Below are 129,974 nucleotides of genomic sequence, written 5' to 3'. Positions count from 1 at the left end.
TCATCCTGTCACGGCTGCACTAAATATCAAATGTGAAACATTTTTACCGACTTTGTTTTGATCGCCCGCGTGTAGTAACCAATCACAACATCTGATTTTTTTGAAAAACCAGTCCGAGGTGTTTGCGGCCTCGACATGCCGACAAAGGAACGTGTAAAGCAGAACCACAGAGGACAATTTGATTTTGAAAGTGGTGTGTTCAGTGCTAGGTTTACAGGTTTCTGTTTGTCCTTTCTATCTTCTAAAAGCTTTTTGTAAGATAATTGTTCAGTATATTTGGCTGTCTCACGAAGAGCTATAGGTACAAGGGAATATAACTATTTTTAAAGTTCCAACGAGTGATAATACGTCCCATTTCCAGTAGAGGAAAAAATTCATAGCTATTGTCACCAAAGATCGTGTGGTTGATAAAGCACTTCGTGACAGAATAACAAATAAAAGAATCTTTATTTGTCAACGGCACTTTAATGAAAATCAATATTATCGTCATGAGACCAGAGTTACATTGAATCCTGGTGAATTGCCTTGCCTCAATTTGCCCATCAAAAGTATTTTTTTTCTTCGACCATAACAAGCTAAAGGAATCATCACAGTCAACTTTATTAAAGAGAGCTCAACATCCACCTCCAGAAATTAAAACCCCTAAATACTTTGAATGTTATCAATCATTTTCTGAATTTTCTTCCCGTATTTAAAATCTTAGACTTGGTAAGTGGCGATATAATTATTCAGAGAATATAATAGTGTTTAATTTTATTGCAATGATAATATTAATATGGTACCAAAGTACGAGATTTATGTTAATACAAGTCCTCATGTCCGTGTGTTACTATGGAGTCCTCCTAAACAACATTAAATTTATAATATCTATGACCACTCAGTTAAAAATATCACAATTTCTAATTTAATTAAATACATTTCAGGTTTCTTGGTTTGCCAAGCTAATTTTCTGGTAGTTGCATTGAACATACTGCACCTATAAAAATTTAACCCAGCAATAGACATATTACCAAATCCTCTTTCTTAGACAAATTGGCATCGACCACTTTTCAACTATTTGTTAATTAACACTAAAGACAAATGTGAATGTGTTTGAAAGCTGAATTCAGAAAAAAAGACAATTTTTCCACCCCGGCTCATGATAAAGCTCCTGTTTCCTTAACATCTCCTGATCGAATAAAACTGAAACTTTAAAGTTATAAAATTGAAGCAGTTCAGAGTTGAAAAATTAAAGATGAAGATAAAAGGGAGTACCTGTTGATGATAATTCGAGCAAATATATGATAAATATTTCTGCAATTCTTTTGGTGTGAGCAAAATATATTTCTTCATCAAAAACAGCTGTTAGATAACATCCTATGATTGTCCAATATCGTTTGGGTTTGGCCGCAAAATCGCCTTTGTTTTATGATGAAATTCGTTATGACGAGAAAACAAAGGCTGGTTTCCTTGTTTTGCCTAGTCGTCGCCGATGAAGGGACTATAAAAACTATATGCGACCACAGCAAGAATTTATTATAGATGTCATTTTAGAATGAAAAAAAAATAGTGGAGAATTTTTTAGACACAGAACGATATGGTATTGTATTAATGGATAAAACAAAAATATAAGAGATTGGGATAAGCACACCGGTGACTTGATTTGATATGTGGACTTAGGTAATATTAAACTTAATTTGGCATCCCTTCAAGAATCACATCACACATGCTAGTATTGTTAACCCCTTAAAATTCTTCCTTGCCAACTTTGCAAAATTCCCAGAAACTGCTTAGCTAATTCAATGGCTGGAAGGTGCACAAGAGGTATGTGAAACAATGGTAAATCTGACATGGAATCACAACTTTTTTTTATGATTTGGGCTGTGGTCTCCACCTTGTTTCCGAAATCATACCAAACTCGCACTCTCTTCTGTGATGAATGTCCACTAGCTGCGCAGGTGTTAAGTGATTCAGTTTTTTTATGAACTCCAAACATATGGACCACCAGAAGCAGTAGCTACTGCTACGTTTTGTATGATTATGAACAAGTTCTTTTATTGTTTAAACATCAGAGATACAAAAAAGGCACCACTAAAGCAAAACCATTTCTGAAACTATTCGAATCAACAGATAACGAGCGCTTTTCATGACTACTTGAAACATTTCTAAAATATTTTTTTCTAATTGGAAGGACTACATTGCCACAGGACCTGGAAATTTCACTGATAGTGCTAAATCTAACATGTTTATCCCATGGCAAACATATGAAGGTGTTAAAATCACAATAGATCAAGCTTATATGTTTTAACAGAGCGCTTTTGCCAAGATCCGCTGGAAAATTATTTCGGAAGACAACGATCAATGGTGCATAGAAAAGACAATACTACTGTAAGAGATTTTGGATACAATGATAACACGATATTCAGACCAATAGCTGGCAGTTGCATTGACAAGGAAGCATGTGCCAAAATTAATGTTGAGTCTATGTCATGTCGTATAAAAAAGAAATACAGTAGACTCTTAATATAACGAACCCTCAAGGGGAATGGAAAAAAGTTCGTTATATCGAGGGTTCGTTACATCGAGGGATCAGAAAAAATGGAAGTTTCCAAGTTCTTCTAATGGAAATTTTTGTCCATTAGAAGAACTTGGATGAAAATCACTTTTGATCTTTATTTCACTATAGAACACCGTCAAATATATGTAGAATTAAATAAGGTTGAGAATCACACGATATTGGAATAAAATATGTTCGTGTTTGTTTACAAAAAGCAATGCAAAGACTTCTATCATAAAATCATTTGGTTGGTTGTTGTGTAGACAGGCGTTATTTTTTCCAAAAATAACTCTAAATTTGATTTACCAAACTGTTTTGCAGGAAGAATTGCCTATTATTATGACAGTCGAAATGTCACTTAAGACAAATATAAAAGGACATCATGTTCATAATGACATATGGTCGCCAAAAGTGGGTGAAAACTTGAAAGTCCAATGCGAGCCTTAAAATCCAATTTTTGCGTTTTGTTTACACTCAGTGTTTAGATTTGAACGTCGATTATTATGGTTCGAATCACCCAATTTGGATGACATTATATTGCGTTTTCTTTATTCTGTACGTAAAGTGCTATCTACGTGGTGTAAAAATATTGAAAACATTGCCTGTGTTTTGGGTTTTTTTGTCGTATTTTGTAGCATGTAATACTTTGAGTATATATAGCGGTCGTTATATAGCGGTTTTATTGGTTCAGGGAACGGAAAATTTGGTTCATTAAATCGAGGGTTCGTTATATCGAGGTAACGATGAATATAGAGGGAATTTATAAGGGTTTCTTTAGGCAAAATCATCGAGGTGTTCTTTATATCGAGGGTTCGTTATATCGAGGGTCTACCGTAATGAAGAAAATGATTAAGGCGCCGAGGCATCAACATCAGCAAATGAAAGAAGAAGACACAAAAAACGCTTATCTTTATAGCCACACATCTTAGAAAACATTATTACTGGCTTCACCTTACTCTGTTTTTATGGTTCTGATGATGAGTATGATTAGAAAATTGTGTACCGTAATATTTTGTAGGCCAGTATTCGCAAACAAGTCCCACATAAATTTTTTGAGTCCCAATGCGCAAATATTTATCCAGCATTATTAATAAACATTAAGGTAGTAAGTACTTTGCAGCACACAATTAACTAAATGTGTATGAAATCATTTTCTGTAAGTTCCATACAAGAATACTTAATTTTCTTTCCATTATTTTCTAATTCGCTTTGCTCAACCGAAAATAACCTTATTTATTTTCTAAACTTCATGCGGGACAAGAATAACGCGGTATTAGTAGTGTAGTAGATGGTGTAGTCGTCTTAGTTATCAGAGTTGTACAAGTTCGTAAATAAAGTGTAAAAATACAACTGTAAAGCTTATCTGGCCTAATTGTCGTTAGCAATATACCCATTGGCTTCTCTACTAAGGTCAGTGTTAACGATATTGAATTTTTAACTCATCCTCCTGCTTAGCAATATGCCTCCGTGGCTTCTCTACTAAGCTACAACTTTGACTCAGCTAACAGTCAGCATTATTTTCATCGTTCATCAATCTTTATTACACAGTAATATCGGTTTTTCTAGACTTTTTCAGAATCGTTACAATTTTTTACGTCGTTAAAAAAAATATATGTACATAATATAAAATAAACAACAAGCAATCAGAAGGTATTCGCCTTTTTTCTACTGATTTAAGTGCAAGCTTTACTTAGAGATTTGCCTTTTCCAGGATAAAAACTCTCCGGTACCTCGCAGCCAAATGAGGTTGGTTTCATATACCTATTTTCCGAAAAGAAACCATATAGAAGCGGCATATTTCTAAGCTTAAAGTAAGGCAATTACCTTATCATTTTTTACAACTTTTTAGGGGGTGGGTGGGTGCTTGGGCTTTCTCCTTAACTTGTTTCAGCTGTGATGGTTAATCGATTTGTGAGAAGGGTGGAGGTTGTTGCACGTGTTATAACTATAAGACTGAAACTAGGGTGCCCGGAGGATGGAACATGGAGTTTAGAAAATAAATAAGGTTATTTTCGGTTGAGCAAAGTGATTTAGAAAATAATCGTATTTGTTTTCGTTCCGAAATATTCGTGTGCCGTTACGGCTTTTTTTTACTTCAGTTCCCAACGATGTGATTTTTTAATCTTTGATTTATCATTGTGCCGCTGACATTTGTCTTTTACAATTGAATACACACGAACACGAATATACAACATGATAAGATGTTCCAGTAAATTTAAAATTTCTTGACTAACTTCTTCAGTTGAAGCATTTTTTAATTTGTTGTAATTGCATAAAATTCTTGCATTATTCATGAGATACTAGTCGTTAGCCCGTCGCAGCTAAGCTACCATTTTGCGTGACACACAGATGGACGGACGGACGGACAGACGTATAAGGGCATAATAATATAGACAAGCTTCACACCCCCCCCCCCAAAAAAAAAAAAAGGTTTATCATGTCATGGACCCAAATGTTTACGTTTGGCGACGTTTCTCTCATCATCAGGCCCGAGGAGGATATCTTCAGCAAAAAATAACAAAACATATATATGCTATACCTTGATTATTCTTAGATGAACTTTCAGCAGAAGCTGTAGTTTCCTGAAACTGTGAAATAAGAAATGGTTTAGCTAATATGGAACTAACAAAGCATATTTACTATACCATCAGTTTACCGGGTTTGTAGTAAAGTCATTGATTTCATTTCATGATTCGATATATGCACTAAAAATTCTCACCGAACATGATGATTGTGACAAATCTTCAGCCCTGGCACATCGTCCAGGTGATTGAGGATACTCAGCCATATATACCTACCAAAACAAACAGGAAGAACAAAAACACAGCAAATTCCCACACCTTAGGATTACAGTAGGGTTCTATTACATGCGCATTAGATAGTTAGTAATACTCACAATGTCTTGGTGGGAATTCACAGAGCATTATCACTTATTTTTCACTACGTTTTGAAGGAGGTTTCAAGTAAAACACTTTTCACTTTGGAGCGAAAAGCAGACAGAAGTACGAAAAAAGAAAAATTTATTCGAACATCAAAGAACATGTCTCCCCAGGAATGAGGGGCACATTGGCGACCCATAATTAAATGGGAGAAACAGTGGAGGCTTGTTTTATTCAGATATTTTAATACAGAAGGGGAAACAACAAAAACAAAAACTAATACAACCTGAGAAACCACTCTATAAGCTGTCCGCCATTTCTTCTTCTTGCAGTAGTCTATCGTCTGTTCTCATGTATCATCTTTGTTTACCATTACATCATATTCTATATATAGTATATATGTTATGGTATGCGATTGGAGTCTCTACTGTATGATAGCGGTGTTTACATTGTTAGTTTATATATATATATAGTCGTTAGCCCGTGGAAAATCCACGGGTTCGCCCGTCGCAGCTAAGCTACCATTTTGCGTGACAGACAGACGGACGGACGGACAGACGTATACGGGCATTATAATATAGATGATACCATTTTTTAACTGTCAATAATTCTAGGGATGGTGCTAGACTCTTGGCGGAAATGGGATTCCACTTTGTGATGTTACTGTTCACAAGCAGCCTCAATCTTTAATGCCAAATATTGTGTTAATTTCAGTATCGCGTTCCTGGTCAGTTGATTTACCAGCAATAAGTAGATCTATGCTCTGTAGATTCAAGATACTACGACTTTGTTTCGATCTACGTATACGTCTGTAAAGAGTTTCAAAAACATTTCCTGCAAGATATTTAGTGATTTTACTGAAAAATTTGCACCTGAAGATACATTTGCGATACTAACAACTGAGCCTGTTATGTGTGCAAGTACATAGTTCGCAAACTCAAATCCGAGGATAACTGATGGTCTTTTGTTTTTGAAGAAAACATTTTCGGAATCACAGCTGTAAAAAAAATTTTTTTTGCTGTCGTGTTTAAAATTGGCTACAACATCTTTAATAATTTCAAAGGTGTATCTTATGGCAAGCCCTATTCACATTTATTCGATATACCTTGTATATCAACGGTACCTCCGAGAAACCCGGTTTATCGATCGAAAAATCGAGTTTCCAAGCTTCTCGTGAGAAACTTGGTATCTCGCTCAAAAAAACAGGTTTTTCGATCAAGATGCCCTGCAAATGTATATTCAGTTTATGGCTACTAGATATAATTCAAATAGAAATATTCAGAGATGTCAAGAAACAAGGTTTTTCACCCAAGAAACTTAGTTTAATACTAGAAATTAAAAAAAGGTTGGCAACCAAAATGTTTAATTTTTATCCAATACTTTGTCCCTAACGCTTCTGGTTTCCCGGGGCCAACATCTTCCGGAAATACTTCAAAACTGAATATCATATTAAAACTGAATATTATAAGCATAGAAAAACCTTGGGGACGAGGTAATGAAATGAACGCTCCGCAGAACAATTCGTTGCGAAAAGGCTGCGCGAGTATTTGATGTGCGTGGAATATTACTTTTCAAAATGTGCGAGAAAATTGGATTACGCGAAACTAACGGAAACAATCACGCGTATCAAAATTGTACCACCTATTTCACAGAATGATAAAACTAAAGAGCGCCAATACAAAATTATGCTTTTAGTAGTATTCTGAAAGATATGCAATACACTGAGTCGTACAACTCACAAAGAGTGTGCGAAAATGTCTTAAATTAAGGGGGTGCGCGTTGTAAGGTAGGTCTTAGCGCTAACGATTTCGGAGATGACCTTATAGCATTTGTTCCACGAAACAGAAGACCAACAAAGCAGTATTTTTACGTAAAAATACCGGCAATAGTAGCCACAGAATCTGCTGGAAAGAATTTCGAAAACTCACAGGAAACAATTAAAACGAAAACAAACAAAAGTCAAAACAAATTTTTAACTTTATTAAATTTACCAAAAAGCTTCAAATTTTTTGACAGCAAAAAAACAACGCTTCCGCTTTATTTTAACACGCGCATTGAAAGATTACATCACTTACTTATATTGTATAACACCCTACGCGGATAGGAAGAAATCGATGAAAAAATCTAGCATGTTGATAAACATACTAGAACTATTTCTTCATCCCTACTCCCTAGTGCTGGAAGTGGGAAATATAACGATAAATTTTGTTAATGATGTGAAAAATGGAGAAGTCGTGGGAATCGGGATTATATCGTATAAATGTGCATCCAAGGACTTGCTCAATATGTTTTTGTCTTTTTACTTCATGCCCTATATCTCTCTCAACATGTCCAAATTCATCATATTCGATAGCCAATTTGTACCTTGGGAAGTACAAGTCGATCCTATACCCATCAATATGATATTGGGTCACCATATCTTCATCTCAAAAGCGGTGCTGATAGCTTTAAGGGTGCCTTCCTCTTTTGACAAAAGCTTTACGTTTTGAATTTCTATGCCACAGCGCTCTGCAATTTTAATAGCATCCAAGCTCTTGCATCGCACCAAGATTCTCCTAAAATCCCCAGCGGAAATGAATATATCGTGCTCATTTCTTTTCCGTCTCCTCGCATACCTGATAAGAATAAGGATGATCGGCAAAGCTCATATCTGGCTAGGCATTCAATGTTTCTCGCTGATGATCTTATATCACAAATCCCAAAATATTTACCAACATGGCTTCTTTTAAACCATGAAGCCTCACAATCGTCATATATAATTTCTACATGTGGGGCAAGCACCTTAACAAGCTTTTGAATAAACATATTTTAAAAATATGATTGAAGTGGTCAAGCCACAAAAATTTACCATTCTTTCACATGATTGGGGGTATCTCAATATTCTCAGGTACTAGCATCAATTCCTCTGATACGAAACTACGTGAGGAGCCATTTGTCAAGTAATCGAGCCTGTACGTTTTCTTGCTCCACCAAGCATCCGTTGCACGTCTTTGGCATAACCATGTTCCTCACCAGGCAAAGGCTTTTCCTCGGGATATTCCTCGCTTTTCGCGAGTGGTACGTCATAAAGCTTGATCGCTTTTGAAAAGGAAAGGAGGGAAATCATGGTAGTTTTGGTGTTGCTCATGGGTTTTACAATGGTGTACAGGCGCTTGACCCAGGTGGTACTGGTTTTGTCAGAAGCAAGCTCCTGCGCATCTTGGGGCTTGAAGAGTCTCTCGGCGAGTACCTTGTTGTAGCTTTCAACAAAAGCCGTGAAAGTATGGTGATACTTAGTAGTAGCACGCTTGATCTCAACACCTTTGCTTTCCAACAACTTTGTCACGTCCAATTTAAACTCACTACCATTATCACATTGGAATATACTCGGATAACGCAAAGGTCCGGCTTTGTAAATATCCCTCAGCATGTCGGCAACTTCACTGGCCCTCTTGCTACGTAACGGCCAAGCCACCTTGAAGCGCGATGCAACATCGATGCCTGTGAGGATATACTTGTATGTATTACCATACAGCTTGTCATGGGGCATGTACAAGAGGTCGAATTGGTGAATTTGATTCGGTTTTGTAATAGCGAAATGCGGGTAATTGATCTTTTTCGGGCCTTTGATATACCTGAGCCATAGCAGCTGTCTGGATAACCAGTGAATAACTTTCTTTTTAGAAAGGCCAGAGTGTTCAGCGAGTAGTTTAATGGCTTTCCGTCCAGTCCAGAGATGTTCCGGAGTGTAGTATATGGCTTAGCTTTTCGGCTTCTTCGGCCGAAACAGCATGCTTTATTTTTGTCATATTTATTATACATGTCAAAAGCGACCTTCATATATCTGTACACCGCGAAACCCAGCAGAGCCAAGGACCCTACGATAAACGTCAGCTAATCGTCTTGTTGCTGTTTGCTGGGTATATAGTAGTCGGATAACATAGGGGCCTTCTCGATCGTCGCGATATAATAATCTCGCATGCCTTCGTCTAACTCTTTCAAACTCCGACCGCAGCACGCTCTTCATCCCGTCTCTTGTTGTACCAATCGATCTTCGCTTGACGATCCCGCACCCACTGCGCCTGAGCAGCTTGTAATTTCTCGACCGCTAAATCGTGTCTTTTCCGTTCCTCCTCTCCGTGGCCCGAGAGTTTGCTGAAGAGGAAATTACTTCCTTAGAATGCGAGCGCAATAATCAACGCTCCTCCTGCCATTACTGCTAAAGTGGCCATTGTTTATTTCTAATATTCTACAGAGTGAAATCTCCCATCCAGAATACTCAACTGAGCGTCCTGGAGTAAGTACACATGACAGCGTATATCCCCAGTTCCATACGCCTTCTTGGTCATATGCAAAGTGATGCCATCACTAAGCCTTTTCAAAGGTCTGCCAGAACCATGGAGGTCCCGATCAGGTGTTGCCCTGAAATCAATGAATAGCGCATAGCGCTCGGTGAAAAATTGATCAATCGTCACCTCGGAATCGTGGCACCCGAATAATTCAACGATCTGCTGCAAGTGATCTTTGGGTAGCATCGCGTGGCTATACAATTCATTGGGGCTACCTTCACATGTGATAGAGATTTTCTCGATTTCGGGGTTATAGAATTGTTCATTGTTACAAGCATAAGCTTTGGATATTCCAGGATCAACGAATAATAATAATATGCCTACCAAGGATTTGGCAGGCGTATCGACTTGGAGATTGTAGGATGTATCCTGTTTCTTTAGGGTAACCACTTTACTCCTCAATATTCGTTCATAAGGCAACGCGAGACGGCTGTATCGTGACATCATAGCGCTTGCCAGATCCTCATTGACAACCTTATCAAACTCGACGCATATATTTGAGATTTTGTAAGAAGAATCTGCAGCCTTTGCCGCCGCGCTTCCGGATGCTGGGGTACCTGCATCTTTGATAACGTCACTGTATGCCGCAAAATGAAGAATGAATATCAATCTGTCATGAAGTCCATGTTGATATAGCGGGAGATTCGTAGTTAATTCGAACATTTTTCCGATAGGGATACAAAAGATGTTTCCGTACGCTGCAGCTATGGCCTTCTCTTCGTTTGTCCCTATATGATCAGACGCTTTTACCTGAAGAGCTCTTATGGTCCCGTCGTTAGGGTTGATTCCTTCTAGAATTAGGTTGTTTTCCCTATTGAACTTGGAAATCCATAGATCACGATAGACACTGAATACATTATAGTCAGCGATGTGCTGCACCTCGTTCCCATTCAAAGTGTTACGTAGGTCACTCACCAAGGCTTTGCCAATATTGCTGACAATGGTTCGTTTGCTATTAGTTCCAGTCAACTCCATGTCAAAAAGGAGCCTGATACTCCCTGGAAAAATGACCTCATTCTCACGCATGTTTGGGATCTGCACGTAAAGGTCCTCGTTCTGATTAATCGTTGATGGTACGTGAGAGACATTGACTCTCTGCCTCTTGCCTTTGACAGCTAGCATAGTTTTGATTTCCTGATAAGGGTTTAGTCTTCCTTCTCATTTATTTATAGTATTTTGGAGTTGAAATAAACTATGGATAATCCAGGATTTGAAGATTTTACGCTAGAACGAGATATAGAAGACGAGCCTGAGGAGTTTAGTAGCGAGAGTGAGATCCTTCGACCCGAGGATATTCCTGGGTCCACTCCAACACCAGGAGAGCAGGGTCAATCGTCTAGTGGAGATATCACAACTTACGCAAGGGGAGAGTTGGTCAAATCGAAAATAAACGATCTTTATGATCTCCTAAGTGGGGAGCTAGGACAACCACTCGCGAGACATTATGATGACTTTACAATATATAATCAACTTACCTATGATGGTGTAGAGCTCACGATAAAGAATGGTGAGCTAAGGAGTGTTGTTGAGATACGGAGAAGGTTGGGGATGAATCGCATGCGTGCCTTGGGTTTTGCCAATTATGTTACACCCAACAAGGGCAGTAAAGCAGCAGCCCAAAATCTCATGGATAATATTGATACCGTCGCGAATAACACGGGTGACATCGAAATGTTGCCGCTACTCGAGAACGTGCTTGATGAAACGAAGAGCTTAATGGAGGATACCTCCTTTAGCATTGATATCACGGAGCATGAAAAAAGAAAGCTTCATTTCTATGTTAGAACGCTCCAGGACGACTTGAATAACGTGAAAAGTAAGATGATCTACTACGATGGCGAGCTTTCCAAGGCAGATGACAAGATCAACAGGCTTGAGGCGAAGAAGGCTGGGTCCGACGTATCAGAGGAGCAGCAAAATATCTGGGATAAGGACCTCGATAAGGCCAAGGAAGATCGTGAAAAGCTAAAGAATGATCGAAAGGAGGCAATAGAAGAAAATGGTCTCTCTAGAATCAATACCCAGCTCAAAGCGATTAAAGATACATTAATAAAAATCGCTGGAGATGATTTATCCTTACGTGAGAAATTGACCATTCTCTTCAAAGAGCAGGGTATAACGATTGCCAGCATTGTCTCAGCCGTGGGTTTACTGATATCAAACCTGGTCCTGGCGCTCACGGGTGGTGGGGCAGCAGCAGGAGCTGGAGGAGGTAGTGGTAGCAAAGGGTTTGTTCAAAAGCAGCTGGAGAGATTAGGACGGTTTCTTAAATATTTGGCAGGTAAGGCTGGGGCTGCTTTGCCGGGCATTATTGGCAGCGTGGTGTCATTTTTTTTCAGGGTAGCCGCCAAGGTTGTGGAATTTGTAGCGAGAAATCTATACATGGCCATCGCGGGAGCTGTAGGTATCGTCGTTGCCTATATAGGTAACAGAAGGAGTGGGAAGAGATTGTAGATTATTCTGGTAAGCCAGTGGCTTATCAGGCAACTATTACATCTATCTCTTCAACCATATATAAGTGAGGATCAATCCTACTCCCATCGTGATAATAATGGCCTTGGTATCCTCGTGAGCTATTGGTGACGATAGGATGAACCTGGGAAGGCTGACGTTGGTGCTTCCTTGATACAACAGCATGAGGAGCATTAATATTTGGATTGATACCAATCTTAAAATGGTCCTGACTAATAAGAATTTTGTTGTTGAAATTGTCGACATTTCCTATCCTCAGGTTCATATTTGAGGGGATCATGTAAACCCCATGGGCAACACTATAGTCGACCTTGCTTCGTGCATATCTGAGTACGTTCTCGAATTCACTAATCTCTCTACCTGTATTTGTAGGTCTAATTACCAGCTGCTCAAAGGTAGTCAAGTAGAGTCGTTGAGCATCAATAGATGAGCTATCATTTCCAATAATTCCTAATCGCGCGTTAGCTTGGCTCTCCAAAATCAAATACGCGTAATATCTAACGCTTTGGGATAACTTTTCAATACCAATACGGGTATAACCCTGTGATTTCTCGATTATCCACCTACTCCATGATCCTTCATTAAAGTAACTAGATCCTGCACCAGGAAAATCTTTACGTTTGGCTTGCCAGAAACTAAAAATGGTCTGATATTTCCATTCTTGCTCATTTGGAGATACACCAAATTCACGGGCCAATGCATGGAGCTTTTGATTATTAAAGGGGTTATGCAAAATATTAAAGCGGGAAGAGCCTGGTAAAGGTACTTCCAGCTTCCCCAGTATTTTTCGAATTTGGAAGTATATATGGAATCGGTAAACGGCGCGCACGAGCGGTAAAGGAGAATTAAAGTGCTGCATTGATATACCACAAGCCGATGTAGCGCAAAATACCGCAAAATTTAGCTGCGTCGACCAAATGCTAAATGGATGAGTCCTCCATTCATCAACCGGAGGGTTACTATGGAACACATAGAATACGAAAATATCGAGGAACCTTACTTTAAATGACGAGCCTTTTGCGTCTATTACGATGTCCTGCTGGGTAAGGTCTGAGCCCTTGAGTCTCTCGAGATATCGCCCATGATTAGGGGCATACTTTGACAGTGGGTTGTACGAGTAAATATTCATTGTTTCTTTAAAAGAAACATGAGACAACTGTATGTCACAGATATAGAGAAACCTACGATTTTTGAGGACTACCTAGGGCAGGATACGAGGATAGCCCTGAAATCCATCAGCATTCGACCTACTTGGTTGAACCTCTACAGCAATAACGGGTTTACTATCCGTAAGGTAGGACCTGTTCAGACGGTTACTAGAATTGAAATCATGAACGGCCTATATAAGATTGAAGATATCGTGGCCATCGTCAATACCCAGTCACAGGGCAAAGTACAGCTTTTTGTGCTTAAAAATGGACTATGCAGGCTCCGTGTCAATGACGGGTACACGGTGGTGATTTATCGACAACTGCAAGAGCTCTTGGGTCTACCCTACGATCCTAGTAAAAAATATTATATGAAGGGTGATTACGATTCATTCTACAAAAATGATGTATATCAGCGGCGACTGAGGCTTGTTTGCCCCCAGTTAGATGAGTATGACTGCCTGCTGGATGGTAGAAAATCAAAAATTTTAGCCGTACTTCCAACAAAAGATAACGCATGGGGATACATGTTAACTTGGACTTTTAATAACTCGTTTACCTTCCTCTTAAAAGCTCAACGCATCGTCTCGAGTTTATGCTGACAGACGAGTATCACCACGATAAGAACGTATCATTTGTAGGAATTACCATGCACTTGCTCATAGAATAAATATGACAGATATTATGAAATTATATCCGAGCTTACCTTCTGCACCTATGGAGGGTACGGAGGAGGATAATTCACAAGTCTATAGACTGAAGAAAATCGAAGAAGTGGAACAATACCTGCGGGCTGATATTAAATAACGTGACAGGCTCGCCAAAAAGTTTAAAATGCATGATACGCGGGTTAGATACATGGATCACGGGCTGTTAGCGGTAAGTGTGATAACTTCAGGCGTTGGTATTGGTAGCATGCTCTCGGGTATCGGTGTACCACTCGCCTTGGCTATGGGAGGCATCACCATAGCTATGGGATTGGGACAAGCCGGTCTACGGAACGCCGGAAAGAGGCTAGGTTTTAAGAGTAAGAAGCATGAGAGCATCAGATTACTGGCGGAAACCAAATTGAACTCTATCGTTGGCCAAATCTCTAAAGCTGTGGAGAATGGTGTTATTAGCGACCACGAGTTTAGCTTAATCATGCAGGAGAAACAGAAGTACATGCTGCTGAAGGAGCAAGCCAGGCAACGAACACGTAAAATCGTGGAGTCGCTTAATGAACGGGAGAGACAAGCACTTGTCGCGAAAAGGCGTGAGGAGGCGAAAGATGAACTGCTCAAAAAACTTCAATCTGCGCAGTATGTCAGCGGTATTTAGAGGCACCGCCGGTGTATTCATAATCTAATGTTTTGTATAAAACATTAGACAATACCAAGCACTTCACCAGTATTTGCATCAATCATAAAATCAACATCATATATAACAGTTCGCTTTTGTTTCGCTTCCAAGCCTCTGATGTTCTCCTCTAGGATCTTCATTGATGCAATATCTGAGCATGGCTTCCAATAAGGACCATCGGTCTGCGTTGCAGTATCTATATATTTTATCTTGTTAATTGCCTTCATAATTTCAGCCTTCTTCATGATGGAGTATCCACTTATCCCTAATTCTCTCGCTTCTCTTTTCAAATCGTTCATTGTTTTATTATGCGACAACGAACGGTTCCTTATCGTTATCTGAATCAATAAGATGTCGTATCCTTATGGTTACAGGTACCGGCTTGTATTTGCACTCTTCGAGTACGACCTGGATAGCTTGATGATAGCCGTACATTTACACGGTTGCTTCCCTGGTACTATAGCATAATAGAAATCGGTCGTTACCTCCCCAATCCATTCCTTGACTTTTGCTTTCAGATACCTATCATTCTTTAGTGGCGAGGCTGTGAATTCACTACCATATAGTTTCTCGATCCTGGCTAGGATAATCTGATATTTATCCAACCATTCTTGATGGTTTTATATATCGAATGACATGGTAAGTGACGGGCCATCAATATAGCGCGAGGCACCATGTCTATATAGACCTCTCGGTGTTCGAATTAATAGCGATGATATCCTGCTGTCATTTTTATAGCCTATAACATATCGAGCATCTTTGCCTTTGTTGGTTTGGATGGGATCACTTAGTACGATGTTTTCAATTTGAACCTCGTCAATGCTTAGTACTCTTGGTTCACTGTAAAAATCCCTTGTCTCTACGGAGTCGTTATAAAATTTGAACATCCTTTATTTTAATAACTAGGGCCCAACCAAGGATTTTTCACAATTACACCACCCACCGTTGTAGGTGATATACATTATATAGTGCTGCCAACACAGCATTTTTCCACACACAATTAACCTCTGTCCACATTTACATTTATCGTATTCGTCAAGGACCATTTCACATTCATCGCAATACTCAATCGTCATGCTTTATTTCTTGTAACCATGGCTCTGAACGATCCGGAATATATTCGATGATCTTAGGATATTCTCACATTTCCCGTGTCTTGAAATTATCGGGTACTAACATTGATGTCCAGGGATGTTCACGAACTACGCAGTACACATTTCCTGTGTCTTTAAATGATCGGGTACGAACATTAGTGTCCATGAATCAGTACGGACTATTCGATCAGGCGTTATTAGATGATCATAAATAGACATCTTTATTATATATATTTTTTGATTTCAATCAACAATTTTTCTGGCGCGGTCATATTTTTTGAGTAAGGGAATTTCCCTTACTCATATTTTAAGTAATATGAGTATATACTATTATATATTATTATGTGTTGGTTATTAGCATTTAATATTATTATGTGTTGGTTATTAGCATATGAATATGATTATGTGTTGATGACGTCATATGATTTTTCTATTTTGGGTGGAGGTGGTGGTGGAAATGGTGAAAGCGGGGTTTTTGGGGGTAAAGGTGTGAAAGGAGCGAAAACCAGATTATAATCACTCCCTACTACTACTGTGCTTGATAGGATGTTTGCTAATATCAAGACACACGTGGAACATCCGGTGCTACCCCAGAGTGGATTCACCATTAGTCGAATCCTACACCTTGATGTAGACTTTCATAAGCTACAAATAACAAGAGGGTCCTCGTACATAGAACTACCCAAGTGGATAGCCTCGAAAAAGGCCGTCATTAACCCAGTGAATGAAGATGATTTAAACGGTTAAAATCACGATGCCAAGAGAGTCTGAAAAATGGTTACAATATAAGGATGGTCTTCAACAATTCAAGGTACCTTTTGCTATATACGCGGACTTTGAAAGCCTACTCGTCTCAGTAGAAGATGCAAGGGGGATAAAGACGAAAAAGTTGAACAGGAATCTGGATGGTGTACATACAGTACATTTGCCTATGGGGATGTACCGGACCCACTAACAGTCTACAGAGGTAAGGACTGTGTCACGTGATTCGTGAACCACCTGGAGGACGAAGTGAAGCGGTTATATAAGACCTACCCACAACAACCTATGTTGAATCTGACGGAGGTGCTAAGAAGGAAACATGACGGGGCCATGGAGTGTCACATCTGCATGAAGCCGTTTGAGGACGAGAATAATCGTAAAGTTCGGGACCATTGTCACTATAGGGGGTTATATAGAGGCGCGGCGCATAATAATTGTAACCTCATATAAGATACCTGGTCATATACCTGTAATCTTCCATAATTTAAGCGGATATGATGCCCATCTCTTCATACGGGAATTAGGTGAAAAATATAACACCCAGGACATCGGTTGTATAGCAGAGAATACTGAAAAATACATAAGCTTCAACGTGAAAATCAAGGTACTTCTTGCGGGTATGGGTGACGGAAAAATTTATAAAAAGATAGAGATTAGGTTCATCGATAGATGCCGATTAATGCCATCCAGCCTGAATAAATTGGCAAGCAACCTCACTGACGAACAGTGCAAAAATCTCCGCTGGTTTTTCAACAAGGATGATACATTTCAATTCATGCGTAGAAAGGGTGTCTATCCGTACGAGTACATGGATGATTGGCAACGATTTGAAGAGTTGGAGTTACCACCAAGGGATGCCTTTTACAGCAAGCTGAACATGAATGGGATTAGTGATGAAGATTACGAGCATGCGAAAAAAGTATGGAATCGTATCACCCCAGAGGGTGATTATGTTACCATGGGGGACTACCACTATGTGTATCTTAAGACAGACGTCCTGGTACTGGCAGATGTTTTCGAAACGTTCCGGGGTGTGTGTCTAACAAACTACAAGCTTGATCCTGCGCATTTTTACAGTGCACCCGATTTGGCATGTAAGGCGGCACTTAAGCATACCGGGATTAGGTTAGAGCTCCTCACAGATCCTGACATGCTATTAATGTTCGAGCAAGGTATCAGGGGAGGTTTAACCCAGGCGGTACACCGGTATGCGAGAGCTAACAATAAGTATATAGGAGACCGGTATAACCCGGATGTTGAGACATCATGCCTGCAGTACCTTGACGCGAACAGCCTGTACGGATGGGCCATGCGTCAAGACCTACCAACAGATGGTTTTAAATGGATCTCCAACATTTGAGAATTTACAGAAAAACGAATCGCGAAACTCGTCGAAAAGAACAAGTATGGATACTTGCTCGAGGTAGATATCGACTATCCCAAGAGGTTGCATGATAAACATAATGAGTTACCATTTTTACCTGAACGCATGACGATCAACAAAGTCGAGAAACTGGTACCAAATTTGAAAAACAAGCCTGTGTACGTGGTACATATTAGAGCTCTACACGAAGCCATAAAGCATGGGCTTGAACTGAAGAAAGTACATAGGGTCATTCAATTTAATCAAAAGCCATGGCTTAGGGGATACATAGATCACAACACGGGGTTGAGGACTGCTGCCAAAAATGAGTTTGAGAGGGATTTCTACAAGCTCATGAACCTCTCGGTGTTCGGTAAAACTATGGAGAACTTTAGGAATCATCGTAACATTCAGCTGGTCACCAACGAGGAAAAATATATGAAGCTTGTGATGAATCCATACTTTAAAGGTGGAAGCCGGTTCAGTAAACACCTCCTAGGCGTTAAAATGGGGAAGACGGAGGTCAAAATGAACAAGCTTGTATACATAGGACAGGCAATACTAGATATATCAAAATTAATTATTTACGAGTTCCATTATGATTTCATGTTACCGAAGTATGGTAGCAAGCTGCAGCTCTGTTACATGGACACAGACAGCTTCGTTTACCACATTCGAACAGAAGACTTTTATCGTGACATTGCGCAGGATGTTGAGAAACGATTCGATACGAGTGCCTATAATTCAGATAATGGGAGACCTCTTCCTCTGGGGAAGAACAAAAAAGTCGTCGACCTCATGAAGGATGAATTAAGTGGAAAAATTATGACCGAGTTTATCACCTGGAGAGCAAAACTCTATACCTATGAGGGCCTTGCAAAAGAGAGGGTGACAGGAAAGCGAAAGGTGTGAAGAAGTGCGTTACGAAGAAGTACATCACCTTTGACGACTATAGGCGATGCTTGGAGGAGGGCGGTGATATATACAAAAGTCAGGTCTTATTTCAGAACAAGAAGCATCAAATATACACCCAAAAGGTGAACAAATTAGCCTTAAACAGGGCAGACGATAAAAGGCTCGTGCAACAAGATCATATTTTAAAACTGGTCCGTGGACACTGCCGCCGGTAGACACCCGAGAATAAAAACCATGGAAGTGTGTCTACTAATCGCTATACTTCCACCTTATGCCCTGATCGCATTTTGTGTTTTTTTCGTTACAAAAAGCTATTAATAAAGATGTCATAACTTGCACAAATGTTTGACACCTCCGCAGAATCAACCTATGAGCACGTTAAAAAACCAATGGATAAACACCAGGTCTTGAAAGATGCCCTGCATAGGGGCAAGGGTCATCTTCTACCCAAAAAATGCACAGAGGAGTTTATCGACAAGGCTCCCGATGAGGCGGTAGAAAAGGTATATGCCGAGTACGTACAACGTCAAGTTCGGGAGAAGACGGATAAGGCGTTGACTACCCATGTGGTCAGCCTATATGCAAAAATGATTGGAAATTTCGTTGATATCGACTATGTGGAGGGCATCCGGCAAGACATTGAGAAAGATCCAATTATCAGAGATGCCATGGCGGACCTGGGCGTACTCGTGTACTGTACAATTGGTAGATGTCTGGCACCCATCTTAGTAGCAAGACACACGGTCCGGCATATGAGCAAGAAAGAGGATGGGGCGGAGACTAAGGAATATAATTGATGATGTAAAATTTATCTTATAGCCCTGAATGGCTATAAGATAAATGAGTCAAGAACCGAGACAAGAAGAGCGAATCATTACAAAACCAGTGAAGCATCCAGGGAGAGTGGCGCAGGGACACAAGTTGGCGGCACTGATGAAGAAGAGGAAGGAAGAACTTAGGCAACAAGAGCGTATTGTAGAGCCTACAGTCAAAGCCTCTTCTGGGGCAAGTTCCGTACAGTCAGTCTACATGTACGGTGTAGGGACGCTTGCCGTGCTCGCGATAGCTGTTGGCGTCTATTATCAATTTAAAAGCAAAAATGATGGAGAATCTCACAAGCCAGCGACTCATCCAGAGCCTCAACAGGGTAAAGCCCAGCCTCAGATTGACATCTTTAAGATGCATTGAATTTTTTTCGGTAAAAAATTAACACTAAATAAATTAGTAAGGCAACACCTCACGTGGATAGCAACATTAGCCCGAAGGAAAAAGAAATCCTGGACATGCTCTACAAAACAGTTGTAGACCTTAGTTCCACATTTGCCTATGCCCTGGTAGGTAAAAAGTTCCTGAGTATAACAAGACTATCTACCAAGATGGATACAAACGATGTCCTAAAAATGGTTGCCTATTTTGCTGCAGGGAGAGCAAGTCGCGAAATGGTCGTCGGGAAAGGCTGGATTCCCGCGTCCATATTCCCTAAGCCTAAATGAGCGTCTAGTAAAACTCGTGTTTGTCCCTAAGGACAAAAACGAGTCAATATGGAGGAGGCTAAGAAATGTTCAAAGTGTTGACTTTTTTTTTCTATGAACAATTTCAAGATTAAGCGTAATGGTCAACGAACAAAACAATGCACCAAATGTTTGGCTGACAACAAAGCGTCAAAGGAGCGCACAAGCAACCGACCCTGCATGGCTCTACATGAAAACACGGAGGTCATAGCTATACTGCGGGCCCATACTGAAGCTCAGTTTTTGGAAGGGATGGACTTAGAAAATTACGAATTTTTGCATATTAATCACAAGCTGCCATTCAAGTATCAAGAAACTGGTAATGCTCCGACGCTTGCTGAGGTTGCTAAAATTTTACACAAACACGGGACGAATCTCGGAATAGGCGTGAAATAATAAATGGATCCAATCAGAATAGATAGAGAAATTAAAGGTACCCAGCAAGATGAGAATTATCTACGTCTTTACACTCATGTTCACTCATGTTCACATCCGTCATTGTGCCTCGGTACATTGAGCTGTTGAAAACACCGATCGAAATACCTTTTTTTAACCTCGCACTCTGCCCTGTCAGCCAGAAAAGGAGGGCTTGTTAAGAGATATCGCAAGGTACTGCGGTACCTAGATGGTAAGATAGTAGTGCTTGACCCCCTACCTTTCGAATATAATAGTCGAAAGACCACGTTCTGCCCCGTCTGCAGGGAGTCTTTGGTGAACAATCACGGCGGCGTATGGATTTTTTCTACCTGCGCCGCGATATATCCAAAAGTACATAATAAAAAAGGGTGTTATCAATAAATGTTAGATGTTTTGAAGGAATCTCATACGGGTTCGACAAGTTGTGGTAAGACAAAACGTGTTTTGGATTTGTTGGAAAATGAATACAGGCATCACTATCAATATATCATCATCCTATGCCCTACCCTGCAATGGAATAGATCTTATCTCGAAAGGTCCTCGCTCTGGAGGGACGAATATGTGTTCCTGATCGATCCTAAGGACCAGCTGTTTGAATGGATCCAAAAATTGTCGTCGTTACTCGCAGGTGAAGAGACTCTTTTCGTCGTGGATGACGTCATAGCCGCCGAGAGCCTCGATAAAAAAAAGGAAACCTTTGCTTGAATTGGCGGTCTCAGGTAGACACCGCAAACATGGCTACTCACGCGGTCGTACACTGCCTTGCCTAAAGATTTGAGAAGGCAGAAGGAACAGCTGTTTATGTGGTATCCAAACGAAAGATCGGATATGAAAATGATCGACGAAGAGACGAATTTGATCCCCGGTCGGACATCAAGGCCGAGCTGAAAAAATCCAAGCATGCGTGCTTGTACGTAAGGTTGGAGCACCTCAGTACTTGGAAAATGTTGGAGTGAAATCTTCTGGCTGACCCTTATATTTTAGAAATATTTTCGCAACTTTCGCTCTTCAACGCCGTGCCCGCAGCAGCCATCGAGACTCTCTTCGATGAACAAAATCGGCCTCTACTCAAAAGAGCTGATCTTGGATGGTTTTTAGGTATTGCTAATATCAAGTCTAATTTTCAATATTTGACCGAAGCACCACAACAAGGCAAGAAATTGTGGGGTGGAAGGGGGACAGTGGCACTGTCCCCCTTGGAAAAGGGAAAAACTCACACGATGTCTTCATTACATTGAATGGGGCCCTAGAGATTGCTGCCAAATCAAAAAAGTCCAAGGCTGTAGAGCTAATTACATGGCTAGCCCAAAAAGGTGTCGAAAAATTACAGGGGACAATCGAGGACGGAGATATTGCCGTCGCCATTCTCGAGGATGATCTAGAGGATAGGGATAATTAGCTCATAGTACTGGGGGATGAGCTCGAGGTACAGACCCTGGAAAATACAAGGCTTCCAGAAAGACATGTATCACATGCCCAAGATCTAGGTAAAGACAACTTCATTATAATCCATCGTAAATACAGCGCACAGGACGACGACGAGTACCATTATCTTCCCTATTACTGCACGCGTGTTCAGAGGCGCAATGTTAGCAAGAAGAGATTGTGGTTTAAGGACAACTACTCAGGCGCGGAGGAGATTGTTGTCATCGACAACCCCAACGGAATACACACCTTTAATCGGTTTGAAGAGGATGAGCAAGGATGACCTGTACGATTTAGGTGTTTCGGCATTAGATGACTAGGCAGACGCAAATTTTTACTACTCTTATAAGTAGTAAAAATTGTTGCCCCATGGCAAGTGGTACCTAATCCAGTTTAATCACCTTGTTAGGCTTCATGCTAATCATAGCAGTCTTCGTATTGTTGAGACTTTTCACGATGGTATACAAATTCTTAACCCATATACTACTAGTCTCCTCAGAGACCAACTCTTGCGCATCCTGAGGCTTGAGGAGCCTTTCAGCGAGTACCTTATTGTATGATTCGACAAAGGCCGTGAACGTATGATGATATTTAGTAGTAGCCATTTTAATATCCACCCCCTTATCCTCCAACAATTTTGTTACATCTGATTTGAACTCACTACCATTATCACATTGAAAAATCTTGGGGTATCTAAGAGGTCCAGCCTTGTAAATGTCCTTGATCATGTCCGCGACTTTACCGACCTTTTTGGTACGTAATGGCCTCGCTACGTTGTACCTCGAAGCCACGTCGACCCTTGTCAATATGTACTTGTACGTATTTCCATATACCCTGTCGTGGGGCATGTACAATATATCGAATTGATGCATGTCGTTGGGTGTTGTAATGGTGAAATGGGGATAATCGATACGTTTCGGGCCTTTGATTTGTCGTAGCCACAACAGTTGCCTAGACAGCCAATGCGTGACCTTCTTTTTTCAGAGGCAAGCTTCTGCAGCGAGCAATTTGATGGCCTTGCGTCCAGTCCAGAGATGTTCCGGCATGTAGTAAATTTGACTTAGCTTTTCCGCTTTTTCTTCGGTAACGATATGTGGTTTTGACATGTTTATTATACATGTTAAAAACGTTTTACAAATACTTGTAGGCCACAAACCCCAGAATGCTCAATGATCCAACAATGAAGGTGAGTACCCATTCGTCATGCCTTCTCCGTTCTTCCCCGCCGTGTCCCAAGAGCTTAGAAAACGAGAAGTTGGTACCACTAAAGGCCAATGCGTTTATTAGGGCCCCTCCTGCCATGATTTCCAAGGTTGCCATTTATTTTTAGTACTTCGGGCTTGCTCGGAAATCGATAAATAACGCGTACCGTTCATTGAAAAACTGGTGAATCGTGACGTTAGAGTTGTGACTACCAAAAAGGTTCACGATCTGTTCGAGATTAACCTTGGGAAGCATCGCGTGACTATAAAATTCGTTGGGCTTCCCTTCCACCGTGACTCTTATCTTCTCAATCTTGGGATTGTAGAAGACCTCGTTGACGCCTGAATAGGCCTTCACTTTTGAAGGGTCTATAAAGATTAGTAAGACACCCTTCAAGGACTTGGCAGGAGTGTCTATTTGATGGTTGTAGCTGGTATCAGCCTTTTTCATGGTGACCACCTTGCTTGATATTGGTGATCTTGTAGGCAGCTGCCGTAGATCCAAAGGCTGCCGTACCCCCATCTTTGATAACGTCACCATGCGGTGCGAAATGCAGGACGAACTGGAGTCTGTCATATAAACCCGCTGGATAAAAGGGTAGGTCTCCGGTGAGTTCAAACATCTTGCCTATTGCTAGGTGTTGCCATACGCCACAACAATGGCTTTCTCCTCATCCCAGTAGACTGAGAAGGTGTTAAAATCAGATATGTTTTGCACCTAGTTGCCATTCAAAGTGATGCGTAGGTCTCGCACCAGACTTTTGCCGATATTTGAAACGATCGTGCGTTTTGTATTGGTAGCCGTCACTTCCAGGTCAAACAGTAACTTGATAGACCCTGGGAAAATAACCTCGTCCTGTCGCATATTGGGGATATCAACGTATAGGTCTTCGCCCTGATTAATCGTGCTTGGTATATTACTGATCTGTACGCGCTGTTTTCTACCTTTAATACCGAAGAGCTGCTTCGTCTCCGCGTATGGGTCCAATGTAGTTCCAAATGCACTCATTTTATTATATAAAAATTTAAATAAATGGATAACCCTAACTTTACGAGTGAAGATGATATTGGGGGGGGGGGGTGATAAACATGAAGACGATGAAGATGATGAAGATCATCCATCAACGCAACAACTTCCATCAACGCCAGGGCCTTCAACGTCAGGACAACAACAGCAGAGAGACATCAGGAGTATGGCCAGGAGGACATTATTGGAATCGAAGGTTGACGCCCTTTATAGACAGCTTAAAAAAATTTGAAATCCGCGAAACATTACGATAATTTCCGAATGGATAAAGGCAACCAACTTTTTATTAAAGAAATAGTGATAGGGAAAAAAATATATATTTAAAAATTGCTTACGAATAAGGATGGTACATTTCCAACTATTAAACAGCTCCTAGTTTTGTTAGGTAAGAATCTTTTGCAAGCCATAGGTTTTGACAACTATCAAATGCCCAACAAAGGTAGTAAAGCAATGGTTCGTTCACTTTCGCTAGAGGTTGATGTTATGGTGAAGAATGATGAAAAGAAGGAAGCTGTCAGGGTAATAGGGTAAAAGATTGATGATATCGAGGGCGAAGATATGGACAAACAAAGTTGTAGATGATACAGAAAGACTTATACAAGACATTTTGTTTGTTGACCTCAATGACGGTGAAATAAAAGTATTAGGCCTCGAAATTCAAACCTTACATGATAACATTAAAAAATTGAAGGGTAAGATGATTTCGTATGATAGTGAGATCGGCAAAGAAAAGGCTAAGGTAAAACAACTCAAGAAGCAGAAAGCCGGGGCAACCGGGGGACAAAGGGACAACTTAAAGAGGAAAATCACCGACCTTGAGGAAAAAATTGAAAAATCGAAGGAGAAAAAAAGGCTGTGATGGATAAGCACGGACTACTTTCCTCGAAAATTTACAGCCAGCTGAAGAATATCAAGGAAACCCCGATGAAAATTGCTGAAGATGATACGTCTCTGTTGGAAAAACTCAAAATCCTCTTCAAAGAGCAGGGTCTAACTATAGCAAGTATCGTCTCGACTGTTGGTCTACTGATTTCTACCATTGTACTTGCAGTTACGGGAGGAAGTGCCGCGACAGGCGCAGGAGGAAGTGCCGCGGCGGGTGCGGGAAAAGGGTTTGTAGAGAAGCGGCTTGAAAGGCGGAAAATTCCTAAAATACCTATCAGGTAAGGCAGGTGCTGCATTACACGGGATTATTGGTACCGTAGTCTCATTCTTTCTCAGGGTAGCGTCACATTAGACCTTACTTAAGCCAGATGTACCCTATGATGAGCCCTACCCCTGCCGTGATTAATGCAGTCTTGGTATCCTCATGTTCTTCCCCCTCTAGGGGTTGTTCAGGGAATGTAGTATGTATATGAGGCGTAGCATGCTCGGGAGGTATAGGTGGTATATCCTGTGTAGTATGTATAGGTATTTTGATAGTATGCCTAGGAGGCGTAGCATGTTTTGGAGGTGTAGTATGCCTAGAGGGTGTAGTAGGCTTAAGTGGCGTGGTGTATTTAGGTGGTGTAGTATGTATAGGTGTTTTGATAGTATGCCTAGGGGGTGCGGCTGCCGCATGTTTGACAATAGGCTTGTTATTCACGTCAGCTTGGACCCCAACGTTTACGTTGGCAGGTGCAATTAAGATATTGTTGTTGTAACCCTCAATTTTACCGATACGCAAGTTCATATCACAAGGCAACATGAGATGCTGGGCATGACGGAAAAATTGACTGGAGTTCTGGCATATTGAAGCCCTTTTTGAAATTGTGTGATGTCCCGGCCGACATTCTCTTCTCTACGCACCATGGCTTCAAATTTTTGTAAAAAAGAGTCTGTCTGGCCGTATAGATGTCAGCCCCAGACCCGAGTAAGGATGCCTTTGCCCCCGCCTGCGACCCAAGCAACAAGACGACGTAGACGCGAATACTCTCGCTTAGCTTGGTCAGACCTTTCGACGACAAACCCTGACTTGTCGGAATGATGAATTTGGCCCAATCACCATCAATCTGAGGCCACCATGAATCGTTGGTGAGTGACGACATGACGGCCTTGAATTTGTACAGGTTATTGGGGTCTGCACCGTATTCGCGGCATACTTGTGCATATCCAGAGGTTGGGTAGGGTTATTTGTACTGGTCAAACCCATCGTCATACAGCATGGGTACCTTCATCCTGGTAAGGATGCGGCGCATGTGGTAATAGATGTGAAATTCAAAAATAGAGTTGACAAGGGGTACGGAGCCCGTCATGTGCTTAGCGGAGATACCTAATGCCGTCGTTGCACAGTGGGTAGCGAAATTAACCTGGATATTTCAGTAGTCCAAGGCTTGTCCTGTCCAACCCACTCTGGCAGGGTCATTAAGGTAGGTTGTTTTAACTTTGATGGCATATTTAGTAAACTCGGGGAATACCACGGAAATATGTGATTCTGTGGAGACATGTAGGTCCTAATGCTCTAGGCTTGTAATACCAAGTGGTCATTCTCCCCTGTTGGATTTGTACTTTGCCTTGGGCTTGTACGAAAACATGTTCATCCTTTCTTAAAAGAAAGGATGAAGAAACTCTACATCACCGATATTGAAAAACCTACGATTTTTGAAGACTATCTAGGATAGCTCTAAAATTCATTAGTATTCGACTTATGTGGTTGAACATTTATACCAACAATGACTTTACGATTCGTAAAGTGGGGCCTGATCAGAGGACTACTAGGATCGAAATTATGAACGGTCTGTACAAGATCGAGGATTTGGCGACTATCGTCAACAGTCAGGCAGAGGACAAGATTAAGCTGTTTGTTTTGAAAAATGGACTCTGTAGGCTCCGTGTCAGCGATGGCTATACGGTTGTAATTCATCGACAACTGCAAGAGCTCTTAGGTCTTCCATACGACTCCAGTAAGAAGTACTACACGAGCGGTGACTACGATGCAGTCTACAGGACTGACGCTTACATTCGGCTACGACTCGTTTGCCCCCAGTTGGATGAAGACCACTGCCTACTAAATGGTAAAAAGTCGAAAATTATGGCCTTGCTTCCTACAAAAGAGTTAACTGCTTAGGGGACATGCTGACCTGGAGTTTTGACACTCCGATCTACCTACCCTTAAAATGCTCTACGGATCGCCTTGAGTTCATGTTAACAGACGAATATTACCACGACAAAAATGTATCCTTCACCGGGATTACGATGCATTTACTCATAGAATAAAGATGAACGATGTGAGCAAATTGTATCCAAATTTGCCAAGCGCACCTGTGGAAAGCGCGGACATGCAGGATAAAACTCAAAAATTAACACTTAAAAAGATTGAGTAAATAGAATAGTATCTGCGAAGTGAGATCAAGGAGCGGAACAGACTCGTAAAGAAGTTTAGAATGCATGGGAGCTCGGTACGCTTCTGTGATCATGGGTTGCTGAGTATTAGCATCATTACCTCGGGCGTTGGGATTGGGGCGTTAGCCTCGGGCCTCGAAGCTCCACTCTGTATTGCCATGGGCGGAATCACGATCGCCGTTGGGATTGACCAGACAGGTCCGAGGAACGGTGGGAAGAGGTTCGGCGTCAAATCCAAAAAGCATGAGAACATAAGACTCTATTGTTGATCTCATCTCAAAAGCAGTAGAAAATGGGGTGATTGACCATTAACCAAGACAAGCAAAAGTATATGCAGATAAAGGAACAGATGCGACAGAGGTTTAACTGTATTGTCAACTCATCAATGAACAGGAGCGTGCTCAGCTAGTTGCGAAAGGTCGGGAGGAAGGCAGAAACGATGTTTTAAAAAAACTTCAATCTGTACAGTATGCAAGCGCTACATAGAGTCTCCACCTGCTTACAAGCCTTAATTTTGTATATTTTATAGGTCTTGTATGGCCTATAAAATATATGGTTTTTTTTAATCCTCACTCAGCAACCATTCTTTTTTGAAGTCCTTATACCGACATTCCACGACCTGCACTTGTGGGTAGTAGTTTTTGCCTTGCACATACACAGATGATAGTGCCAGGATGGCACTAACTTGGCATGGCTCATCATAGGGTACTGGAAAACCGTGGAATTTAGTCGTGATCGCGTATTTAAGCTTGGTATTGATGTAACGGTCCTTTTTCACAGGCTCCGTCGTCAATTTCTCAGAGATCAACTCTTCGATTTTGTTCCAGATTTGGCGATACTTCGCAACCCAATCGGGGTAATCTTCAAAATCAAGACTCATCGCTGGTACAGCATTGGCGTTGTACCGGCTGACCCCATGCGGGGACCAGATTTTTGGTGTTTTTACTCTTAGGGCTACTACGAGGTCTCGTGTATGATACCCATACCCCACTATGAAACGTTGATCCCTACCTCCATTGGCAGGGATAGGGTCTGACACTGTTAGATAGTCCACATTAATATCGTTAATTCCTTTTCATTGTTAGATTAAGCCTCGTCCCCAGGGTATATTGGCCCCTGAGCCGTTATAACGGAGTGGCTATCAACTTCAACAACAAGCCTAAATGCCCTGGGAAGGAGGTTGCATTAGATTCAAAAAAAGATTTACCAATATCAAATCTCGCTGGTTCTTTCTTTATAGACACCGACGTTGAATCACCAAACATTCAGCTACTAACGTTGATATCTTTCTTTCTCTCCATAGCATAAATCTTCTTTCAAGTGCTCCTTTGTTATCATGTAAAGAACTTTTCAATGTCGTTCGCTATAATAACAGGTTTGGTAATACCATCAGCATTTTTAAGACGAAGGATCTGAGTGGTGATTTGTTGTCCCATAGATCAATCGCAGATGTAATTTCTGATATAAAGTCTTTTCCAAGTTTCCCATTTGGTAACGCGAAGAGATTACGTCTCCATACTGTCATCCTCACAAATACTCTTCTCGAGATCATTATTATCTTCCGTTGGATCAGGAGGACGAGGTTCAACTTCAACATTTTTTTGCTGATTTTCTTTTTCTTTACACGGTCGTTCATGATTTTCTATTTCGGCAACATTTTTGAAGATTCTTTTACAGTAATGACACAACAACAATGAAATAGCAGGATCGTTTTCGCTTTCGTTTGACATCGTTTCTACAATTTAAATAAAACTAACACGATTTGAGATCTTTCTTCGCCTTTTTTTACCAATAAAATATCACTTCAGCGACTTAGTTTGATTCTAGTCAGTAAAGAATAACTTCGTTTTCGGACGTTTATTTATTGCATCCGCCATGTTGCGTCCATAATCTGATCTTTACGCCCTTCTAGTCTTTTACATCCTGGTTAAGACTGACTTGCGTTGCGCTTGCGGCAGTGGAGTACGTATGCACATTTGTTCAAGTTTCAAAAGTGGCGCACGAATTCCGCAAGCCGTTCACATTGGCGCAAGGATTTTGTTAAAGTTTTAGCGACATGGACGAAGACGAAGCTGTAATTTGTTTAAAGTTTTATACTTTTGAAACGAAGTTACAGAAGAAAACAACATCTTTCCAAGCAAGTTTTTTTTTATTTCTGTCTTTTATATATTTATCCTGCTTATCATATAAAACAGGATATTTTCTCACAAAGCCCTAGAAAGTTTTTGTTCATTTTCTGTTGACATCTTAAAGAGTCTTCAAGTGAAAATGAAAAAAAAATCTTCCAGCTCTTTAAATTTCTTGCGTCATACTTGCGCTTTTTACGTAACGGTTGTTAGACGCCTTTAATTTTGTTGGACATTTCGCATTTTTATTTTATTTTTTATTTTTTTTTTGTTGCACCTGCTTATATTTTTAAACGTTTTGGTTTAAGCCACAATATTCTTAACTTTTTTGACAAACACTATCCTCATTACTTTTAATATGTTCTTAGCAAAAATATATAATGCCTTCATAAAATAAAGCCTACTATAAGTTACTATAACTAATGGCAATTTCTGCTACATGTAAGCTCAAAATCACAAATGTGAGTCTGAGAAGCAGGTAGTGAAGCGGCGATACACGCAGTGAAAGACCTGTTTGAAAGAGAGCAGTCTGAAGCAGTTCTCTTCGTTGACAATGCAAACGCTTTCAACAGTGTGAACAAAAACGTGCTGCTTCACAACATCTCCAACACATGGCCACCGATTGCTACATATCACTCCTTCCGCCACGTCTTGGAGGCCTTAGTCTGAAAGATGTTACTCGAACAGCAAATGAAGAATATGAAAATTCCTGTTAGGTCACGCTTCATCTAGAGAACATGATCATAAACACACAGGTAGAAGGTGGCAAGACAAAATCAGCGATTAAGGCAAATCGGAGACAAAAGCAACAAGCTAGGCTTGACAGACTACGAGAAGAAATGGCGGATGTCGAAAAACGTTTGAACAACACCAACCTTGAAAGTGGCATAGTCACCCTGCGACACAACGAACTGCGTGACATCACCGCATCACTCCTAAAAGAAGTCTGTCATGACGTAAAGACGACGCCGATCAACGGAGAGGGTATTCGAGAAGGAACAGAAAACATCCAGTAGGAAGCACGACGTCTTGACATCAGTGCTCTCAGTTTCTGGATGCCTTGCCAAAGAGTATTCTTTGACGTAAGGGTTTTTAACCTACACGCTTAGAGGTACAGGCGTTCAGAAATTAAGAGATGCTTTCAGATAACGAAAGAGAGAAGTAGCAACAGTACAATGAACGGCTGTTGCAAATCGAGAATGGTACGTTCACACCACTGGTGTTCGCTGCGAATGGTGCAATGGCAAAAGAATGCAACAGTACAACGAACGGCTGTTGCAAATCGAGAATGGTACGTTCACACCACTGGTGTTCGCTGCGAATGGTGCAATGGCAAAAGAATGCAAAGCTACAAGCTGTTAGCTGATATGATTGCAGAAAAACGAATCATTTCAAATTCGGTCGCAACCAATGTCATAAAGAATGAAGATCAGCTTTTTGCTCATAAGATTAACATTGAGGTGCATTCGCGGATCAAGATCACCGAGAGATGCGGACAATAACCTAGAAGAATTTAAACTCGCTAACAACGCGAAAATTCATCAAGAGTTATTGAGTAAAAAAAATAAAAAATATTTTATATAATGTTTGATGAAAAGACGAAGATAACAAGATTTCTAAATTAAATATTTCTAAAGTGAAGTAAATACGAAGGCACCCTCCTTTTCGGGGACCTTTCACGTAAGAGTGATTTGGATATTTTTGTATCTAGAGAATTCAAATTGTGGTCAAGGATTGAAAATTGTATATTGAGAAAAATCGTAAAGTTATTAAAGTAATCACATAAAAAGGCACCCTCCTTATCGGGGACATTTTAGGAAAGAGAAGTTTTAAATTTGTCTGAAGCTTTGAAGTACGAGCAAAAAATTGGAAAAGTGTGCACTGGATCTACACATTGATGCAACTGTACCAATAGCTTCTTTATTAAAAAAATGCTGAAGAGAAAGAAGTTCTGCTTGATACATGACAAAAAACGGATCAAAGAAATAGGTTAAAATATAACGATCTTTCTGTATTTTCTGATACGACGTCTTGTTTAAACATCAATAAATGTTTGCACTGTGCAAAGATTAGTAAAAGTACATCAGGACTGAAGCTGCACTTAAAAGATTGCGGTAAAAAAAAGTTAATTCAACATTTAGAAGACTCAAAAGCGAAATCAAATCAATCAATTGATGGGAATCAAAAAGAAGCTATTGCAATGCCATTTTAACGGCCGTTTTCCCAACTGTAATGTCAAGACCTCATCCAGCTCCTGTGTGGGAAAAGTTGACATTGGAATTTGTTTTCTGGAGACGAAATGTATTTCTCTTGCCATCTGGTACAGCTCGTAAAAAGTTTATCAAAGAACTAACTAGAACAATTGATATATGGAATAGTGACTACTCTCCATTGAAAGAAATCGCTTTGAAAGCAATGATGGTTATGCCAGCTTTGCTTCTACAAAAACCTGGCTGCAAATCGAAAGCTAAAGACCACAGTGCATGCCTAGCTACACGATTGGAACTATGGGAAATTGCATATTTTCATGCCCTTGCTAGCGAGCCACGGACAATACAGGGCAAACTACATATGAACGGAAGACAGATGGATTAAGAAAACCTCGCTAAAATGTTTGCGAAACTTATGTTTAAAGAAAAAGTAAATGCGACTTTGAAGCTTCTGGATAACATTAACACAGGAGGTATATTGCCACTGACTACGGAAACCCTGCACGAATTGAAAAAGAAACATCCTGAAGCTAGCCCAGCAACTGAGGAAGTGCTTATGACTGGTAAACTACCGTTCAGTGATCCAGCTGTATTCAACAACTTTGATGAAGATACAAGCATCAAAACAGCTTTACGTACAAGAGGTGCACGCGGGCCATTAGGTTTGGATGGCGACAGATTCTCGTCTCAAAAAGTTACGGATCGACTGGAAAAGAATTATGCGCATCTCTCGCAAAATTCGCTCGTCTTCTGTGTACCTGTAAATTAGAAACCTGGAGTTCGTCCGATAGGAGTTGGAGAAGTATTGAGGAGAATTATTGGTAAAGCAATCATCTCAATAGTCAAGCCTGAAGAAGTCTTCAACTTTGTGCAGGCCAACAAGCTGGTTGTGAAGCGGCAGTTCACGCCATAGCAGATATATTAGCAACTGATGGTATTCTTTTGGTTAATACATCAAATGCATTTAATGCATTGAATCAAAATGTCCTACTTCATAGCATCCATTATATCTATCTGGAGATTTCTACTCATGTATGAAACTGCTATTTTGTACCATCTCGTCGTTTTGTTACTGGTGGCTCCGAAATTAAATCATTAGAAGGAACCACTCAGGGTGATCCTATAGCATTGTCTATTGATGCGTTGGGCATTACACCTTTATTAGCATCTATTCGTCCTGAACCCGATCCTGACATACGTCATGTGGCATTTACCGATGATCTTGGAGGAGCAGGAAAGTTTCGAAAATTGAAAAATTGGTGGGACAAAATTGTTGAGGTCGGTCCAAAATTAGGATATTATCCCAATGCTTTAAAATCTTGGCTGATAGTAAAGTCTGAAGCAAAAAGAGTTGAAGCAGAGAATATTTTTGAAAACACAAATGTAAATATTATGGTACAAGAAAGAAAGTACCTCGGAAGTTTTGTTGACAGCGAGGAAGAAAAAATCTGAATACACAAGCAATTTAGTGAATGAATGGTGTGATCAGCTTCTTCTAATCTCCAACATTGCAAAAAACCAACCACAAGCAGCTTTTACATCTTTTAAAAGTGGCTTTAAAGACAAGATAACCTACTTCATTAGAACGTTTCCTGAATTCATTCGCTGATGGTCACATATGTTCTTCTGACAAAAGACTTCTTTTGTCATTACCTGCTAGGATGGGTGGACTTGTTTTGCCAATCTTTGCAGATACAGCCCCGGAAGAGTATCAGAACTCAATTTGGGTAACTACACAACTGGTTGGCAACATTAAACAACAAAAATCAGTGAATTCCATTGATTTGGGAAAAATGAAAAAGGTGAAACGTGAAATTGGAAAGGAACGTGAAGAAAATAGATCAACTATGTTATCACAATTGAGAGAAAGATTGAATAAAGAGGATATTAGGGCGAACGACCTGGCTACCATGAGAGGCGCTTCATCTTGGCTTACCACTCTGCCCCTGGAGTCAGAGAAATTTGTTCTATACAAAAGTTTTTCGACGCAATTAATCTCAGATACAGATGGCCTCTTAAATATCTACCTTCAATTTGTCCATGCAATAAAGTTTTTAGTGTAGATCATGCCATGTCTTGCCCAAAAGGTGGATTTTTATACATGAGACATGATTAAATGAAAGATTCGATCGCCAATCTTTTGCAAGAAACATGCAAAGACGTTGAGATAGAGCCGCGACTAATCCCTCTGACTGGAGAAGCTCTTCCACCAAATGCTATTCAAGGGGATGAAGCTAGATTAGATATTGCAGCTAGAAGTTTCTTGCAACGTGGTCAAAGAGCATTCTTTGATGTAAAGGTTTTCAACCCATTCTCTTCAAGCTATGTTAACCAGAATCTTCAGAAGGTATTTTGCAACAATGAAAAAGAGAAGAAACGAAAATACAACCAACGAGTGATTGAAATAGGGCACGGCTCATTTACTCCTTTGGTGTTTTCGAGTTATGGTGGTTGTAGTCGTAAGGCAGAACGATTCGTTAAAGAACTTGAAGGTGTTGTGATGAGCTGGTTACAAACGAAAATATCATTCACGCTATTAAAATCAGCAATCTTGTGTATAAGAGGATCGAGAACTTTGAAAAGGAATGACATGCCAACTGATCCATCAAACATCCTTATATCCCAGTCAGTTGGTAGAATTGACATGTAAACGAGAACGCAACGTACCGTTGAATATTTTTTTTTTTTATTTCTTATTTTTTGTTTTTGTTTTTGGCTAAAGCATAATTTGTACATTATATTATATAATAAAAAAGTATTTTGTACCAATATATGTAAGATGGCTTAACCTTTCATTGGCTTAACCTTTGATTTTTCGCCACCACCATTTTGAAAAGGTTGTGAACTAAATTTGTCAAACTCAAAGTACATAACATCATGATTGATTAGCATCTAACGAAACTTGCTATTAATGCTGAGCTTGCAGTTCTTGGCGGGCGTTTCGCTGTAAAAAGTGAAAGGAAAAAAAGTGATATACAAAACAAAAGGCTAACATAGAAATAGAATATTTTAGACGTCCCATTGATATCCTTTTAAAATGCGTGATAATCCAAATTACGAAGTCATTAAAGAACCTAGAGGTTTTATAAAATGCTTGGAAATAGTAAGTATTTTTTCTTGTCTGCTATCCAGTACTTTTTTATTTTGCTAGATGGGTATAAACAACTTTTTATATAGCTAGCTACAACAAGCAGATGAAATTTTCTCAAATCCGAATAAATCTCCCCATCTAAGGATTTTTCCACTAGGATAGCTAGCTAGCTATATACAGCTACATTCACTGCACAGTATAGAATAGAGAACAATTATCTGAATTGCTCGTGATTTTGAAAATGTTTTAGTCCTTAATTAACAAGACAAGGTGATTGTGGCGCCGTAGATTAGTGGTTATAGCTTTCGTACTCTGTGCGGGAGACCGGGGTTCGATTCCTCTTGACGGCGATTCAACATGGGCGAGTGAATGTTACCATAGCCCCGGGTTAACCCAAGCCATGTGAGGGAAATTGGGGAGATGGCACACTGTGTGGGCCATTGGATGTTGCCGGGAGTTGTCTAGTAGAGCGTGGGCCCTACTAATTGGGTCTGCGTAGCTCAAAATGAGCATTAAATACTCTAGGACTCTCCATCTAAGCCATGGCCCCTCCTGGAAATAATAGACAGGGTATATCCCTCGATATTTGTGAGGCTAGCCATGTAAAATATGCACATCTATCTATCTATTGTAATTTGATACATATCTACTATATATTTTTTATCATTGGTTTTTCTCCATTTTTTGAAGAGAAAGGTTTTGGCATACTTGAAAAGACACAACTGCCTTTACATAAGCCAGCTAAGTCAATATAATCGGTGCAGAGGTCACAGAACCAACCATAGAAGTAACCATCACCAAAATTACAACCATGCAAACGATTTCAAGCATGACCAATACCCACCGACATCATTTCAGATGTGTGCGCGCTGCGGAGCAAGAGGCCACAAGAGTAAAGAATGTTGTTGAAGAGAGATAAATGTGAAACCTATGGAAAGATGGGACATTTGAAAAAAAATGGAAAAGTAACTGTGGTCCTACCATTGCCACCACAACCCGCATAACTTCGACCAATCACATTGCCACACTGGCAACATGTTAATCAGTTAGATCAAACACCTACACACAGCCAAGACCAGTCAGACGACCCAGACGGCTATGCTGATGTATATATTTACAAGTTAGGACAAAGTATTCTGACAATCCAAGCCAGAATTAGCAACAACGAAGTAGATCTACTAATTGACTCAGGAGCCACCATTAACATACTTCATGAACCATCATTCAAAGTTATAAAACTGGCACCAAAAACCGACACTAAAACTGAAATTACCCATCGACAAAGACATCCCTCCAGGACAACAACCTACAACTCCACCGCCTTGAATCTTTAGATATCATCGAACGTGTTGATGGTCCAACCACCTGGCTAAATCCAGTAGTAGTAGGTTCTAAAAAAATGGACAAATTAGACTTTGTTTAGACAAGCAACACACAGCCGTAATAACTTGTACTTGCAAAAGAATCACGCCACATCACCGTCTTCGCAACCCATGAGAGGATATTACAGTACAAGGGACTAAGGGGTCATCTACAAATTTCGTAGCAATTCGTATCAAAAAAATTCGTATATGCTATACGAATTTTCTTTTGCCATACAGTAATTAAATTCGTATGAAATTTTTCTAAAATCGTATAAAATTCGTATGAGTTTTTAATTAAATTCGTATGAGTTTTAAATTAAATTCGTATGAGTTTTAAATTAAATTCGTATGAGTTTAAAAAAATTCGTATGAGATAAATTCGTATAAGTTTTAAATTAAATTCGTATGAGTTAAATTCGTACGAGTTTAACAAAAAATTCGTATGAGATTTTAATTAGATGCGTATGGTTTTTAAAAAAAGAAAATCGTTTGACATTGTATTAAATTCGTATACGAGTTTTAAAATAAAATGTTTTTTTAGATCGCATTTTAAAAGTTTAAAAACGAAAAACGGCGATAGAAATGTTTTTTTAGATCGCGTTTTAAAAGTTGAAAAACGAAAAACGGCGATAGAAATGTTTTTTTAGATCGCGTTTTAAAAGTTGAAAAACGAAAAACGGCGATAGAAATGTTTTTTTAGATCGCGTTTTAAAAGTTGAAAAACGAAAAACGGCGATAGAAATATTTTTTTAGATCGCCTTTTAAAAGTTGAAAAACGAAAAACGGCGATAGAAATGTTTTTTTAGATCGCATTTTCAAAGTTTAAGAACGAAGAACGGCGATAGAAATGTTTTTTAGATCGCATTTTAAAAGTTGAAAAACGAAAAACGGCGATAGAAATGTTTTTTTAGATCGCATTTTCGAAAGTTGAAAAACGAAAAACGACGATAGAAATGTTTTTTTAGATCGCATTTTAAAAGTTGAAAAACGAAAAACGGCGATAGAAATGTTTTTTTAGATCGCATTTTAAAAGTTTAAAAACGAAAAACGACGATAGAAATGTTTTTTTAGATCGCGTTTTAAAAGTTGAAAAACGAAATATAATTCGTATGAAAATTCGTATAAAAGAGAATATAATTCGAATGACAATTCGTATGAAAGAGAATATAATTCGTATGACAATTCGTATGAAAATCGTATAAAAGAGAATATAATTCGTATGACAATTCGTATGAAAATCGTATAAAATTCGTATTAGATTTTTTAAAAATCGTATAACTATTTAACACTATACGAATTGTATACGATTTTTATACGAATTAAAAGCAATTAAATTCGTATATATTCGTATAAAATATCATACGAAATTTGTAGACGACCCCTAATGTATGGAATATCTAGTGCTTTTGAAACTTCAGAAGCAGGTCAAATTTGCAATTGCTTTCCCTTAAGGAGTCAAAAGCATCAGTGATGATATTTTCATCTGGGCATCAACATCACAGGAACATTGCCAGCGAACAAGTCAACCAGGTTCCTCAACGTCTCTTTCAGTGGGGATTGCGAGTTGCGAGTAAGCAAGGAAAAGTGCATTTTTTGAGTCAACAGTTTAAAGTTTGCAGGACAGACATTATTGACACAAGGTGTCATACCAAAGAAGTCGAAAGTGGAACCTATCCAACAAATTCAACCCCCCAGCTGAAATATGTTCCTTCCTTGTTGTTTACTTGCACTTCTTGGTTCATACAAAACTACTCCACCATATCAGAATCCTTACCGGGTTTAACCAAAAAGGAGCACCCTTTCACCTGGGGCAATGAACAACAACATTCTTTTGACAAATTGAAACAGGCGCTGATAGATCCACTAACACTTGCATATTACAATCCAGAAGCTGACACCGCCATTATCATTGACGTTATTCCTGTCCCAAAATAACAAAATGGCACCTACAAACCAAATATTGGATGGTTCTAGATTATTAACACACACTGAAACTTGTTATACAGTCAAACTGAATGAGATGCATTGTCAGTCGTTTGGGCCTGTGAACACTCTTATCATTCATGTATGACAGATCCTTTGAGATTTTTACTGATCATAAACCATTGGAGTCCATGTTGTCTACCTTCTCAAATCAACTACCTCAAATACAACGGTGGATACTGAGGCTACAAGCGTACCACTACCGAATTACATCCTTGGTCACAAAATGCAGCAGATGTTTTATCATGCAGCCCACTAATATCTAACCATCAAGATGCAACCAAAGCAGAATACATTCAGCTCATCCTCAATCATGCCGTGTCAACATCAGTTACTATAGAAGAACTTCGGGAAACAACTGAAAACGATAAACCAATGCAACAAATCATAAGTAACACCACATTAACACCTGGTCAAAGGCTACACCAGAGTTTTTTGACAAGTCAAAAATGAATCATCTGTAGAAAATAAAATTCTTCTTAAGGGACATTGTATTGTCATCTCAGAAAAATATTGCAGCAAAATACTAGCACACAGCCAACATAAGGGTATAGCAAAATCTAAATCACTCCTTAGAAGAAAAGTTTGGTGGCCCAGAATAAATTAAGACATAGAAGAATTTGTAGCATCATGTCATCAATGTCAAGTAACAACCCCATCAACTCACAAGCCTGAATCGTTACAAATGACACCTATGCCAGGCCGTACATGGGACACTATTGGAGCCGACATCAAAGAACCTTTCCCAACTGGTGAAAATTCGTTGGTTTTAGTTGACTATCGTTCTCCATACCCCATAGTTTTTGTCATGAAAAGAGAAGTAACTTTTGAAAAAATCATTAAGAAGCTCGACAAAGTATTGTCCATGTTCAGATTGTCAAATAAGCTCCTCACAGACAATGGCCCCCAATTTGTCTCCCATGAATTCAAAGGTTATCTTCAAAGGCACATTATTAATCATCACACCATCATGCTATTCTGGCCACAGGCAAATGGGAAAGTAGAAAGATTTAACCAGACAATTGGAAAATTCATTTAATGTGCATCTGCTGGAGAAACGAGATTGACAGATTTCTTTTGTACTATTGTACTACTCCACACACTGCCACAGGTATTTCACTAGCCAACATGTTTTTTAAATACACAGCCTGTAACGACATTACCGTCAATACAGCTACAGTCATCAACATCTTGGAAAGATAAACATAATCAAGACAAAAATTACGCAGACCAACATCGCCATGCAGTACCATCACTACATTTTGAGAAAAAAGATATCATACTGGCTAAAAACATTGAATAAAATGAAACTATTCTACAAAACAGCACCATAATCAACAACCCGAAAAAACTAATATCAGAAGGTGCCCCAAGCAAACCCAAGCCACCTACAAAATCAATTTCAACAAACTGCAGTTATGTCTACATTCCACTGTGTGGAGAACAACCATCAGAAAATAAACAATCAGATAACGAATCTAAAGCTGCAATTTTAATACTTAGCTTTCGTATGCCGTTGCATTAGCCTAGCTTATTCGTCTCTGTCTAAAATGGCAGCCTAAAGTGCCTAGTATTTACAGGAATAGAAACATTCTATATCTCATTTTATTTCTGAAGTTATTGACCATACAAGGGTAATGTTTGTAGATATATATTCCTTCATTAATCTATATAATAATACGCCAGTTCTGTGTCTCTGTGACAGGCAAAGTGGATGTGCTCATTTTCCTTTAATGTTGCTGAGAAATGTATGTCTAATATGTTAAAATTTATGACGTTACGGCGCGACGTAAATAACCCTACTTTAACGTCAATATCTTATATTAAATTAGTGAAGCCATTACAGTGCACCTAAAACTTTGAGGCCAAATAACTTGGAAATGAGGTGGTGAAGTCAATGATTATTCACCTCGTGGGTAACAAGGAACAACCTAAGACCAATTTGGGTAATTTTCCCAAACCCGGGTCCCCAAATCCGTTTAAGAATGGACAGGTTGATGACAATAGGGCAACAAGTAAACAAATTTCCAAGAAAAAATATTTTGTCTCTTGACAGATCCTAGCTGACGTCACCAAAATTTAAATAACGGTTCATTTTTACTGTTATCCTGTCTAAGTGGATTTTTCCACGGGCTTTTTTGACTTATCTCATTAACCGCTCATCAAAAGCACATGATCATATGCATTTTCTTGATCAGCGCTTTAAGCTCTACACAATAGATGCAACGTGAAAACAAAATTCTAAATTTTTAATGGATAGGTTGCTGACATCATCAAAATTTTTATCCTACCTCAGTGGATTTTTCCACGGGCCTTATCGAATAATCTATATAATAATACGCTAAGTGTGTCTGTGTGTCTGTGACAGGCAAAGTTGATATGCTTATTTTCCTTTGATGTAGCCAAAAAAAGCAAGTCTAATATGTTAAATTTTCTGACGTTACGGCGCGATGTCAATAACACTACTTTAACGTCAATATGCTATATTAAATTAATGAAGCCATTACAGTGCACCTAAAACTTTGAGGCCAAATAACTTGGAAACGAGGTGGTGACGTCAATGATTATCACCGCATAGGTAACTAGGGATCACCTAGGACTTGGGTAATGTTCCCAAACCTGGGTCCCCAAATCCGGGTTCAGAAAGGACGGTTGGGTAACTAGGGACTACCTAGGACTTGGGTAATGTTCCCAAACCTGGGTTCCCAAATCTGTATCGGAATGGACGGGTTGATGACGTTATCAAAAAACATTCAAACCCTAATATCTCTGCATCCGTTTGTCACAATACACAATCCTATACATTTTCTTGATCAGCGTTTCAAGATCTATACGATGAAGGCAACAGGCATACACATATCTGACAAAAAAATTTTTGTGTTCTGACATGTCTCTGCCGACATCATTAAAGTTTCAATGACGGTTGTTTTTCTCTGTTATCCTGTCTAAGTGGATTTTTCCACGAGCCTTATCGACTAGTTTAATAATATTTCTTAAATCTCTTATTTCTTAAAGCTTTTTTAGGTTGCAACTTTTAGCATGGTTGAGATTAAAAATTATTATAAAGTATTTGTTTAGTCTGAACTAGTTTTTTATTTATTCCTGTAAAGCAATGTAATTGTTTAGTTTCTTTTTTTATAAAAAGTTTTCCCTAAGTTTAGACATTTAAAAGTGTAGAAAAAATGATCTTTTTTTTCTCAAATTTAAAATATTTTTAACCATGTGCCAAACTAAATCCACCAAAATGAAAAAAACAATTTATCAATTCCTTAAGAATTTAAAAACAACTTTGATAAAGTGGCGTGTTGGCTAGATCAATCAATAAGTGAAGAGTCAGTGAATTCACATTGTTTTCGAAATCATTGCATAGAAATTGTTTTATTATTTATTTTTTTAGATTGTTTTATAATTGCTCATGAAACAAAATAAATGTGTCATATTTTTTTACAAAACGATTTTGTAAGAGACTAATAAAAATTGAACAATTTTGAAACGATTTACACAAAGTCCTGAAATTATTTAATACAATTGTCAAAATATCATTTGTGATGAAAGATAAGGCGTTATGTGTATTATTGAAATGAACTTTGAAACAATGTTGACCCAATTAAAAACCAATTTAAATTAATTATTTCATAAAAGCTGTTGTATTTTGTTTTAAAATGACATGAAAATGTGCCTTTGAAGCTTACAATTTGCTGTATTTTCTTCTAAAATGATAAGCAATAGTTGTTACAAAGCTTAATAATCATCATACTTAGATTTAGAATGACGAGAACATGTTCCTTTGAAGCTGAACTTCAAAAATGATGAGAACAGGACCCGACAAAGCTTATAACGTCACCGTATTTTGTACTAGAATGAAGAGAAAATGACCGTACGAATCTTAAATATTGTCTTATTTGTTCTAATTGATGACAAAACATTCCTTCGAAACATAAAATTTGCTATACTTCCTTCTAAAGCAAAGGTTAAATATCCTGTATTTTGTTCTAAGATGATGAGAACAGAACCCTAATTATTTGACTTTTATCCATATTTTTTCTGTTATAACACATTTGTCACGATTTTAAAGCTATAATACTATTTTCTTTCACTAAAATATTTAGCTTTAATAATTTCTCTGTGATGTTATTCAGATATAAAGGTTAAGTTGGTTTAAACACTTCGAGAAAATGAAAAAAGTTAAGTGGACAAAAAACAATTATTACACATAAAATATCCTGTATATAATATATGTCCTAATCAGCAAGGCGTTTTAAGCGTTACAAAATGTCTTTCTCCTACTTTTTCATGGATTGCAACAATAGATTTAAAATGTATAATTCTATAAAAGGAAACCAATCAAGAATTTGTCTAAAATCGTTGTTATTTGTAGGAGATTTGTGTTTGCACAAAACTTGAATGTGTAAAATAAATTCCTGCTGCCATTGTGCAGAAATTAATATATGCAAAATCAATTATTTTGTTGATGAGCAAAAATTGATATATGTATACATGTAAAAATTAGTACGAATAAGGTAAACATGGGAAAATGATGATGACTTTAAACTTAAAGAGGTGATTCACCCCCTCTCAGGAAACTGCTCACTGCTTGTATTAAGTGAGAAACTTCTTTCTTCCCTTACCTTTAGTTCATTCCTTTTTCGTTCATCCTTCGACCTGTAGGAAAGAATTTGGTGCTGTGTGTTCTTAATATTTATTTTGATACTGTTTTATTCTGTAGATTATAATGTGGGCATTTTTTTTAATTTCTTTCGCAGTATATTAGTATTTTTTGATACGGTTTTAAAATTTTAGACTTTATTAATTTTTCTGGCTGGTTAATAGTACTTTCTGATTTTTTATGAAAAAGTTATTCTTTTGTATTGCTTTGTTTAGTTTTTGGCCATCTTTGCATTCTCATGTGTGACTGGTTTTCGTGGACAATTCTCATTTCATCAACATGTAAATGGAACTTCTCACAGGGTCGATGGACATTTCAAGTATCCATTCTCTGGTTCAATTTCCTTGAACATGGCAAACGACACGATGAAGAACATTGTGAGTTTTTCTTTTCGTTTTATATATGCTGTGGAGGCCGATTTTTTTACATTTTGTATGGTTAGATAATTTTTAACAAATCAGAATTTATCTCTCATTGACGCACTTGATCTAATGCACAAAATTTATCAATATCCTTTTCTTGATCTCAGTGTTTCTTCAAGGATACAAAAGCATTTTGAATTTGTTCACGTCATGATGAATACAATTTGTTTGTAAGATTAGGACTGTTTCAATCATCTGTTGTTTTTTTATTTAACAGATCGATGTACCACTGGAGATTGATGAGCGATCATCAACAGAATTCTTTGTTGTGATTGGTGTATTCTGCTTTTTGTATAGCTTGGGAGTGTTAGTGTATTATACTTGGTTTGAAGAAGACAACAAACAGCCGTCGTCAGCTACTTTTAGTCCTCCAGTCATTGTACGTATGCTATTTCTAATAATGTTATTTGTGAGTGGTAACTCAGTTCAAGGCTTGAGAAACCTTTTTAATATATTAGCCATTTTTTCAATTCGCTGAGACACCAACGTCGATGTACAGCCACTGTGGAATCCTAAACCTTTACAGCCTGTCAGATCTTAAAAATCTTACAATCAGACGGGTTGGCCTTAAAAAAAGCTCTGAATATTCTTAGCCCTTGGACTCTAAAGGACGCCAATTGCCATTGTCGCAAAAGCAAAATACTGAAATGCCATTTATTAGCCATAATACGAGATGAGTTTTAGATATCAAAATTTCCGTCTCGCAGTGCTCAAGTTCACCAATGTTGAGGTAATATGTGGCCAGAAAATTTAAGGTTTTTTTATAATTACGGTGGAGTCAAATAGTTAACATATCATCATCATTCTCGGCTGAACGTCCGTTTTCCATGCTAGCATGGGTTGGACGGGGTATATTAATGACCCTCTTCTAATCTGATCTAGACTGTGTTAGATCTAAGCTCAACTTCCTCTGTATCAAGTCTGTCCTTATAACATCCTGCCAAGTCTTTCTCGGTCTGCCTCTGGGCTTTGCCCCAGGAACTATCAAGTCTCTACGCTTTCTTACCCAATTATCCTCCTCCATTCTTTCCAGGTGCCCCAGCCAATTCAATCTTCTTATCTGGATAGCATCTTTAATTCTACGGATACTTAGCCTGCTTCTTAGCTCATCGAACTCTTTCTGTCTCTCAGACTGGCGTTACACATCCACCTAACTATTCTCATATCATTCCTTTCTAAATGGTCAAGATCTTCCTGCTTCACTGCCCATGTCTCACTACCGTACAACATAACACTTCTTACATAGGCCTCATACAACCTACCTTTTACCTCAATTGACAAGACTCTGCTAATCAACAAAGGAAGTAACTCTCTGAACTTTTTCTAAACAGAACCTATCCTGCAAGTAACACTTCTTCCAACACCCCCTTCACTGCCCAACATATCACCTAAGTAACAGAAGTTCTCAACTATATCTAACGAGCCACTGTTGTACATCATTAAAGCTGGAAATACTTCATTCTCTATAATCTCACCTTTGCAACGCTTGCATACAAACTGAATGTCAGCTCTTAACCTTCCACCAATACTACTGCACTTCTTATGTACCCAATGCTTGCAAATCTGAAAAAAAATTCAGTTACTACCAACCCCTTTTTCTGCAAATTCCACAAGACCCTTTTTCAACTACAAGGTCACACTTGGCTACAATGCTACTAATCTTGACTTTAGACTTTGCTGTGTTCACCCTTAGCCCTTTCTCTTCTAGTCCTTTCTTCCACTTCTCAAACCTTTCAACTAATTCTTCCATCGACTCTGCTATGAGAACCAAATCATCTGCATACAATAACTCCCATGGACAACCTGTTCTAAACTCCATCGACAGCGCTTCTAAGACTAGAACAAATAACAAAGGACTAAGTACAGAACTCTGATGTACACCAACATTTACACTAAATACATCACTAAGTGAATCGTTAATCCTGACACGACTTCTAGCATTGCTGTACATAGACTGTACCATCGTAACTAGCCACTCATCCACACCTTATTTTCTCGTAGCCCACCAAATAACTTTACGTGGGACTCTATCAAAAGCTTTCTCTAAATCACCAAAGGCAAACTAGAGATTCTTTCTCTTTCCTAAATACTTTTCCTGTAGCTGCCTGAGGAAAAATATTGCATCTGTAGTGCCACGCCCTGGAACAAAACCAAATTGCATCTTATCTATATCAATTCTTTCTCTAAGTAACTTATCAATCACTCTTTCAATAACTTTCATTACTTGATCAACCAACTTCAGACCTCTATAGTTACCTCTTTCTAATGCATCAGCCTCGCCCTTGAAACAATTCACTATTACACTCGACTGCCACTCACTCGGAATAGCACCATCCTTTATAATCTGGTTAGCAAGACTTGTAATAAGCTCAACTACAATATATCCAGATGCTTTTACCATCTCTGCAACAATATCTGATACTCCTGCAGCCTTGCGAATCTTCAATTTCCTAATAGCCTCCACTACCCATTTTGTCTTGATCTGCATAGCTGGCCCTTCTACAACATCATCATCAGACAAATTATCCTCATCCCATTCAAACTCAGTGTTAAGCAACCTCTGATAATAATTCTTCCAAGCTACCCTTTTCTCCTCCTCTTTGCTAGCCTAAACACCTTCATCATTACGTATACACTTCTCGCCTACAACATCTTGATTAGTCTTCTTCATTTGCTTTGCTATCTTGAATACGTCATTGCGCTGGTCTTCCCTTCTTAACACATTTGCAAATCTGTTTCTCTCTGCTTCTAATTTTGCCTTATACACTGCTGTACGAGCACGACGCTTAGCTAAGTAAATATTCTTACTACCACCTGACTTCCACTCTTTCCTCTTTTCCTTTATACACTGGTCAACTTCATTATTCCACACCAGGTCTGTCTATGTCTAGCTGGTCCTTTCGTCCACCCACAGGTATCATCAGAAGCTTCTAGAAGACAATTCTTCAAAGTAGTCCAAGTACTTTCAACATTGTCACTATCACATTGACCATTGTGGGCTAACTGCTGAACTTTTGCACTAAATTGTCTTGCTACAATCACTTCCTTCAGCTTCCAGACTTTACGACGGGGCCTGTACTTTCCCTTGGCTTCTTTAACACTCTTCAAGATAATATCACAAACCAGCAACCTATGCTGGGAAACACACTCTTCCCCCGATATAACTTTCACGTCCTTCACCACTTTCTTGTCTGACTTTCTAACCAGGAAGTAATCTATCTGTGTCTTAATGATGTGTTGCAAACCACCATGTCCGTTGCCATTCCAAACTCAAGCAATCTCTCCCTTTCCTTATTTCTGCTCCCAAATCCATAGCCTCCATGCACACCTCTATAACCTTCAGATGACTTCCCAACATGACTATTAAAGTTGCCGCCCACTATGACAAGTTCAGTGTCTCCAAACTTTGATGTGACTTCTATTAACTCATCATAAAACTTATCTTTATCTTCCTCACTAAGTCCACACTGTGGAGCATAAACTGACAGAAAAGTTTACCTATCAAAAACTTTATCACTATAATACGACTATTAACACGCATAACATCTATTACTTTTTCTACACACTTCTCTGCAACGAATATGCCAACTCCTCCATCCAACTCCTCCATATCCTTCATCATCCTCCATATCCATCATTAAACTATTCATACATTTTAATCAAAATATATAAAGAGATCATGGTGGTTTAAAATTTTCTGTATTGCATATTTTGTAATGGCGCTGCACCACGAAACTGGAAATGGAGAAAATTATTTGCAATGTTATGATTTAGTATATTTTAAAACTTTGAACTGTGACCTGTGGAAAACACCAGTGGTCTCTCATAGGGTGTTTGTCTTTGCAAGGAAGGTCATGAAATGTTGTTGAATGTTTTTATGACATCTTATTGATCTCTTCACTTCAGTTTGTTGCTTACACCATCGTATTTCCATTACAACAGAGACTCGTAAGGATATTCAATGGTGGTGAGAGTTTCTCACCACTTGGAATGGCATTGCTATCATCCAGACTAAAACGTTAGACTTATCTTCCACACATTTTTTAAAAGTCTTTAAGGATACTTTAAATGTTTCCACTACCTTCTTATATATTTTTCAATGTGACAACAGTTTATATGTGTTTATTATTTGGTGATACCTATTTTAGGACTGCATGCTGTGTTAAGTCATAGTATGTGGCTAATGCAGTACTTATAGAAGATTTCATATATAATGTCAATTCTTGGTTTTCTTAATTTGGAGAAATTTTAGGGGTGCTGGGCTTTCTTCGTCAGCCGGTTTAGGTGCAGATGACCATTGTCCTTACAGTGATAGGGTTACGTGAGTATTTTGTGTGTCAGTTCATACCAGTCAGTTCTAATAAGACGCACATTTAATTGTCATTTAATTGTCATGTAGTGTCATAAGTGACAGGCCTATCAATAAGGGGAGAGCAATTGCTCTTGCTCACGCAAAGGCTCACACAATTCTGAGAAATGAGAAACTAGCTGGGCCATTAATCATTAATTGCTCCCCCAATTTAAAATATTTTTTTAGCTGAGCAATATCAATTCATCTCACATGGAAATCAATGTTCTTTTTCTTATTATATATATTTACAAAAAGTACCAAAATATATAAAAACTAGTCGTTAGCCCGTGGAAAATCCACGGGTTTGCCCGTCCTTTTTATACCGCATTACGTGTGACAATCCTATTATTACTTTATCATTATAATACGACTATTAACACGCATAACATCTATCACTTTTTCTACCCACTTCTCTGCAACAAATATGCCAACTGCTCCATATCCATCACTATTACCAATCCAAAAAAGCTTATACCTTGCCCTCCTACCTTCCACAAATCTCACTGAAGCTCCTCTCCACCTGACTTCCTGAACACAACACATATCAACAGATCTACGTTCTAACATTTCAACTACTTCACCTGTTGAGTACCAATATTTACACTAGCCATCCTCAACCTAGTGTTATCTACTTTGTGATGTGATAGCTTGGTAACGGTCTGACGATGCTTACACCTGACATCTGTCCTACCGTACGCGACACCTTCACTCCTTAGAGTTCCAGCCCCGTTCACGCAGTTTGTCTGATCAACTGTTCTTACGGCCATTAATAAGGAGTTTTGGCATTGTTTTACAGCTGGATGCCCTTCCTAGCGCCAACCGTTCACAGACCGGACTGGGTGTTTTTTAAAGTGACACCATCACTATGTGGCATTTCATGGGACTTCCACAATCGCCCCTTTAAACTAAGGTATGGTGGAGGACGTTCAACTCCTCTCTTGTCTCTTAAAGAGACCCTTCACCCGGAGAGGGAGGCTGAGAAACGGCTACCACATCTAAGGAAGGCAGCAGGCATGAAAATTACCCAATCCCAACACGGGGAGGTAGTGACAAGAAATAACGATACGGGGTATATTGTATATTGTACTAAAACGTTTTTTACATTCCTAAATAATTTTTTTTGAAATAACAAAGACATTTAAAGTGTTAAAAAAATGACAGACGCCTTGTAACGTAGATGGCAGTTGTAGATTTTAGACAAAAATTCCTAGACCAGCCCAGGAAAAATGTCCTAAAAAAACCTATAGAAAGTTTAAGATTTTTACTTAGGGATTTTTGGATTATTTCGTCATTACAGTTTATATCTTTCCGTTTCTTTCTTATCTCTGTTTCTTTATACAACTACTGTTGTAGTTTTAACTTGGGAAAGTTATAAAAATTTCGTTTCTACTAATATTCATATATTTTGCAGACCATAGTTTATGTTATCACAAAAAGTTTAAAGTATTTTTATTCTTTGAAGACATCAATTTAAAAATAGCAAATTCACCATACAAAAATGAGTATTCACAAACAGCCTGTCTAGGCTTCTGTTATGTAGTATTAAAGTATATAATTTCTTACACCTTAACATTTGGCTCATTCGTTTATTGCTCGTCGTTTTTTAGATATAGGGATTGAGAATAATATCAATGACAGGGATCTTCTTAAGCCATTTGGTAGCCCTTCGAATATTCTAGTATTTTTGATTATTTTTTCATGGTACCTTTGACTATGTAACTGATAGCAATTCTCTGTATGTGATTTAAATTCCACGATTTTATACAGGGGCCAAAACACGATTTAAGGTAGCGGTATGGTACACCTCTTCTGTATAAAGCATTTTTTTCAACTTTTCTTCTAAAAACCGCTTGCTTCTTATAGTCATCTTAAAAGGATATCGAAGTTAAAGATGTTGTTGCACTTATATAATATGATGCTTAAAAAGTTTTTTCCAATTACGCTGGATCTGCACATTGGCTTAGTATATACCTAAGCTTGCTTAGCCCTATATGCTTACTCAAAAATTAGAATGCAAACGGACATGCAGATTCCAAGTTAGAGGGTTGTCACTAAAATTTTAGAAGCCTGGAACGAGGAAATTAGTGCCTAACTACGTCATAGGTTTTTCTGAATGCATATCCCTTCATAGGTCTAAAATAGATAATTGTGAAATTTCCTATTATAATTTTATGTACCGCATAAAATCTGAAAATTTTTAAATGACAAGTTAAGAATGAATGACAAGTTAAGAATGAAAATAGCTTATTTTAAAAAACTAAATGATTTTTGAAACAACTTTTTAAGCCCGTTCAAAATGTTTTTGTGGGGGAGGGCAATGTTATTCCTGCAGACACTAAATTTCCTAAATCTTATTACACACTAATGTAGGAATTCGTAAGGTGATTTTGTTTTCTCCTTTGTTATGAAGGACTTTGTTGCTGGTGGCTTTTGGGCATTTTTTTGGTTTGTCAGCGCATGCGCACAAGCAGCTGCTGTGAGGTCAATCAAAAGTTCAACAGATGTGAATGAGCTCATCAAGTCATTAGCTCTGTGTAAAATAACTTACACGTGTTCTATTGACAAGGCCGCCAAATATGCAACGTTGACCATCTCTATTGTAAGTTTAGTTTATTTACATGATTTGAATATGTAATTTGGTGTATTTGTATGATTTAAATATGCAACGTTGACCATGTCTATTGTAAGTTGGTTTATATACATAATTTAAATATGTAACTTTGGTTTATTTACACGATATGTATTTTCTAATAAAAATGTGTCTCAGGAATTTAACCTACAACGTTGAATTCCCAAGCTTTTTGGACGTACCTGGCGAGGTGCCATAGAATGACCTGTGTCCGTCCGTTACCAGCTTTTCTCAGAATTAGATCATTACTTTTTTCTGATTTTTTTGCAAAATAATAGGGAACAATATAATACCCTCTAATGTGACGAAGTCAGTTTGCTGAGAAAAAAACCTAATTTGGTCAAAAATGGCGTATGGACAAAAATGAGTCAAAACAGTTTAATTATACGGATTTTCGAACTTTTCTAAGGATTTAATTATTAGTTTTTTCTGATGTTTTAAATCCAGGTAGATCAATTGAAGTTTCGTTTGTTTGGGTGTGTCGACCGTATACAACTGTGCTTAGGCAATACTGCTTAATTAAAAGGTCACACTATTCGGAATGTTGTCCGATCGCTTTTTTTAAAGCAATCGAGTTAATAGGTTAAGCATTGGGGTTTGAGTCAAAAATATGTCAAGCGGAAATCAACAAAATTCAAATACGCTTTGCAATTTCTTAGTGACGTCAAGATTTTTCCCTGTTTAATATTAAATATAAGTAATTATAATAAGGCAGTCAAACTCGACTGCCTTATTATAATTACTTATTATAATTCAAACTTAGCACATCGCGATCGTTTTTTTTTTTTTTTGAAAAGTGTAATCGTAAGGACTGACCAATTTTTTAAAATTTCTAGCCTCAATAGAATCTAAAAGAATTAAAAATTTTTCAAGGATAAGGAGATTCGGGGGAAATTGTTCTAGTCTAGTCTGAATTTGATGATCTTAATTTACTAGTATTAGAAGCAGACAAGGTCTCTTAATACTGGTGCGAAAAATATGTACACCACGCCCGGACAAATTATATTTAAACGCTTAATGCTTTTTGCTTGTGCCGTTTTCTCGTAAACAGTGATTAAAGATGGAACATAGAGTTTTGGTTGAGATTTAATATTTCTGTACAAATGTAATATCTTAAAAATTACAATTTATTGATAGCCTTAACTTTGGGACGTCTCTTCTTTGCAACTCCTCATGGGTTGAGATTTAATATTTCTGTACAAATGTAATATCTTAAAAATTACAATTTATTGATAGCCTTAACTTTGGGACGTCTCTTCTTTGCAACTCCTCATGTCCCCCAGTCTTACAACATGTTGCATGCTTTTATTTTTAAAATACATTTCTTCAGAAAAATATAAAGAATGTCCTGAAAATACCGTCATTTGTAAAAAATAATTTCCATCAAAGTCCCTTAAATCTTTTCAATTTTTACTCCATAAAAACCTCATAATATATCTTGCTGATGCAAGCAAAGGTATTATTTTATATTTTTTAAATCTATTAAAGGAATTTATGTTTGTTATTTAAGCTTCTTGGTTTCTTGAACGTGTTTGTTTGGGCTGGCAACATGTGGTTTTTGTGGAAGGAAACGCCTTGGCACAGAGATGCCACATCCAAACCTGCTGTGACGCAACAAAAGCCACAACACCAACCAACTCCACCTGCAACCGCCATTTAACTTTTTGGTTTAAATTATTCAACCAAAAAAAGATTGTTGACACATAGTACACGTTGGTGCGCTGTTTATGCTTTTTTGAAAAAAGTATTTTATTAAGAACACATTTGTTGCTAAAAAAACATGTTTTAAATATATAGTGTTCGTTAAGTGGGTTTTTATTCACGGAGAAAATATTCAATTTTGCACTGCACAATTTTATATTCTGGCAACTTTGTATGCACAAATTCTTTTCTTGTCTGGTTCGTACGTCTTTTTACATTTCCAAGTATTCTTGTTCGTTTATGGGTGTTTTTGTAGAAAGTCGTCTTTTGTATTTGTTGCATGTTAGAAAATATTATTCGTTAGGGTTTCGTGTTTTTCTTCTTAATCTTTTGTGTAGCGTAACCTTTTGTAATTTCTCTGAAAATTTGACTCGTGTATTCAATTTCTCGTAAAATCCTCGTAAAATTTCGTAAAACTTCTTATTTTTGCGTGCATCCATGATTTCATTTTATCGTTAAGGGAGAGACGAACAAAAAATTATTTTGTGGCAGCCAGAAAATAAATTTTGAGCGAGAGAAAAAAATATAGATTTCTGAATCCTAAAATCTACTGAGATAACTACTGTAACAACAAATAAATAACTATATTTCACGACTAAGTAAGCAGTATATATTCCTAACAACATTTTTACAGAAATTTCATGGCTGTATGGGGTAAAAATAAGTAAGTTTTAGATGTACTTTTCAGTACACATAAAAAAATTGACTTGAGATAATCAATAATATTTTCGTGCCATAGTCAGGGGCGGATACAGGATTTTTTTCTCCTTAGGCGGATTTGCGAAATCAGATGGGGGTCTTGTCCAGAAGCTTTAGCTTATTAACCTATTTCAGCACTCCAAAATGCACCAGACAGGACCTTTACAAGTCTATTTCTTACATGTTATTTAAAAAAAACAATCATGAAATTCTTAAATGAAAGCCAAATAATGTTTTAATTAGGGCTAAAATTAGCTAGCCAGAAAAATTTCTTTCTTCCACATCCAGAATTTTTTTTTGCAAGTTATGGGTGAATATAATAGCTTTTGAGGCTATAAATTTTCGGAAACTAGATTCAGTAAAAAAGACATAATTCTTGTAATTCGATAATGCAAAACAGTATATATTACTAATAAAAAATTTTCATATTTAATCTATTCAAAACATTTAATAACATGAAAAAGGAGGCCTTAAAGAAAAATAAGCAAAAAACAACAAGACAAAAATGAATATGTAAACAGGCTTTATTTCATCATAGTAACAACAACATAACAACAGATAAATACAATAAAATAAAAATGGCATGATTATATAGCTAATTAAAAACAACCTTACAACACAATAACCTACAAAAACGAAAGAATGAACACTGATTTAGCACAACATTCAGTCAAAAAGTATTTAGCCCTATTACCATAATAGCAAGAAAAACACTGTTTTTATTTTTCAGTAACCATCTCAGGCTATTAAAATGTTGAATCAAACTTGAAAATACCTTTTAGCTGTTATGCGATAATTACTATAAATACTTGAAATTTTTAACAAAACAAAATCATTCAAGAACAGATATCGTTAACTACATTTTTACACGTTTTTGTGTCCATCTGGATAGGGTTGTAATAAGTATATATGCTAAGTCATGTTCGCCATGTTGGTAGGACCACAAACATTTTTTAAGTCTATCAGCAAGACAACTTCTTTAGTGAAAATGTGAGAAACTTTTGTCATTTCACCCATTAAATAAAGCCATGCCTTTTTGTGGGGTTGATTAGCACCATTTTCAGAAATTATTTCGATACGAGGCACGAGATTTTACACCAAAACATCATAAAGTCTTGCCAAGTCTTCTTCCCAAAACTAGTGTTCTCTTCCTTGGCCTTGTGGCATGTTAAAAAATCGTTTGGAAAGTGTCTACTGCCAGAAGCTTTGCATCTACAAAAGCAAACATACAAAGTTGTTACGAAGTCAACAAGTTGTTATATACATTCACCTTTACCAGCTACAAAAAGTAACCAGTTGGCTAGCTATTCGATTTATTGTGATGTTACTTGAATAAAAAAGAAACCCAAGACAACATCACAAAGCTCTTTTGAATTTGACACAAAGCTTTTTCAAATTTGTTGAAAGTGAAACTATAAACAGTTTCATGTTCACACTTGCTAGCACAGCAATAGAAGGCAATTGTGTATCTCACTCTAAGATCAATGGAATTTAAAGTAAACATATGTACATGAAAGCGTAGTCATCGAGTTAATGCTATAATTTTTGTAAAGTCAAGGCATGCTTTTCTGCCAAACTGCTTTTCTTCTGCAATCACAGGCGACACAGAGAATAAATGTTTTCCAGTAATGTTTCTTCTTTTCCGCGTGCAAAATTTTAACATCTTTGATTTTATTGCTTCTTACAGTAGACTCTACGCGTTCTCTCTTGCTCATTGCTGAAGCCATGGTGAACGGAAAGAATTGAAATAGGGAAATCTCAGCCTATCTTGCCGAGATTGTCATATGCTACGGTCAACGGTTAAAATAAACAATTGTCCTTGTAAGGTGGACTTTCTGTCGGCCTATAGAAAACTGTCGTAAATTCACCCAAAGTCGGCGAAAAGCACTCCACAGTCGGCGAGATGTGCTTCTCGCCGACTTTACCAAATTTTACCGTAGCCTATGGAGTCACTTGGTATAGGCCTGATTAAGAAATAGGACAAAATATTAAATCGTTACCGTAGCACTAGGAAAAATCTTACAGACTCGGCAAAGCACCGTGAAGGAGATACTGCTACAACATAATATAAAAAGCGAAGTGAAAACGGAACCTAATTTTAACGATTCTAGGAAGCGCGTGGGGGAGGCTACATTTCTCCTCAGGCGTGTGCCGAGTTCGCCAAGGTGTGAATCCGCCCCTGCATGGTAGTAACCAACCTCGTCCCCAGGGCATCTTGTATCTTTTCTGACCCCGGGACGGCGATACATACATGGCCCTGGAGGAGGCTGGTCCGATATGAAACCTGATTGGCGCAGATATGTCAAATAATTATTGCGTCATACAAAACATTTTGGCGAGGCGGCGAGTCTGTGACCAACAGGAGGAAGCTGTTCGTATTAAAATGCCTGAGGAGGTCTATCAGCAGTATCAAGTTTTTTTCAAAGTGAAAAAAATAATAAAAAGCAATGAGAGTATAAAATAAGACATCATAAAGTAATACTGCTTACATGACAATATTTCAATAGCTGGGAATGTTTAATAAAACTAGAAAAGTAGCTATAGCTACCACACTATACCTAGCAAACTATCAAAATAAGAACAAAAGAAAGAAACTCAACTTGTTTCCAAGTGACCAGGTTTAATTTGCAGCTTTTTGCAAAGAATGACGTTGCATAAAATTGCTGCCCATGTCCTTTATAGACAAAATAATTTTGCACAAAATATCGAAAATGTTTTTTTTACAAAATATATATACATTACGTTTTAAATTATATCAGGTTGTTATTAGTGGGCATGTTTTATTACCTTATATGCTTTGGTTACTATAAAAGATATAAGAAGCCAGTAGGTTAACTGTCAGAGCCATTTTATCATTAAATGCACATTTACCCGGCCTAATTCAAGAAAATTCAAAGTACAATAGCTTCAGTAAAAAAATAAAGTTATTGACTTGAAACTTGTTAAGGAGTACTTTTAAACCAATCTGATAAAATATAATTTTACTCGAGGCATAAAAAGATTACAAAGCCATTTTGAGGAAGAGAAAAAGGTAGGAAGATTTTCTTAAACTGATTCTTGCTAGGCCTTTTTAACAGGCTATGTATGAAGAAATTTCAGAAAATCGAACTCAATCAGGCATATGGTTAAATCCAGGATGTACTGAAGATGGTGGTAGATATTTAACAGCTCACCACTGTGATATATTATCTCAAGAGTTTTAATACAAATTACAAAGCAGTGAACATAAAAAAAATAACAAAAAAAGTCTAAACCGAGTATATAGTTTATATAGCGTCCCATAACTTTAGTAAAAATTAAAATATTGACTTGAGATTTGGTATGTTATGGTTTTAGATTGGTTTGATGAAATTGAGCCAAAATATAGTTCTATTATTATCATACTTTCTGAGTTTCAGAATTTAGCACTTTTCAGAGACACCGATAAGTCGTTTTGACAGCATATCAATTTTGACCAAGATACAGATTCAGAAAATTTTAAAAGCTATTCTAACCTCAGAAATAGATCAGATAAGATTCAACCTAAAATTATGCCAGTAAACAAGAAAATTAGTTGCAAGGAATATCTCTTTGCTGCTATCTTTTTGTGATAGGATGCTCTTATGAGAATATTGAATTAATCTTCACAGTTAGCTAGTTTGGCATTTTAAATATTTTACAAGCAGAATGATAACAATAAATAGATGTATATATCAATAAAAAATCGATTTTTGAACAGCAGCAAAATTTTGATGAGCTCTAAAAAGTGCGAATTTATAAATCCCCAAAATAATTTCCTCAAAAAATTATTCACGAAACATTTTTTTCTCAAGGTAGCAATACTTTGCTGTTGGTAAAGTCGTATATCAATTCTTTCTAAACTATTAAGGCAGTGATACATTAAATCGAGAAAACAGATCACACGTAGACTTGTCGATTTCAATTTTCAAACCAGCATAATGCTTTTGATAAAATGTTTGGATTATTTATGTTTTAAACAGAAAAAACCTTGTTTTTGTATATCTGTGTGTGCAAATTAAATGTGAGCTTGTTCAGTAAAAAATAAAAAAGCTGCAAGGCGTTTTAAAAACATGTCATTAAGAAAAAGCAGAATTTATCAGTAATGGGTGGCTTTTTGGAAATGATAAGGCCACAAATGTAAAAGAAAAAATGCTTCTGAAGCCTTTTTCACCCAATATAACTGCAAGCAGTGAGTCCACCATATATGAATTCAGTTTCAGTTAAGTATTGTTTAAATACAGCAAAATCTTTGTCATCATATAAAAGCAGTAATGCAGACACAGGTATGAACTCACGGAAAATGAGATTTCCAAAGCTCAGCCAAAATGAATAAAAAATGTATATAAATGTTAATATGAGGTTAAATTTCTGCCTAGCTACTTTCAGTCAGGCACCTAGAAGGATACGAACATTTGAAAATTATGTAGCCATATTTGCACCTTAGAGAACCAACGAAGTGCTATGTTCAGATGGGCAAATCATTTACTAATTTCCAAGTTTCCCCTAGCTACAAGTTTTGCAACCCAGTGCTTGCTAGTCAACCAATTCAGTGAAATACACATAACTAAATTGCTTGAATTTCTTCAAGTAAACAGCAGCCTAAATAACATTATTGTATATTTATACATTTACACAAAACAATCAAGGGCAATATGCGAGAACTTTGTGTGTTGCGATGAGAGGAATCAAAAAAAACTCGCCGCACGTATCTGTGACGCCGATCTCGCCTTAGCTCTGCAAGGTTATATATAAAACTTTGGTACATTGAGACAAATCTCATTTAAATATTACACACAGAAATACTGTGTACTGGAGGGTCACGTGATGAGGCCTCCTCCAGGGTCATGTTCGTATCGCCGTCCCGGGGTCAGAAAAGATACAAGATGCCCTGGGGACGAGGTTGAGTAGTAACAACTTCTTATAACCTTCGTCTAAACTTCTTCGCACTTAACCGCAATATTGTTTTCATGCTTTGAGTCCCTTTTCCACAACATAACTTCGAACGATGAAGTTTGTTACGATGAGACGGCGCCAAATTTAATAAACTAGTCGTTAGCCCGTGGAAAAATCCACTGGTTCGCCCGTCGCAGCGAAGCTACCATTTTTTTTTTCAAGTTATATATTATATTTAGAAATTATAAAATTACATAGTATCATCCGTTTATTCGGCTTGATACCTTGAAAATTCAAACATACGTTATTTTATATAGTTTTGTTTTGGTCTATTTCTATAGCGAGAGACCGCCACTCAAAATATATAATATATATATAATACTATTTCGGCTATCGGAATTCCCTTATTTCCGATAGTGTGTTGGTCAAAGACATGTCGATATCAGATATGTTAACATCCCGCCGCAATGATCTTGATCCACGCAGGCATAGCAATGTCGATCGGAGTAACGAAAAGCAAATTTTCGTTCTGACAAACGTCGTAGCGATAGACGTTGGTATACCACGTTTATCTGCTATCAACTCAGCAAGACGTTGATAGAATCTCTTGCATTCTCTTCCTAACCCACCGTGTGTAGAAAACACCAAAGGTGTAAAAGAACCATTTTCAACCTGCAAAACCCTTTCGTTGAATAACCTTTTCTTTTCTTGTTCATTTCTTTCATAGCAACGTTTGATTTCTGTGTTCCTATACCTCTGGGCGTTAAGGTCAAAGACCCTGACATCGCAGAATACCCGTTGGCCAGGAATCCAGAAACCAAGTGCGCTAACATCTAATCGAGCTTCATTGGATGTGATCGCACTTTTCTGGGCAAAGCGTTCGTTTTGTAGTGGAGCAAGCATCGGTTCAATTCGTACGTCTTTACACACTTCTTTCAAAAGCTGAGCAGTTATATCACGAACTTCGTTATGACGTTGTGTGACAAACCCACCCTTTTTGCAGGATAACGCATGAGCAAGATCAAACTTTGAGCCACATGCACATTCAAATGGTAACCTGGGTAATTCCCAGTTATATCGAATTCTCAATGCGTCGAAAAACTGCTCCTTTGTGAGGTAGTAACCACTCTCTTTTATTGGCATAGTCGTCAACCATTTTGACGCACCTATTTCCTGATTTGCTTTGTTCTGCCTCTTAGCACTTTCATCCATTTGTGACAATAGTCCTTGCAGAATGTTTTGATGGCTTTTATTTCTCTCAGACTTTATTTGGCTTTTCGTTTTGCTGATCTCGTTCGCATTTTCATTTTGTCTGAGAAGAATATTTACGAGCTCCGTCGTCATTTTCCGAGAATTCTCGTATTCTGTGTCAGAAACATTCTCAAGGATTTTTATTCCTAGACCCCCGAGACGTGGTGGCAAGGACATTAGCTCCCTCTCTACATCGTTTACAATATGACCACCAGTAATAGCCGGCAACAGTTGGTGTCTTATTACACTTTCCACTGGTCGCAGTAATGATGATATTTCTGGGATGGTCCGCAAATAGTATGTGAAGCGATGTTGATATCCACTAACATAGCATGTGTAAGCTGCTTGTGGTTCGATAACAGCTATTTCTAAAATTAGTGTGATTTCTTTCACCCATTTCGCGACAATGTCTTCAACGTACTCTTTTCGAAAAGTCTCACTGCCAATAACTGCTCCGAGATGTCGTTCTCCTGTACATGTAATTTGGATATTTGTTTCTTTGAAGTGTGTTTTTGCTCCTTCAATGTTCTTATCTTTCACAATAAGCCATGATTTCTTTGGCTGTGGTTGGTAACCAAATTTTGGGCCTTCCACAATGAGCTAGTCCCACCATTTCCGAATGGTGGAAAAATTTCCAACAGCTGTTAAGTCATCAGCAAAAGCTACCAATTTCATATCAATATCAGCAATGTTTTTCATTCTATCAAGTAATGGTGTGAGTCCAATTGCGTAAATGGCCATCCCCAACGGGTCGCCTTGATTGGTACCTTCTCTTGAACTCAGTTCAGTTCCACCAATCACAAAAAGTCTCGCAGGCTTTATGTAGCAGTTGTTGATGTATGTTGCTAGAATCGGGCAAATGATCTTGGTATTATGAAGTGTTGCACTACGGTTCAAGCTATTGAAGGCATTTGCAGCATCAACTAATAAGACACATTCGGCTTCTTCACTAGAGTATGCATCTTTCATTGCATGTATAGCAGCTTCGCACCCAGATTCATGACCGGAGCACATTTGAATTTTTGAACAAGATTCAATAACATCATTCTTTGATGCGTACATCACGGCTTTTCCAATAATGCGTCTTAAAACCTCTCCTACTCCGATAGGTCTAAGACCAGGGTTCTTGTCTAAAGGCACAAGACGACATCCTAAATACGCCTCTAAAGAATTATCGTTTACTTCTTCATGGCAAAGTCTTCTTGCAAACTTAGCTATCGCTTTCCGTAAATCTGTTCCAGTGTCGCCATAAACTCTAGACGCTATGATTTTGATCCATCCATTCGCATCCATTCCAGATGGTCCGGAGCCGCCTTTTGTTGTCTTCGCTGCTCGCATTATCATGTCTTCGTCAATGACGTCATATACAACGGCATTAACTGATTTGATCGGACCTTGTATCAGCGTGTCTTCGTATGATTCACTTCCTTCAGGATGTTTTTGTCTTAGCATTTCAAGAGTTTCGTCATTCAAAGGAAGTATTCCTCCAGACATATTATTCGTCACCACATTAATCGCTTTATGAACATCTCCTTTTTGCATATGGTTCCGGAACTTCCTTGAAATAACTGCAATATCTTGCTTTTTTTTGGCTAGCATTTTGCGTGACATTCATACCATTTTGACAATCATACCACAATCATACCACGTGACAATCATACCATTTTGCGTGACAGACGGACGGACAGACGTATACGGGCATTATAATATAGATATACAGACCGTAAACATGGAACGCGTAACATGAGGCTTCATCTTTATTTATAAATCTTTAATTTCTTTATCTTTTTTACTCCAAAGTTTGTTCAGTAAGGTCAGTTGTAAAATAGCAAAAAATCACATGTTCAACATTTTTGCTATTTTGATCCACAACTTTCTTATTTTTAGCCATCACAATAAAGAGAGAAATGTATTCCATTGTTTTTGAATTTAGCCACCCGTTTGGCAAATGAGTAAAAATACTGGATTATTAGCACCCACTCACAAAGATGTAAACAAACTTGTGTTTTCTGCACACTGTTTTATATTTTGGGTGTAGTGCGTTCTCGTTGTGCAACGTTTATTATATGCGAAAAACATCAAATTATAACTCTACCTTCAATATTAAAAAATTCTTAGTCTTTGTTTCAGATTTTTTTGTTATGATGGCTGTAACATGCACATTAATTTATTACGGAGCAGCAAATCAAGCCAGTCGGTCTGGTCTTCAAAATCAACACTGTCATCATGAACTTTTGTTCAGCAGCCGTGCCTCGCTTAGTTCGCATCTCCTTTAAACTTTAAACTGAAATTATTTGATTCTGTTTTTCTACGTCGATCCTGTTCTGCCCAGATTGCGAAAACGGCCTGTTTACAACCGGGACAGCTGGATTATGTACGCATGGTCCGATTATGTTTTTTTGCACTGGTTATGTCGTGGTGACCGGAATATGAACGCTGATATAAATGGCTGGCCAGGCAGGCTGTGATTGGCATTTTCTTCGAACTTTTGTGAATTAAACATTCTCTGGAAGAAAAAAGTCTCGACGCAATTCTTAGTATAAACTACTCCTGTAGTAAATACATTTCAACATAATATACTTTGAAGTAACTAAATTTCACGGAACCTAAATTATTCTTTTCGCGAGAATTAAGTTTGGTGAAAAGTTATTAAACTTGCGAATTCCAAAATTTAGTATTTGCCACGAAATTTCGTTTCATTTGACAACAACAACAACTTTGCCACCAGGACTATTTGCTTGCCAGAAGTGATGACGAATGATATAAAAGCGGTCGGCCCTGATTATATTTGTTCTATAAGTCTCGAATAATATATGACTGTCATACATAAGCTGGCCTTCCCCGATTATGTGCGTTCTATAATAAGTGAGAAATAATATAAAAATATCATATATAAGCCGGTCGGCCCCGATTACGTTCGTTCTATAAGTCTCAAATAATATTAGACTGTCGTATGTAAACTGGCCTGCCCTGATTATGTTGCCCTGATTATGTATTTTCTGCCCTGTTCTTAACCGGGGCAAGCTGCCGTACTTAATCAGGGCAGCGTTTATTATCCGGGCAGAACAATCCCAGGGCTCTTTAAAATCGTGACAAGTGTGCTATATCAGAAAAAAAATGAATATATAGTCTGTAAACAATCTTTCGTAACTAATTATGTAAAAAAAAATTCCGATTTTTAAAAGGGTTACTGCCACCTTAAATCTCATAAAACTGGCTAATATAAACCCTGCCCCTGCTTGGTTTTCCACATATTGGCTTTAATGTATTTTTAAAATAGGATTATATGCGCTAAGTTAGTAAAAAACGCCCTTAAACGCCTTGCGTTCTTTTAACGCCCATTTCTTAGTGACTTTGTAAAAAAATGGAGTAACTTGTTTAAAATCCTGTATCCGCCCCTGTATTTTCTTTGCTCTTGATATTTTCATGAGTGTAAGATGAGTTATTTTGACTTGGATGCATATTTTAAACAGCTGTCAAGTATTGTAGAGGATGTTGAACGAAGGTCTCGGGGTATTGGCGAGCTGTTACATTTGGAGCAAAGTGTTGATACTGTAATTCAGAGTTTCAAATTGCTTATATTCACTTCTGCTGATACCACGCCAATAGACGCTTTAAAAGAAATATTGAATAATTTTCAGACTTTTCGACAGGTTCAAAGGGACATTTCGGGAAAAGATGACAATGTAGCAATATTCAGAAATAAAGCAATTGACAGTACGTGTAATAAACCTGGGCGCCCATAGTTAGTAATCCCAGAAGATACTCTTCTTCAATTTCAAGAGCTTTTTTTTACTTCGTTAGAAATTGCTTCCTTACTTATGGTATCTCGCTGGACGTTGCAGCGAAGAGTAAATGAGTATGATATTAAAGAATTTTCAAATTTAAACGACGACGAGTTGGATAATCATATAAAAAACTGCCAAAACAGTCACAGAAAGTTCGTGGGACGTTCAATTGCCACAGGATATTTGAGATCTTTAGGAATCAGAGTGCAGCAAAATCGTATTAGGAAAAGTTTGATTCGAGTTGATGCCAAAAAATAAGATGGGCATGTCTGGTCAAGAGACGGAAGAGTCAATTTCCCGGACCAAATAAAGCGAGTGAGATATTCATGTATCTTAGAATATGTAGATTTTGATTCGTCATAACGAAATATGCTAAGCAAAACGTCTGCATTCAACAAGCTACATAATTTCCCCCTGATTTCTTCGGCTGTTTCGTTTGGATTTATGCTAACGTAACCTTTTCAAAGGACTTGATTTTCTAGGGAAAAAAAACTCCTCAACATTGTCTTCCTCCAAAGGATTACCTAACGGCCAGACATAAATCTTGTAGCACTTTCGCAGCAGGAGATTTTGCTGGCTTGAGTCGCCACGGATGGCCAGTTTGGGATCTGCGTTTGTTGTTATATGATGATTGCTGTCCCCATACTCTGTGGATTTCTTGTAATGCATCACGACTTGTACTTGATTTTATTGTGGTTGTTGGTGTTGTTGTGTTGTTTGTTGGCAATGCACTTGTCTGGTGCTGGTGTGATCTGGCTTGGCTTGCCACTATTCTTATCAGACTTTGTGTTCTTGAATAAATGGAAGAAGGATTGATTCTTCTATGGCTAACAGCAATTTCTTCTCTTATTTCTCCTCTTATTACTTCTCTAATAGTTTCTCTTCTTCTTCCTGTGTTGTGTTCGTTATCCATTTGTGTGTTTCTTTGAATGTTATTCTCCGGCTGAACTTTCACTTTGTTTAGACACAGATGGCTTAAATAGCTTGAACATGATATTATTGAAATTGAAAATGAAAGCTTGAATATGAAAATAGTAGCTACAACTTGAACATAAAATCGGCCTAGAACTTGAATATAAAATGGTAGAACTTGAACATATTATGTATCTAGAATATTCTACATTTCTTTCTTTCTTTCTTTTGATCTTCAACTTTCCTGTTTAAATTATTTTGCGTGTATTGAACAGTGACCATAAATAAAGCCACCCGTTTCACACTAACACACTACACAAACTACTCATTTAGAAATAATTCAGCATTCACAAAGATGTAAAAAAACTGGTATTTATAACAGACTATTTATATTTTAGGTCTATTGCAATGTCGTTCTGCAAAGTGTTAAGTGAAAATTTAACGCTTTTTATCTAAAAAACATTGTTACTGTACGAATTGTTCAGGACTTTTTTCTTGCCATGATAGGTATAACATATAAAATTCATTTATAGTTTTTTATGGAGTAGACCAAGCCAGGTTGGTCTGGTCTTCAAAATTATGAACTGTTCTTTAGCAGCCGTGACGCAGCGCAGTTGGCCTGTTCTTAAAAAAAGCCCAATTATACTGTTTCAGTTGTGTTTTAGTTGTCCAGTAGAATATAACCGCCTCCTTTTGGGATAAAAGTATGTAGTATTAAACTCTCCAGCCATGATATTTTTTTTCTTAAATGGGGTGGTGATTTCATTATTTTTTTTAGTTTGTAGAAATGTTTATCATAACGCTTCATTTTTGTATATTCTATTGTTTTTTTATATTTGTTTATAAAATATAAAAAAATATATTTTGTATGAATAACTAGATGCAAAAGGGAAAGCGTAATTGATTCGCGGCTTTCAAATATTGTCGCAGTTAAATGACTCTACGGAAAGCTTTTTAAGAGTCACAATGTTTATTTTTCAACGTCGTGCGACCGACATATATTTCCTGCTGAATGAATTGCCCCTTTACAAAAATGTGATGAAAAAATGTTGATCTGTCGCTGCGGTTTCTTTTGACTTTATACATGTCAAATCATGGTTTGTTTACATAAAACACGGACGTTCTCATTGGCTCAATTGCTCGTCGAACGTCCTTATTGGCTCTTATCATTATTCTTTGTTATTTAATTGGTTATTTTGTTGATGAAACATGATCTTCATTGGTTTATTTGTTTAAAAATGATAAGAAATTTATGCCACACTCATTAATTCAACTTTTCAATCTTTTCACTCAGAAAATTTACGGAAAGCTTGACCATAATTTATGTAAACAAAAGATTCTGTGTAATAGTGTTTCTATGGTTTTCTTGATTTCCGGTAAATCGTTCTGTCCACAAAGCTTGTTGCTCGCAGTTGGTCGGTTTCCGCAACGGAGAGAGTTTGAAACCAACGGAAGAAAATACGCGCATAATATCCACATAATAATATCCACATAATACTTTTGGAAGAAAAAAATAAGTAGCTAAACTTGCAGAAGTGTTGTCTTCCAACTCAAAGAAGACCGTTTTTCCTTCTTAGTGGAACTTGTGGGGATTTTTTTGTTGAAAAAGCTGGATTATCGAGACCACTAGTAAACACCCTCCTGGAATACAAGTGTTTGTGAAGACACGTTGGCTCATTGATCTATTGTGGGGTGTGATTCATTCGAAACAAGTAAGTCAAATTTAAAGACAGCGGTGTTCGAGAGGTGTAAATTACTCACGCAATATTACAGAAAGTATCTTACTCGCCGTTCTTTATCTTTTTACTTATTAATTAATATTTTACTTTTTTTAAATGAGTTGTCACAAAAAACCATATACAAATAGTTAACTTCGTCCCCTTTAATGCTATTTTAAAATAATAGCGCCATTTAGGTAGGGCGTAAATAAAGTAACAGACATTTCCTGTTCTCAACACAAATTAGCAACTTAGCTGCCAGTTCTTGGTAGCCTGACAAAATGTGTCATACGTCACATCATCTAAGACATAACGTAATAATCTAAAAATAGAAAATTATAATGTTTGTAAACACTTTATTGTTATGAAGAACTTCCGTCATCAATTATTATAGTATGTCGTACTCTATTTCTTCTCGTTTTCTCACAAATCGATTAATGATAAATTTGTGAGTGCTTTTATAAAATAGTGTATTGATTCGTAATCGATAATAATCGACTCCTTCTGAAAAAAAAGAAGTTTTATAACTAACTTTTGAGGAAGACGGTAAAGTACACACACAACATATTTTTTGTTTTCTTGTTTGTAATTTATTTAAAAAATTTACAGACTATTTTATTTAACTATTTTCTAATTTTTATAAATTTGCATACTGCTTTTCTATGCGCAACACAAAATTTTGGCTGAGGCTTAAATTTGCTTAAGTTTCTGTATTTTTTTAAGTTGAATTATTGCTTACTTGTTGAATCCAACTTACACATTGTTATAAAACTTGTACGACTTTTAGCACAAAAAAAGTTTCAGTAACCAAACTATGTTGTTTCGGCTATGTTTTATAAAATTCAAAGTGCAAAATAGAAAGTGTTGCGGACAGGTTGCTTAAAAGTTGGTTCATTTTTAAAGGATTTCAGCCTCGTGTCGCTTATAAACAAGGCGTAATTTTGATTTTAATTTTTTTAATTATAGGATTTTCGTATTCTGAGGAAACGCCACGAGCCACCCGTGTTACGAAATAATAAATATATAAATATAAGTCATTCTTAGTTAAGCGCTAGCTATTTGTTTTCAGTCTAATCAAACGTTTGACTTAAACTTTGCACAGCTCAGTTAATAAGGGATCCATTTGTAAGACGATACATTGTATTTACCTTCACAGATGTTTAAATGTTATGGAAATAGACCAACAGTCTTTAACTCTGTTATTCAAAACACTAAACAGTATTCGAGAAAGATAAATAAATAATAAAATAAATGCAAAGGAATAGGTGAGAAGGATTGTTCAGCGAAAAAAAATGTTTGCTCCTTATACAAACGGTGTCAAATTAAAATGCGTGAGAAGAAAATTTTAATCTTATTCGAAAGAACACTCGCATTTTTAAACTCTAAACAATATTTAAAAATATTAACTGTCCGGGCCAGAGTATTTTGCCTTTTAACGACCTCTGTTTAACCTATTTTGATAGATTTGACTATTTGACCAAATGCAAAAATTAGTGTCCTTTTCTGATCTTTCTGAAGAAAATATTATTTTAAAAGAGTTGCCTATTTTTCGTTAATGTGTGTAACAAGTAGGCGCCCACCATATCCATTTGCATATAATTACACAGTAATTTTTCTTTTATCTTTTAAAATGTGTCAAATTTATTATGTCAAGTCTTTTTCTTTCAGTTTTGTGATTTTCGCACCTCGTATAAGTTTTATAAATAACATTTTTGTCACAGTGGAAATGTTTGTGAATAAATAAACACTAAAAAGTCGAGATGTGGCTTTTGTTGTTTATGACGAAGATCCGTAAAAACACGGTTACACAATGGCGCATAAACAAATATTGTGTTGTACCCAGGCTTACTTTTTCTTGGTTTATTGGTAAAGTGAAGAAAACGCGCGCACAGGAAGATATTGTACGTAAGAAGCTTTGAATTAGACTTTCTAGGATTCAGAGGATAAATCTGTCTTTTAAACTTCAGTTTCAGAAAAGAACTTTCTTTTCATGTTTTTACTGCTGTTTTGTTAAGTAGAATATCAATGCAGCGTCAAAGATTGTCTTAAATGCACCCCTGTTAATATAAGAACAGTTTTTTTAAAGACAATGAGACTGAATGAAGAACAAAAAAAGAGAACAAACAATTTTTCAAAAAATTAATTGTTGCAATATTGCCAAACTTTGAATCTTTAAGTCGCCTTTTTGTCGTTTTTAACAAGCTCCTATTCAACAAAGAGAAAAAAACTATATATTAATACAATATATATTTTTTCTTTTCTTCTTTTAATATTTTTTTTGCTTTTTTTCCCATTCTTTCTTCTTTCTAAACTTGTATATACCTTAAAATTAAGTCGCGAAAATATGTAGTATACTGTAAAATGAATTAACAATGGCCCAAACTTTAGAACAAAATAAGAACAGTTTAGGCTGAACAAGTAAAAAAATAAGAAGGCCTTACAGCCTAAAGCCAAATTGGGTTATTAAAAAGCGTACTTGTGTATTTTTTTTGTTTTGTTTGTGTATGTTTTTTTGGTTGAAACTAAACGATTTCGTCAACTTAAATTTTTAATGAAACGTAAATGGTTGTTTCTGTTTTTATTGAATTTCCGCGCCCGAAGGCGTAGGAAATTCTTTAAAACCGTCGTTTTTTTCTTTCGGAGCATTTTTTGAGAAAAAATCGACCCTGGGATTTCACGTTGGTCCGTCACAGATGTAAACTTCGTACCCAAGCTCCTTAACTACTGGGAAGTCTAGTATTGACGCTTCAGGCCAAAATTGGTATTTGTTTTCGACAAAATTTGGCACAGTTAACAAAAAAAGTATGCTGAACATAATGGTGGCATAATAATTTTGAGTTTTGTCACCTAAATGTCATTTTAGGCCAAAATTGGTCCAAAAATTAGAACTACTTTATTTTCAACAAAATTTGGAACAGTTAACAAATAAAGTATGCTGAACATGATGGTGACATCAAAATTTTGATTTCTTGTTACCTAAATGTCATTTTAGGCCAAAATTGGTCCAAAAATTAAAACCACTTCATTTTCGGCTAAATCTGGCACGGTTAACAAATAAAGTATGCTGAAAATGATGATGGTACAAAAGTTTGATTTTTTGTCACCTAAATGTCATTTCAGGCCAAAATTTATCCAAAAATTAAAACTGCTTTATTTTCGACAAAAATTGACACAGTTAATAAAAAAAGTATGCTGAAAATGATGGTTACATCAAAATTTTGATTTTTTGTCAACTAATGCCGTTTAAGACCATAAACGTCTCAATCGCAAGACTTTCAACCAAGAATGATAGGCTGTATTTTTTGTTAGCAATTTCTTTTAAAATGTGAGTTTATTATGACACGTTTCGTTTTGTTTGCGTTTGTTGTAAGATATAATGTCACTGATGGGCTTTATCTTCAGAGGTTCATGCACCAAGCCCCTTCGAATGTTTGGCACAATAACACAACGAATTAGCAGGTTTTCATCAAATATTTTGGTAGCGCGCGGAAATTCTTAGAGCCCCCAGGGCTTCTTGTATTAGTTATATACCTTATTTTTATAGTTCTGTCACTCCATAGTCACTCTTATAACTTTTATGTTTCGCTTGTGTGATTCATTCTTTTACTTTGCGACCATGTTTGTTTTTATGAATTTACGCGAAAAATTGCTAGGAAGTGGATATCAAAGCTTTTAACACAAACGGTTGCTTGATTTTTTAGCAAAGCATTTTCGTGCAAAAAAAAAAAAATAAAATAAAAAAATCGCACAATCAGAAAAAATACTTTTCATGAATTTCACTTTAATGGTTTTTTACGGGAAATAACTTCTATAATACGCGTAAAAAGTCTTAAAATAGAGTATAAAGTTAACATAAAATGTCGTCAACGACAAAAAGAACAACATAAAAGTTATAGCTATATAAACGATATATTTTTTTTTATCCCACAAAATAAATAGCAGAATAAATAAGAATTCTCAAGAAATAATTTTCGCGAATAAACTGTCACAAGATATTTCATGGGAATTAACTTTCTTAATTAAGCCTTTTCAAAAATTTTTCTCAGGTCCTAATTTCTACCATTTCGGCTAAAGATCCGGGAAGTTTCATACAAATTTTTTCCTTCATATTTTTAACATCATTCATATTTCACGTTTAGATTATTACGAAAAAATTCAAACAATTTGTGAAGGAGTTGCAGTAACTATGGTAACGAGAACAGTTTTTAGGTCCACCATAGTCTTAGGTACGCACGTGTTATTCATATCGATAATTGTTGGGATAAGAATATCAAATATCTAAACACTTTTGCTATGATATGAGTGATTAATATATATGACGGTATGTTTCTTTTAGTTTTACTTCTTACTATAAAAGCACAGCAAGAATGCCAAAGAGGAGGATGTTTCCCGGCTACCGGTGATTTACTTGTTGGACGCGCAAGTAATTTATCTGCATCATCAACTTGCGGTTTGAATGGGCGAGAACGGTATTGTATTGTTAGTTTCCTCGATAAGACAGACAAGTGTTTTCATTGTCAGTCAACACGCGAGGTCGACAACAGAAGGGATGCATATAAAAATAGTCATTTACCAAAATATATGATAACAACCTCACCTCAAGACCGGCTTAAGGGATGGTGGCAATCTCAAAATGGTGTCCAGAACGTCACTATACAACTAGACTTAGAAGCTGAGTTTATATTTACGCATTTGATTATGACGTTTAAAACTTACAGACCAAAGGCAATGTATATTGAGCGCTCGTGGAATTACGGTGATGACTGGACAGTGTATCGATTTTTCGCTTACGACTGCGCGAAATCTTTTCCCAACGTGCGTCGTGGACCACAACAAAACATCGATGACGTGATTTGTGAAGAAAGGTATTCAAGAATTGAGCCAAGCACAGGGGGAGAGGTAATGGTCACATTTACTAAGAAATATTAACTGTTTGTATATTTTAAAAGAAGCATAAATATTCAATTTTATTTTCTTCTCAGAGAATCAAGCATGTATACCCAGCGGGCACACAGCGTTTATTCAACGTTGATTCGACGTTAATTTTGGTCGCGACGTCGCAACCCTAAATTTAACGTCTTTTCAACATTGATTTAAAGTTGAAGTGCCCACCGGGTGACTGTGTGTAGCCAACAGCGAGTCAATTAGAAAAAATATCATAGCGTTATATTTTCAGTAACTTTAATAATTTTTTTACCATTGTTTGGCTCAATAAAGATCGTTACAACGAAGGTGGAGCACAGGCTAACTCAACAGATTAAGGGTATTTTTCCCAAAGCGGGCATATCAACATCCATTGTGTTTTTAAAGGTATATCTCTCCAAGGTACGATATGGGGCACCTTGCAATAACTTGTTTCTCATTTTAGGTCGTAATGAAAGTGTTGGATCCAATCATTCAACAGAAAGAGGATCCCTACAGTGTTAAAGTCCAAAATCTATTAAAACTGACCAACTTGCGAATTCGTTTTACTGAATTTCATACGTTTGGCGACGACGTTCTAGGAGATCGACCAGAAATCAATCAAAAATATTACTATGCGATATACGAGATGGTTGTTCGTGGGAGTTGTTCATGTTATGGACATGCCGAGCAATGTATTGCAGCTGGGGTTACACGAAATCGTGATATGGTATGTTTTTTCTGTTTTTCTAACAGACAAATCTTAAACGAAATAGAAATTGTACAAAAGTGATCATTCGTTGTCAAATTTTCTCTGAGAAAGTAAATTTAAAAATTAGCAAATCTGTTTGTAAAAGCATTATACGTAATATACGCATGGGATCTTTTTAACATTCATTGTGATTTACTCTTAGCATTAATATTTAACACATGTTATGATTCCCCCCCCCCTCCCCCCAACCTCTTGGCACTTGTTACAAATGGTTCAGTAATTCTGTCAATGTAATTAAATTCACAGAATTACTGTTTTGTTTGGTATCCATGGAGAATTTTCTATTTTAAATCTGCATATTTTTCGCTAGGTGCATGGCAAGTGTAACTGTACCCATAACACTTCCGGTCGGAATTGTGAACACTGTAAAGATGGTTATGCTGATGAACCATGGAGACCAGCCTACAAAGATCAACTGAACATTTGTCGAAGTATGTTGTGCCAGGTTTTTTTGTCGTCGCAGTCTTTGTATGAGATGTCGACGTTTCTGATGTTGCTTTCGCTAATATGATCGTCGTAGACTCTTCCGTGGCAAGTAGACGCAGATGTAGTCGACGCGACGTTTCTTATTATTATTTCTGCTGTACCTTACATTTCCGTTGTCTTTTAGAATGCAATTGCAATGGACACACAGAGAAATGTCATTTTGATCCAGCAGTCTACAACGCCACAGGGCGCACCAGTGGCGGAGTGTGTGATGATTGTCAACACAACACGACAGGTCGTCAATGTGAACAGTGCAAACCGTTATATTATCGAGATCCATTCAAAAATATTTTTGACCCTGATGTGTGCAAACGTATGAAAATTACTTTTCTGTCTTTTAATTAATTTAGATTTTATCCATACGTCATTTAAACTATATAAGTTTAGACAGAAAAATTATCTTTCTTAAAGATTCAAGATCACCCGTACCAAATAACAACATTAATTTGCAACGCGGCCTGTGAGTGTGATCGATCTATTTGTGGCCACACACACTAACTCCAGCGATCCTAATTACTATGCGTCGGTCACACACACCCGCACTATTTTTAATATACTTAAAACATAGCTTGCTATTACAATTGACCTGAAGTAATCACACTAACTTTAAAATATTTAAAACGTAGCTTGTGATTGCGACCCATCTGGTTCAACTGGTGGTGGTGAATGTGAAACAGTCACTGATCCAGGTGCACGACAATTAAATGGACAGATAGGTACAGTAGCTGGACGTTGTCGTTGTAAAGCGAATGTAGAGGGTCCACGTTGTGATCGATGTAAGGATGGGTATTGGAATATGTTGGAATCAAATCCAGATGGTTGTCAGTGTAAGTTATTTATACTATCCAGTTTCGTGAAATGTTTTTCAAAAATTTATGTGAACAAACTTTTTTACAATCGGTTATTAAGTTGGATTTTTTTTTTGTTCAAACTAGTTAGAATTCTAGTGAAAAATCTATATTCAGAACAAAGCCAATAAAGTTGAACTGAAAGCTAAAATAAAGTAAAGGTAAAAATATACAACACATGCTAAAATTTATGAAATCGACATAATGCTACCATAAATTTTTATCTTTCACAAAAAGAAAGCTGTCACTAAAAAGAAGAAGAAAAAGAAAAATATATATAATTTTGAAATTTGAATATTTTGAATCGACTAGAGGCCTTAAACTTGCTAATTAGTGCGAATTAAAAAAATAGAGTATTTTCCATAATATATTTTCACAAATTGAAGGAAAATCGGAAAAAGGAAAAAAATGTTTCGCGCGGATATTAATTTGCTAAAGTCTTGAGATCAGTGTGAAATTTATTTCAGCTTGCAACTGCGATGGGAGAGGAACCATTTCGCAACAGAAATGCAACCAGTTGGATGGTGATTGCAGATGCAAGCGTTACGTAGAAGGTGCTCGATGTAGCAAATGTTTGGTAAACATTAATCCTTTTGTTTACAGCTCGTTTGTCTCCAAAAATACCTCCAAAATCCAAAACTCTTTCTTGGCAATAGGTTGTAACTAAAAATATTATATTTTATCGGTAACAAAAGTCGATGTAAATTTTGGCTTGATGAATATTTTTTACCAACCAAACAAGTAGGATATTTTAAGTTTATTAGATAAATGTGTTACAGAAAGAGAATGTGTTGGATTCCTTAGCATGTATGCTTTTTCGTTATTTATTTTTCTTTGAAATAGTGCTTGCTTTAAGGAGCATTATTAAGAAGCATTATTAATTTCATTTATTATTCCAAAATTTAAAAGGGCACAAAGGGACTATGTTGCTAAAATTTAACCGCTAAAAAAGCACTAAATAATTTTGCCGACTAAAAATATTTTTTAATCTCTTTTATGTAGCCTTATTGTGCGATACTGTAAAGTATTAAACTAAATCAACTTATACATAACTCACCGCGAAAAAAACTTAGACACAGCTTCGCCATTTTTTTTTCCAGGACCCTTTTCAAAAATCTTTCATATTTTTACAATCCAAGTTGTCTAAAGACGTGGTATTACTCAGAGGAGTAATACCACGTCTTCACAAACCTTACCTCGACTTGTTTTACTTTAGAAAGGATACTGGAGTCTTGGTTCTGCCCCTGAGGGATGCCAAGCATGCGATTGCGACATTGGGGGTTCACACAACACCACATGTGACGATATCTCAGGAAAGTGCGATTGTCGGCCAAATTTAATGGGACGAAAATGTGATCAAGTCCGACCTGGACATTATTTTGCCAACCTCGATCATATCAAGTACGAAGGAGAGAATGCTATTCCAGGGAGGGGAGGGGTGAGTGATCCTTATAAATACTTTTCATATATGATGATAATAATATACTTTTTACATAAGCAACATTGTGTTACTTACTGTACTTTTATTTGTTAACTTCTAATCATTTATTTAGACTCCGTTTAAAGTCATACGCATATTCACGAGCGGAGAAGGTTCGACATTTACTGGTCAGGGATATCTCCAAGTTCAAGAGGGATCTCTCATTGATTTCACTATGATTCGTGTTCCATATTCAGGACGTTATAATGTTGTCATGAGATACGATACCTTGGTGAGTGATTTGTTTTAAAAACATATCTGTAATTTTGCAATTCCTCAATCACTGAGAAGCAAATTATATAAAATTTCAATTTCTTTTAAGTCTTCTGGAGACTGGGATGACGTTCGGCTGAAAGTGTCGAGAGCCGACGGTGGCAAACTAGCAGGTGCAACGTGTGGATACAATGAGCAGACACAATTTGATTTGCAAACTGTGTTACGAAAAGATCAAAAAGCTGTTTTCGTCGATAAAAATGTTTGTCTCGAAAAAGGAGTTGTTTACAACGTTCAAATTGATTTTAAATCAAACAATGGACATGGCAATGGACAAACGTTGCTTGATTCAGTAAGTTGCATTTTCGCAGCCACTTGATCATTACAAGTTTAAATTTCGGATATTTTTTTATTAAATTCCTGATTGTTTCGAGCTATTTTCAGCCAAAATTTCACATAGCACCATGGATTACCAGTAGTCACAAACATACCAATGAAACAGGCTTTTAATTATTTTTTGAAATTTAAGCCATTATTTTGGAAAATGTAAATTTCTCACATTTTTCTGACAAATCAAAGAAATTACTGACATTCCTGATCTGGACAATATCTTTAAAATTCGTGACAATTCCAATGCAGTGGACACCCTGACGTTGGTACAATTTGGTCTGTAGAAAGTGACTAAATTGAAGCAAGTGACTACAATTTTTACCCAACTTTTGTTGTCAACTTTTGTTTCACCTATAAGGTATGTGTTTAAATTCAGAAAAAACTGGCAATGTGAAAACTTACAAAAAATTTCCTAGATTATCCTTGTCCCGAAAGTTGAGAACCTCGGTATGTTTCAAGGAGTCGAAGGTGATGAAAGAAGAAGCCTTTACAATAGCTACAATTGTCGACAATATTATCTTGAAACCAACAGAGCAGACGAAGCACCAGAAGTTTGTAAAAATCTTCAATTCTCTATTTCATCTATTATGAATAATGGCGGACTGCCTTGTCAATGTGATCCGGTAGGTACAGAAACTTCTGGATCAAGTGATATTTTGACTTGCAAAGCAGCAGGAGGTCAGTGTCCGTGCAAGCCCGGTGTAATTGGACGCAGATGTGACCAATGTGCGGCAGGGAATTACGGATTTGATGCAGACGGATGTAAAGGTAAAACGTTATCTATGGAAAATTTGTTTCGTGTGAAACATTATCATTATGTTTTCATGAAATTATGTTTTCATAAAGCTTGTAAATTGAATGTTTTCATAAAGCTTGTAAATTGAATGTTTTCATAAAGCTTGTAAATTGAATGTTTTCATAAAGCTTGTAAATTGAATGTTTTCATAAAGCTTGTAAATTGAATGTTTTCATAAAGCTTGTAAATTGAATGTTTTCATAAAGCTTCGTAAATTGACTAGGTAAAAACGGCATAAGAAAGATTGTTTTCACCCTAAATATTTTTAAACAAAAGATATTTATTTTAAGTTTTAATTGCCCTGTAGCTTTTGTAGCTCTCGAGAAACTTTTTTTCTATTTCGATTAATTAATTTATGCATATTTCGACCCTCGCAATGGTACGTTGTCACTCATAAGTAAAAAAAAATTGAAAGGTTTTACTCACACTCCATTCTACACCGCTTTTGTAACAAGCAACTGGAGTATTTACAATCTGCTCAGACAATCTATTCTGTTAACACACACATATATACTCCCTACACCTTTTTGTATTCACTTCTTCGTAGCATGCGCTTGTAATCGCACTGGTTCAACAAGTGAATTCTGTCACGACACAACTGGACAGTGTCAATGTTTACCACAACTAGTGGGTAGGAAATGTGACTCGTGTCCAGTCAATTATTATGACTTTCCAAACTGCAAGCCATGTCAATGTAGTGGGCACTCCTCCACATGTGATGCGAAAACCGGGGTTTGTACGAATTGTGACCATAACACGGCCGGTGAGAATTGTGAGCAGTGCGCTGAAGGGTACTATGGTGATGCCACTAAAGGTATGTCTAATTTTTTTTACCTTTTAAGATACCTTAACAACACTGTTATCATTTTGTTAAAATAAAATAAAATTTCCATTTCATTTGCGCATTATTATTATTATTTTTATTTTATTTTTTTTACCTTATAAATTCCCTATTTTAAATTTCTTTATCTGAACATAGAAAGTATAATAGGGCTCTGGGGTCATCCCCTATTTCTGTAAGAAGTTTACCTGGTACAATTTAGGTACCGAAAATGATTGTCAACGCTGTCAATGTCCAGGCGGTGGTAGTGGAAATCAGTTCAGTAATATCTGTCATGAAAAGAAAAATGGAAAAGTCGTCTGCACTAATTGTACCGATGAATATACTGGTGACCAATGTGAGAAATGCGGTGACGGGTACTTTGGTAATCCGGTTGTAACCGGAGGTATCTGTATTAAATGTGATTGCAGTGGAAACATTGATCCATTGGCAAACGGGAAATGTGACGCGACAATTGGAACTTGTAACGATTGTGTAAACAACGCAGCCGGTGATCATTGTGAAAAATGCAAGCCCGGTTACTTTGGAAACGCAAAAAATCAGACATGTAAAGGTAAGGAAATGTTCTTGACTCTCGTTGAACACTTTTTTTATCTCTAAAATACAACATGTTAGCTTTATTCTCAGTTTCTTTCAACCAGTGCAAATGAGCTAACAGCTTTTTGTGACACCCTCGCTCCCGGGTATTATTGCTTCTCTAAGACAAAAATCTCTGGGACGGATGATTCGTTTTAACACAGATTTGTAAAATAAAATTATTACTGAGACAACATGTTTATCACTTAAAACTTTCGTGAATTTTGTCCTGCGACTAAAAATAAGACCAATACAAATTGTTTAACAAAATGAGAGCTTATAAATTACCCTTATCGCTAGCATAAAAATATTTGTTTAAAACGTTGCTCGAGATCAACATTAGCACCTTTACACATCTGTATCTAATAATTTATAACTTACTTCATTCTAGAGTGCGTATGCAACAGCCTTGGAACTGAACCGGACTATGGCGGTATTTGCAACGAGGTAACCGGTCAATGTCCTTGTTTACAAAATGTTAATGGTTTACAATGCGACAAATGTTCACCTGGGTTTTACAATCTCGCCAGTGGAAAAGGATGTATATCTTGTGAATGTGACAAAGAAGGTTCACTGGAGGGAAGCTGCAATCAGGTAATTTATCAATCTTTCTGAAGTGTCGTATGTATTTTCACGGCGATTAATTCACCACGATTTGGAAAGAAATGTTTTTGCATGCCCTAATCTGTAGTTTGTTTGTTTTTTTGTCAATGCTCTTTTATCAGGCACAGCACAGCATTTTTTCTACTAAAGTATTTGAATATTAGTCAATTTATGGTGGGAAAAAGTCTTGGATCTTGAAGAATCGGTTAAACCAGCTTATGTAGTTTATGTCATACACAGAAAAAATATTCATTATGACATTTTCTAGTGTTTGTGATTTTAGTTGGATGGCCAGTGTAGATGTCGAGTTGGTTTTGGTGGAAGGTCTTGCTCTGAATGCGAGGATAATAAATGGGGCAATCCTAAGATACCAAATGGCTGCAACGGTAAGCAATTGAAACCTTGTCATGTTGTCTTATAAACATTTTCTTATGTAATTTTTCTTTTACAATTTTTTCTGACATAATGAAACCTTAGAAGTATAAAATCCTCTTTTTAAGCATAGCGGTGTAAAAATGTGAGCATTGATGTCATCTTCATTCACAGACTAAATTTCCCCAGTTAAAGTTGCAGTGCTTTATCCAAGGGGCCTAAAAAGGGACACCTGTGTATCAATATTAGTGCGCTGAGACAAGACAGCTATAAAAATGATAATAATCACTAGTCTGGTAAAATACATTGGGCGTGGTAGGGCGTAGTGATAGATAACACACATAATTATATTTTACATGGAAACAATTTGGTTTAAAGATACTCCAAGGACTTTCATATGTTCATTTGTATTCTCACATCATGGGTTTAGCCCACTTTCTGAGGTTGGCCACACAAATGTCTATTTTAATTTCTAAATACATGAAAAAATTAAGGCTGCAAACAATTATAAAAAAATGTTTAAGCTAATTATAAGGGAAAACATTTTTAAAAAATAGTAAACAGAAAAAATATTTTCTTTCAGCATGTGGCTGCAACCCGGTTGGTTCCACGACTCTTCAATGTAATCGCGCAACTGGAGTGTGCGATTGCAAACAAAATGTGGTTGGAGAAAAGTGCAACATGTGCGCCCCACGTACGTCTGACGTGATGCCGAAATGTGAAAATTGTCACGCTTGTAACGACCAATGGGAAGACATCGTGAAAACGCTTGAAGAGAAAGTTAAAAACTTGATAAAATTACGAGGAAATTTCACTTTTAATGCGAGTGAGATTGCTTTGTATACCAAAGAAATTCAAGAACTTAAAACTCATTTAAAGACCATCGAGGCGATGTTTGGGAACAGATCAGTGGAAGCTGGCGAAGTCGATGATATCAGAAGACGATTGCAAAAATTTAGAAACGAGTTGATGGATTTGGATAAAGAAGCTGATACGTACGTCAAAATTGTACAAAATACGGCTATAAGAAATAAAAATGCCAGCGACGAATTGGATAAACTAGACATCCGAGCTGCTAAGTTGAAAAACAACACGCTTGAGTTTAAGACTAATGTCACAGAGGTCATTGAAAGTAATATTGGTGGAGCGTTGAACAGTACCCGTGATAGCTTGCGACGTTCGCAAGAAGCTCAAAAGGTCGTCGATAGCTCTGAACAGAAAATCAAAGATTCTAAAAAATTGAGAAGACAAATTAAAAAAGAAATTATCATGTCTACACCCTCTTTCGAAGAGTTAGACAACAATAACAACGAATTGGTAGACAATTTAACATCGCGAGTAAGTGATCTTGAATTGAAGTTAAAAGAATTAAATGAGTTATTGTGTGGAGACGCAGGAACATGTGGTGGTTGCACGGCCGCCGGTTGCGAAACCTGTGGCGCTAGTTCGAACTGTACCGGCATCAAACAACTTGCTAACATGGCTTTAGAAAAAGCTGGAGAAGCAAAGTCGACTTTACTTCAAAAGAAAAGTATGTAATAACTTTTTACTTCTGTGTTTCGTCGCCGTAATTATTGTATTAGTCGCCGTTACCATAGCATTTGTCGTCATTTTATTTGTTGTTGACAGTGTTGCTGTTACTTTTCATATCTAGTGTTTAATGTATCACCTACATCTAACTTTTAGCTAATGCGGAACAAACGCTACGAGACATCAAAATGGCGGAAATAGCTGTAAATTTCTCTTTCGACGCTTCAGAAGCGGCCGAAGTATCTTCAAATAAAGCAAAAGAAATTGGAGAAGCTGCATTGAAGAACATAACAGCGTTGATCAAGGTTTGCTTTCACAACAGATTTTTAACATCCTCCTTTAAAAAGCTAAATTTCCCTTTCCTCGATAAAAACGCTAGAACGCAAAAATAAAATAATAAAGTCTGCAGAGAAATTGCCTACATTCGTGTCAGTACAAAGGTAATTCCTATAAGTAGATAAAGCTTTTTCCAGTGCTGAGGTAGCATCCGTAATTTTCATTATCTAAATATCTAACAGTAAAGGGGCTGTCATAACAATACTAAGGGAAAATTAGTTTTTCAGAGTTTTTGCAAATTTCGCATAAATTAGTTCCCGCGAAAATGATTAGCTTACTCGTTATTAGCGAAATGGGGGAAAATAGATCCTCGCGTAATTTCGTCTTCTTCTTTTTGTAAACAAGCAGTACTACTATAAACACTCACTATACGTAATAGATATGGTAAATTTCAACTTATTCCCTACATAAAAGCTCTTTTAAATTCGTTTTTTACAAAATTCGCGAAATATCAGGACTTGCTAACTTTGCGAAAATTAGTTCTCGCGAAATTAATTTTTCTTTAAGGTAAATTTAAGCTCTACCAGAACTGAATTCTTTCTTTGAATAACTTTTAACAGCACTAAACGATAAAGTATGCGAAATTAGCAATTTAAAAATCTTTCTAGGATGTCACCGATTTTCTCAATGAAGAATTCAAACATCCAAATGTGTCGAAAATGTTGGCACAAGAAACGCTTAGTTTAAACATATCCTTAACTCCTGCACAAGTGAAAGATCTAGCCAGACAAATCAAAGTTGCTGTTAAAAACATTTCCGGAGTTGATAAGATTTTAAACGAAAGTCGAAAAGATTACGATACAGCTATCAAATTAAAAGAAGAAGCATTAAGAGCAAAGTAAGTGTCACACATACCTGACTTAATATTTTATTCAAGTTATGGCCACGTTTTGTTAGAAACCTGAGGAATCAGGATTAGTTTAAAATCCGGTTCCCAAATATAAATACACAGATATACTCGCCCCCAGGCTTAATGTTAAAACGAAAGAAGCCTATTTTTTGTCACCGCTAAGATTACCTGTACGAATACTGTTTATTTTGCCTTATTGTAAAAAACTATGGTTAAATTGACGTCAGCTCAATGCGCAAGAACAGTTCCTTTGAAGCAATTAATATCATTCCAGTTCTGGTTACCTCAATTTTATTATTTTTAAGGAAATTCGCTTTATTCGTGATGAACAAAACAAAGAATGTATTGGATAAGCTTGAGGAAGCAATGGAACTGCAAAACAGCACAACTGATAATATTGCAATGGCGAGAAATCAAATTGAAGATGTGAACAAAATTATAGAACAGGTAAATATGTTGACGTTAGCAAATAAATTTGCTTTTGTTTGGGTAAGGGTAAAAATTAAGCGTGGCTGTATTTTACTGCGATTTTCAGACGATATTGAAACGATACTGTTGTCACAGTCCATAATTCCATTCGTTGCTTATATGATTAATCGAAGAAGTAAAAGTTAAAACTTCTCTTGCATTGGAGGTAATCTCATCATGTGTTCAAAACTCTCATAGTTAGTGTTTCAATTATGGTGTTAATCTTTGAAGTCTCTATAATAAAAACCTTCCACATTTTGACTCTCTGTACGCAAGAAAAAAATCGTGCTACGGACACACGAAATAACGCGGAATTCATAGGACAGGCGAAGCCATTGATTTTCCACCGGTATCTTTTAAATAATAGTCCTATTTTGTGCGTTCAAAATAACTGCGCGCAGCTTAATTCCGGATCTCTTGCAAAGTATGTAATTTGCTGACGGACAATCCCGTAATTTTTAGAAAGTTAGAAAGACGTTCTACGAAACACGAATATCAAATGCGATTTATTTTTGTCCACTTTGTTGCGACGGGTAAATTTAAAGGACGAGCGAACGCGACGGGCGACCCGGTGGATTTTTCCACGGGTTAACGACTACCGATATTCCTTTGATCTTTCTGCGAGTTTTTAGGAATCAGGGGGTTATTGAATTGGAAATGTTATTATTAAAATAAATTTCATAAATTAATTTATTTCTTTAATTAAATTAATTATTTTAATTTACTAACTTAACTAAGAAAAATAAATTAAGTGATTAAAATGAATGCAACTAATTTAATGCGCCATTTTTAATAATAATTTACCCCGTGATCTCAATCGCCGTTTTTGCTCAGGGGCCACAGAAAACAAATAGGACAATTTACTGACAGTTTTACTGTACGGGTGTGTAACACTGTTTAGCTGGACTAACCGCTCAGCGCTGTTGTGTTTTTTAAACAGAGTCTGTGAGAAAGTTTTTTCCAAAGGGGAGTTATTCCTATACGCCTGTGCAACACGGTTTAACTGACTAAGCGCTTAGACCAGTGTCACGATAAATTTTTTAACTTTCACAAAAACGTATTCCGCAAAATAAAATAATATTGACTGATTGTTTATGCTATGATGGGGTAACAACGGTTTGTAAATTGTGTTTTTATTTCAGCTATCGTTGCGGGGAGTATTTTTTAAAAAGTATGTTACAGTTGCAAGACTATAATGGTGTATGCGCTTCACTTAATTTACGACATACTGTATACATGTACTAAAGCGCTCCACCTGTTCATGTGGCAAAGTTTACGGGTCTTATTAGGCGCTCCACAGAGTGTTAAACGTCGGGCCACACCTTGACTTTGGCTTTTTTTCTGACTAGTCTATAATAATAGCCGTATTCTGTTCAAGATGGTTGTGCGGATAGGATTGGACACCTCCCAGAGTAATATGATTAGTAAAAAAGGGCTCGAAATACGATGCGGGCAATATGCATGACGTGTGATAATCTGAATTTTAACAAGCCAGTGGATTTCCACAGGCTAACGACTTGTTTATATTATACGTCTCGTCTGTCTGTAAGTCAAAATTACCCTACCTCCAGACTCATTACCTTATGCTAACAGGGGATTGAAGCTGTACGCAATATCGATATGTTATATATACGATGGACGGATCTTTGTCGATTGTGCCACAGGCTAACGACTAGTACTATAGAAATACTTCCATATTTACTTTAGATCAAAGCTAAATTGAATATCATTGACACAGACCTACTGAAGTCTAGAAATGATACTGATAATTTGGGAAAAAAACAAGCCATGATCTCCGGCATGTTTGCAGATAATCGAAAACGACTTGCCGAAGCTGAAACCGAAGTTGAGAATGCAGAGAAGTTAGCCAACGAAGTAAATAGGGTATGGTGGTATTTTATATCTTTATGTTTACAATCTCTCGCATTAAGTCTGCAGTGGGACATATTTCCCATTTTTAAAAAGTGAGGGTTGGTGGATTTTCCGAACAGTTTGTAGGCTTCTTTATAGGCTGTTGAGGTATTGAGCAATTTAAATGCGTGATAAAATTTCCTGAAATTTTGTGTTGCTTCTCCCCACTACCTAACAATTTTGATTACTATCAGTGGTCTCTTTATTATCTATTGATCTTGAAGATGTGAAATTACAAAATGACAGTAAAAAGTTTACTTTTCTAGACATCGGTTACCGTGGAACACAAGTATGACCAAACAAAAGACAAACTGAACGATAAAATTAATATGACCAAAATTGTTCAAAAGCGCGTTCAACGATTGGGCGACGAAGCAATCGAATTATTCGCAGCGTCAGCATTAAAACTAAAGCAACTAAATGGTAAAGGGTTCTGAATGTGTTCAATTAAATGTTTTGACAATCGTTTTTCATAGAATGTCTTGACAAACGGTTTTCATAGAAAATTTTGGCAAACGTGTGCCATAGAAAGTTTCGACAAATCTGTACCGTAGGAAGTTTTGACAAACTTTTTTCATAGAAAGTTTTATCTTAAAGTTTTGTCTTAACCCCTGCTAAAATATTCTGTTCTGTATCAATAATCTTAAAAAAAACTCAGCTTGTCCATTTAACAATAACTTATTTTCCTGAGATTTCCGACATTCTCATTTAGTTTTCAATAAAAATTTTATCGAAACCTTAGGTTTTCCCCAAAATGTATATTGAATTACAAGGGTATTGCTAAAACAGATTGTAAGATATTCTTTAGGAACATTTCTGAAATTTGATTCTTGCCAATATTTTGAAAAATGAAAGTAATTTTATTGACCATTTAAACCTAAAATTCATATCCTTAATCTTTTCTGACATTTTGGCAATATTTAGGAAATTTCAGCTTTTCATGACATCCCTTACAGCGTGGACTTCCTGCGAATGCGCCCAAACTGGACCTATCTTATGCCATCTCTTTGACTTTTGATTTTTTGTTTCTTATTAAAAAAGAAAAGAAATTTCGCCATCGTGAAAGACTTAAGATATCATTATTGCTATTTCGGTACCTTCGATTAGCTTGCGGATGTATCGCCTCGGGAATTTAAACAAAAGTTAATTTTTTACTTACGTTTAGATTTAAAGAGAAAATATACCAAAAACGAAGAAAGAGTTCAAGATCTACTAGATCAGATCAACCGATTGGAAATTAAAGGTGCCACCGTACGCAATCGCCTGCAAGCGTTATCAGCGTGTCACGGTGACTGCAACGCAGATATTGCGCAACCAATTTGCGTTAGTGTTCTAAAAGAAGTGGATGAAGAAGGGAAGGTTCGATTGAAAGAACTCGAAGACGCCATTAAAAACCGTAAATCAACTAAAGATCAATAATAATAGTGGATTATATTTGCGCTTTTGCAGTGAAGTCATTTCTGTCAGCAAAGTTATATTTATACCCCTAATGACGTCATCGTTTTATCAACTATACTGCGACTGGCTTAATTAATTCGCGCGTGGAATAATGACAATAATCTGTTCGCCGAAAATAAATATTTTTAGTTTTATAAGCTATTTTGCCTGTTTTTATATATGTTATTTTTAAAAAAAATTATTTCAAAAAAGCAACGTCCTGCAGGTAGCTTACTTTCGGTTATATACCGGTCGGTATATATTCAGACCTAACTATATGAAATCAATTTTTCTGAGGACTCGTAATTGCATTACTTCTTTTGGCGGGAAGATTTTTTTCGTAAATTTTCTATTAATGACAGCGAACTTTTTTTGATATACATAATTCGCGAAGACTTATCATTTATACTGTCATATACATGTGGTTCTATCAGATTGCAAAAAAAAATTCCAAGCAACCGCAAAAATTAGCTGCCTTTATGTAAAACTTTATTTCATACAACTATTTTCGCGAGTTTCGCGAAATTCGGTGATTACCCGAAATTAAATACCCGCGAAGTTTATATAAACTTTTCATTTACGAAAATTAATACTACCCCGATATTAACGTAAAATCGGCCATTCGCGAAAAGTAATACTCGCGGAAAAAAGTGTACGTTTTACTTTTTTAAATTACATGATTGCACTTAAGTATTAGTCAATAATAATAGTGTCATTTAATGTCTACGTCGGTATATCTCTGGTTGTTACACTTTAGATAGCAGGGATGTCTCTTCACCTTACTGCTCTTGTGGCTTTTGTTTTGAGTGTTTTCCTCGGTATGTTATTTATGTCTCATGGACAACAACGTCCCAACTATTTCTTCTTCATTTGGCTTAATGTTATAATTCTTCCACTAGAGCACCGTGAGGGTATTGTATGGTTAACAATAATCCTGGACATACATATATTTACTTGACAAGGCACCTGCATTTCCCCTTCAACGAGAGGGCTTCTACGTTTACCTTTCCTTGTCATAGCCCCCCCCCCCTCCCCGATGGGTTTTTCGTCCCTGTTTGTGCTTCTGTTATATTTAGATTGTTTTGTATTTTTAAATAGAAAGAAGTTAAAAAAAACAGAAAAATAAAAATATAGGTTATCTAGAGGTTTGTATACATGAAATGGATCTACATAAAAATACGGGAAGATTGTAAGGGCTTCATTAATTCATTATAAGACACCAGTCGATAAGGCCGTGAAAAAATCCACTTAAGCAAAAAATTAATAACGAAGATCCGTCATTTGAATTTTAATGACGTCAGCAGTGACCCATCAATGCACAAAGATTTTTGTTTAAATTTTTTTTAAGTGTCACCTATATTGTGTGGAGCTTGAAAATCTGATCAAATTTATGCATAGGATCGCGCAGTTTTGGTCAGTGGTTATGGAGATATAGTAGTTTAAAAATTTCACTGACGTCAGCAATGTACCACCAATGTGCAAAATTTTTTTTTTAGAAATTTATTTACCTGTTGCTTCCATTGTGTAAAGCTTGAAATGCTGATTAACAAAAAGTATAAGATGATGTGCTTTTAACGAACAGTTTAAGGGATAGGGGATGTAAAGGTTTTTTGATGACATCATTAACCCGACTGCTGTGAAACGGGTGGATTGACCCAGCCTTAGGAAATTGGTCCTGATTTCGTCCGATTTCGTCCGAGGTAGTCCCTAGTTACCTACGCAGGAAATGACGTCAGTTATTTCCACCTGTTTCCAAGTTATTTAGCCTTAAATTAAAAAAGATGCAATGGCTCCACTAATCTTAATACACTTACATTTAGATCTTTTTTGATGACGTCATCAACCCGTTCATTTCGAATCAAATTCGAGGACCCAGATTTAGGAAACGATCCAAGTTGTCCCTAGTTACCCACGCGGTGAATAATAACTGATGTCACCACCTGGTTTCCAAGTTATTTAGCCTCAAAATTCTAAGTGCGTTGTAATGGCTTCACTACTCTATGTTATAATACCCGTATACGTCTGCCTATCTGTCACGCAAAATGGTATCGCAAGTAGCGAGACGCACCCAATGCTGTATAAAAAGGACGGGCAAACTCGTGGAGTGTTCCACCGGCTACCGTCTATCCATATAATAATACGCCAGTTCCGTGTGTCTGTAACAGGCAAAGTGGATATGTTTATTTTGTCTTTGATGTCACCGAAATTTTCTTTGAAGTAACCGAAAAATGCATGTCTAATATGTTAAACTTTTTGACGTTACGGCGCGACGTCAATAACACTACTTTAACGTCAAAATCCTATATTAAATTAATGAAGCCGTTACAGTGCACTTAAAACTTTGAGGCCAAATAACTTGGAAACGAGGTGGTGACGTCAATGATTTTTCACCGCGTGGGTAACTAGGGACCACCCGGGACCAGTTTGGGTAAGTTTCCCAAACCTGGGTCCCCGAATCCGTTTCGGAATGAACGGGTTGATGACGTCATCACAAAACCTACAAACTCCAATATCTCTGCAACCGTTTGTCAAAACTCCGTGTTCCTATACATTTCCTTGATCAGTATTTCAAGATCTATACGATCAATACAACGGGTGTACGAATTTGTGAAAAATTTTTTTGGAACTTTTGGTAGGGACTTAAACCCTTATATCTCCTTAGGCGTTTGTCAAAAACACACGATACTATACATTATTTTTATCAGCGTTTTAACCTCTACACATTACAGACAACAAATGACTAAATTTCACCAATTTTCCTTTTTGTATATGCACTGCTGACGTCAGCAAAAAATCTAAAGCAACCTATTTTTCCATTGTTCTTCTGCCTTAGTTGATTTTTTTACGGGCTTTATCGACTAGTATCTTATATTAAGTTAAGGAAGCTCTTACAGTGCACTTAATACTTTAAGGCCAAATAACTGGAAAACGAGGTGGTGACGTCAATAATTATTCACCACGTGGGTAACAAGGAACAACCTAAGACCAATTTGGGTAATTTTCCCAAACCTGGGTCCCCAAATCCGTTTCAGAATGGACGGGTTGATGACGTCATCAAAAAACCTTTAAACCCTAATATCTCCGCAACCGTTTGTCAAAAGTACATAATCCTATACATTTTCCTGATCAGCGTTTCAGATCTATACGATGAAGGCAACAGGTTTACAAATCTTAGGCATTTGTGGAAAACGTATGATCCTATACATTATTTTGATCAGCGTTTCAACCTCTACACGTTACAAGCAAAGAATAACTAACTTTCGCCAATTTTTTCTATCTGCACTGCTGACATCAGGAAAACAACTAAAACAACCTATTTTTTCCATTATTCTTTTGACTAAATGGATTTTTCCACAGGCCTTATCGACTAGTCTATATAATAATACGCTTGTGTGAGTAACCATGTGAGTCCACGACACGCAATGTACGGTTCACTTTTTTATGACGTGGCGTTACGCTAAAATTTACCAAGTAAAAAAAATGCAAATCAGGGGGTTACTATTTAAATGTTTAATTCTCTTTTCTTATTACCTTAAAAAATAAAACTCTTTTTCTTTATTTTATTAAAGCTATTTTTTTTTTATTCTCAAATGTTTTTATTTGTTTCTTTGTTTTAAATGGCCCGTTGATCGTTATAGATAGAATAATTTAATTTTACCCCCGGCTTACCATGTGCGCGCCGTATCTCACGGAGACAAAGTTTATCAACTGAAGAAAGAAAACCGAAGCGAAGAAGGTTGTCTCTTTTCCAAAGTAGTCCTGAAAAAAGTTATTTCAAACAATGTTTACTCATCATCAGGTTAGGTTAAAGGTTATTTGTTTCTTCTATATTTTCAATTTTTGTGTTCTGGGACCGAGGTTGTATCGCATTCGAATATCTATGTAATTCGAATCTCAAATGTAAAAACACAACTGTTGTTGCAGAGCGACTGTTGTTGTGGAGCGAGAATAAAAAAAGTTTATGTTATGGTCAAAAATATTTGTTATAAAGAAGAAAAACGTACGATAATATAACGTCAAAAAGAGTACTGATTGGAAATGTATCAGACAATTGTAGGTGGCTATACATTTTCAATTTGTTTTCTTTTGGGATGAAGCGAAGCTTAGTAATCGAAGTAAAAAACTTATTGGACTTTTATCCAGAGAACGCTAGCTAGCAGTCTACTGAGAAAGCGAAAGAAACCAGGTGTGTTGGTAACTGTTTCTCAGAAGTACATGAAGCTATACATTTTCTTGATCAGCGTTTCAAGATCTCCAACATGAAGGCAACGGGTATACAAATTTCTAAAAAATAATTTTGAGTCTTTACCGGCTATTGCTGACGTCAGCAAAATTTTTAAACCTTAATATCTCCATAACTGTTTGTCAAAAGTCCATGATCCTATACATTTTCTTGATCAGCGTTTCAAGATCTATACAATAAAGGCAGCAGGTGGACGTGTTTTCAAGTGGTTAAGAGAAACTGGTTAAATTGTGATTTTCAACGGAGAACATCGAGAGAAGAAGGCTATATTCCTTATTAATGGTACACAGAAGTTATTTTCCGCAAATATTAACGAAGTGAAATGGGCTAACAACGAAGATCTCGCGTCAAAATACTTATGATTTAAAACTTTCTTGAATCATTTCATGTAAACATATTTCTTATGAGAACATGGTTCAAACGTGTGATTTATGCAAAAGGCAATTTGAAAGTCTCCGAGGACTGAACATACACCGTGACTCAAGTAAAAGGAAAGAGTTAATGTACATAAGACGTGTTAATGGATTGCTTAACGACTCTTATAACACAAATGATGATGAGGAAATAGAAACCACCACTGCTCTGCTAGAAGCCGACGTTTTACACATCAGACACGAAGACGTTATTCAACCATATTTACCCTTATATACACCGGAAAACCTAGCACGGGATGTTAATATAAACGGTATACCAGCAGACGTTTATGAAACTCAGCTAAATAACGCATACAACGAGATCATTAAATGGCGTAAAAATCTTTTCATGCTCCCGTCTGGAAAAGCTGGGAAGGTTTTCATACGCGAATTGTCCTATTGGCTAGACCAATTTAACAGAGACACGAAGTTAAAACCCGTTTCTATTAAAACGTTCATGGTCTTGCCTAGTCTGCTTCTTCAAAAACCCTCCAGACAAAGTAAAGCGAAAGAACACGCTGCAAAATTAGACGAACGTTTACAACTCTGGAGAGGAGGAAATATTACACTACTGTTAAAAGAGGGACGAACCATTCAGAAAAGACTTGGAAGTAGTAAAATGAGAACCGAAGCAGACGTTTCCCGAATTTTTGCAAAGCTTATGATGGAGGGAAAGGTCAGCGCAGCCATATTCAATTTCTATCTGAAAATAATGACTCTGGCGTGTTACCTGCTGATGACGAGACAATAAGAGAACTTCGAGCAAAACATCCGTCTCCAGCTACTATACTACCAAATAGTTTATTACAAGGACCATTAAATCAGCTGCAAGATTCATATTTCGACAACATCAACGAAGACCTCATAAGAATAGCTGCAAAGCAAACACGAGGTGCAGCAGGACCTTCAAAGATGGATGCCGACCAATTTAAAAATATGCTGGTTAACAACAAGTTCAAACAGGAAGGAAAAGAGCTTCGAGAACAAATCGCAACTCTGACTCGAAAATTAGCTACCACAATTGTAGACCCTAATACAATCGATTCTCTTGTCGCATGTAATTTAATCCCGTTGAACAAAAACCCTGGTGTCAGACCCATTGGAGTTGGTGAGACGTTGCGCCGTATAATGGGCAAAGCCATCGGCTGGACTCTCAAAAAAGACACACAAATAGCCGCAGGTCCACTTCAAGTCGCCACAGGTGTCGAAAGTGGCGCCGAAGCTGCTATTCATGCGATGAGAACTATTTTCGAGACCGAACAATGCGAGGCTGTCATACTGGTAGATGCGAGTAATGCGTTCAACACACTAAACCGTAATGTTGCACTTCATAATGTACAATATACTTGTCCACACTTTGCCACGATACTAATCAATACCTACAGAAAGGCATCGAGACTTATTGTACGAAATGAAACTGAGTTATTATCACAAGAAGGCACAACTCAGGGAGACAATCTTGCTATGTCCTTTTACGCGATCAGTACCGTTATTATACAGGATCGATTGAGATCTATCGCTTCCGTAAAGCAGGTCTGGTTGGCGGACGATGCTACAGGTGCTGGCACTGTGAACGGTTTGCTCCGATGGTGGAACTTAGTGATATCTGAAGGACCCAAATACGGATACCATGTTAATGAATCGAAATCGTGGTTAATAGCGAAGGACGATAGGGTACTCGAACTTGCCAAAAAAGAATTTAGTGGCTCCTCTATTAAATACACAATAGATGGAAAACGTCACTTAGGAGCTGTAATTGGTAGTGCAGATTATAAAAAGCAGTATGCAACGGAAAAAGTGGATCAGTGGTGCAATGAAATGAGAAAATTAGCTGAGATCGCAATTAGCGAACCACAAGCCGCATTTGCTGCTTATACTCATGGCGAAATGCATAAATTCAATTATTTTATGAGAACTATTCCAAATATGGAGGATTTCCTCACACCACTTGATAAAGTCATCGAGGACGAATTCCTGCCTGCTTTGTTTGGAGAGACCATATCTGAAACTGATCGTAAACTGTTCAAATTACCAATTCGAGATGGCGGAATGGGCATACCTGTGTTGACTCAAAAAGCGAAAATTGATTGTAGTTCATCATTGGCCATATCTGCACCCCTTGTTGAAGTGATTGTATCTCAAGGTAACGACATCCCTTCAAAAGAAACTGTAAGACAAGTTCGCCATGACAGAACGGAATTAGTCACAGCCTTACAGAGACAAGAACGTGAGAATGTAATCAGTGAACTTGATAATAAATTGTCAAGAGTTCTTTCTCAGAATTGCGAAAAAGGCGCATCAAGTTGGCTTACTGTCCTCCCCCTGAAAGACCATCAAAGGACGAATTCCGTTGGCTTTAAGATATAATCGCAAAGTCAAGAACTTACCATCAAAGTGTGCATGTGGACAACCATTCGATACGAATCATGCCATGAACTGCAAAAAGGAAGGATTTGTTTCTATTCGTCACGACAACGTAAGAGATTTTGAGGCAAACCTTCTTAAAATGGCATGCAATGACGTTGAAATTGAACCGAAACTACAACCGATTGAAAATGATGAAGCCCGACTAGATATACGAGCTCGCGGTTTTTGGCGTCCGGGACAATCCGCTTATTTCGACGTTCGAATTACCAATGTCAACTCCAACTCACAAGCGACTATTCCAGTAGCAGCAATATATAGGAATCACGAGAGCGAAAAGAAGAGGAAATATAACGACCGCGTCATCAACCTTGAACATGGCTCATTCACTCCACTTGTTTTTTCCATTAATTGAGGTATGAGTCAAGAAGGTACCATATTTCACAAACATCTCGCTGAAAAGATTGCTAACAAGACGGGACAAAAGTATGAACGAATAATGTCATGGATAAGATGTAAATTAAGTTTTGTAATAATGCGTTCTGCTTTGTTGTGTCTGAGGGGTAGTCGTTCTGTGAAGGTTAACGTGGAGCCAGCTGATGACTTCAGCTTCGCATGTGACGAAGCCAGGCTTTGACATTCTGTTTTAGTTATTATATTGTTTTTTTATATTGTTTGTTGTTTCAATATTTATTTTTGTTGTTTGTTTGTTCTAATCGCTGGCACACATTAGGCATCAAGTCCCCAACAGTCCTCTCTTTTTCGTTCTCGCAGCTATCTCCTTCTCGAATCTTTTTTAGTCTACATCATCTTCACGAAAAATTTTTAACTCGTTTTTATATAATATATAAATAATTTTATTACTTTTATTTATTACTGTACATATTAAAATATATATAATTAAACTTTTGTATCTAGGGTACTTGCAGACTTAATTTTCATATGACAAAGTTAATAAAGGCAGCAGGTATGCAAATTTCTAAAAAAAGTTTTGGGTTTTAATGGGCCATTGCTGACGTCAGCAAAATGTCAGCAACCCTTATATCTCATTAACCGCTCATCAAAAGCACATGATCACTTACATTTTTTTGATCAGCAGTTTAAGTTCTACACAACAGAGGCAACGTGAAAACATGGTTCTTATTTTTTTTTGTGAATGGGTTGCTGACGTCATCAAAATTCAAATGACACCTCTTTTTCATTTTTATCCCGGCTCAGTGTGTTTTTCCACGGGCTTTATCGACTAGTCCCTATAATAATACGGAGAGTGTGTCTGTCTGTGACAGGCAAAGTGGATGTCTTTATTTTCCTTTCATGTTGCCGAAAAATGGATGTCTAATATGTTAAATTTTCTGACGTTACGGCGCGACGAAAGTAACACTACTTTAACGTCAATATCTTATACTAAATTAATGAAGCCATTACAGTGCACTTAAAACTTTGAGGCCAAATAACATAGAAACAAGGTGGTGACGTCAATGATTTTTCACCGCGTGTGTAACTAGGGACAATCTGGGACCAATTTTGGTAAGTTTCCCAAGCCTAGGACCCCGAATCCGTTTTGTAATAGACGGGTTAATGACGTCACCAAAAAAATTTTAAACCCCAATATTTCTGCAACCGTTTGTCAAAAGTACCTGATGTTAAACATTTTCTTGATCAGTGTTCCAAGATCTATACGATGAAGGCAACTGGGATACAAATTTCTAACAAAATAATTTTCGTCTTTTCACAGGTCTTTGCTGATGTCAGCAAAATTTAAAAACCTTATATCTCCTCAACTCAAAAGCACATGATTCTATACATTATTTTGATCAGAATTTCGAGCTCATCACAATAGAGGCAACGTGAAAACAAAGTTCTAAATTATTTTCGGTCGGATGGTTTGCTGACGTCATCAAAATTCAAATGATGCATTTTTTCATTTTTATCCTGGCTCAGAGGATCTTTCCACCGACTTTATTGACTAGTCTATATAATAATACGCCAGTTCTGTGTCCCTGTAAAAGGCAAGGGGATGTGTTCATTTTCCTTTAATGTTGCCGAAAAAAGCATGTCTAATATGCTAAATTTTCTGACGTTACGGCGCGACGTCAATAATACTACTTTAACGTCAATCTCTATTATAATAGCCGTATTTTGTGTGTTCAAAATGTTTGCGCGCAGCTTTTTTCGGAAAATTAGCGCGGGGCCCGATTTTTACGGACCTCTGTTTTTAGGTTGAACGCAGGTTAATTTCGGAATAATTTTGGAATCATGCCAAAACCGGATAAACAACGGAAACATGTTTGGAGGCAATTTTTGGTTTGGAAGTGATGTTGTGAGGTTTGTAGGTCTCCAATAAGCCTTGCCTTCTCCGGGCTATCCTCGATGAGTTCGATATATTGGTGTATAATGTTGTATGTTAATAGGTCATACAGTATTAGGTAATTTTCATCCTGTTGAACACCCCGACTTTCTGCATCAATGGCAAGAGGGTCTATTTCAACGTTTTCAATGACCCTATTTTTGGGAGTCGCCCGCTTTTTTTAGCTTTATGAAGGCACTCTATGCAACTTTTCGTTCGACTATTACCCCTAATTTTAAACTTGTGTATGGGTATTAGATTTTTACAAACGCGGCAACATTTGATCTCCACCATTTTATTGTTTCCGGTAGCTATTCCGAGACATATTTTCGCATACAGCATCTGATTCCCGGCGGTTATAGCATGCTGTGCCCGACGTAATACATTTATGACGTCAGCAAGTGTTGAGCGATTGAACGTTTCATTGTACCTGAAGCGTACTCTATTATTTACATGCGTTTCATAATTCTCCCACGTGTAGCCCTCATTAAATTGGGCTTTAATATGGTCTTGTAACAAAATTATTAGTTCATATAAGGGCTGCATATAGATGCGGCGTTTGGCATTGCCTTTTGATACCCTAATAAGATCCAGGCAGGGAATGCAACTTTTTGTAGTTTGCCCTTTGCCCTTTGACTTGAACTGGCTTAGGGGTAGGGTTTTTAGGCATTTATAACACTGTTTGGCCTCCTCTTCCATATTCTCTATAGGAGATAGAAACTTTACCAAACGCTCTATTTCGGAGCTATTAATGATTTTTTGTACCACCCCTGCTTAATTGCATATTCGTCGAACAGTATCGCCGCACTCATATACCCGGCTAGTTTCAAACCACCTTCCAAATCCATTTTGGCCCCGGGCCTGGAAACCCCCAAAGCCTTCTTTCCACCCATAGCAATCAGAATTGTGTACGACACGAGCCTGACAGACTCCCATAAGGCATCAATTATCATGTTTTTTTTCGGTCCCATGTTTTCATCATGTTTGTTTGTTGCCATTTATTAGTATCATTCCTTAGCAAATTTCATTGCATGTCTCGGGATAGGCTGGGCTTTGCCCTGTTTGGGCTCTGGATTAGTCGCAGGCTTGTTGGTTTCATTTTTGCCTCTACTAAGCATATACCAAACGCCCACTCCCGCAGCAATCATGGCTATCTCCCCGGCTCCATAGAAGTGGACACTGCCCATTGACTTGCTAGAAACGGTCTCAGAAGAGGTTTTGACTGCAGGCTCTACAGTACCCTCTTGTTACTTCATTTCTTCCTTCCTCTTCCTTCCTCATCAGTGCCGCCAACTTATGTCCCTGCGCAACTCTTCCCGGATGCTTTGGTGGTTTAGTAATGACTCTCTCTTCTTGTTTCTCTTCTTCACTCATTTTATTTATAGTGACGTCTCCGACGTATCCGCCTCCTTCGCCGCCTCCTTCGCCGCCTCCTCCTGTTTCTTTTTACTCATATGCCGAGCCGTATGGTCCACCACAAGCAGCGGGGCTAGACATCTACCAATGCTACAGTATACGAGTATTCCCAGATCGGTCATGCTATCCCTTATAATGGGACCTTCAACGCAATGTCAATATCCACAAAATTCCCTATCATGCTGGCATATAGGCTTATACCATGGTTTGACAGTGCTTTTGCTGTCTTTTCTCCCTTCTCCTGGAGTTCTCGCTGCATATACTCGGTATGTACCTTGTCGATGGCCTCCTCCGGAGCTTTTTCAATGAACCCCTCCGTACATTTTTTGGCCAGAAGGTGCCCTTTATCTTTGCGTAGGGCCTCCTTTAAAATTTGACGCTTATCAATGGGCTTCTCAATATTTTCAAAGGATTCCGCAGATGTGGCTGTGTTGAATACCTGTGCGATATCAGACATCTTCTTTATTATAAGTCTGTATCTGAGTAAGCAAAATGCAATCAGAGCATATGGTAGAATTACCGTAATATACAAAAACACTTCCATTTATAGCAAGTGTGTTTGATCAACCACGCCGGGCCACATTCTACCCAGAGATATATCGATTGCCTTTCGTTTGGTTATCTGAAACTCACATGGGCTACATGTTGGTGTAGTGCAGTCTTTTCAATTGTTCTTCCTCGCCAGGATATACCCCGTTCTCCCTATACTTTAGTGGTACCTTGTGATCAAACTGCCACTGCCTCTTATTCCCCCAATTCATCCCACCCTAAATTGGGCCTGGATGTGCCTCATGAATGTTATAATATCATATCCCAGATATTCCCTGGATGCTATCTCCGTATCGCGATTTAGGGCATTATGAATCCTCTGCAAAATGAGGTTATACTGATAAGCAGGGTGAGGCAAAATTGCCTATGTTCTTTATGCGGGCATTTGATACGTTTCCTTGATGAATTATTACTATCGCGGCATTTGATGCATTGCCTTGTTCGTTGTTCGTTACGTTGGATCACCTTGAAGTTGCATAGTGGTAGGGTTTGCTTACATTGTGTGCATTTTTTGCCCTCTTCCATATTGTTTTTTTTTGTAAAGTACTACCTTTACAAAACTTTGAACAGTTTTTGGAAGACCACACCTCCATTTTTATTCCCCCGTAGACGTTAGACGGTAATGGCCTCTTGCAAGCGTTGTAATCTGGTCCAATTGTACGATACGTTTATCGTCTGCCCGGTTTAGTGCCAACTTCAATACTTCTTGGTTATATATCTTATGGACCTTGTTTTGGATTAAGATCTGGCTTTTGTATATGTCAACGCCCTCCTCCAGACATCGTTGATAGTCATCGAAGGTTATCGACTTCTTGGTGACACACCTCCTGACGCCTTTCGCTTTTCGATCACCGCCTTTCTTGGTAAGGCTTTTATATGCGTATGCCTTGGCCCTCAACGTAATGAACTCTTTCGTGACCTTCCCACCCAGCTCATCTTTCATCAAGCCCACCACCTTCTTGTTTTTTCCTATAGGAAGAGGTCTCCCATCATTGGGATTATAGGCACTTGTATCGAATCTTTTTTCGACGTCCTGTGTCCATATAACAGAGCTGTAGCTTGCTACCATATTTTGGCTGCATGTAGCCATAATGGAATTCATACACCAATTTTGACATTTCCAGGATGGCCTGGCCTACATACACCGGCTTATTCATCTTGACCTCGGTCTTGCCCATTTCAACACCTAGGAGGTGCTTGCTAAACCGATTTACATCCTTGAAATTCGGTTTCATCACAAGTTTCGTGTACTTCTCCTCATTGGTGACCAGTTGGATGTTGCGGTGGTTCCTAATGTTCTCCATCGTCTTTCCAAATACACTTAAATTCATGAGCTTGTAAAAGTCCTTTTCGAACTTGTTCTTCGCGTTTGTTCTCAACCTCGTGTTGTGATCAATGTACACTTTCAACCATGCCTTCTGGTTAAACCGAATCACCCTATGCACCTTCTTGAGCTCAAGACCAGGTTTTATAGCCTCATGAAGGGCTCTGATATGCACCACACATCGACGTTTATCACTCAGATTCGGGACCAACTTCTCGACCTTGTGGATCATCTTACGTTCGGGTAGGAACGGTAGCTCATTATGTTTATCGTGAAGTGCCTTCGGGTACCCGATATCGACCTCTAAAATGTACCCATGCTTGTTCCCATCAACGAGCTTACCAATCCGCCTTTCTGTGAATGCCTCGAAGTTTAATACCACACCACGTTTAAAGCCATCCGTTGGCGAGTCTTGGCGCATTGCACATCCATATAGATTGTTTGCATCCAGATAGTGGAGATAGGAGGACTCCTCATTGGGGATATACTGATCTCCCATATACTTATTATTTGCTTTGGCATAACGATGTACGGCTTGGACTATACCTCCACAAATACCTTTTTCGAACATGAGGAGCATATCGGGATCTGTGAGAACCTCTAACCTTATGCTCGTAAATTTCAGTGAGTGCATTCCATGCCAAGCCAAGTGCGCTGTAGAAGTGTGCAGGGTCAAGGCTGTATTTGTCCAAGGAGACGCCTCGAAACGTCTCGAAGACGTCGGCTAATAGCAGAACGTCTATGGTCAAATATATGTCATGATGATCCCCATAGTGACGTTATCACCCCCCGGGGTAATGACATCCCATACCTCTTTTGCGTATGCATAGTCATTGTCGCTTATCCCCTTCATATTAAGTTTACTGTAGAAGGCCTTCTTGGGGGGTAGCTCCAACTCTTCAAATTTTTGCCAATTGTCCATATATTCATAGGGGTACTTGCCCTCTCTCAGAATCAGCCTGAAGACATCATCTTTGTCGATAAATTTGGCAATGGATGGCACATTCGTCTTCACCTGATCCCGGTTAACTTGCTTAGTGGTATTCGAATTGCAATTTTTACGCCAAAAGCTTGCCATGTATTCGGCGTCTATGCTCCGGAATTCAAGACAGTTATCTGCACACACTGCTTACATTTCATACCGGCAGTATTTATACCAATGAGATTGCTTGCCAATTTATCCTTTGAGGGTGCCATAAATCGACAGCTATCGATAAACCTAATCTCAATCTTTTTGTACTTCTCACCGTCACCATACCCCATACCTCCAAGGGGTACCTTAATTTTGATGTTGAAAGAGATGTACTTTTCGGTTTTTTCGGCTATGCAACCGATTTCCTGCATGTTGTACTTCTCACCCAGTTCTCGGATAAACAGGTGTGCGTCGTATCCCGAGAGATTGTGGAATATGATGGGAATATGGCTTGGAATCTTATACTTCAAATTACAGCTGTTATGCGCGGCACCCCTGTACAGCCCTGTATAGTGGCAATGGTCCCTGACCTTATAGTTATTCTTGCCGTCATCGAAGCGCTTCATGCAGATATGACATTTCGATGCCTCGTCATGTTCTCTTTTTAGGATCTCCGTTAGGGGTTTCATGTCCTTCTGCGGGTAGGTATTATAGAGACGTTTCACCTCGTCCTCCAGATGGTTAACAAACCGGGTGACGCATTTCTCGCCTCTGTATACAGTTAAAGGGTCCGGCACATCCCCATAGGCAAATGTGCTATAGGTACACGCACACCATCGGGATGGTACGTGCCTGCTTAACTTCTTGGTCTTGGTCTCTCTGGCATCCTCTTCCATTGGTATTAATTAACTTTCAAAGTCGGCATAGATGGCAAATGGTACCTTGAATTGTTTCTGGCCATCCCTATAATATAGCCATTTTTCGGCCTCTGTTGGCATTGTAATATTAACAGCCTCGTGATCGATGCAGTGCCTGTAATGCTTATCCCTCGATTCAATTGTCGGAAAAGCCTGTAGACAGTTTAGGCAGAAGTGCATTTTTGCGGTATTTTTTGAGGTCTAAATACCCAGAAGCCTCGATAGGCATCATCTGTAAGGAGGAGTAGATTCACCTGCTTGCCACGCCCGTTATGCGTTGATCGACGTAGGATATTGATCCTCTTTCCATCTATATACAGGACGTTCACCGCAATCTCCTTGTTATTATCCTCGAACTTTGATATATCCTTGATACTTGTTGGAAACTCTATACCCTCCCAATTGTATAGGTCTACATAGGGTTTCATCTGGGAAATTCTATTTGGATTTTTCCCTATCTCCTCATGATGTAGGCTAGCGATGATACCCCACTTTAAGCACTCCTCATCTTCATTTTTAGGGTTAATAATGGCCTTTTTTGAAGCTATCCATTTAGGTGCTTGTATATATGATGAACCCCTTTATGGGCTCAATTTATGGACGTCTACATCAAGGTGTAGTATTCGACCGATCGTGAAGCTACTTTTGGGGAATGCCGGTTTTTCCACATGTGTTTTAACTTGGGCAAACATCGTATCCAGCATGTCATCTACGTTGCTACCCTGGCATACTGACGCCATGTTGCTATGGAAGGCCTTATTCGCCTCCTCATAGTCTTTGGTTTCCTCTATTGGCTTCCACCAATGGATCCATAGTGAAAGCTGGATCTTTGCCGACCTCATATCTTTTACATGCTCTCAACCAGGGCTTTCACGTTTAGTCGCACCATCCCTATATACCCGTCGACGTCCGCTCCTCCTATACCGGGAATGCGGAAACTTCGGAAGGTCCTATGGTGAGCATGATTATGTTCCTGAAGCGTGAAGTCGTTTCCCGGCTGTCCATGCAGATAATCTTCCTCGGCCTCCTGTTCTACCTCATCATGGAGCGTAGGCCTTGTGTTGGTTGCCCTGCCATATAATCCCATTACTGTACGTTTAATGGTTGCATATGCACCCCTGACCCCCTTTTTTATAGGCTTTGGGATGGAATCAGCCAGCCAATTATAAAAACCCTTAATTCCATCCCTTACAACAGAACGATTCTTCGACTGCTCCTGTTTCTCGAAGACGTCCATCTCAGATAGGGGCAATACCCAGTTATGCCATTCCCTGATTTTACCCCCTATAACTGGACGGGCCTTGGCCATCTCCTGTCTCTCGAAGACGTCAATATCCTCTGATGTTATAGGTCTGACGGGTTTCTGTGGTACCTCCTCTAATAAGCTAATCAATTCAGCTTTACGTAGCTTATAATACCCTATTAAGCCACGACTTTTTGCAATATCACGTAATTGTTTGACCGTATGTGATTCCATTTATTATATAGAATTCTTTGTTTGTCAGAAGATTTTATTTTGCTCAAAAACTAACACAGTTATTTCCCTTAAGGGAAATTTCCCTTACTCATTTGCTGCATGATAGGGAAATTCCCTGTATGTGCGTTGATTATTAGGGAATTGTGTTAGAATCTTGATGACGTCATTATGGTGAATACTAGGTCTTATCTTATATATTAATTCCCTTGCGTGAGTAAAACTGTGAGTCCACGACACGGAAATCACGGGTCACTTTCTTATGACGTGGTTGTACGCTAAAATTTAACTAAAAAGATTAGGGATGTACTTCATAGAAATCGCACATAAGCTGTAAATATATAACCCGCTGCTAATAACGATATAAATATATATACCCTTATGCCAAAAAACTCTATGTTAGCATATATATATAGGTATCGCTACATATGAAACGGTATTAGATATTCACAAAGCATACGGACTGTTAAATGAAGTTCCCAGCATAAAACGGAAGTTGTGTTTACGAAAAAGATGGCTGTTCTTTTTGAGTATTCTCTACTCTTTCATTCAAAATAAATCTTTAAAAAAACATTTGAAGAAGAGCATGGTTTTATAAATTAATCATAGCAATGTTCTGTAAGGTTTTTTCATGTTTTATTTTCAGTTTTGATTATATTATTGTTGCCAGACATGTTTTATAGCTAGCATCATAAAAAGCCAACCACCACCAACAACTAGCTAGCTAGCTAGAAATATATATATATATATATATATATGTAGCCATGTTCTTTATACCTAGCTAAGTCTCCAGTTTATATTTAAGTGACTAGCTATTAGCTGCTGTAGCTAGCTAATGCTAGCTTTAAACTAAAGATTCCCAGTATATATATTCCCACAAAACCCATCAAACGTTATTAACCCTGAAGATTTTAAACATTTTCCTGTTTTTTTTTGGTTTGCGAAGTTCTTTTCCTCCAAATATTCTGAAAATAAAGTTCAGAAATTACTTATTTTTAAAATGTAAATTTAATTTGTTTCAAATTGTGGTTTTGACATTTTCATGTAAGAATTTGTGGGCAAAAACCTTAATCAGCATGCTAAAAGAACTGACTTTTCTTAATTTAGAATTACTAAACACAACCATTTTCTTACATTTAGTGTAAACTTTTGTGCGTATGGCTTATATTTAATACACCAAAAGAGCTACTTTGTTGATTTCAATTTTATACTCTTTGTAAGCTATTTTTTTCTTCTTTTTGACATTTTGAATTAACTTATTGCTGTAGAAGGCATATAATATACATGCATATAAAAAAATGGAATTTTGCAAATTTCTGTTTTACCACTCAATTTTTACATTTTATAAGTTATTTGGAACAGAATGGTATGAAATAGACCAAAATGCCTGATCTTAGTTGTTTTTAATTTACAGGCTGTGTCTGTGAAACTTTAAGGGGAACATTTGGTGGAAGACAATGACATGACATATACTGATAGAACTGATTTTTGTTGCGTTATAGATGTTATATCTGAACCTTTTTGACATTTTATGTTAATTTTGCGAGGAAGGACCATATATATATATACAGAAGAAGAATTCAATTTTACACCTTGCAAGCTTTGTTTTTTTATATTTTGTATAAATTCTTACTGGGAAGGACTCCGTGCAATATATCGAAATGACTGATCCTTCTCGATTTAAATTTGATGTGTTCTAAATCGTATATAGTTTTGGAAATTTTGTGTAAGATTTAATGGGTAAGGGCTAGATGCAATATGTCAAAAAAACTTTTTTTGTTGAATCAGAAGCACTTCCTACAACCATTCTTTTTTTTACAGTTTGTGAAGCTTTTGTGAGGAAAGAGTGTATGCAATATTATCGAAATAACTGATTTTTGTTGCAAACTGTCTTTCTTAGGCATTTTGGATTAAAATATTGTTTTAGAGGGCATATGCAGTAGATATATGTACCGAAATAATTGAATTTTGCAAACTTTGATTTTGTCGTTACCTCTCATTTTTTACATTTTGATTAAACTTTTGTGGGAGACCGTCGGTATGCGAAGGACCAAAATAAGAGATTTTAGTATTATTTAGAATTTGTATTTTGTGTTGCAAAATTGGTGCAAAAATTGACATAAAATGAACTTATATACAGATTGATTGCTGTTGTTTAACATGACTCATTATGACTTATATATATATTTTATGAAAATTTGTGACAGAATACTATGTGAGATTTGAAATTTTGTTTGCTTTATTGATGGTAAAACAGCATGCAAATTGCTAAAAGGACTTTATTAATTTTAGATTTAATCACCGTTTTTTGTTGGCATTTTGTCTAAAGTTTGGTGAGGAAGGACCATATGCATTATATCAAAAAACGTTTTATTGCAATATAATTTAACCTTGCAATCCCTTTGTAACACCTTAGCTAAAAATTTCTACTTAGGCAAAATTTATTGTTTATTTTTCGCATTTTGTGTCAACCTTTGGCAGGGTTTGCAATAAACTAACTGATTTTAACATATACAATGAGAGAGATTTGTGTTTGACATTGATCAGCTTTTTTGTATATATGTGGCGTTTTGTGTGGTTTAAATTTTATGGGTGAGATGTATGTTGAAATGCTTTTAAAAACTTTTTTCCGAATAATTTTCGCATTTGTCAGATGGTCAGAGCAAGTAATTTTAGTAGATTTAGATTTTAAATGTCACATATATACTGCAGTGGTTGAAAATCTTTAATTTTTTTGGTCATTTATATAATAATGCAGATGTAAGATGCGCACTGCTGTATTGTTTGTTTTTTGATGGACACATATCTGCTACATAAATTAAATGGAATACAGTGGATTCTTTCACGGGAAACAGCTAGTCTTATATATTAATTCCCTTGCGTGAGTAAAACTGTGAGTCCACGACACAGAAATCACGGGTCACTTTCTTATAACGTGGCTGTACGCTAAAATTTAACTAAAAGATTAGGGATGTACTTTATAGAAATCGCACATAAGGTGTAAATATATAACCCGCTGCTAATAACGATATAAATATATATACCCTTATGCCAAAAAACTCTATGTTAGCATATATATATATAGGTATCGCTACATATGAAACGGTATTAGATATTCACAAAGCATACGGACTGTTAAATAAAGTTCCTAGCATAAAACGGAAATTGTGTTTACGAAAAAGATGGCTGTTCTTTTTGAGTATTCTCTACTCTTTCATTCAAAATAAATCTTTAAAAAAACATTTGAAGAAGAGCATGGTTTTATAAATTAATCATAGCAAGGTTCTGTAAGGTTTTTTCATGTTTTATTTTCAGTTTTGATTATATTATTGTTGCCAGACATGTTTTATAGCTAGCATCATAAAAAGCCAACCACCACCAACAACTAGCTAGCTAGCTAGGAATATATATATATATGTACAAAACACATCAAACGTTATTAACCCTGAAAATTTTAAACATTTTCCTGGTTTTTTTTTGGTTTGCGAAGTTCTTTTCCTCCAAATATTCTGAAAATAAAGTTCAGAAATTACTTATTTTTAAAATGTAAATTTAATTTGTTTCAAATTGTGGGCAAAAACCTTAATCAGCATGCTAAAAGAACTGACTTTTCTTAATTTAAAATTACTAAACACAACCATTTTCTTACATTTAGTGTAAACTTTTGTGCGTATGGCTTATATTTAATACACCAAAAGAGCTACTTTGTTGATTTCAATTTTATACTCTTTGTAAGCTATTTTTTTCTTCTTTTTGACATTTCTGTTTTACCACTCAATTTTTACATTTTATAAGTTATTTGGAACAGAATGGTATGAAATAGACCAAAATACCTGATCTTAGTTGTTTTTAATTTACAGGCTGTGTCTGTGAAACTTTAAGGGGAACATTTGGTGGAAGACAATGGCATGACATTACTGATAGAACTGATTTTTGTTGTGTTAGATGTTATATCTGAACCTTTTTGACATTTTATGTTAATTTTGCGGGGAAGGACCATATATATATACACAGAAGAAGAATTCAATTTTACACCTTGCAAGCTTTGTTTTTCTATATTTTGTATAAATTCTTACTGGGGAGGACTCCGTGCAATATATCGAAATGACTGATCCTTCTCGATTTAAATTTGATGTGTTCTAAATCGTATATAGTTTTGGAAATTTTGTGTAAGATTTAATGGGTAAGGGCTAGATGCAATATGTCAAAAAAACTTTTTTTGTTGAATCAGAAGCACTCCCTACAACCATTCTTTTTTTTACAGTTTGTGAAGCTTTTGTGAGGAAAGAGTGTATGTAATATTATCGAAATAACTGATTTTTGTTGCAAACTGTTTTTCTTTGGCATTTTGGATTAAAATATTGTTTTAGAGGGCATATGCAGTAGATATATGTACTGAAATAGTTAAATTTTGCAAACTTTGATTTTGTCGTTACCTCTCATTTTTTACATTTTAATTAAACTTTTGTGGGAGACCGTCGGTATGCGAAGGACCAAAATAAGAGATTTTAGTATTATTTAGAATTTGTATTTTGTGTTGCAAAATTGGTGCAAAAATTGACATAAAATGAACTTATATACAGATTGATTGCTGTTGTTTAACATGACTCATTATGAATTATATATATATTTTATGAAAATTTGTGACAGAATACTATGTGAGATTTGAAATTTTGTTTACTTTATTGATGGTAAAACAGCATGCAAATTGCTAAAAGGACTTTATTAATTTTAGATTTAAACACCGTTATTTTGTTGGCATTTTGTCTAAAGTTTGGTGAGGAAGGACTGTATGCAATATATCAAATAATGTTTTATTGCATTATAATTTGTCCTTGCAAATCCCTTTTTTTACACCTTAGATAAAAAATTCTGTCAGAGGCACAATTTATTGTTTATTTTTCGCATTGTGTGTCAACCTTTGGCAGGGTTTGCAATAAACTAACTGATTTTAACATATACAATGAGAGAGATTTGTGTTTGACATTGATCAGCTTTTTTGTATATATGTGGCGTTTTGAGTGATTTAAATTTTATGGGTGAGATGTATGTTGAAATGCTTTTGGAAACTTCTTTCCGAATAATTTTCGCATTTGTCAGATGGTCAGAGCAAGTAATTTTAGTAGATTTAGATTTTAAATGTCACATAAATACTGCAGTTGTTGAAAACCTTTAATTTTTTTGGTCATTTATATAATAATGCAGATGTAAGATGCGCACTGCTGTATTGTTTGTTTTTTGATGGACACATATCTGCTACATAAATTAAATGGAATACAGTGGATTCTTTCACGGGAAACAGCTAGTGTAGATTAATATGGGATAGGTGTTGGATGGATGCGGTGATTAATATGGCTAAGCATGGCATGGTACCGGATGGTGATGGATTTGTTGTGTTTGACTTTGCTGGGGGTTCCTATGGATTGCCGTGACGTCTTGTGGGCGTGCGTGTGCGCCTGTGCTAGAACATACATTTTCCTATCTCTGTATCATCAGGTTTATCCGGATGGCCTCCATCCTCTTCGTCATCATCAATATCAATGTCAGGTACAAATACTGGATTGGTTGGCATTCTTTTATTTAAAATTTCCTTATATAATAAATATGAGTGCATTTGGAACGACGCTAGACCCATATGCAGAGAGATGAAACAACCCTTTAATATCAAGGGCCGAAAACAAAGGGTTCAGATAAGCCATATACCTTCAACCATCAACCAGAACGAGGATCTGTATGTGGATATGCCTAATATGTCTGAGAATGATGTCATCTTTCCAGGGTCCATCAAACTCTTATTTGACCTGGCGCTGACGGGAAATAAAACAAAACGTACCATTGTCAGCAATATTGGCAAAAGCGTGGTGAGGAACCTACGTATTACCATGAACGGCAACGAAATCCAGAATATTAGTGACTACGGCATCCTGGCGGTCTATAGGGACCTCTGGCTCCGAAAAGTTGATAGGGACAGCAACCTCATCCTCGAAGGCATTAACCCCAACGACGGGACCATCAGAGTCCTGCAGGTCAAAGCTAGTGATCATGTAGGTACCGATGAAGAAAAGGCAATCGTCGCCGCATACGGCAACACCTTTCGCATACCACTAGGCAAGATGTTTGAACTGGCCCGAGATTTACCCTTATACCTGGCAGGTTCATACGATAGATTGCAATTTGCCATACATTCTGCAGGGCATGCTGACGTCATCAAAGATGCAGGGACAGCAGCCTCAGGGTCCACGGCAGCCAAGGCGGCTGATGCCACCTATAAGATAAACAACATTAGGCTTGAATTTGACAAGATCAGTCACGAAGGTCTCGCGAGCGCTATGATGTCGAGGTATGCGAGATTGGCCCTGCCATACGAACGCATACTCCGTAGCAAGGTTATCCCTATGAAAAAGGCAGACACCTCATACAATTTACAGATTGATACCCCCTCGAAGTCATTTAAGGGTATCTTGCTACTCTTCATAGACCCTGGAAAAGTGAAGGCTTACGCCGGCGTTAACGAGGTCTTCTATAACCCCAAGATTGAGAAGATCAGCGTCACTGTCGAGGGAGAGCCCAACGAGTTGTACTCTCTTGCTAACGTTACGATTGGGCAATTCTTTAACGAAAAGTACGCGCTCTTCATCGACTTTAGAGCGTCTCCCGATCATAACCTACATGGTAGTGGAAGACCTCTAGAACGTCTGTCCGATGGGATTACCCTACATATCACAAAGAAAGCCAACGGAACCGGAGATTTCATGGCTTACGTCTACCTCTTACAGGATGCGCAGCTGAATGTCTTGGACGGTAGGTTTCATTCTGTGGAATATTAGTGACCACAATTTGTATTTGTCCTCAAAGGACAAATACAAATCAATACGGAAGAAAGCAAGAGATGCCCAAATTGTAAAGAAGTGTTGGCTTTGGATGCATTTAGGGTGTTGCAAAATGACCAAGCTACAAAGGCATGCATCAGATGCCTGGATAAAAAGAAACAGCGGCGTGCCAAAAACAAATGCCCTCATGGTAGGCGGATGGAGCAGTGTAAAGACTGTGGGAGAAATCAAATATGCCACCATGAAAGGGTGAGGGCTTATTGTAAGGAAAGTAAGGGCAGTCAGATTTGTCCCCATGAGAGACAGAGGACTTGCTGCATAGATTGTAAAGGCAGTCAGATTTGCAAACCTCTAAGGATGAGGGCCCAGTGCAAAGAGTGCAAGGGGAGTCAAATCTGCCAGCATGAAAAAAGGAAAGCCCAGTGCAAGGAGTGCAAGGGCAGTCAGATATGTGAACATGAGAAATTGAGGTATTGCTGTAAGGAATGCAAGAAGAGCAAACACTTGGAGGGAACCAGAAGCTGCCCAAATTGTAAAGAGTCTTTTGCCAGATGCATTCAGGGTGGTGAAAAATGGTCAAACTACAAAGATATGCATCAAATGCCTGGATAAAAAGAAGGCGTCAAAGGAACGGAACAGATGCCCCCATGAGAGACAGAGGGCTTGCTGCATAGACTGTAAGGGCAGTCAGATTTGCAAACATCTAAGGATAAGATCCCAGTGCAAAGATTGCAAGGGTAGTCGAATCTGCGAACATGAAAAACAGAGGGCTTGCTGCAAAGACTGCAGGAAGAATTCTGTGGAGTATTGATAGATCACAATTTGTGTTTGTCCCCGGGGGCAAACACAATTTAAGGTAAGGACTGTGGGGGGAGTGAGATTTGCCCCCATGAAAAAAGGAGATCCCAATGTAAAGAATGTAAGGGTGGAAGCATATGCCATCATCAAAGGTTGAGGTCTCGTTGTAAGGACTGCGGGGGTGGAAGTATCTGCCACCATGAAAAGCAGAGGCGATATTGCTCCATATGCGATCCTGCTGGGCATCTGGCCGGTGGTGTAAGAAGCCAAACCTACAAGGCTCTAAAGGGAAATAAGGAACTCGACTCCCGGGAGTATATAGGTTGTGATATGGCTACACTGCAGGCCCATATTGAAGCGCAATTTTCTGAGGGTATGACCTGGGACAACCATGGAGAGTGGCATATAGATCATAAAATCCCGCTTAAATATAAGGAAAGTGGCGATGCTCCATTGCTTACCGAGGTAGCGAAAAGACTACACTACACCAACACGCAACCTATGTGGGCAGGCGAAAATATAGCCAAGGGTAACCGATATGTCTCAGAATAAAGAGACATGGCAACTATAGCCGTGATCGTGGCAGGCGCGGCAATCAACGCATTGGCGTTTAGTGGGACTAACTTCTTGTTTTCTAGGCTATCAGGACATGGTGGCGAGGCGGAGAAAAAACGGCATGACCGTGCGATAGAAAAGTTAAATGCGGCTCAGGCCCAGTGGATCAGGGATAGATAAGCCAAGCTCGATTTTTTTGCAAAGCAAAGAGAGATGCAGCTTAAAGCAGGAGAAAGCCTAAGGGAATTGGACGATAGCATTTACCAATACTTCATCGCATCGGAAAAAAAGCATTGCAATTGAAGGACTTTGAGGTACTCAGTAAGCAACAGCAGGATGGTGAACTCACGTTCGTACTTGGCTCCTTATCCCTGCTAGGCTTTGTAGTCTATAAATACATGTAACAACGTGCGTTTTTGACATATAATAAACATGTCAAAAGCATCACATATCGTTACCAGGGAGGAGGCGGAAAAATTAAGCTAAATTTACTTATGCCAGAACATCTCTGGGTCGGACGGAAATCTATTAAATTACTCGCGAAGGAAAGTGGTCTCTCCAAAAAAAAGGTAATTCATTGGCTGAGTAGGCAACTCCCGTGGCTAAGACACATTCGAGGCCCAAAACGTATTGACTACCCCCATTTTACCATCACAAAACCGAATGAGATGCACCAGTTTGATTTACTATACATGCCCCATGATCGTTTGTACGGTAGTACATATAAATACATCCTGACGCGGATTGACGTAGCTTCAAAGTATAAGGTAGCGAGGCCCCTAAGAACCAAAAAAGCTAGCGAGGTCGCGGATATGTTGAAGGACATTTACAAAGCAGGACCCTTACACTACCCCAAGATTTTTCAGTGTGACAATGGTTCTGAGTTCAAATCGGATGTGACGAAGCACCAGGAAGGCAAAGGGGTTGAGATTAAGCGAGCCACCACTAAATATCACCATACGTTCACGGCCTTCGTGGAAAGCTACAATAAAGTCCTTGCGGAAAGGCTATTCAAGCCTCAGGATGCGCAAGAGCTGGTGTCCGGGGAGGCTAGTACCATTTGGGTGAAACACCTATATACTATCGTAAAAAGTCTCAACAATACCAAGACTGCCATGATCGAGATGAAGCCTAACAAGGCAATCAAGCTCGAAGATGTCCCACTTCCAAAAGGTCAGCAATATCCCGAAGAGATCCCCCTGCCCGAGAATGGGCTGTACTTGTACCTCCTACAACCCGGAGAGGAGGATGGTGACTCTAAAACCCGGAGAGGAGGATGGTGACTCTAAAAGAATATCAGCAATATCCCGAAGAGATCCCCCTGCCCGAGAATGGGCTGTACTTGTACCTCCTACAACCCGGAGAGGAGGATGGTGACTCTAAAAGACGCGCCACTGATGCCTTTTACAGCAAACATACTTACAGGTTGGATCGTATTGTGACGGGTAGTCGTATTTTATACTACCTAAAAGACGGTCCTAATAGTAGCTTCGTGTCAGAAGAACTCATGCAGGTACCGGAGGATGTTCAGGTACCGCCGGAGGTTATCAAAGAATGGTAATAGGCTTTCACGGGTTCCTCTAGGTCATCCAAATCTATTTCGTCATCCTCATTCTCATCCCCGTCATCCCCATCTTCATTTGGATCTCGCAGATAATCATAAGGATGTAGTGTATAGAACGGGAATCCATAGACGATACCTTTGATGACATTGGGTTCATTTTCCAAATTTAATATCAACTAGACGTCTGTCCGGTATCGGAAAGATGAGTATATTGCCTATTGTTGATATATCAGCCAAATCAGATAGCTTCAAATCCCTATCCTTAATGACCTGGTAACAGAGTGCACCATAGTTGTTCTCTTTAGCCGCAACGATCCAAGACGAGTCCTAGACGTTCAATATCATCCTCGAGATTATCATCGATCTCGCTTTTTACAAATGTACCCCATGCTTTTTCGCCCGACGCTACCCTGTTTAAAAGCTCTTCGTCGGGTTTATATTCAAAACCTTCGTAGTATACCCCATCTCGATATTTAAAATTTTCCAGGCAGGTGGGGCAATAACCGGTCACTGATCCTGCCTCTATACAGCAATGTAGCACAGGTACCTGTATATTGTAGTTGATTGTAAATTGATTCCTTTGTAGATAGGCTTCCATCTTTTCTGATATTTCAGTACCTTTTAACATACAGCTGAAAAGGTCAAAAGGTATATTCCATATGATTGGTTGGGAACCACCCACTAAATGAGGCTTCTTTCGACTTACCGGGGGGGGGGGGGGGTGGGGGAATGGGATGTGCCTCACTTTTGCATATAATTTTCACTACCCACAAGAGTAGTGAAAATTTTAAGCGCCTGCTTACGACATATCAATATCAAACATACCTTCAAATAGCTCCCGCGTATCATCGTCAGGCAACGTGAAATGGTTGAGGTAGCAATTCTCAATACCAAGACAATCGTCCCCGAATCGACACCAAGCATGTACGGCATTCGGGTCGTTGCATTCCGGTTTCCTCACAGTCATGTCGGGATACATTGCCTTTAACGTGTTTATTGTCGTGCTGAGCTGCTTGCGTTGGCATCGTATCATATAATGCTCATGTATGCCCTTTTTTCATGCTCGTGGGGGTCGTTTTTACCAACCATACATAGCACGGCATCATATTGATGACGACGAGGTACATGTCTCTGCCGTAGTTCCGAGTTGTCTTGCTTAAGGACATCAAGATCATCCTCGAGCATAGCGATGGAAATATCCCTTTCTTCCATTTTGTCAAGGCTACATCCCAGCGTAACGAAGATGTCATGCGGATTTTTCCCTCTTCCAAGGGTGGCGGTGGCATCGCCCCCGTCCTTCAACCCCACAATTTCCTGCCTTGTTTTGGTTTCCTCGATCAAATATTGAAAATTAGACTTGATATTAGCAATACCCAGAAAACGTCCAAGATCTGCCCTTTTAAACAGAGGTTGATCTTGCTTGTCAAACAGGGTTTCAATGGCTCCTGCGAGTATTGCGTTGAATAGGGCGAGTTGCGATGACATCTTTCTTTTATAAGCAACGTAGGCCAGAGGATTTCACTCAAGGATCTTCCAAATCCTGGGATGCTTAAGCCTTACGAATAGATATGTATACTCAGATTTTTTCAATTCGACCTTAATATGATCCCAGTCCGTAATCATATTAGTTTCCTCGTCTATCATTTTCATATCACTCTTCTCATGGGGGTACTAGGCAAACAACTTCCCGAAATAACTAATTCAAGCAAGGGCTGCCTTTTTTATCTAGGCCCTCATCGGCTATGACGTCGTCAACAACAAACAACGTGTCCTCACCCGCCAACAATGAGGACAGCTGCGATGTCCATTCAAACAGCTCATTTCCAGGGTCTATCAGGAACACGTATTCGTCACGCCAGAGCGATGTCCTCTCTAAATAGGTACTATTCCACCGTATAGTTGGACACAAAATGACTATGTTGTGATAGTGTTTTTTATATTCCTGTTCAAGGAGGTTCAGTACACGTTGTTTTTTCCTACAGCTTGTTGGGCCTGTCAGAATTGCCGTATCATGTATGTTAGGGTACAGGGCTGCACAGCCTGAACAGATTAACACGTATCCATGCTTGTTTTCCAAGGACCCCCGGCAGGTAGGGCAGAGCTTGGTCCCTCGAGCCTATATTCGAGGGGTGGTGGTGTATATATTAATTTACCCTGCAAACACCGCAGTGCATTGCGATACCTTTCAACGAGCCTTGCCTTCTCGGGGCTATCCCCAATCAGTTCGATATATTGAGGTATAATGTTGTATGTGAGTAGGTCATGCAGGATGAGGTAATTCTCATTCTGTTGAACACATTGAATTTCTGCATCAATAGCAATGGGATCCGACTCGTGTTCAACGTCTTCGATATCTCTATTTACTACAGCCCGCCTTTCCTTAGCCCTGGCCAGGTAAACCATGCAACTTTTCGTTAAAGCATTGTTTCGTTAAAGTATTGTTGTAAACAGCTATTACCCCTGCTTGTGCAGGGGTAATAGATGTTTACATACGCTACAACATCTAATATCCATTTAGTAATGCGTCCCGAGCACTTGATTCCTTCCATAACTCATGTTTGTCCACTCTATTTAGGCTTCGGGACTATACTTGCCGGCAACCATCCTTTGGATACGGCCATTTCACGACTTGCTCTCCCTGCTGCGAAGTACGCAACTATTTTGAGGACGTCTTCAGTGTCCATTTTTGTAGAGAGCCTTGTTATGCCCAAACATTTCTCACCTGCCATTGCATAGGCAAAAGTGAAACCAAGGTCCACGACCGTCTTGTACAACATATCCAAAATTTCCTTTTCCTTCGACGTTACGTTGCTTGCACTCATTTGTTATTATTATTACCGCATTTTGAAAATATCGATATTTGGTTGGGTTTTGCCTTGTTTCCCCTGCTGAGGCTCCGGATGGGCTACCGGCTTGTTGGATTCATTCCCACCCCTGCCAAATTTATACCAAATCCCGACACCTATGGCAAGCACGGCTATCGTTCCGATTCCATAGATGTGAACCGACTGTGTGGAACTTACAGAAGAGGCTTTGACTTCAGGCTCTACAGTACCCTCTTGTTGCTTCATTTCTTCCTTCCTCTTCTTCACCAGTGCTGCCAACTTATGCCCCTGCGCAACCCTTCCCGGATGCTTTGGTGGTTTTGTAATGACTCTCTCTTCTTGTTTATCCTCTTCACTCATTTGTTATAATAAATTTCAATGTAGGTCCTCAGGGCTCTTTCTCCTTCTCCTCCGCCCCATCCTCTTTTTTGGTACTGATATATCGGGCTGTGTGTCCTGCTACCAGGAGTGGGGCTAAACACCTCCCAATGTTGCAGTACACAAGAATTCCTAAATCGGTCATGGAGTCCCGGATTATCGGGTCTTCTTTGATATCCTTTCTCAGTTCATCGACGATATCCACAAAGTTCCCAATCATATTGGCATATAGGCCAATCATGTGAGTAGACAGTGCTTTTGCCGTCTTTTATCCCTTTTCCCTGAGCTCGCGTTGTACGTATTCGGTATGGATCTTTTCTACCGCCTCATCGGGGCCTTGTCAATGGAGCCCTCTGTACATTATTTAGGTAGTAAGTGACCCTTGCCTTTGCGTAGGGCCTCTTTCAGGACTTGGCGTTTATTGGGTGGGGGTTCCACATGTTCATATTCTGCAGAGGCATTGTCAAAACCTTGTGCGATATCGGACATCTTTATTATACGTCTATATCAGAGGAAACAAAATGCCATCAGAGCATACGGTAGGAGTATGGCAATTAGTAAGCATGCCTCCATTTTATTCCCCTGTGGACACTAGGCGGAAATAGCCCCTGGCAAGCGTTGTAATCTGGTCCGGTTACGATCCGCTTGTCATCTGCCCTGTTGAGTGTCAACTTGTTCTTATGACCCTTGTTTTGAATAAGCACTTGTCTCTTGTGGATGTCAACGCCCTCTTCCAGACATCGCTGGTAATCAAAGTGATGGATTTTTTAGTGACGCACCTCTTCACGTCTTTGACTTTTCGATCACCGCCCTCCTTGGTGAGGCTCTTGTACGCATAGAGTTTTGCCCTTAGGGTGACGAACTCGGTCAGGATTTCACCACCCAGCTCATCCTACATCAAGCCCACCACCTTCTTGTTTTTCCCTATAGGAAGGGGCCTTCCATCATCAGGATTATAGGCACTTGTGTCAAAGCGTGCCTCGACATCGTTAGCGATATCCTTGTAAAAGTAGCAGAGCTGTATTTTAGAACCATATTTGTCCTGTATATAGCCGTAGTGAAACTCGTACATGACTAACTTCGACATATCCAGGATGGCCTGTCCTATATACACCGGCTTATTCATTTTAACTTTGGTCTTGCCCATTTCAATACCTACCAGGTTTTTGCTGAACCGACACCAGCCCTTGACTTTTGGCTTCATTACAAGTTTCGTATACTTGCCCTCATTGGTAACTAGCTGAATATTGCGGTGATTGCGTATAATCTCCATGGTCTTGCCGAACACCGAGAGATTCATCAGCTTGTAAAAAACCCTTCTCAAACTCGTTCTTTGCGTTTGTTCTCAACCTCGTGTTGTGATCGATATATCCCTTCAACCACGCCTTCTGGTTGAATCGCATCACCCTACGCACCTTTCTAAATTCACGCCCATGTTTTATTGCCTCGTGGAGGGCTCTGATATGCACCACATATCTACGCTTGTGTTCCAAATTTGGTATCAGTTTCTCTATTCTATGAACCATCATGCGTTCGGGCAGGAACGGCGGCTCATTATGCTTGTCGTGTAGCTCCTTTGGGTAATCGATATCTACCTCTAATATGTACCCATGCTTGTTCCCTTCAACGAGCTTCCCGATCCGCCTTTTGGTGAATGCCTCAACGTTCGATACCCATTTAAAGCCATCTGTTGGTAGATCTTGACGCATCGCCCTTCCGTATAGGTTGTTTGCATCCAGATACTGCAGGTAGGAAGACTCCTCATCCCGGTTATACTGGTCCCCCATGTACTTGTTATTTGCTCTCGCATATCGTTGTACGGCCTGGGTTATACCTCCTCTTATGCCCTTCTCAAACATCAGGAGATTGTCAGGATCAGTGAGAAGCTCTAACCTTATACCTGCAAATTTCAGTGCAGCGAAGACGTCGGCCAATAGCATTACATCTATTGTTAGGTAGATGTCGTGATAGTCTTCCATGGTAACGTTATCACCCTCCGGGGTAATGACATTCCATACCTCTTTCGCATAGGTATAGTCCCTGTCGCTGATACCCTTCATATTCAGCTTGCTGTAGAATGCCTCCTTGGGAGGTGGTTCCAGCTCCTCGAATCGCTGCCATCCATCCATGTATTCATAGTTGTACACACCTTTTCTAAGCATCAGCCTGAAGGTATCATCTTTGTCGATGAACTTTGCCATGGACGGTACGTTTGCCCTTACCTGGTTAAGCTGCTTGGTGGTACTCGAGTCGCAATTATTACACCAAAACTTTGCCATGTACCTGGCGTCTATGCTCTGGAATTCAAGACAGGTATCTGCACACTGTTGACATTTCATACCTGCGGTGTTTGTTTCAATGAGGTTGCCTGCCAACTTATCCAGGCTTGAGACCATGAATCGACAACTATCGATGAACCGTATCTCTATGGTCTTGTATGTCTCGCCATCACCGTGCCCCATACCTCCAAGGGGTACCTTAATTTTAACGTTGAAGCTTATATATTTCTCTGTGTTCTCGGCGATGCATCCAATGTCCTGGGTATTATATTTTTCACCCAGTTCCCGGATAAACAGGTGGGCATCATACCCACTTAAATTATGGAAGATGACAGGGATGTGGCCGGGTATTTTACACTTCAAATTGCAGCTGTTATGCGCTGCGCCCCTGTACCTCCCTGTATAGTGACAATGGTCCCGAACTTTGCGGTTATTCTTGCTATCATCGAATGGCTTCAAACATATATGGCATTTCGATGCCTCGTCATGACGCCTTCGTTGCACCTCTGTTAGGGGCAGCATGTCCCTCTGCGGGTAGGTATTATATAGCCTCTTTACCTCATCCTCTAGGTGGTTGACAAAGCGGGTTACACAAGCCTCTCCCCTGTATACTTTTGATGGGATCTGATACGCCCTCATAAGCAAAGGTACTATAGGTACACCAGTCGGATGGTGTGTGCTTACTCAGCTTTTTGGTGCCTCTTGTATGCTCTACCGGGACCAGTAGACTCTCGAAGTCTGCAGAGATAGCAAAGGGTACTTTGAATTGCTGTTGGCCATCCCTATAGTATAGCCATTTTTCGACCTCTGTTGGCATTGTGATCTTGACTGCCTCGTGGTCCTTGCAGTAGCCATGGTGCTTATCCCTCGATTCAATTGTGGGGAAGGCCTGCAAACAATTCAGGCAGAAGTGCATTTTTGCCGTATTTTTTGAGGAGCCGTGAGAGACTTTTGATGGCTGTATAGTGGTTTTTCTTGCCATCGGTGATGTACAGTAGATTCACCTGCTTGCCACGCCCGGTATGCGTTGACCTACGTAAAATGTTGATCCTCTTTCCATCTATATAGAGGACGTTCACCGCAATCTCCTTGTTATTATCCTCGAATTTGATATATCCTTGATACTTGTAGGGAACTCTATACCTTCCCGATTATATTGGTTTACGTATGGTCTCAGCTTGCTGATTTTTTGTGGATCCCTTTTCAATCTCCTCATGATGTAGGCCGGCGATGATGCCCCACTTGAAACACTCCTTATGATCATTTTTTGTGTTAATAATGGCCTTCTTGGAGTCTATCCACTTAGGTGCTTGTATATATGATGAACCCCTTGCTAGCCTCAATTTGTGAAAATCTACATCGAGGTGTAGGACTTGAGATATTGTAAAGCCGCTCTGGGACAATGCCGGCTTTTCAACATGTGTTTTAACCTGGGCAAACATCCTATCCAGCACGTCATTCACGTCGTTACCCTGGAAGACTGACGTAATGTTGCTGGTGAAAACCTTCTCTACCTCAATATACTTCTCATCGCTGGCCTCCTCCAGATTCGTCTTCTTCTTCTTCCACATAATCCATAGGAATATCCGTACCTTCGCCGACCTCATATCTTCTAAATGCCCCCCAACTAAGGTTTTCACGTTGGGTCTTACCATCCCTATATACCCGTCAACGTCGGCCCCTCCTATGCCTGGAATGCGAAAACTTTGATACGTCCTATTATGGGCATGCTTATATTCTTGAGGTGTAAAATCTTTCCCCGGCTGTTCATATAGATAGTCTTCCTTGTCCTCTTTTTCCACCTTATCATGGAGTGTAGGCCTTGTGTTGGTTGTCCCGTTATAGAACCCTATCACCCTACGTTTAAAGGCTACATAGGTTCTCTTGACCCCTTCTTTTATAGGTTTTGGAACGGCGTCCGCAAGCCAATTATACCATCCCTTCATTTTATCCCTTACAACGGAACGATTTTTCGACAGTTCCTGTTTCTCGAATACATTCATCTCAGATGGGGGCAGTACCCAGTTATACCATTCCCTGATTTTACCCCCGATGGTTGGACGGGTCTTGGCCATCTCCTGTCTCTCGAAGACGTTCATATCCTCTGATGTTATAGGTCTGACCGGTTTCTGTGATATATTCTTCAATAGGGCAACCAATTCAGCCTTGTGTATCCTATAATACCCCGTAAGTCCACGACCTTTTGCAATATCACGTTATTGTTTCACGGTATGTGTGTTCATTCTCTTTAATATATAGAATTTTAACATTGTCGGAAGATTTCATAACGGTTCAAAAAATACTAACGCAGTTTAGTCTTTACTGCGCATGCGTTGATTTTTAATGACGTCATTATTTATTGGGGAATTCCCCTTACTCATTGCTGTATGATAGGGACTTTACCCTTTTGAATTCCATAGCTCAATCTGGTATAATACCGCAGGATGATGGTTGGTACTGGATTTGCTGTGACGTCAATGCATTGCGCGCACGCGACTGCGGTAGAACATACATTTTATATTCTCTGTATCTTATACTAAATTAACGAAGCCATTGCAATGCACCTAAAACTTCGAGGCCAAATAACTTGGAATCGAGGTGGTGACGTCAATGATTTTTTAACCGCGTGGGACCACCTGGGACCAATTTTTTTTTTTTTATGGTATAACAATATTTCAAATATAAGCATTAGCCTAATACAATTAAATAACTCCGGAGACTTTCCCGGCATGCTATAAAACAATCTAAATTGCCCTAGAATAATTTTTTTTATTATTATTAAATTTCATCTTGAGGGAGTCGCACTCTACCTCTTGATCTACGAATGCATCTCACCGTTGATCTTTAAAGTGAGAAGAATATAACAGTTCTTATGTTACTCGTGTCTTTTGAAAGTGTATCATTTCTCTTATCTGAAATCATTTCTGCGAGACGTTTGTAAAACATTGTACACTCTCGTCCCATAGCCCCGTTTGCCGCAAAAACTAACGTTGAAAATGTCCCATTCTCAGCTTGAAGAACACGATTGCAATATCGTCTCTTCTTTTCTTTCTCATTAGACAATAAGCAGTTCTTAATTTTTGTTTTGCCGTACCTTCGAGCGAACGGGTTGAAAACCCTCACGTCAAAAAATGCTCTTTGGCCAGCAGTCCAAAAACTGGGAGCGCTTATGTCCAGTCTTGCTTCACGTGAGACATTTGCCTGCCTCGGCAGGTCTTCATTATTGAGTTCATTTAGAATGGGCTCTGTTCTTACGTCATGACAAACTTCCTCCAGAAGTTTAGACGTAATGCCTCTAACATCATTGTGCCTCAATGACACAAATCCACCTTTCTTGCACGAGAGCACGTGTGCTAGGTCAAACGAGGACCCGCACGCGCAAGTTGATGGCATTCGATCAAGTGGCCAGTTGTAACGGATTCTGATGGCGTCCCAAAATTCTTGCTTCGTTAACTCAAATCCTCGTTCGTTCGTTGGGATGGCCGTCAACCAATTTGATACACCTTTTTGGTTTAGTGTCTCCATCATCCGTTTGGTTTCGTCCTCGGATTCGTCCAGGAAAGCTCGTAGCTTCGCCTGATTTCGTTGTTGACGTTCGTTGTGCAGACGAGACTTGCTTTTCGAGTCTGGTGCATCTACTTCTGATTGCGTATAGGAATGTTGTGGTTAAACTTTGCGAAAGTAGCTTTAATCAAGCTAATGTGTTAAAAGTAGTTGACAAAAAAGATGATTGGCGAACAGTTAACAATGCGCCATCGCGGTTTCAACAAAGGAACCATCAAAATTATGATGTAATTAGTAAAAAAGATGATTGGCGAACAGTTACCAATGGGCCATCGCGGTTTCAACAAGGGAACCATCAAAATTATGATGTAATTAGTAAAAATAGGTTTAATTATTTGTCCCAAGAGGGTACAAACGTCATGGAAAACCATACAAATAATATACATAACACAAACGTAGAATCTAGATCACACCCTGTTTATCCTGTTAATGTTAGGCTAGATACGTTTCTGACTTACAAAGCAAAGGTTGCTCTTGTTCAAAGTTTTGTACTTTCCAACTTTAACTATTGTCCATTTGTGTGGCATTTTTCATCTACTAAATCTTTGTTAAAAGTTGAAAGAATACAAAAAAGGGCTTAGCGTTTTTTATTTGACGACTCTGATAGTACATACGAGGAACTGCTTTTAAAATCAGGAAGGAATTTCATGAGTGTTTACAGGCTTAAAACGCTATGTACAGAAATTTACAAATCTTTGCATAGCCTTAACCCTTCATACATTCATGACATTTTTGATTTCCAACAAAGTGAAAGATCTGTCAGATCACGAAAATGTCAATAATCTCAAGGTTCCAAGAAAAAGTACCAGAAGTTTCGGAACTAAAAGTTTAACTTCCTTAGGTCCAAATATATGGAATAAATTACCCAATCATATGAAAACAGCAGAATCTTTGAATATTTTTAAGAAAATGATAAAATTTTGGAATGGCCAGCATTGTTCTTGTGATGTCTGTTCACAATAACATAAATATGTTATTTGTTTTTATTTTGATTTCACTTACTTTATTTTTATAGTATTTATATTTTTGTCTATATGTCGGTTTGGATTAGCACTTTAATTAGAGCTATTGTATTGTTTGTACATATTTTAACCGACAATAAATAAATTAACAACAACAACAACAACACCACCACCACCACCACCCCAAAGCAAGTAAAAAACCAAATCATATGACGTCATCAACACATGCGCAATAGCATATATACTATATATGCTGACATCAACAAAATTAGAATTGAGTAAGAGAAATTCCCATACTCAAAAATATGACCGCGCCAGAAAAATTGTTGATGGATCTTAGTGTATAATAAAGGAGATGTCTATTAATGATCATCTTATAATGCCTGATCGAATAGTCCGTGCAAATTCATGGACACTAATGTTCGTACCCGATCATTTCATAACACAGGAAATGTGTACTGCCGTAGTTCGTGAACATCCCTGGACACTAATGTTAGTACCCGATCGCCTCAAAACCCAGAAAATGTGTGACCGAGCAGTTCGCGAATATCCTAAGATCATTGAATATGTTCCAGATCGTTTCAGAGCCATGGTTACCCGAAGCCTTTAAAAATAAATGATTGAATATTGCTACAAATGCGGGATTGATCTCGATCAATATGATAGATGCAAGTGTGGACGGAGGTTAATTATATGTGGGAAAATGCTGTGTTGGCAGCACTATATGATGTATATAACGTATAACGGAGGTTATTGCAAATGTAAAATCCTTAGTTGAGCCCTGGTTATTATAATAAAGGATGTTCAAATTCTATAACGACTCTGTAGAGACAAGGGATTTTTATAGCGAGCCAACAGTACTTAATATTGACGAGGTTCAAATTGAAAACATAGTAGTCAGCGATACCATTAAAGTCAACAAAGGAAAAGATGCTAGATATGTTATAGGATATAAACATGGTAGCAAGATATCGTCACTATTGATCATAACGCCAAAGGGGCTGTATTCAAACGGTGCATCCAGATACGACGATGGCTCGTCACTCACAATGTCATTCGATATGAATAACCATCAAGAATGGCTTGAAAAATACAAGTGTATCCTGGCCAGGATACAGCAATTGTATGGTAGTGAGTTCACGACCTCATCAGTGAAGAACGGTAAATACCTGAACACAAAAATTAAAGAATGGGAGGGTAAAATAAACACGTATTTTTACGACCAAGCAGTACCACTAAAGCAACCTTGCAAATGCATCTGCATTTTAAAAATATCCAGTATTTATAAACAAGGGAATAAGCATTACATCCAGGTCTTGCCCGAAGAGTGCAAATACAAGCCGGTGGCTGTAACCTTAAGGACCCGGCACCTTATTGATTCAGATGACGACGATGAGGAACCATTCGTTGTAGTATAGTTAAAACTCGATAGATTTTTGTATATTAATGTTGTATACAAAATAAACATGAACGATTTGAAAAAAGAAGCGAGAGAACTGGGAATCCGTGGCTCTCCACCATGAAGAAGGGTGAAATTATAGTCGCGATTAACAAGATAAGATATAGAGATATTGCAACGCAAACCCTTGGGCCTCATTGTAAATCATGCCTAGAAATTACATCAATGAAGATCGTAGAGGAGTATATCAGAGGCCTCGAGACAAAACAAAACCGAACTCTAATATACGACGGTGATTTTATGATTGATGCAACTACCGGTGAAGTACTTGGTACCATCTAATGTATTGTTAATATACATTGGATTATGAATATGCTGGCGGTTGGTCTAGGTAGTATTTACATGTTTAACATATTGAAGTTTTTTCATAAATTCCTGTTTCCCTTCTTCGCGTCCCTTCTCGACTAGCTGCTGTCTCTCTCGTTCATTAAGCGATTCTACAATTTTTCTGGTTCTCCGACATATTTGCTCCTTGAGCAGCATATAGAGTTGCTTCTCTTGCATTATTAGACTGAATTCATAATCACTTATCACTCCATTCTCAATAGCCCTTGATATAAGATCAACTATTGAATTCAGCTTAGTCTCTGCTAATAATCTTATACTATCATGTTTTTTACGTTTATAATTCATCTTCTTCCCACCTTGTTTTAAAGCAGACTGCCCCAATCCAACGGCAATGGTGATCCCACCCATTGCCACTGCCAGAGGTACTCCAATACCACTCAACATGCTTGCAACTCCAACGCTTGAGGTGATCACGCTTATCGCTAATAGCCCGTGATCCATGTAGTGAATCCAGGTACCATGCATTCCAAATTTTTTCGACAGCTTTTCACGTTGTTTAACTTCATTTCGTAGATATTGTTCAACTTCTTCGATCTTCTTCAGACGATACACGTGCCCCTCATTATTTTCTTGATCAGGTGCACTAGGTGGTAGGCTCGGGTAAAGTTTTATAATATTCGACATTTATTGTATCAGAATATGCATGGTTATACCCATGAATAAAACGTTTTTATCGTGGTGACATTCGTCTGTCAACATGAATTCAAGGAGATCTGTTGATCCTTTCAAGGGAAGGTAGATTGGATTATTAAAAGTCCACATCAACATGCCTCCCCATGCGTTTAGCTCTTTGGTCGGTAGGATGACAAGAATTTTAGATTTCTCCCCATTAAGCAGGCAATAATCATCGAGTTGGTGACAAGTAAGTCTTATTCTTTGGTAGACATCTGTCTTGTAGATGCTGTCATGGTCGCCCTCGGTAAACATTGACTTTTATCAAAATTATACCCCATAAGATCCGTCAGTGTTTTATCGACTATCGCAACATATCCCTTACTAACTCTTACTTTACAGACTCCGTTCCTGAGTACGAAAAGTTTGATCCTCCCTCCCGCATGGTTGTTGACTATGACAGCGAGATCCTCGATCCTATATAGACCCTTCTCGATCGTGATGAGGGTTTCAAAATCTCCGACGGTAAAGTCCCCATCATTGGTCGGGCGTCGCTTTATAAATCTTGATACCGTTCTTTTTTTCGAAAAGGTTCAGCCATGTAGGCCTGATACTTATGGATTTCGCCCAAATAGTCTTCAAAAATCGTAGGGTTCTTTATATCTGTAACATATAACTGTCGCATCTTTCTTTAAAGAAACATGAATATCTATTCGTATAACCCTAAAGGCAAAATACAAGTCCAACAGAGGCGAGTGGCCTCTCGGTGTAACTAACTTGGAGCATCAGGACTTATACGTGTCTACGACTCAGCACATTTCCGTGGCATTTCCACAGTTCACCAAGTACCCTATCAAAGTTTTAACTAACCTGTTGAACGATCCTGTGAGTGTAAATTGGGAAGGCCAAACCTTAGACTATTGGAATATCCAGGTTAATTTCGCTTGTCATTGCGCGACAACGGCGTTGGGGATCTCTGCCAAGCACATGAGCGGCTCCGTACCCCTCGTTAACTCGATCTTTAAATTCCACGCGTACTACCACATGAGACGTATTTTCGCGAGAATGAAGGTACCTATGCCATACGAAGGAGGCTTTTCCCAGTACGAGAAACCCTACTCCACCTTGGGTATGCGCGAGTATGCCGCGAGTACGGTTCGGATCCCAGGGCTTTGTACAAGTTCAAAGCCTTGACGTCATCGTTGACGAGTGGTCGCTGGTGGCCGCAGGTTGATGGGGATTGGGCCAAATTCATCATACCAACCTCCCAGGGAAGGCCTAACCAAGCTAAGCGAAAGTATACGCGTCTATGTTGTCTTATTGCTAGGGTCTCAAGCGAGTGCCAAGGCCTCAATCCTGGGCTCTAACGCCGATAACTATACAGCAAGGCAAATCTTATTGCAGAAATTCGAGGCCATGGTTCAACGTGACGAGAACGTAGGTCAAGACATCACAGAGTTTCAAAAGGTTTTACAGTACGTACGAACTTTAGTCAATTTCGCCGTGATGTCCAGTGTGTACATGTTTCCCTCTAACATGGACCTCCGCATTGGAAAGATTGTGGGATATAACAACAACGTTCTAATCGCGCCCTCTAACATAGGTGTAGGTGTGGAGCTAGACCTGAATACCATGGTTGTCAAACATAAAGCATCCTTCAACACACCTCCTAGGCAACATATCAAGAAAACCACGCCTCATACCAAGGAAGCCCACAGGCAGCATGAGGATACCAAAGCCACGCTAGCTATGGTAGGAGTAGGACTAATCCTTGTGTATATATGGATGAAGAAATAGGTCTAGTATGTTGTTCAACACATTAGACTTTTCATCTATTCCTCCTGTTACCTACATACGCTACAATTATACCCACAGCACCCGCGATGGCCAGGTAGAGGTGTCTCGCTACATACTCGACAACGTTCGCCGCTACTCTGAAGAATAATGACACAATACTGCTTATGATCCCGGGAAGGGCTGCACCTGCCTTACCAGCAAGGTACTTCAGGAATTTTCCCAATCTGTCCAGCTGCTTTTGAACAAATCCTTTGCTACCACCACTTCCTCCTGCTCCTGCTGCCCCACCACCCGTGAGCGCCAGGACAAGGTTGATATCAGTAAGCCCACGGCTGAGACAATGCTAGCAATCGTTATACCCTGCTCTTTGAAGAGAATGGTCAATTTATCACGTAAGGATACATCATCTCCAGCGATTTTTATCAATGTATCTTTGATATTTTTCAGTTGGTTGTGGATACTAGAGGATAGCAAACCGTGTGCTTCTATTGCCGACTTTCGATCATCCTTTAGCTTTTCACGATCTTCCTTGGCCTTAACGAGGTCCTCATCCCAGATACTTTGCTGCTCCTCTGATACGTCGGACCCAGCCTTCTTCGCCTCAAGCCTGTTAATCTTGTCATCTGCCTTGGAAAGATCGCCATCGTAGTTGATCATCTTACTTTTCACGTTATTCAAGTCGTCCTGGAGCGTTCTAACATAGAAATGAAGCCTCCGTCTTTCGCGTTCGTCGAAGGCTTCGGTAAAGGAAGTATTCTCCATAAGGCTCTTCGTTTCATCTAGAACATTTTCGAGTAGCGGCAACATTTCAATGTCATCAGCCATCTCTTCAACGTGAACAATCTCGTTAAGGAGTTCCAGCGCCATATTTTTACTGCTTTTGTGTGGTGAACTATAGTCGGTAAAGCCCATGTCACGTAGGCGTTTTACACCCAACCTCCTCTGTATTTCTAAAAAACTTCTAAGCTCACCATTTATTTTAGTGAGCTCTACACCATCGTAGAGAAGGCGATTTCCATCCATTTCAAAGGCATCATAATGTCTGGCACTCGGCTGTCCCAGCTCCCCACTAAGAGCTTCGTATAGGCTATCAACTTTTGAATTTTGTAGTTCCCGCCTTGCCGTGAGAGTGAGGCTGCCTCGTGCTGCGGGCGTAGTGCTTGGTACGTCCTCGGGTCGAAGAATTTCACTCTCGCTACTAAACTCTTCGGCTTCGTCTGGAATAACTTCCTCTGGCGTAAAGTCATCTTCGTATCCTGGATTAATAGGCATTTATTTCAACCACCAACCTACCTAAATAAATGAGTACTTTCGGAACAAAATTAGATCTAAATAAGGAGGTAAAAACGATGTATGGCATAAAGGGAAAAAACAGAGGGTGAAGATAAGCCACATACCTAGCACCAAAGGCCCAAAAGAGGACCTCTATATTGATCTGCCTAACCTTGGTCAAAACGACGTAATTTTCCCCGGCTCCCTCAAACTCCTTTTTGACTTGGAGCTCTCGGGGACTAACAACAGGCGTACAATTGTCAGCAACATCGGAAAAGATCTGGTACAGAGTTTGCGTATTACTTTGAACGCTAACGAAATACAGAACATAGCCGATTTTAATATCCTCGAAGTATATAGGGATTTGTGGCTGCCCAAATTTGATCGCAACAACACCCTGATCCTTCAGGGGATAAATTCTAACAACGGCACCGTGAGGGTCCTCAAAGTCAAGGCCATCGATCATGTTGGCAATAACGAGGAAAAGGCGATCGCTGAGGCCTACGGTAACACGTTCTGCGTACCTCTTGGCTCCATGTTCTCGATGACGAGGGATCTCCCGTTTTATCAAGCAAGGCTTCACGATAGACTGCAGTTTGTGATTCACTTCGCTTCATATTGTGAAGTTATAAAGGATAGTGGTAGCGCAGCCGTTGGAAGCACGGCAGCCAAGCCCGCCGATAGCAAGTATCAAATATCGAATATATGTTTGGAATTTGATAAAGTGTCCAACGAAGAATTGGCAAGTGCGATTATTCCCGTCTCGCGTTGCTCTATGAAAGAATCCTCCGAAGCAAAGTGGTGACCTTAAAAAGGCTGACACGAGTTACAACCTGCAAATCGACACACCGGCGAAGAGTCTTAAAGGTGTCCTACTGCTATTTCAGGATCCCGGTGTAGTTAAAGCATATAGTGGGAATAATGAGAAATTCTATAATCCGAGGATCGAGAAAATCTCGATCACTATCGAGGGTGAGCCTAATCAACTGTATAGCTCAATAATGATGCCGAAGGATCACATGGAACAGGTAGCGGGGCTCTTCGGATCCCATGATAGCATCGTGACCATTGGCCAATATCTATCGGAAAGGTATGGGCTCTTTGTCGACTTCAGAGCAACAGACGATCACAACCTACACGGGAGCGGAAGACCACTACAAAGGCTTAGTGATGGCATAACCCTGCATATTACCAAAAAGAATGAGGGTGCGGGGGACATCAGGTGTTACGTGTACTTGTTGGTGGACGCACAATTAAATATCCTAGGGGGTCGTTTTCATTCAGTAGAATATTAAGACCAAATATTCAGCATCACGCGTTATTTTATGGTAATACCATAGAATAAACATGGCAAGCATATTAGTACTCGCGGGTGGGGCGATAATTAACGCGCTCGCATTTTCAGGTAGTAACTTTTTATTTTCAAAAATAAGTTCGCATAGCGACGAAGAGCGACGAAGGCACGATAAAGCTGCTCAAGCCCAATGGGTACGTGACAGACAGGCAAAAATCAACTGGTACAATCAGCAACGGGAGCTTAAGTGTCAGGCTGGCGAGAGTCTTAAAGAGCTTGATAAGAGTATGAGGGAGTATTTCATTGCCACGATTGAGAAAACTCCAAAATTATCCGATTTTTATGTCCCCAGTAAACAACAAGCCGATGGTGAACTGACTTTTATAGTTGGCTCCTTGGCCCTCCTCGGTTTGTAGCGTACAAATACATGTAATCCTGCATATTGTTACTCCAGAAGAAGCGGAAAAATTAAGTCAAATCTACTACTCTCCAGAAAATCTCTGGACTGGACGGAAAGCGATCAAACTGCTCGCTGAAAACTCTGGCCTCTCAAAAAAGAGAGTTATGCACTGGCTGAGTCGTCAGTTGCTCTGACTCAAGCATATTCGAGGGCCAAAGCGTATCAATTACCCTCATTTCACCATAACGAGACCCAATGAGATGCACCAGTTTGATCTCTTGTACATGCCCCATGACAAGCTGTATGGTATATTCTAACAGGTATCGACCTGGCCTCAAGGTATAATGTCGCAAGACCCCTTAGAACGAAGAAAGCCAGTGAAGTAGCCGACATGCTGAAGGACATATACAAAGCCGCCCCCCTCCGATACCTAAAGACTTTCCAATGTGACAACGGTAGTGAATTCAAATCAGATATGAGACGAAGCTGCTTGAAAGCGAAAATGTTTATTATATAATTATCGCATGTGAAAAATATCAATATCCCTCGCGCTTGGTTGATGAGATGTTTTAAAAGGCTGTTCTGGTGCACGTGTTTCGGGAAGCTGCTGGGTACCAGCAGGTCTCTTACGGAAAAAATATATGACACCTCCAATACATGCGAGGATAATAAGGCCTCCACCAATGTATACGCCACTGTTTGACTGTATAGAACTCACTCCAGAAGAGGTTTTGACTGGATGTTGTACAGCACCCTCTTGTTGTTTAAGATCGCAGGACACATTTGTAAAGCAGATATTTTATCTGAAATGTTTTATCCTGTATAAATATTGATAAATAAATAAATAAATAAATAAATAAATAAATAAATAAATAAATAAATAAATAAATAAATAAATAAATAAATAAATAAATAAATAAATAAATAAATAAATAAATAAATAAATAAATAAATAAATAAATAAATAAATAAATAAATAAATAAATAAATAAATAAATAAATAAATAAATTAATAAATTAATAAATAAATAAATAAATAAATAAATAAATAAATAAATAAATAAATAAATAAATAAATAAATAAATAAATAAATAAATAAATAAATAAATAAATAAATAAATAAATAAATAAATAAACCTTCCTTCCTCTTCTTCATCAGTGCGGCTAACTTGTGACCCTGTGCTACTCTACCTAGGTGCTTCACTGGTTTTGTTATTACCCTCTGTTCTTGCGATTGTTCAGTGCTCATTTTTTATAGACCGCGAAGCCTATAAAATCTTCTTTTATGATGGAATGCTTGTATCATTTACCAGTTCCCCCGAATCGGGGGAACTCTGTTTATACAATTTTGTGTGGTTGATCGTGTGCGCAGCAACAAGCAAAGGTGCAAGGAACTTACCAAATGCTGTATAAACGAGGATTCCTAGCTCGGTCATGGATTCGCGGATAATAGGATCGTTTTCCAGATCATTACGGAGGGCCTCCACATCATCGATAGGCATAAGATTGCTTATGGTTTTGCTATACATACCAAGGGCGTAAGTTGACAATGCCTTTGCAGTCTTCTCTCCTTTCTCATGGAGGTCATGTTCAGTAAAATCATTATAAATTTTGTCAATGACCTCAGGTGAAGATTTGTCAAGGAACGCCTCCGTATATTTTTTCGATAGTAAATGAGGCTTGGATTTGCGAGCATCCTTCAAAGCCTGGCGTTTATCTATAGGTTGATCAACAGCCTCGGCTGGAGTGTCAACTACATCAAATATCTCCGATAAATCTTGAGCCATGTTTATTAGACGTCTGTACCGATAGAAACAAGCAATGATTACTACGTATGGGAGGAGTATCGATATCAGTAACAATAACTCCATTTATTTGCAGCTTTATGTATAAAGTTGTTGTGAGACACCACCTTTGGATAAAGCGCTAATTACTCTGATATGAATCTATAGCCTTTCGATTGGTTTTCATTTTTCCACAATGGCTGCATTTTTTGTTGTATATACTATCAGTATATACAAACTTTGGGACAATAGTCATCATTTATAAATTTAATGGCTTTGTATGTATACGATCCTCTAGCACAACCCTTTTATCGTAAAAAGCTGATAGCCCAAGCTTGTTTTGTTCACAAGTCACCATCCCTTGATTATGTAGCCTGAACCCCCGATTTTTTGCATTATCCAGCTCTCCGTTTAATGCTCCCATATATCTGGACCATGTTATTTCATTTTGTCTTTTGGACATTCCTTTACACGAGAATTTCGTGCCATTTTTACCTTCGACAAAATAACACTTGGCTGTCAAGGCAATCATTCTCGAACCAATGAATTCTTCTTTAAATAACGCTCCCGTTCGACTCGAGTGCTTGTCAGTAACGAGCCATTTTTTAACATCCTTATCGTACTGCTCAAGTAGTTCAGGACGAACAACATTACGTAGGTTATCTCCGGAGATGGCAAAATACGCGCTATCAGTGTCAGTGTAAATATACTCAAAGTCTCGTCGATCAACGTACTTGTCCAGAAAATGTTAGTAAAATTCGAGCATCCGCAGCTTGGCCAATTGATATACATATATCCCGCATTGGTACGCCCTATTAATGGAAACGCCTTGTTTAAACCGTCTTACTTCATATGCGTCTCCAATTTCTTCAAGATCCTCCAAGTAAGGGCTTCTCATTGCTGCATCTACTACCTTTTCATCCCTTGTAAATGTGG

At 38.3% G+C, this 129,974-nt stretch overlaps 9 protein-coding genes across 12 annotated transcripts; 3 read left to right on the top strand and 6 right to left on the bottom strand.

Annotated features, from left to right (window-relative positions):
* Positions 1-18,049: 18,049 nt before the first annotated feature.
* Positions 18,050-19,053, top strand: LOC130625182 (uncharacterized). The gene is made up of 2 exons (XM_057440248.1): positions 18,050-18,829; positions 18,931-19,053. The coding sequence occupies exons 1-2, from the start codon at positions 18,050-18,052 to the stop codon at positions 19,051-19,053; spliced, it is 903 nt and encodes a 300-aa protein (XP_057296231.1).
* Positions 19,054-22,574: 3,521 nt separating this feature from the next.
* Positions 22,575-23,493, bottom strand: LOC130625181 (uncharacterized). Its single transcript, XM_057440247.1, has 2 exons — positions 23,348-23,493; positions 22,575-23,142 (listed from the first exon to the last, which is right to left on the bottom strand). The coding sequence occupies exons 1-2, from the start codon at positions 23,491-23,493 to the stop codon at positions 22,575-22,577; spliced, it is 714 nt and encodes a 237-aa protein (XP_057296230.1).
* A 2,167-nt stretch (positions 23,494-25,660) lies between these two features.
* LOC130625180 (uncharacterized) lies at positions 25,661-26,092 on the bottom strand. Its single transcript, XM_057440246.1, has one exon. It carries the CDS (start codon positions 26,090-26,092, stop codon positions 25,661-25,663), a length of 432 nt encoding a protein of 143 aa, XP_057296229.1.
* An 8,884-nt stretch (positions 26,093-34,976) lies between these two features.
* LOC130626188 (synaptophysin-like) lies at positions 34,977-52,593 on the top strand. Of its 2 annotated transcripts, none has more exons than XM_057441289.1 (5): positions 34,977-35,180; positions 43,397-43,558; positions 43,821-43,982; positions 50,365-50,553; positions 52,094-52,593. In XM_057441289.1, exons 1-5 carry the CDS (start codon positions 35,115-35,117, stop codon positions 52,241-52,243), a joined length of 729 nt encoding a protein of 242 aa, XP_057297272.1. In that variant the 5' UTR covers positions 34,977-35,114; the 3' UTR covers positions 52,244-52,593. The 2 variants fall into 2 exon arrangements, with proteins under 2 accessions (XP_057297272.1, XP_057297273.1); XM_057441290.1 differs by lacking the exon at positions 34,977-35,180 and adding an exon at positions 41,813-42,392.
* An 11,103-nt stretch (positions 52,594-63,696) lies between these two features.
* LOC130626118 (uncharacterized) lies at positions 63,697-99,399 on the bottom strand. Its single transcript, XM_057441222.1, has 2 exons — positions 97,501-99,399; positions 63,697-63,706 (listed from the first exon to the last, which is right to left on the bottom strand). The coding sequence occupies exon 1, from the start codon at positions 98,819-98,821 to the stop codon at positions 98,102-98,104; it is 720 nt and encodes a 239-aa protein (XP_057297205.1). The 5' UTR covers positions 98,822-99,399; the 3' UTR covers positions 63,697-63,706; positions 97,501-98,101.
* LOC130626117 (laminin subunit beta-1-like) lies at positions 65,159-84,572 on the top strand. 3 transcript variants are annotated; one of them, XM_057441219.1, is made up of 23 exons: positions 65,159-65,539; positions 69,685-69,771; positions 69,882-70,444; positions 70,914-71,177; positions 71,530-71,650; positions 71,830-72,018; positions 72,332-72,532; positions 73,021-73,130; positions 73,770-73,991; positions 74,107-74,265; positions 74,356-74,598; positions 75,053-75,404; positions 75,980-76,246; positions 76,476-76,826; positions 77,241-77,443; positions 77,736-77,838; positions 78,408-79,355; positions 79,511-79,659; positions 80,299-80,528; positions 80,846-80,987; positions 82,716-82,892; positions 83,186-83,342; positions 84,085-84,572. In XM_057441219.1, exons 2-23 carry the CDS (start codon positions 69,732-69,734, stop codon positions 84,336-84,338), a joined length of 5,445 nt encoding a protein of 1,814 aa, XP_057297202.1. In that variant the 5' UTR covers positions 65,159-65,539; positions 69,685-69,731; the 3' UTR covers positions 84,339-84,572. The 3 variants fall into 3 exon arrangements, with proteins under 3 accessions (XP_057297202.1, XP_057297203.1, XP_057297204.1); XM_057441220.1 differs by lacking the exon at positions 65,159-65,539 and adding an exon at positions 65,953-66,091; XM_057441221.1 differs by lacking the exon at positions 65,159-65,539 and adding an exon at positions 67,382-67,446.
* On the bottom strand, positions 93,585-129,235 carry LOC130626120 (uncharacterized). The gene is made up of 2 exons (XM_057441223.1): positions 128,392-129,235; positions 93,585-94,981 (listed from the first exon to the last, which is right to left on the bottom strand). Exon 1 carries the CDS (start codon positions 129,123-129,125, stop codon positions 128,538-128,540), a length of 588 nt encoding a protein of 195 aa, XP_057297206.1. The 5' UTR covers positions 129,126-129,235; the 3' UTR covers positions 93,585-94,981; positions 128,392-128,537.
* Positions 96,284-98,090, bottom strand: LOC130625179 (uncharacterized). The gene is made up of 3 exons (XM_057440245.1): positions 97,824-98,090; positions 96,832-97,736; positions 96,284-96,764 (listed from the first exon to the last, which is right to left on the bottom strand). Exons 1-3 carry the CDS (start codon positions 98,088-98,090, stop codon positions 96,284-96,286), a joined length of 1,653 nt encoding a protein of 550 aa, XP_057296228.1.
* On the bottom strand, positions 114,493-116,067 carry LOC130625177 (uncharacterized). The gene has a single exon (XM_057440244.1). It carries the CDS (start codon positions 116,065-116,067, stop codon positions 114,493-114,495), a length of 1,575 nt encoding a protein of 524 aa, XP_057296227.1.
* Positions 129,236-129,974: the final 739 nt, after the last annotated feature.

This window comes from Hydractinia symbiolongicarpus, chromosome 14 (assembly GCF_029227915.1).
Source record: "Hydractinia symbiolongicarpus strain clone_291-10 chromosome 14, HSymV2.1, whole genome shotgun sequence".
NCBI lineage: Eukaryota > Metazoa > Cnidaria > Hydrozoa > Anthoathecata > Hydractiniidae > Hydractinia > Hydractinia symbiolongicarpus.
This window is presented reverse-complemented; position numbering and strand designations above follow the sequence as displayed.

What these genes read in the sequence shown, in the direction of transcription:
- LOC130625182 (XM_057440248.1), top strand. Translation starts at nt 18,050, where the DNA reads ATGACGATCAACAAAGTCGAGAAACTGGTACCAAATTTGAAAAACAAG. An exon ending in GGGTGACAGGAAAGCGAAAG is followed by an intron (nt 18,830 to 18,930) that starts GTGTGAAGAAGT and finishes GTCTTATTTCAG; the next exon opens with AACAAGAAGCATCAAATATA.
- LOC130625181 (XM_057440247.1), bottom strand. Translation starts at nt 23,493, where the DNA reads ATGGCAGGAGGGGCCCTAATAAACGCATTGGCCTTTAGTGGTACCAAC. An exon ending in GGATCATTGAGCATTCTGGG is followed by an intron (nt 23,143 to 23,347) that starts GTTTGTGGCCTA and finishes TTGGCTGTCTAG; the next exon opens with GCAACTGTTGTGGCTACGAC.
- LOC130625180 (XM_057440246.1), bottom strand. Translation starts at nt 26,092, where the DNA reads ATGAACTTGCGTATCGGTAAAATTGAGGGTTACAACAACAATATCTTA.
- LOC130626188 (XM_057441289.1), top strand. Translation starts at nt 35,115, where the DNA reads ATGCGTGATAATCCAAATTACGAAGTCATTAAAGAACCTAGAGGTTTT. An exon ending in TTATAAAATGCTTGGAAATA is followed by an intron (nt 35,181 to 43,396) that starts GTAAGTATTTTT and finishes TGCTTTGTTTAG; the next exon opens with TTTTTGGCCATCTTTGCATT. An exon ending in ACGACACGATGAAGAACATT is followed by an intron (nt 43,559 to 43,820) that starts GTGAGTTTTTCT and finishes TTTATTTAACAG; the next exon opens with ATCGATGTACCACTGGAGAT.
- LOC130626117 (XM_057441219.1), top strand. Translation starts at nt 69,732, where the DNA reads ATGGTAACGAGAACAGTTTTTAGGTCCACCATAGTCTTAG. An exon ending in TGACCCTGATGTGTGCAAAC is followed by an intron (nt 72,019 to 72,331) that starts GTATGAAAATTA and finishes TTTAAAACGTAG; the next exon opens with CTTGTGATTGCGACCCATCT. An exon ending in GACAAACGTTGCTTGATTCA is followed by an intron (nt 74,599 to 75,052) that starts GTAAGTTGCATT and finishes AAAATTTCCTAG; the next exon opens with ATTATCCTTGTCCCGAAAGT.
- LOC130625179 (XM_057440245.1), bottom strand. Translation starts at nt 98,090, where the DNA reads ATGGCAAGCTTTTGGCGTAAAAATTGCAATTCGAATACCACTAAGCAA. An exon ending in ACTATGCATACGCAAAAGAG is followed by an intron (nt 97,737 to 97,823) that starts GTATGGGATGTC and finishes TTCTGCTATTAG; the next exon opens with CCGACGTCTTCGAGACGTTT. An exon ending in GTCAAGATGAATAAGCCGGT is followed by an intron (nt 96,765 to 96,831) that starts GTATGTAGGCCA and finishes GGCTACATGCAG; the next exon opens with CCAAAATATGGTAGCAAGCT.
- LOC130626118 (XM_057441222.1), bottom strand. Translation starts at nt 98,821, where the DNA reads ATGGAAGAGGATGCCAGAGAGACCAAGACCAAGAAGTTAAGCAGGCAC.
- LOC130625177 (XM_057440244.1), bottom strand. Translation starts at nt 116,067, where the DNA reads ATGCTGCCCCTAACAGAGGTGCAACGAAGGCGTCATGACGAGGCATCG.
- LOC130626120 (XM_057441223.1), bottom strand. Translation starts at nt 129,125, where the DNA reads ATGGAGTTATTGTTACTGATATCGATACTCCTCCCATACGTAGTAATC.